Consider the following 144,179-nt stretch of genomic DNA (forward strand, 5'->3'; position numbering starts at 1 on the left):
TGCGAGCTACTAGGGACAGGGGCGTTTTAATTTTTTTTTTTTTTTTTTTTACCTAATATTTATCTTTTTGCACTTTTTTGTCCATTTTTTTTATTTTGGATCAATTTTATTCCTATTACAAGGAATGTAAACATCCCTTGTAATAGGACTAGTGTGTGACAGGTCCTCTTTATGGAGAGAGGTGAGGTCAATAAGACCCCACATCTATCCTCCAGGCTGGAAAGCATGAGATCGGAAAAAAAAACACTGATCTCATCCTTTCAGCCGCGATCATTTTCGTTCAGCACAGTGGTGTAGTGGATAGTACTTTCACCTAGCAGCAAAAAGGGTCGCTGGTTCGAATCCCGCCCGTGACACAATCTGCCTGGAGTTTGCATGTTCTCCCTGTGCCTGCGTGGGTTTCCTCCCACAATATAAAAACACGCTGTAAATTGGATCCTGTCTAAATAAGCCCTAATATGCAGTAGTATATTTAGGTTTTGTGCTGCCCTAGGCCTGACTAAACTTCTGCACCTCCTAATAGAAAAATGACCCACCCCTTCCTGTCACCACACAGATTTTTTTAATAATTTATTAGTCAGCTCCGGGGCCCCCCCTTTCTTCTTTAAGCTCTTTTAGAAGGGGGGTGTCTTCTCTCCCGGTCTTCTCTCTTCCGCCGGGGCCCTGGCCTTCGCCGATTTCTTTTGGGGGAGAACTTGCGGCATACTTTGAAGCAATGCACACTGGGATATGTCCATGGACGGTACATGTGCCGTTCGTGAAAAACGTCAATCACGTCGGGTTACGAGTCATTTACATAAAACACGCCCCCCTGTTCCACATTTGAATTAGGCGCTCTTAGGCCGGCCCATTTACCCTACGCCGCCGTAACTTAGGAGGCAAGTGCTTTGTGAATACAGCACTTGCCTCCTAAGTCCTAGGTGGTGGATGTATCGTGGTGGATCAGCAAGCATAAGCTGGGTTGCCTTAACAGCGCGTTTTGCGCGCATGCACTTTGTCAAAGTATAGGGGACATTGCAAGTTTTCCTTTTCACATCAGTCCCTGCCCTCAAGGAGCTTACAATATAGTGTATGTAGTACAAGGGCCTGTCTAATTGGATACAGATTGATAGAATAGGTAGGTCCTCATATTACATGATTTTGGTAGTTAATTGCACAAAGATTGTATGGTCAGAATGTAACATGTATGGTGAGCTTTAGAAGTACAGCTTTGGCTGTCACTGATCCCCCTTATGTCTTCTCCTGAGGTCACCATCTGGAGAGGGGATTTTTTAGCGCTTGGTTTGTGGCATTCATCATACCTGCGGCTGTGGTTGGTACATGTTTATGTCGATTTTCCATTGGGTTTGGGTTGTCTTCCACTTTGTATAGTCATTTTTCTGTATGACAAGTAATTTCATCATGTTTGTATTTAAAGTGGTTGTAAGGGCAGAAGTTTTTTTTCATCTTAATGCATTCTATGCATTAGGATAAAAAGCCTTCTGTGTGCATCAGCCTCCCCTCAGCCCCCCTAATACTAACCTGAGCCCCATCTCAATCCAGCGATGTCCACAAGTTCCTCAGCCTTTTCGGTCGGACGCTCCCTCCTGATTGGCTGAGACACAACAGCGGCGCCATTGGCTCTTGCTGCCGTCAGTCAAAGTTCATTAAAGCAATGAAAAGAGAGGGGGCAGGGCCGAGGTGTGGCTCAGTGTCTGAAGGGATACACAGAGCTCCGTGCCTTGGCTCGGGTGCCCCCATATCAAGCTTCTTGCTGGGGGGACACTCTACAGGAGGGAGGGGCCAGGAGAGCCAAAGAGGGATCCGAGAAGAGCAGGATCTGGGCTGCCCTGTGCAAAACAACTGAACAGAGCAGGTAAGTATAGACATGTTTGTTAATTTTATAGAAAAAAAAACTTACTTTACAATCACTTTCATTGAAGATTACATTTTCCTTCCTGACTTGCTCGTCACTAAACAAAGTTGGCTGTCTCAGCTTCATATTTAGAAGCCAACACATGCTACATGCAATAATGTACTGAACCAAGGAGGGTCACTGTGATAGATTTTATAATACTTATTAAGTATATATGTGTAGCGGGTATAACAGGAGTAGCCCTGAGAGGTACCACAATTCATGAATTTTAAACCCACTTTTTAAAATATGTAACTGTATAATATATATATATATTTTTTAGGCAATTGTCGTTTTATCATTGTTTTGCATCTTTGATCCTTTTGCTGCCCCTTATATATGTCACACGTCAGCAGCAAAGGTGTGTAAGATGGAAGCGATCGGACAGCTCTTCAGTAACACACCTGGCAACAGTCATTCCAATCCCTCACCCACACACAAACTCCCACCATGTTTCCCAGACTCTGCACTCCCATCAGCCAACCCAGGACCGGCATGGCGGGTGCCGCCTGGTAGACGGTAGGGAGATCAATGAACATCCACTCCTTGATCTCCCCTTTCTATTAACAGAGAAGTTTTTTTTTTTTTTTTAAATCATACTTACCTAGGTGGATGCAGCATTGATTTCACAGGGCCCGCAAGCACAGTCACGGAGAGTGCGGCGGGCACACGATCAGTGTGCGCGATCAGTGCTATAAAAATGCATTACTATGTAAATGACGCTGGCAGGGAAGGGGTTTATCACTAGGGGACAAGGAAGGGGCTAAGTGTGTCTTAGGGAGTGATTCTAACTGTGTGGGGGCTGGGCTGGGCTTGTGACACGACACTGATCACTGCTCCCGATGACAGGTAGCAGAAGATCAGTGTCCTGTCACAAGACAGAACAGGGAAATGCCTTGTTTACACAGGCATCCCCCTGTTCTGCAGCTCAGTGACACGATTGCGGGCCGCCGGCAAACATTGAGTTTGCGAGTCCCGCGGGCACGGTCACCGAGATTGCGCGTGCCCGCACGGCGAGATTTTCGATGCTTTATCTGTTTCCGTCCGGTTCTAAGGCTGATCGCTCACTTCTCTCTGCCGCTCTGAGCATCTGCCCTTCCAGCACTATCCTAAGCGTCGCGCTAGGGGGACTCTGGCCACATGAATACCAAAAAGCGTTCATGGCCACATAAATACCAAAAAACCTGAATCGACCCTCTACACACTACTATACACATATAACTTTGCATAAAAACAGGGATTTTTGGTTCACATACATTGCAATGCATGCTTAAGCTGGCCAACTGCGTCAAAGTAATCCCTCTCTGGCCAGTCCCTACTCTACTCTACAAAATGCAAATTTACTTATAGCATTCTTCAGTGGCTATAATGCCCAAATGGGGCAAATAAGACAGCGTAGTGTTAGAATCTAAATCCTTTACAAATATGTATATAGATAACTTATGAGGTGTTAAAGGGGTTTGACCAAGTGAATACCAACAAATTGGAATCAACCCTCTGCAGATTGGTCACCACCAGTGCTCTAATTGTTTTATTCAGAAGCTAAATAATTCCTGCCACTTTGAAGAATGCCAATGCATTTTAAACTTTGTTATTTTTTTTATCTGCATGGCAGTGAGACATTTACTATCGGATGCATGTTTCCATAAAATGACATGGCGATGGGTGAGACTGAGAGTGCCATTGTCAGTCAGCTCCCTTGGGTGAGCACTGGTTTGATTACATGAGCAAATTACTGTTATTCTGAACTGCCACAAGTTTGGCAGCTATAGGGAGCAGGAGGTACGTGGAAAACATTGGCTTTATAAGAAACATGCGTATCATAATCTGAAAATCACTGAGCTAAGGGACTTCCTATATGCATGCATACTAGGGCCAATTGGCATGTCTTTAGAGTGTGGGAGGAAACCAGAGGACCCGGAGAAAACCCACGCAAGCACAGGGAGGACATACAAACTCCATGCAGATAGCATCCTTGTTGATATTTAAACCAAGGACACCAGTGCTGCAAGGCATAAGTGTTAGCCACTAAGCGACTGTGCTGCCCAAAAGTTGATGGCAAGAGAATCCATCTGTGGGAGGAAAATCGGAGAACCCGGAGAAAACCCACGCAAGCACAGGGAGGACATACAAACTCCATGCAGGTAGCATCCTTGTTGATATTTAAACCAAGGACCCCAGTTCTGCAAGGCATATATGTTAGCCACTAAGCCACTGTGCTGCCCAAAAGCTGATAGCAAGAGAATCTATCTATGGGAGGAAACCGGAGCACCCAGAGAAAACCCACACACGCTGGACAATGTTGGAATTACATCATGTGACAAGCAGCACTTGTGAGATCACACTCCTGAGCCAGCCTGTCTGCATCCATAGACACATGCAGCACAGCTCCGCTTCTTCTCCAAGTGACCCCTCAGCAAGCTGGCTGCAATGAGGAGACACTCATACAGGTGCGCTCCATGGCTGGGCTGTGTGCTTCCCCCTTCCTTCATTCCTTCCCCCAAAGGAGTGCAGGAAGGGAGGAGCAGCACTGCTGCACATGGGACAGCACTGGTTTGAGAAAGAACTCAGATAAGTGTTTAAAGAAGAGCTCCAGTCATATTTCTAAAAATGAAAGTTTTTGTAGCTGCTGACTTGTAATAAAGAGACTCTCGCCAGTCTCAGGATCTAGAGCTGGGCTCACACAAGCCATTTTTTTTTCACTGGTCTTTGGTCCCCGGTCCACAAGACCAGTGGAAAAAAAAAACAGCTCAAGTGAACACAGCGTTAGATCCGGAGACTGGAGAGTGTCTGTTTCACAGCCCGCTACCCGCTGCGCATTGTGAGTGGTCCCACAGTCTTCTGGGACCTGTGATGAAGAAGGGGGCAGAGAACTTGCACTCGGATCTCCGAGGCAAAACTAGGTACCCGCTCCACCCACCGAAAAAACAGTATAATTTGTGAAAAGCACTTTTAAGACCCTCTCCCGATGAACAGTAGTTAAGACAAAAATTTGCACTGGTACATGGTGCGCTCCATGGCTGGGCTATGTGCAGAGTCCACCCCCCCAAAGGAATGGGAAAAAGGGAGGAACATCACTGCTGCACATGGGACAGCACTGGATTGAGAAATAACTCAGACTTGTAATAAAACAGACTCTCGCCAATCTCAAGCTCTAGAGCTGTGCTCACTTGAGCCGTTTTTTTCACTGGTCTTCGGTCCCCCGTCCTGAAGACCAGTGAAAAAAATGAAACGGCTCAAGTGAGCACAGCGCTAGATCCGGAGACTGGCAAGTGTCTGTTTCACAGCCCACTGCGCATGTGTGTGCCGTGTCGCGCTGTACATTATGAGTGGTCCCGCCGTCTTCTGGGATCTGCGATGAAGGAGGGGGCAGAGAACTTGCACTCGGATCTCCTAGGCAAAACTAGGTACCCGCTCCCCCCACCAAAAAAAGAGAAAAAGTGTCATACTCCTGAGCGAGTAGACACATGCAGCACGGCTCCGCTTCATCTCCAAGTGACCCCTCAGCAAGCTGGCTGCAATGAGGAGGCACTCATACAGGTGCGCTCCATGGCTGGGCTGTGTGCGTCCCCCTCCCTTCATTCCTCCCCCCAAAGGAATGCAGGAAGGGAGGAGCAGCACTGCTGCACATGGGACAGCACTGGATTGAGAAAAAGCTCAGGTAAGTGTTTCACAATCATATTTCTAAAAATGAAAGTTTTTGTAGCTGCTGACTTGTAATAAACAGACACTCGCCAGGCTCAGGATCTACAGATGTGCTCATTAGAGCTGTTTGCTTTTTTTCACTGGTCTTCAGTCCCCGGTCCCGAAGACCAGTGAAACAAAAACGGCTCAAGTAAGCACATCGCTAGATCTAGAGACTGGCGAGTGTCTGTTTCACAGCCCGCTACCCGCTGCACATTGTGAGTGGTCTCACAGTCTTCTTGGACCTGTGATGAAGAAGGGGGGCAGAGAATTTGCACTCGGATCTCCGAGGCAAAACTAGGTACCCACTCCCCCCACCAAAAAAAAGTGTCATTTGTGAAAAGAGGAAACCACTTTTAAGACCCTCTCCCATTGAAAAGTAGTTAAGACAAAAATTTGCACTGGTACATGGTGCGCTCCATGGCTGGGCTATGTGCACCCTCCAGCCCCCCCCAAAGGAATGGGAAAAAGGGAGGAACAGCACTGCTGCACATGGGACAGTACTGGACTGAGAAAGAACTCAGTAAAGTGTTTAAAGAAGAGCTCCAGTCATATTTCTAAAAATAAAAGTCTTTGTAGCTGCAGACTTGTAATAAAGAGACTCTCGACCAATCTCAGGATCTAGAGCTGTGCTCACTTGAGCCGTTTTTTTTCCACTGGTCTTCAGTCCCCGGTCCCAAAGACCAGTGGAAAAAAAATGACTCAAGTGAGCACAGCGCTAGATCCGGAGACTGGCGAGTGTCTGTTTCACAGCCAGATATGTGCATGCCACACTGCGCATTGTCTTCTTATCTGTGTCACCGTTCTTTGTGGGTGACTTCAGGATGGCCAACTTCTGAAGCCGGTTCTTCTTCTTTTTCTTCTCCTCCTTGTCATTTGTTGATCAATTTCGTCTGGCTAGTTTACGAAGCCAGCAATTCTGCTCTTCCTTGTTCTCTTTGCTGTTATTATTGGTGGATGACTTTGGGCTCACCAATCTAAGAAGCCAGCACTTTTTCTTCTTTTTCTCATCCCTCTGATCATTTGTGGAGGACGTTATGCAGAACAATTTGTATAGACAGTTCTTCTTGACTTTCTTTTCCTTCTCCTGTACTTTTTGTAGCTGCTGACTTGTAATAAAGAGGCACTCGCCCGTCTCAGGATCTAGAGCTGTGCTCACTTGAGCCATTTTTTTTTTCACTGGTCTTCAGTCCCCGGTCCCAAAGACCAGTGAAAACAACGGCTCGAGTAAGCACGGCACTAGATCCAGAGACTGGCGAGTGTCTGTTTCACAGCCCGCTGGGCATTGTCTTATTATATGTGTCACCGTTCTTTATGGGTGACTTCAGGATGGCCAACTTCTGAAGCTAGCTCTTCTTTTTCTCCTCCTTGTCATTTGTTGATTAATTTCGTCTGGCTAGTTTACGAAGCCAGCCCTTCTTCTCTTCCTTGTTCTCTTTGCTGTTATCATTGGTGGATGACTTTGGGCTCAGCAATCTAAGAAGCCAGCACTTTTTCTTATTTTTCTTTTTCTTCTCATCCCTCTGATCATTTGTGGAGGACGTTATGCAGAACAATTTATATAGACGGTTCTTCTTGACTTTCTTCTCCTCCTCCTGTACAGTCTCTATGTTTGGGAGACACTTCTCTTCTGTTTCCACAGGTAGATGATTATCAGGTCCCAGGGGATCCGGTAGACCATCAACCTGTTGAGTGGCACAAACAGATGCATCTGTTGTGCCCCTGATGAGAGATTGTATTGGCACAATGGCTCTCTCATTGTCCTTCAAAGGTTGTTCCTTTGCTTTTTCTTCCACTTCCAAAGCTTTAGGTGCTTCGGAGGTGCTTTCGGCTGTTTTTGGTGGGCAAGGCTCAGTTTGTGCTCTGAAATGGATAAAAAAAGAGAAATTGTTATGGTAACATTAAAGTAAAAAAAAATGTGCTTGAGGCTTGGATAGGTGAAAGGACTTACTTTTTGTAGAAAAGCAGATAGGCCTGTTGTTGTAGGACATTGCTGATGCTGCATGGGGTTACCTCACTGTCGTTCATCTTATACAACCGATCGTCACCAGCCTGAAAAACAGATAATAAGATTACCAAACACACCACAAATGAATCATCTTTTTTTATAATATTGGGAGGAATTTGGGGTACCTTACTTACCTTTACGTAGGCATAATAATGTCCTTCTGTGGAAAAGTGTCCTCTGTGCACAATCACAGCATACAGATTGTAGTTGATATGGTCATCAGGCCTCAAGGTATAAGGAGCGATGTCAAAGGTCTCGGGGTATTTGATATCCTGTAAGACAAAAAATATATATTTTTAATGCATCCAAATATAAAAACAACAAGGGACCTTACAACATGAATTCCATAATTTAATCAAGACTTACCTTGCTCAGCTTTCGTCCACTGAATGCGTTGAACCTCTTCAGAGTCAGGATCAGGACGTTCGGAGTGTTGTCGATCGTACTCCTCATTTCAGCCGACACTAACTGGTAACACCTAAGGAAACAAGAAATGTAAATGTAAGCATAGTTCTCGGGTTTATTAGTCTTTTATTAAAAGTTCTGCTCAGATGCTGCCTGTCATTAGCAGGACTGGAGTAGTATATATGTAATGTATAAGTCTGAATAATCAGAGAGAGTCTTACCCATTGCATCGGTATGCGTTGTCTCCTTCCAGTCTCTCTGTTCTGGTGAAGTTCTTCAGAGATTCCAAAATCGTTTTTGAGGACTAAACAAAAAAGAAAAGGAAAAAAAAAACATTATTCATATTTGTAATATGTGATAAAAACACATTGTTTTTCATAAAAAAGAGGGTATCTGGTCAATGAACATGACAATCCCTGACATTTGGCAACTTTTGGATAAGTTCATCTTTAAGGAAATAAAGATAATAAATGCACACCTTTTTCCAATATGCATTTTCTTTTTTTTTTACACCGGAGCCTAAAGAGCATTGCACCCGTGATAAGCAGATAGCGGGTGCAATGCCAGGATCCTGCGACTGTCAGTAGACTGTCTGCCTGTACCTCCGATATGGGCAGGCAGTTACTGAATTGCAGGAAGAATTAATGACCTATGGGAGCGCTCACCAGCCCCCTCACAGCCCATTAAGAACTACAAGCCATCGGTAGAGGTGGCTGGCAGTACTTGTAGTTCATTCATTTACAGGACTCTGTGAATGAATAATGTGGTCGTGTGGATGGAACTCTGCATGGCCGTGCTATTTTTACATTGTGTCAGTGAGTGCAGGGAGAAGATCCCCTGCCAGCTGTCACAGGGAAGGGGGGATTGGGGGAGGGGGTGCAGATGCTGGAACATGTTATGTGTTCACCCTAAATAGGAGTGGGACATATAACATCTTCCAAAGGTGAACTTAGCCTTTAAGCCCCGGGTCTCACTAGAACACAGTGCGAGAAACCCGAAAACAGTGCACATTTCCTTCACTACGCAATGCACTTGCGATTCGCAGCAGGTGTCAGTGCAACATTAATGACACCCCAAGCGCAGTGCATTTGCCTGCACCAGATTGCAAGGTTGTTTTGTACCATGCAATCTGGTTGCAGTGCGTTTCCAAAATTAGTGCATGCAAAATGAATGGGCTCAAATCGCACCGCACTGAATTACATGTGAATTTCACAGGAAAGCGATGTGCATTCCTGTCCAATTCAAAGGTGGTTCACAGTGTGGATCAGGACATAAAGATAAATATCTTTACCATAGGCGTGCGCACATAGGGTGTAAGGTGTGCCTGGGCACACCCTAATCACCCTGTACTATGCAGATTCCCCCTGCTGCCTGGCTGCAGAGAAAGAGACTGGGGAATCGCTGTCCTCAGTCCCTTACTCTGTCTCAAAAGTTAGAAATCAGGGGTCTGTTTAGACCACTGATATTTCACCAAAGCCCCCAAACAGGGCTCCTAAAAAAAAAAAAAATAATAATAATAATGTTAAAAAATAATAATAATAAAAATAAAATTGTAAAAAAAAAAAATACAAATAAAGATAAACTACGGACACTGATCTCTGCCCTGCTGACAAAGTCCTACTGACTTTCCCTCTGCCATATATGGTATATTACACACGCATGTGTGTTTTAGCTTTGGTGTGCACACCTTAATGCAATAGGCTGCGCACACCTATGATCATTACTGTAACATCTACCCCATGTAAGGAAACAGTGAATGTCACCATCTCTGCACATTGTCTTAACATTCACTTAACTGAGCTTCACAATCATTTCATTTCTACTGAAAAATGAAACGACTGTCTATATGAAGAGTGAATATAATTTATTATAATATAAGATGTTGTCCTCCAATTTAGTATTAAAAAAAATAGCCTCTCCCTACCCTGCTGCCAAACAAACCAGCTGGGCACTCCATGTATCCCCATAGTAAGTAAGCAGGGAGTAGCTATCAGGGGTCACTGTTGTTGCCACCAGCCCAATTTGGTGTGATGGCCGGTTTGGTTCTGGGAGAAGAAGGACTCTCATAGGTGTGCCATGGACCAATGACGTTACTAAATTCCAAAATATGAGTATAGCCTCAATTAATATTATTTAGTGATTGAATAAAATAGTACCATCATCCATGAAGGTTATAGAGAAAAAGATTAGGCTAGCAAAGGGAGGCGGCTGCTAGTACCGCCTAACCCATGAATGGTTGCCTAGAAAAGTGGTTGGACTTTCTCGGTACTAATGACAAAAAACAATAGCAAAATAAAAGTAAAATTATTTATTATACATAAAACTATACTAAGTTGTTACTTGACTGCCAATGTACAGGGAAATCTAAAAATGCTAAATTATAATACAATAAAATGTAATCTAATATAAAACAATATAAAATGTATATCTGATATTTACATTTATCTCCAGAGGGATGTCCAGGAATTCCTCAAATCTGTTGGATGCGTAATGACAACTCTGACAAACCACTGCAAAAGAAACAGAAGAACATTTTTAGTTAGCTTCGTTCATATATTTAGACAAAAAATGAAATTTGAATTCTTAGAGATATAGTAATGCACAAACTTACCTTGTGTTTGTAGAGTGCCGGAAAATATGTGGTCAATAAGACCGATGTTTCTGTCCTTGGTTTGGTCAAAGCTAAAAGATAAAAAACAGAAAACAAAAAACAGTCAATTCGATTCTATAACTCTTAGAAGCAGACATAATCACAATACATGCAGTTAAACATTGCTGTTATATTATATTGACGTGTGGATGAGAATGGCTTCGGTCTGAACTCAGTAGAAAGCTGTCAAGGCCAAACCTAGAGGAAATATGTCAGTGCCGGACTTGGCCGGGGCAGCTGCACATACACAAAGGATGCTCCCAATAACCTCAGGAGCAACCCTAGAGTAAGGTGACCAGATTTTTAAAATGAAATCTGGGGACATATTTTTTCTTTACTAGTAATGGCAACAATCAGCGACTCTGCCCGCCGCCGCCCACCTCACAGCCTCTCAAGTCTTACTCCTCAGGCCCCGGCTACTACTGGATGGGGAGCGGAGGAAGATCACTCCGCCAGGGAAGGCAGGCGGCTGACCAGGTTTTGAGCCAAGGCAGAAGAACATGCGAGTGGAGCTGAATGGGCATGCGCCCGAAACTGAAGAAATATTCCCTCTGCTCCGACCAGCACATGATCATCAGAAAGGGGCACAGATAATGGGAAAAATATAACCCCCCTATGGTAGTAGGCACGGCGGAGTGGGGGGGGTGTAATTCTAATTTTTTTATTTTAATTCTGCACTGATTGTCTTTGAAATTGCCCCTGCCCCCTATTAAATCCAATCTGGGGACGAAACCAGGTACAGACTTGGCCTGGGGACAGTGTCCTCAATCAGGGGACTGTCCCCTGACACTGGGGATGTCCTACCCTAGAGTTCCATGGAACCTTGGCTGAGAAACACTGCTCTAGGTGCCAGGTTATTATTATAATACAGGATTTATATGGCGCCAAAAGTTGGTGCAGCGCTTTACAACATGAGGGCAGACAGTACAGTTACAATACAATTCATAACAGGAGGAATCAGAGGGCCCTGCTTGTTAGGGCCCTTTCACATGGGCGGACCGTATGTCCGCTTTTTCATCCATCCGTGTACGGATGAAAAAGGGACATACATTGTTCCCTCTGAGATTGCGGATGTCAGCAGATAAACATCCGCTGACACCGATCTCGCCCGCTTCCGCATCCCTCCGGTTCTGTAGATGGAGGAAAACCCTATTTTTCCATCCGTCATCGGATCGGGTGAACACGGACAGACGGTCCGTGTTCATCCAATCCCCCATAGAAGAAAGACAGGGCGGTCCCTGCACACCTGTGCGGAGACCGCCCTGTCATCCGCCGGCTCAGCAGGGATCAACGGAGCGATCCCCGCTGAGCAAGCGGAGGTTCACAGGGCGGATCATTACCGATCTGCCCCGTGTGAAAGGGCCCTTAGAGCTGTTAGACATTTTTGGTTGATATCCTGATGTGCAACCATCCTGATGTGCCCAAGCACCCTCTAGGTAGCAATAAAACGAAACCCAAATGTTGTGTAGAACAATAATACTTACCTTGAGCGAAATACAGACTCGTAGATGGATGAAGTCCGCAGCTGAGCGATTAGAAACGTCAGAAATTCATTGGCGTCTTCTTGGCGTCCAAGCTCAAAATGCTCTGCAATAACTAAAAGGAAAAAGAAAACAAAAATATATGTATAAATCGATCACATCATAATATATGACTATGCACACTTAAAGCGGTTGTAAACCGCATATATAATTTTTTTTTTTTTTTTTACCTGCAAGGCAAAATGCATAATCGGCTAGTATGCACCGCATAATAGCTGATTATGAAATACTTACCTCAAAACGAGGTGAACAACACTTACCTGGTTCACGCCGAGCGAGATGTCATCTTGCTCCGGCGTGTCTTCCGGGTATCGCCGCTCCAGCGCTGTGATTGGCTGGAGCGGCGCTGTGATTGGCTGGAGCGGCGATGACGTCACTCCCGCGCATGCGCGCGGGAGATTTAAAATCGGCAGGGTCCGGCGGCTGCCGGATCTTCCGCCGTGGATCCCCCCTGCGCATGCGCCGCCCGCATTGCGAGGGGAATATCTCCTAAACCGTACAGGTTTAGGAGATATTCTTTTTACCTACAGGTAAGCCTTGTTATAGGCTTACCTGTAGGTAAAAGTGCAAATTTAGGGTTTACAACCGCTTTAAAGAGAATAGTTCAATCGTCCATTTTCACTGCTCTCCCCCACCACTTTGTTTTTCCACTGGAAATACCCAGAGCTTCTGAGTATGGTGAAGTTTTTGTTTTTATTCCCTTCTAAGATGCTGGGCACAGGCCTGATCAGTCGATCACAGGGCCAGAAAGCCATCATGTACGGGCAGGGAGCGGGCCCCTGTATAAGCTCCAACACTGTCTAGTGTAAAACTTACACAAGAATTAGACCCACGGGTACAATGGAAGAAAAGAGTGTTTGGGAGCCTGGCAAGGGGATGTCCCCCCCCCCCCCCCACAGGTATGCAAACAGGGATACGTTTATGAACCATTAAAAAGTTTTTATTTGCATTGTGTTAATATGCATTTTGTCATGCATTGCATTAAGTTCTGCCAATTCCTTGGAGAGGGGGTCTCCAAACGTTCTGAAGAAAGGGCCAGTTTACTGTCCTTTAGGCTATGAAGGGGCCAGACTGTGGCCAGTGGGATCAGAAAACGTTGTGGTGTTGGTGGAAGCAAACTGTGTCCCATCATTGCCTTTAGTGGAAGGAATAGTGCCATATTGTTAGAATTCAAGATAGGAATCATGCCCCATTGTTGGTGTCTATGGGAGGAATGGTGACTCATCATTGATGTACGTAGGAGGAATGGTACCTCATCATTGCTATTTGTGTGAGTAATGGCGCCCCATCATTATTGTCTGTGGGAGGAATGGTGTCCCATCATTGGTGTCTTTGGGAGGAATGGTGCCCCATAATTGGTGTCTGTGGAAGGAACGGTGCCTCATAATTGGTGTATGTGGGAGGAATGGTGCCTCATCATTGGTGTATGTGGGAGGAATGGTGCCTCATCATTGGTGTATGTGGGAGGAATGGTGTCCCATCATTGGTGTCTGTGTGAGGAATGGTGCCCCATCATTTGTGTCTGTGTGAGGAATGGTGTCCGTCATTGGTGTCTGTGTGAGGAATGGTGCCCCATCATTGGTGTCTGTGTGAGGAAAGGTGACCCATCATTGGTGTATGTGGGAGGAATGGTGTCCCATCATAGGTGAATGTGGGAGGAATGGTGTCCCATCATTGGTGTATGTGGGAGGAATGGTGCTTCATCATTGGTATCAGTGGATGGCATGGTGCCCGATAGGCTGGATACAGGCAAAACAGAGAGCCACATCAGCTCACGAGCTGCAGTTTGGAGACCACTGCCTTTCTCCTAATCATCAGTGAAAATGGATCATAGTAATAAAACTAACGCTTAGGCATTCATGGTATACAGTTTTTCAGACAAAGTACTTACATGTTAGGTTGTCTGTCACTAATTCGGGGCTGATGACATGGCCCGACTCGGCAAAAGCAATGCTTGTGTGTACCTCCAGCACACACATCATGCAAAATCCTTCTGTGTGACCTAAAATGAAAAAAGAAACAAGATTAGACACAAGTTACAAACATACAAATATGAGTTTGAAAAGCAGAATCGGGTTATTTGTGCTCCTTTGTCATCTAAGGGGGATCATACAATTACATTGTAACCTGCGTGGCCAGCATTCTTGAGTGCTTAAGATCACCAAGTTCCACACAGAATTTTAAAGGAGTTGTAAACCCTCAGGGCCAGATCCACAAAGAACTTACGGCGGCGTAGCTATTGATACGTAAGTTCTACGATGCGCCGTCGTATCTTTGTTTTGTATCCACAAAACAAGATACGCCTGAATGTGGGCTAAATCCGACTGACCTACGTCTTAGTACGCCGTCGGATCTTAGGTGCATATTTACGCTGGCCGCTAGGTGGCGCTTCCGTTGATTTCCGCGTAGAGTATGCAAATTAGCTAGATACGCCGATTCTCAAACGTACGTCCGCCCGGCGCATTTTTTTACGCCGTTTACGTAAGGCTTTTTTCGGCGTAACGTTACTCCTGCCTCTATGAGGTGTACGCAATGTTACATATGGACGTCGGGACAGCGCCGAATTTTCCGTCGTTTGCGTAAATCGTTCGCGAATAGGGCTTTGCGTAAGTTAAATTCACGTCGAAAGCATTGACTATTTGCGACGTGATTTCGCGCATGCTTACTGGGATATGTCCACAGACGGCGCATTCGCCGTTTGTAAAAAGCGTCAATTACGTGGGGTCATACCAGATTCCCATACAACACGCCCACTCCAAGCCTACTTTGAATTACGCAGGCTTACGCCGGCAGATTTACGTTACGCGGCCCGCATATGGGAGCAAGTTCTTTGAGGATACCCTAGGAGCCACTCAGATTTACGGCGGCGTAGCGCATATGAGATGCATTACGCCCGCCTAAATATACGCCCGTTTTTGTGGATCTGGCCCTCAGGGTTCTTCACCTTAAGGCTGGGTTCACATTGGTCCGACAAACGCTCCGACATTGGGCGCTCATGTCGCATGACGTGTGAAAATCAATGTTTCCCTATGGGAGCCGTCTTACTGGTCCGACACATGTCGGACCGACTTTGAAAATGCTCCCTGTACTACTTTGGTCCGATTTTGATCCTACTTCACTCCATTGAATATCATTGAAGTCGGATCAAAGTCGGAAAGCCATTTTGCATGATCCGACTTTGGCATGCGACTTGTGCTTTGCTGATCTTGAGGGGGAACTCCACGTCAAATTTTAAATAAAAAACCGGCATGGGTTCCCCCTCCAAGAGCATACAAGGCCCTTGGGTCTGGTATGGATTTAAAGGGGAACCCCCTACGGCGTGGGGTCCCCCCAAAATCCACACCAGACCCTTATCCAAGCACGCAGCCCGGCCGGTCAGGAAAAGGGGTGGGAACGAGCAAGCGCCCCCTCCTGAGCCATACCAGGCCACATGCCCTCAACATGGGGGGGTGAGTGCTTTGGGGCAGGGGGGCGCCCTGCGGTCCCCCCACCCCAAAGCACCCTGTCCCCATGTTGATGAGGACAGGGCCTCTTCCCGACAACCCTGGCCGTTGGTTGTCGGGGTCTGCGGGCGGGGGGCTTATCGGTATCTGGGAGCCCCCTTTAACAAGTGGGCCCCCAGATACCGGCCCCCCACCCTATGTGAATGAGTATGGGGTACATGGTACCCCTACCCAGTCACCTGGGGGAAAAGTGTCAAGAAAAAAAACACTACACATGTTTTTTAAAGTAATTTATTAGGCAGCTCCGGAGGTCTTCTTCTGACTTCGGGGGTCTCTTCCGACTTCGGGGGTCTTTTTCCGACTCCGGGGGTCTCTTCTGACTCTCTTCTCCGTGCTCTCCAGTGCTTTCTGCCGAGCCCCTCCACTATCTTCTTGCAGCTCTTTTACTAGTGGGGGGCCCGGTCTTCACCGCCATCTTCTCCACCGTCTTTTTCCCTCTTTCTCCTGTCCCGATGTTGACTCAACGAGCTCTCCAGCTGTAATGTTTTATTAGCGGTGCGCAACCATTTATATAGTCATGGGGCGTGGTCACCCGGGTGCATGGTAGGACAGTGACGTCATACGGGCGGGGTCACTGAAAAAATTCGAAATTTCGAAAACTCCAACATTTTAAATTTCGGAAATCCAAAAATCCGAAAATTCAGAAATTGGAAAATTTGGAAATTTCGGAATTAACAAATTTGTCAAAATTAGATAAAAAACGGATTCGGAACTAAACAAATTGCACATGCCTAGAAGTGACAGCCATCTGCTGATCAGTCATTTATCCTCATTATACTATTAGGACTCCTATAGCAGTTCAGAGTGACCATTAATAGTAATAGCTGAACAGCAGCAGGTTGTCTGTTTGGAGCTACAAATACCGAACACCTTATGAGAGATATAAAGTTGCGATGAGCAATGCTTACAGTTCTGAGAATGCTCTCCGGTGAGCAGGTAATCTGCAAGTAGGGCAGTGTGGGTGAGACACTGCAAGACGGAGTTGACAAAGCAGTTGTTGGCAAAGTTTTGGAGACCAGCTCCAACCTTGGCAATATTCTGCATTGTCATGATGATCTGATCCAACGAAGTCTTTCTTCAATCAGACGCTTTCTCACTCTGGATAAAGGAAAATATAATATTACTATTAACATTCATAATTATTAACTAATATGCACTAATATATACTATATGTTGGCTATCAACTCTTTATTATTACCCTAAGACTTGGTTTACACTGGTGGTAAAGGGGGCAGAAAAAACAAGTGGTAGATTTTTACCATCAAATGCCCACCTCCTAACTTACATGGCGGTGGGTGGGGGCGAGGAGTTCATATTACTGTGATTGTAATGCTTGGCATCATGAAGTGGCAATTTTTACCCTGGCATGTTGTGTTTGTCAGGGGTAGAGACAGGGCAGTGCCAACACCCCCAAAATGGTGCAACTTTTGGACGGTGGACACCCCAAGGTGATCTCATTTATCGCACAATTGATTGGAAATAAAGAAAGCTGCCAGTGTTGGGGGGTTGGGAGAAATGAAGCTGTGCTGAGCCTTCTAAAATCACCCAACTGAAGCCAAAGTGTAAATTTATTATTAGTGGAAGAAAGTTCCCTGGAGGATTAAATTGCATTGTGCATGGCTAGATGTTATGGATAAAACCAAAATATTTTAATCCACCCCAAAACAATCCTATAATTATTGGGTGTCAGCTGTACTTCACCCCCCCCCCAACAATCCCATAATTAATGGTGATCGTGGTATTTTAACCCCCCCCCCCATAATACCATAATTAATGGTGATCGTGGTATTTTAACCCCCCCATAATACCATAATTAATGGTGATCGTGGTATTTTAAACCCCCCCATAATCCCATAATTAATGGTGATCGTGGTATTTTAAACGCCCCCCCCCCCCAAACAATCCCATAATTAATGGTGATCATGGTATTTTAAACCCCCCCCATAATCCCATAATTAATGGTGATCGTGGTATTTTAAACTCCCCCCCACCCCATTTCCCATGCTCGGTGGTCACCACCTCCTTAAATCCTGCCCAATACAATCTGACAACATTGGTGTTCAGTGGCATTTAAATCCCGCCCCTCATCCCACATTATTGGTGGTACTTCCGAAATATTCTCACAACATGGTGATCAATGGTCATTTACAGACTGAATTTCTAAATGTCAACCTGGTCTTCCCCCTCCCCCGCATTGTTTTTGAAAAACATAACAGCTATTTTTAGCTCAGCCAGGTGACATTTGAAAATAACTGTCAGATGACTGCAATAAAGATCCATTTATTTCTATTAAAGTGTTCTGAATACCATCCAGAAGTGATCCTGTCCTAGATTACCAATGACAATTAAACCGTGCTGATACCACAGAATGAAATAAAATAATATTGATGACCACCTCTATTAGCATCTCCTGCCACCTTTTATAGTCTATTAGGCTATTCCACCATTGAAAAGGAGGGGGGGGGTGATATTTCACTTGTCAATAATTCGAGATTTTCCTAGCTTGTGACGGAAAATATTGTGACGGAAGATACTCGCCTCCTGTCTTCATATAATCAATATTTTCCGTCACAAGCTAGGAAAATCTCGAATTATACCTCAGACAGGAGGCTCATATCTTATGCAAGTTCAAAGCTATAACAATGCATATATAGATGATAACAAATGAAACAACTACAAAATTGATATAGATATGTGTTCCTCCGATCCAAGCAGAATTGGCGGAAAGCAATCGTGGTTACCAGTCGGCCGCTAGCCGTAAATCCTGTAGGGAGCCGCCCGGGGTGATGACCTAGGAGCCACCGCTCCACTGGAGGGGTGGGCGCCCAACGGGGTTACGTAAGACCCTGCCATTTCCATGATTGATCGTACCCCTCTGGCTAGCGTAGCTGAGGAAACCGGAAACTGAGGTTTAGCGTAGGAATGAGGAGTAGGAAGAGATGCGAAGATCGCAGTGGGACCGTGAAGGACTAAGAAATCCGTAGACAACGGGGTACGATGTGCGGGGAAGAACAGGTAGAGAAAACCGATGAAGTCCCGCCGCTGTCCTACGCACGACGGAAAAACCCAGACTCTCCGAGGCGGGATCCGACGCCTGGAATGGCCAACGTCGTGACACCCGATATGTGTCTGACGGAATCAGACACGAGGGGGCAGTAGCTCAAACGACAATAACCTCCGACAGAGTGAGATTGTCCCCCCAGTCCTGGCGCGTGGCCAGGACCACTGATCACCTCCCAAGAGCGTTGATACCCTGGGTGTGATGGGCGTTGAAACTTAACGCTTACTAAGTCGGTACACCATGGGTGTTTTCCCACCGGTAGTAAGTCTACAAGGGAGCGGTAGTCCGAGTTCGCAGCGCGGAAGGCGCAGGGGAGCTATAGGACCTCCCGGACTCAAACGAGTCCACCAGGTAGTTGGTCATCTCAGACGAACGCCTTCATGAGGTTAACTTGTCGTTCATCACCAACTAACCCAGAGTCCTCCGGATGATCGAAATGTATATCTAGTCCCAAGGCCTAGATCAAGGCAAGTGGAACCCCCGTTATAAAAGAAAAGGTCGCTGTCCGTGACCGACACCCCGAAAACCCAACCATGCGAAGAGAAGTAGGACGTGCGTCGTGAATAGAGGGTGCAGATCCCCGTACAGACTGGGGAGAGAAAGGATCCCATAAGGGAGCAAGGGCCAGGAACACTGACCAGTGCAGTCGTCAGTCGATCGAATTGGGCGGGTAACGAGAATTCCAATCTAACACCATAGCGGAAGTGCCTGGGGTACATTTTGCAGCTGGGACGATGTCGCGTTCCAGGCAGAAATGTCAGAGATCTTGCTAGATCCGTTAGGATTTTGGGTCGAGGACCCCCCAAGCGAAGGTCGTACTGGACCGCGGATACGGTGTCCATACGCAAGAACACACCGTAGGTGGACGTGTGTGGCATTAGAGTCCTGATGGCAAGACGGTCGTCAGGATTTCCACGTGTGAACGTGCAGCAGAGACTCCGCTGAGGACCACGCCCCTCCTGTGGACGAGGGACCGCATCGAGTACCCCAACCGAGGTGGTTGGCAACCTATTCCAAGATGAATCCGTCGTGGAGTTGCAGGTGGACCTGCCGTGCCGTCTGTCGACCTGACGTAGTCACCACCGTAGTTCAATTATGGCTTCCGTGTCCAGAGTGACGACGTCTGCACAGTGAAGCCCCTGGCAAAGACGTAGGGACTGAGACTCTGAAGGTCTCGATAGTGAAAAGAAGCTGGACAAATGGCCTGGATTAACGCCGGAAACAGGCCGACCAGGCGAGTCAGTCCGCGTAAGGATACCCGTCGTTAGCCCAGCACGATACTGACCTCGTGCAGATGGCGGCCAAGTGGTCATGGGTAGCCGAAGGATCACTAGGTTGGTGTCCACCAAGAACCCTAAAACTCTACCTCCTGAAATGGGGAGAGGATAGATTCCCCGTGATCTATGGGGAACTGTCCCGGAGGCGTGTTCGTTCGCCAGGCGAGGGGTACGAGCCATTAAGAGTAGGTCGTCCAAGTAGATAATCAACCTCACCCTTTGTGTCGCAGAATGTCGTCACTGTATACAGTAATTACGAGAGATTTCTCAAGTTACTACTGGGCGATAACTGCCCTCCTTTCCTGACCAGGAAGACGTTGTTGGGGAAACCCGGGGAGAGCGGGTCCGTCTCCACTATCGTTTGGGTGAACCAGAGGCCCTGCAATTCGTTGTCTATTAGGGCGGTGTTCAGGTCTGAAGACCGAGGAAAGAGGGACTAGGTCCATCTCCGGTCCTATAATCCTGATAGACCGGCACTGTACCGTGTTAGACTTTGATGACGTTTGGGCTCATCCGGGATGGAATAGAGCCCTACCGTCTTGGAATATCTTAATCAGCGTGATCCCGACTAGCCTGCCCTCGGTGGTCGGACCGGGGTCTGATTCGGCTAGGTGAGACAGCTGGGGAACAAGCCACGTTAAGATTCGAGCGGCGGTGTCCAGTTGGACCCGTAGTGTCCACGCATCCCAGTAGGCGACCGCCCGTTGGGCCCAGCCCCGATTTGGGACAGGTCAGTCGGCTGTTCAGCGGCGTGGCCTGCTCACTAAGGTGTGGGATGATGGTGATAGGTCCCAAAGATCCAAGGCCCTGGTCTGTATGATCCAAAGGACCTCTCTATTCCCAGCTTGGGGGATTTCCCGTGTATGGTGGGATACCCCCAGGGTATGGGGTTCACCTCGGGAGTGTGCACAGCCATAAATGGTAAAGGAAGGGGGTTACGCCCTGAAAATGATTCGGTGAGTTTTTCGACCGATCTCCGGGTCCATTATGTGATATATTGGATCACCTCGGGCGGAGGTGCCCAGTCATCGGAGTGTGGATGGCATATCGCCCCCGGATCTATAATGGCTCTCTACGAGAATCCATAGAGTGTCACCCTGGGAACAGGGTTGGCTTCGTCATAGAGCGCCATGTGCCCACTGCCCTAACACTCATCATCATTCTCATCATCTACAACCTCAGACTCAAGGTGTTAGCCGCCTCAGACTCCGCGGACAACTCTGGAAGAGTCCACGAATGGGTCTGGCTTAGTCCGTCTAATGGATCGCTGCCTCTGCATGTGCATCTCCCCGAGGCTCGGGGGTCGGTCGGAGTCTGGGAGGGCAGTGGGTCGGCAGTCCGGGTAGGGTACTGCCTGGGACATATTATTTACTTCCCCTGTCGGGGAGTCAAGGGCCACAGAAACGTGGCAGCGTTTTGGAACGCCCAGCCCTTCTCAGGGGCGGTAGACCGTTGCCGGATGGTCCGGGCATATGGTGTGCAGGCGGGGGTAACCGACGCCATGGTCGTAAAGATTGGTCTACCGATCAGTTTTGGCAACTGTGTAACACTGTTGAGATTTGGCCTCCTAGGACTGTGTCCACCCTATCCGGGGTACCGGCATGAACAATGCCATGATATTCATTAAATTGTAGAATCTTTGTACAATTCAATACAATTTTTTTATACATATTAGTATAATTTATTTATATATGAATATATAATTTGTATAATCCATCTATAATTTATTATTTGTAAAATTGAATAATGGATTTAGTTATATATTATAAGTAATAATATATATAAATAATAATATCATTAATAATAAATGTATTTATTCATTCAATCCTTAGATAGTTATTTAATACATTATTTATTAGGAGTATGTTGTAGGGAATAAATTCCCCGGAGATAAACATGCTATAATTTCTTTATTTAATTTATTGATTTATTGATCTATCTACATATTGATTATTTATTTATTTGGATAAATAAGGTATATGTTCTAGGGAATAAATTCCCCAGAAATATAATTTGAGTATATATTGAATTATTTATTGTAGATTCGGTTATTTAAATTATTTAATTTAATTAATTTATTTATTTATTAGATATTGATTCATTGGAATGAAATTTATATATATATATCTGAAAAGATGTACTGCCATCTAGTGGTTGAAAGCATGGTGAAACAGCAGCAGGTTCCTGGCTACGACACCGCTGGGAAGGACATCCTGCGGTGTGAGGGGAGCCTGATGAGATTCTAACTCCAGAGGCAAAGTCTCGCGAGACTACGGCCTCTGGAGTCCTTATTGGCCCGAGGTTGTGAGGGACGGAACGGTCGATGAGAACCGTTCTCCCCCGTCTCGCTCGGAGACCTGGGGGCATAAGATACTCGCCTCCTGTCTTCATATAATTCATCTATAACACTTATAACTACAGAGGTGAATGGGAGTTTTCTTATATTGTGTGTTCAGAATATGGAAATGCCTGGATGTGGGTAATATGAGAACAGGTTCCCTTTTTAACCTCCATTCTAAAAAAGGCAAAATGTGTAAAAAAAAAATCACAAAAGTGGATACAAATATTACCTGTATGAGCAGAGCGGTGTAGCACTGGTTAATAGTTGTAAAAAATTACAATAGATGCAATTTTTCGCAAATTAATCAGAGAATAGTAGACAGCACAGTATTGAGTACTGCTTGCTTCGAAAGCCACTAATCTACTGAGCAGTAACTGACTGGCGCCTGCCCTTTTTTTTTTTTAGCAGCTGGGCATCGCTATGACATCACAGCTCCAAGAGAGGCATGCTGATTGGCTGCTGCTGTTGTTGTTTTTGTTTGTTTTTCCTCTCAGAACAATCACCATGGCAACTACGGAACAATCACCATGGCAACTACGGAACAATCACCATGGCAACTTCCTGGGCTGAAAGGGAGAGAAGGGTTTAGTTCCACCTTATTACTTTTCTATGGAGGCGGCTTTGTTTGAAACACATGAATGTCATTTTCTAACCTTATTTAAAATAAATAATCAGTTATTATTTAAAAAAAATCTGATATCTTCCACCATTCACTGCAACTGCCACCTGGTCATAATATTCATTGTAAATAGTTCCTTATTAGCAGAGAAATGTGACCATCATACTAATATATGACAATTCAAATCTATACACATGAATGTGTCAGTTACAAAAAAAAAAAAGAGACAGATGTCCCTCTTTTTTTTTTGAAAACTGGACATCCCAAAGTGATGTAATTTTTTACCGCAATTAGAATTTGTAAATGAGGAAACATGTCGGTATTGAGGGGTTGGAAAAAAAAAAAATGATGGTGCCTTTAGGCTGCATTCACACCTGAGCCTTTCAGCATTTTTCCAACAATTTTTTAGTGTTCTTTTTATTCAGTGGGGTAGATTCAGTAAGATTTGCGCAGTTTTTACGTAGGCGCAGGGCACCGTTTTTGCCCTGCGCCCCCGCAAATTATCTGCGCTACCCTCGATTCACAGAGCAGTAGCTCCGTAAATTGCGTGGGCGCTCCAGCAAAATGCCCGGCGTAAGCGCGCGCAATTTAAATGATCCCGTAGGGGGCGTGGATCATTTAAATTAGGCGCATTCCCGCGCTGAGCGTAGTGCGCATGCTCCGTCTGGAAACTTTCCCGACGTGCTATTAGCAGGAGCAGCCTTACGCGAAACCCGACGTACGCAAACTGCGTACGCAGGGCTCGCGTAGGGTTGTGAATCGGCGTTAGTATGCAATTTGCATACTATACGCTGACCACAACGGGAACGCCACCTAGCGGCCAACGTAAGAATGCAGCCTACGATATGACTGCATAAGGAGCCTTATGCCAGTCATTTCTTAGGCTGCAGTCGGCGTAATGAGGTTCCTGAATCAGGAGCATTCGTAACGCCGGCGCAGGTAAGCAACTATGGTTACGCAGACGCAATTGCTCTTTGAATCTATCCCAGTATCTTTTGAGCTTTGGCATTTTTTTTTTATTAGCCAATAGAAGAAACGATCATCTGTTCTATCATTTGATGATAGTTTGTTTAGCTTTTTCATCAGCTTTTATTTATCTTATTATTATTATTTTTATTTGTTTTTGTTAGGGTAAGGGGTTAGAGTTAAAGTTAGGTTAGGGTCAGGATTAGAGGTTGGGGTTAGGATAAGGGGTAAGGGTTCATTTTTATTTATTTATTTTTGTTAGGGTGTTAATAATAATGATAATAAATAAATTAAATGTAAAATAAATACACAAATTAATAAAAATAACCATAAATAAATAATAAATAAGCACAATAAATTTAAAAGTAAATAGCTAATTAAACCCTAACCCTTAAAATAAATATATAAATAACTAAACGCGCTAAACCTAACGCAAAATATTATTATTATTTTTTATTTTTTTTGTTGAGTTTGCGTGTTTATTTTGTTTTTGTTAGTGTAAGGCCCCGTACACACGGTCGGACAAAACCGATGAGAATGGTCCGACGGACCGTTTTCATCGGTTCACCGCTGAAGTGGCCTGATGGTCTGATGTGTGTACACACCATCAGTTCAAAATCCGATCGGGTCGGAACACGGTGACGTAAAACACACGACGTGCTGAAAAAAACTAAGTTCAACGCTTCCAAGCATGCGTCGACTTGATTCTGAACATGCGCGGGTTTTGAACCGATGCTTTTCTGTACTAACCATCGGTTTGGTCCGATGGGGCAGAGGTCCATCGGTTTGGTTTTGAAGCATGTTTTAAAATTTTGGACCGAAGGAAAACAGCCCGATAGCCTATACACACGGTCGGTTTGGTCCGATGAAAATTAACTTTGGTTCATTCTCATCGGACCAAACCGACCGTGTGTATGAGGCCTTAGAGGTTGGGGTTAGGATAAGGGGTCAGGGCTAATTTTTATTTATTTATTTTTGTTAGGGTGTTAATAATAATGATAATAAATAAATAAATGAAATGTAAAATAAATACACAAATAAATGAAAATAATCATAAATAAATAAGCACAATAAATGAACACTATGTAAAAATAAAAAAATAATTAACCCCTAACCCTTAATTTTTTTTATAAATAACTAAACACGCTAAACCTAACACAAAATATTATTATTTTTTGTCGAGTTTGCGTGTTTATTATTATTATTATTATTATTAATAATAATAATAATAATAATAATTTATTTAATTACATTTTTTAAGGTTAAGGGTTTAACATTTATTTTTGTATTACTACATATTAATAATTTATTACATTTTTTTATTTGTAAATATTTTTAGTTCTTTGCATTTATTTTACATTCATTTATTCATATCTTTAAACAATGTTTTTATTTTTATCAGAAAATCATGCATAAAAATAGGCAAATAGCAAATTTTTATTAATTTCTAGGGGAATAAAAATGCGCCAAAAACACGCAAATCTATCCAACTTGAGCTACAAAAAAAGCTCCAGAACTTTTTTTCAGCTTCAGGTTTTTGGCTTCAGGCAACTTGATGTGGACCATCTACATAGAGAATAATTGATATTTTCTCCTCCAGTGTTTTAGAGATTGAAGCTATAAAGCACTGATATGTGAATGGGGCCTTAAGGGCTCATTTACACCACGATCTCTGCATTTACTGTGCATTTCTACATGCATGTTTGTCTGCTTTTCAGTGTGTTTTCAGAGCATTTGTGGTGCTATTTTACTGCTCCTCCTCTCTCGCAGTTCTGCCGCTTGATTGTTTGATTGACTGCCGCTTGATTGTTCTTGTAGGCAGCGGGAGGGTACGACCCCCCCCCCTCCCGCCGACATCCGGTGCTTCTCCGGGCTCTCCCGTGCCATCGGGAGCTCGGAGAACGAATCGGCCGGCTCTGGCTGGAAAGCATAGAGATGACTAGTGACCAGATGGTCACCAGTCATCTCTATGACCGTCGGAGCCCCTGGCGTGATGTTGTGACGTCACGCCCGGGTACCCGGAAGTAAACAAAGCCGAATCGCGGCTGTCGGCATGAGATCTGTGAATTTTTTTTCACGATCTCATGCTTTCAAGCCTGGAGGAGAGATGTGGGGTCTTACTGACCCCACATCTCTCCATAAAGAGGACCTGTCACACACTATTCCTATTACAAGGGATGTTTACATTCCTTGTCATAGGAATAAAAGTGATAAAAAAAAACTTAAAAAAAGTGTAAAATAAATAAATGCATGTTTCCGTAAATAAATAAGCAAAATAAAAAATAAATAAAATAAATAAAAATGCACTGAAAATTACAATTTCAGTTTAGAAGTTAACCACTAGGGGGCGGTGAAGGGGTTAAGTGTGACCCCCAATGGGGGGAACCGGGAAGTGAGGCACTGCCCGCAGTGTGTATTCCCGGAAGTGGGTGTAAATACCTGTCTTAGACACCTGAAAGGTGCTAATTGTGGCAATGGAGGGGGGGGGAGGAATACAAGGAGAGGAAGTTCCATTTTAGGGTGGACCTCATATGTGTTTCTAACTGTAGGGGGGCAGGGCTGGACTTTTATCGTCTTTCCCTATATCAGGGAACAGACGATCACTGACACTGCCACTGTGAAGAACTGGGAAGGTTTGTTTACACTTACCTCTCCCCGTTCTTCAGCTCCTGTGACCGATCGCGGCACACCGGCGGCGATTGGGTCCGCGGGTCCCGCGGTCAAGGAGCTTCGGACCGGGTCGCGCGCCCGCTGCTGGGCACTTAAAGGGGACGTACAGGTACGTGCTTGTGCCCAGCCGTGTCATTCTGACGACGTATACGGTATCAGCGTTAGGGGGTCCTTTAGTGGTTAAAAAATAAAAACCCACAGGCCATGACCTAGGCAGGCAAAACCGAGTTCCTGGAGTAACTGATCAATAAGGGTCTTTGGGGTCCCTGAGCCACCTTGTCTCCCTATCCCTCCCATCACTGATCAATAACTGGTACATTATTTTCTGCAGACGGTCTATGCATTGGATTGCCCACTGGCAGCTGCTAAAGCCATTGAAGGTCTGCGTGCCGTGTTTGATGAGACCTATCCTGATCCTGTCTGTGGGAATTCCTGTGGAGGACCTTCTGGCCGACCCCTCAAGTCCAGCTGGTTCAGTCACGTCAGTGGAGTTCTGTGGAGGAAGGTAAGTGGCTTTTGTGTCAGGCTGCCCTAACTCAGGATGGGACATTTCCAATATTCCTCTCAAACCCCCCCCCCCCACGCATTTATAGGAAGCACAAAGGGAACAATGAGTAACCAATCTAAATGTTTCAGTCCATATTCTAGACCCTGAGCACACAGCATGGAGTATGGGGTTCATGGGTTTGAGGTTCACAGGCCATACATGGAGCCTGTACATATAGGGTATCATTGGGGTATATTTCTACATAGGGATTATTGGGGTGTATTTCCATATGAGCCCATTCGTTCCCCCCTCTACCTCTCTGCCCGGGGGTTCTTGGCTCTTGATTGGATAGATTGATAGCAGCGCAGCCATTGGCTCTCGCTGCTGTCAATCAAATCCAATGACGCGGATGCTCGGGAGCGCGTCCGCAAGGTTAACTTTCCCCCTCCCCCTACCCTGAGAGCGCTTCTCCCAGGGTGTTTACCAGGAGAAGCCGCGAGCGCCGCAGAGGGGCCTCAGAAGCCAAGGATCGGGGGCCACTCTGTGCAAAACGAACTAGACAGTGGAGGTAAGTATGACATGTTTGTTACTAAAAAAACAAGGGTTTACAACCCCTTTAAGGCTGGTTGTGTTAAAAGGTGTCAAATCAGAGGTTTTGTTCTTAAAGTGGTTGTAAACCCAAAAAAACATTAACAAAAAGAAATAAAAACATGCAAGACAAAGGCATAATGAGCTAGTATGACTAGCATACTAGCTCATTATGAATTACTTACTTGAGATCGAAGCCCCCGCAGCGACCATCGTTCCTCTCCTCCACCGCTGCCATGATACCTGGAGTGACTTCCGGGTATCGCCACGCCTTAATGTAGGCTTACCTGTAGGTGCAAGTAGTATCAGAGGGTTTACAACCATTTTAAGCCTCGTACACACGATCGGATTTTCCGACGGGAATTGTATAATATAGAAAAAAATTCAATCCAGATGGCCGCACTGCAACAACAATTTCTTTATTGGTTAAAAACCATACAGCAAAAGCTGCAATCAACAGCTGACGTGTTTCGCACCAGTAGTTACGGTTTGAAACACGTCAGCTGTTGATTGCATCTTTTGTTGTATGGTTTTTAACCACTTAAGACCCGGACCATTATGCAGGTTAAGGACCTTGCCCCTTTTTGCGATTCGGCACTGCATCGCTTTAACTGACAATTGCGCGGTCGTGCGACGTGGCTCCCAAACAAAATTGGTGTCCTTTTTTCCCCACAAATAGAGCTTTCTTTTGGTGGTATTTAATCATCTCTGATGTTTTTATTTTTTGCACTATAAACAAAAATAGAGCCACAATATTGAAAAAAATTCAATGCGTTTTACTTTTTGCTATGATAAATATCCCCTCAAAATATATAAAAAAAAGTTTTTTTTCCTCAGTTTAGGCCAATACGGTAAAAAAAACTCGCAATAAGCGCTTATCGATTGGTTTGCACAAAATGTATAGCGTTTACAAAATAGGGGATAGTTTTATTGCATTCTTATAAATATTTTTTTTTTATTTTTTACTACTAATGGCGGCGATCAGCGATTTTTTTCGTGACTGCGACATTATTGTGGACACTTCAGACACTTTTGACACATTTTTGGGACCATTGTCATTTTCACAGCGAAAAGTGCTATAAAAATGCACTGATTACTGTGAAAATGACAATTGCAGTTTAGTTAACCACTAATGGGCGCTGAAGGGGTTAAGTGTGACCTCATATGTGTTTCTAGCTGTAGGGGGGCGGGGCTGGACGTGTGACGTCAGTGATCGCCTTTCCCTATATCAGGGAACAGATGATCACTGACACTGCCACAATGAAGAACGGGGAAGGTTTGTTTACACACAAATCTCCCCGTTCTTCAGCTCCTGTGACCGATCGCGGGACTCCAGGGGTGATCGGGTCCGCGGGTCCCCCGGTCACGGATCTTGGGGCCGGGTAGCGAGTGTGCCTGCCGCCGGCGTGCCCGCGACCCCATAGCTGGGCTCTTAAAGAGGACATACAGGTACATGCTTGTGCCCAGCCGTGCCATTCTGCCGACGTATATTGGCGTGAAGGGGTCCTTAAGTGGTTAAAAACCATACAGCAAAAGATGCAATCAACAGCTGACGTGTTCTTCAACCGTAACTACTGGTGCTTTCTCATAGCTAAGTAAGCACCAGTAGTTTCGGTGTGAAACGCGTCAGCTGTTGATTGCATCTTTTGCTGTATGGTTTTTAACCAATAAAGAAATCGTTGTTGGAGTGCGGCCATCCGGATTGAATTATTTTCTAGATGCTATTTTGCATACTGAACCAGCGCCATTATTTTGAGGAGGAGAAGATTTTTTGTGACCCAGACCCTGGAGCTGGTTCTTTTCCCTGGGAATTGTATGATGGCAGGGTTTTGCCGTTTGTACGATCCATCGGACAATTGTTGTCGGAAATTTCCGACAACAAATGTTGGATGGCAGGCTTTATAATTTTACGACAACAAATGTGTGATGTCGGATTATCCGATCGTGTGTACAGAAGTCCGTCGGAAAAAAATCCATAGTGCAAACACGCATGCTCAGAAGCAATGCTAGCCATAACACAACATTAGCAGAAGTTGCCCAAAGGGTGGCGCTAAAGAGCAGAAAAACCACGTAGTTTCTGTTTGCTAGCCGACAAAGTTTTGCCGTTTGTATGCAGAACAAGTTCACGGCCAACGCCCTTCACACAAAATTCCACGAATTTGTCCGATGGAAATCCGATCGTGTGTACGAGGCATAAGTGTCACATCCCCACCCTCAATGTGACGATCATTTGTTGTTTTGACCGATGAGTGATTGTTCCTGTTTTCCGGAAAATGGAACAAATCTTCATCACATCGGCTCCGACATAAGACAGTCACACACTATAAGGCCCCATTCACACCTAGGCGTTTTTACGCCTGAAGCGCACTGCTCACAAACGCCAGAGGGGAGAATTAACATTATTCCCTATGGTGACTGTTCACACCTGAACGCCTGTCGCGCGAAGCTCAAACAAGTCCCGGACCTTTTTTTGTCCCGCGAATCGCGCGACAGCGGCGTTTGAGCGTTTTTTTTTCCCCGTAGAAAGTAATGGGAAACGCGCGTATTGAGCGTATCGCGCGACAACAGGCGTTTGCTATGGGTGTTTCATCGCTTTAATCAATAGAACTTGTCGCCCATGCAGAAGATTAAAAAAAATCTACCAACATAGCAACAAGTGATGAAAAGATGATAATTTTTCCTATTGGCTAAAATAAGAAACGCCGAAGTACAAAAACGTCGCACGACGCTGTATGCAAACGCGCAAATAAGCATGAATACGCGCGAAAAAAAACGCCCGAAAAAACGACCGAACGCCCTACGCTCAGGTGTGAATGCAGCCTTATTATTCTCATTATACATTTATATAGCTCTGACATATACCACAGTGCTGTACAAGGAACACCGAGACAGCCACATCAGTCTCTGCACCACAGACGCTTACACTCTAATGTCCACAGTCACACACTATTATTATTATACATTTATATAGCTCTGACGTATACCCAGTGGCGGAACTACCGCCATAGCAACCCACGCGGGCGCTATGGGGCCCGCAGCCGAGTGGGGCCCGGTGAGCAGGGCAAGGAAATGACCGAGTTTTTTTTTTTTTTCTCACCGCCGCGCCGCCGCCGAGTGTCTAGTGCGGCTCCGGAGCCGCATGCGGCTCTTTTGTACGGCTTTGCTGAGTGCGGACTGCGGAGGATTTAAAAAAGAGCGCGCCGCGCTGTGATAAATGTCCCGCCCTCCTTCTCCTAGAGAAGACTAGCTCGTGTGATAGAGCCAGTGTGCTGTCTGTCACACAAGCTGGTCTAAAGGAGGAGGAGGGCGGGACATGTATCAGCGCGCCAGAACCCAGTGGGGGAGCATCGTGAGACGACAGATGACCGCCGTGAGACGTGAGTCACAGCACAGGCTAAGTGAGGGGGACCTGATGTTTTTTTGATGATAATGGGGGGGGGGGCTGGCAGGCTTGCAATGCCAGGAACAGGGGGATGACGAGGAGCACGATGATCCCACCATCCTACCTCTGAGGCCTGTCATACATTTTATCACCCCTGTCAGCTCCATCCTCCCAGTCACCTCCCTACCACCCACCCATGTCATCTCCATCCTCCTTGTCAGCTTCCTACCACCCACCCCTGTCATCTCCATTCTCCCCGTCACCTCCCTACCACCTACCCCTGTCATCTCCATCCTCCTTGTCAGCTTCCTACCACCCACCCCTGTCATCTCCATCCTCCCCGTCACCTCCCTACCACCCACCCCTGTCATCTCCATCCTCCCTACCACCCACCCCTGTCATCTCCATCCTCCCCGTCACCTCCCTACCACCCACCCCTGTCATCTCCATCCTCCCCGTCACCTCCCTACCACCCACCCCTGTCATCTCCATCCTCCCTACCACCCACCCCTGTCATCTCCATCCTCCCCGTCACCTCCCTACCACCCACCCCTGTCATCTCCATCCTCCCTACCACCCACCCCTGTCATCTCCATCCTCCCCGTCACCTCCCTACCACCCACCCCTGTCATCTCTATCCTCCCTGTTACCTCCCTACCACCCACACCTGTCATCTCTATCCTCCCCGTCACCTCCCTACCACCCACCCCTGTCATCTCCATCCTCCCCGTCACCTCCCTACCACCCACCCCTGTCATCTCCATCCTCCCCGTCACCTCCCTACCACCCACCCCTGTCATCTCCATCCTCCCTACCACCCACCCCTGTCATCTCCATCCTCCCCGTCACCTCCCTACCACCCACCCCTGTCATCTCCATCCTCCCTACCACCCACCCCTGTCATCTCCATCCTCCCCGTCACCTCCCTACCACCCACCCCTGTCATCTCTATCCTCCCTGTTACCTCCCTACCACCCACCCCTGTCATCTCTATCCTCCCCGTCACCTCCCTACCACCCACCCCTGTCATCTCCATCCTCCCTACCACCCACCCCTGTCATCTCCATCCTCCCCGTCACCTCCCTACCACCCACCCCTGTCATCTCCATCCTCCCTACCACCCACCCCTGTCATCTCCATCCTCCCCGTCACCTTCCTACCACCCACCCCTGTCATCTCCATCCTCCCCGTCACCTCCCTACCACCCACCCCTGTCATCTCCATCCTCCCCGTCACCTCCCTACCACCCACCCCTGTCCTCTCCATCCTCCCCGTCACGTCCCTACCACCCACCCCTGTCATCTACATCCTCCCCGTCACCTCCCTACCACCCACCCCTGTCATCTCCATCCTCCCCGTCACCTCCCTACCACCCACCCCTGTCATCTCCATCCTCCCTGTCACCTCTCTACCACCCACCCCTGTCAGCTTCCTACCACCCACCCCTGTCATCTCCATCCTCCCTGTCAGCTTCCTACCACCCACCCCTGTCATCTCCATCCTCCCCGTCACCTCCCTACCACCCACCCCTGTCATCTCCATCCTCCCCGTCTTCTTCCTACCACCCACCCTTGTCAGCTTCCTACCACCCACCCTTGTCAGCTTCCTACCACCCACACTTGTCAGCTCCCTACCACCCACCCCTGTCATCTTCCTACCACCCCCTGTAATCTTCATACCACCCCACCCCCTTAAATTTACTGGTGCACATTACATATGATGGATGCAGGGACATTTTCTTTGGGGGGGGGGGGAACGCACGTAGCTGGTCTTGCCTAGGGCGCCAAATTGCCTAGCACCGGCCCTGCCTGCACTGGGGGTCAAATTTCCGCCTGCCCGCTCCACTCCCCGCTGCACTGTGAGACAAATTGTTGCCAGCCCGTTCTGCCCGCTCCGCGCTCCACTGTGAGGCAAATTGACGCCCACCCGCCAGCCAGCCCGCTCCACCTGTTCTGCCAGCACGCTCCATTCACCTGGGCATTGCGGGCAAAACAGGAGAACAGTCAGCGGGTGAGCGGGCTTGCTTGCCAATCAGCGGGCGGGGGAGCAGAGAGATGACATCATCTGCATCATTGCAGTTCTGTCCCCACTGTGCGGGCAGCAGAGAGATTACATTATCTCTCTGCTGCCTGCCTTTACTCTGGGACACAGCAAGTGGCAATCCGCAATGTGTGGCAGGTGATGTGGCAAGTGACAATCTGCTACGTGTGGCAGGTGACGTTGTGGCAAGTGACAATGTGTGACAGGTGGCGTCGTGGCAAGTGACAATCTGCATTGTGTGGCAGGTGGCAAGTGACAATCCTCAATGTGTGACATTGTGGCAAGTAACAATCTGCAATGTGTGGCAGGTGACACCCCGCATCTGGTGACGCGGCAAGTGACAATCCGCATCTGAAGGCAGGTGACGTTGGCAAGTGACACGCTCGGGGCTCCTACTGATTCTGCAATATGGTGAGTTGAACTATTTTATATAACAATGTAATAATAGAAATTATGCACTTCAAGCATTTTTATTATTATTATTATTTTTTACTAGTAATGGCAGTGATCTGTTTTTTTTGTGAGACTGCGACATTGCGGTGGACAGGTCAGAAACTTTTGACACATTTTTGGGACCATTCACATTTATACAGCGATCTGTGCTATTAAAATGCACTGATTAATGTGTAAATGTCACTGTCAGGGAAGGAATTAAATGTGTTCCCTGGGAGGTGTTTCTTACTGGGGGGGTGGGAATGACTGGAGGAGGAGAGAGATCTCTGTTCCTAATCACTAGGATAGAGCCATGACAGGTCCTCTTTATACTCCTACATACATGTATAGAGCCATGACAGGTCCTCATTATACTTCTATATACACGTATAATGCCATGACAGGTCCTCTTTATACTTCTATACATGTATAGAGCCATGACAGGTCCTCTTTAGTTATAATGATATCAAATAAAGGATGTGGGGCATTTTGGTGGGCGTGATTTTTTTTTCTGGGGGGGGGGGGCCCATACAACATTTTGCTATGGGGCCCTGTGATTTCTAGTTACGCCCCTGCGTATACCACCGTGTTGTACAGAGAATACGGACCCAGCAACATCAACCTCAGCACCAGAGGAGCTTACACTCTAATGTCCTCCCCACAGTCACACACTATTATTATACATTTAAATGGCTGTGACATACAGTGCCTTGAAAAAGTATTCATACCCCTTGAAATTTTCCACATTTTGTCATGTTACAACCAAAAACGTAAATGTATTTTATTGGGATTTTATGTGATAGACCAACACAAAGTGGCACATTATTGTGAAGTGGAAGGAAAATGATAAATGGTTTTCAAAATGTTTTACAAATAAATATGTGAAAAGTGTGGGGGGTACATTTGTATGGCGCCCCCTGGAGTCAATACTTTGTAGAATCACCTTTCACTGCAATTACAGCTGCAATGCAACCGTTTTTCGGGTTTTAATGGTCTAGAAAAAAACAAAGTTTTTTTCAACCCGGTCGTTAAAACGGCCTTGCCTACACACGATCGTGAAAAAAAAATGCTCTAGCAAAGCGCGGTGACGTACAACACGTACGACGGCACTATAAAGGGGAAGTTTCATGCACATGGCGCCATCCTTTGGGCTGCTTTAACTGATTTTGTGTTGGTAAAAGACGATTGGCGCTTTTCTGTCTGTTACAGCGTGATGAATGTGCTTACTCTATTACGAACGCTAGTTTTACCAGAACGAGCGCTCCCGTCTCATAACTTGCTTCTGAGCATGCGCGTTTTTTTTGCGCGTTTTTTTCACGTCGTTAAAGCCCACGACCATTTTTTACGACGTTAAAAGCGTCAACGTTAAAAATGACGTGAAAAATTAGAGCATGTTCGAAATTTTTAATGGCCATTTTTTACATCATGAAAAATGCTCTGGAGCCCCCACACGGTCGTTTTTAATGACATTAAAGAAAAAAAAATATTTTTTAAACAACCCGAAAAACGGTCGTGTGTACGCGGCACAAGTCTTTTTTGGGGATGTCTCTACCAGCTTTGCCCATCTAGAAAGGGACATTTCTGCCCATTCGTCTTTGTAAAATACGAATGAAAAGAACTCTCCACTCCGGGTGTAATTGATATGCCCACTGGAACACCCACCTGAGTGCCAACCTCGGCTCGCCTCCGTAGTAAATTGTCAAAATAAGAAACGGCTGCACCTCCCGTGGGCTCCAAGTAAAGTTTATTGGAATATGAAAATATCCAAAATGACACCAGCAGTGGGCAATGTAGACGCGTTTCACACAACAGAAATGTGCTCAGTCATTACAAAGACTTCTCTAACTGATACGTGTTATATAGAGCCATCCCCTGTACAGGTAATAGGGGAACATCAATAAGAGGCAAGTGACAACCTTGATCACTGATTCAATCAAAACATACAACTATAAACACATAAAAACAAGTGAAACATTCAAACAAAATGAAAGAATCAATAGAAGAAAACAAACAAATCATAATAAATGAATACATGAAAGATAATAAATATCACATGTTTTCAACAAAAAAAGACATTGGGGTAACCACTGACAAACTAGAATTAAAACTTCCTAATATATGACTACAGATACACACTAAAGCAGAGCTCCACCAAGGAAAACTTTTTTTTTTTAAATGCTGGAAAAAAATATATATATATACAGTATATATATAATTATTTTATTTTTTTTACATACCTGAGTGCCTGTTGCTAGGCAGATGGTCCTAATCTGCCACTTCCTGAACCGTGTTACGTCTTCATTCTTCTGTTCCTCGGCTGCCTCCTGTGGAATGGTGGAGCGGTGTCTTCTGGGATATTGTGTGTGTCCCAGGAGACATCATCCATTCACGGCTCGCACATGCGCAGTAGGGAATCAGGCGGTGAAGCCACAAGGCTTCACTACCTGATTCCCTGACCGAGGATGGCGGCGGGGCAGCCAAGACCCAAACGTTTGCTCGGCTTCGGCTACCGTCATCGCGGGCACCCTGGACAGGTAAGTCTCCTTAGTAAAAGTCAGCAGCTACGGACCTCCGCTTTAAGCCGTGTACACATGATCGGTTTGTCCGATGAAAAAAGACTGTTTTCATCTGAAAAAACGACCGTGTGTGGGCCCCATCAGTCTTTTTTCCATCGGTGTAAGAAAATAGAACGTTTTTAAAAATGTTCCTATGGATAAAAAACCAATCATATGTGTGGAACTTCATCGGAGAAAAATCCATGCATGCTCAGAGTCAAGTCGACGCATGCTCGGAAGCATTGAACTTCATTTTTTTTCGGCTTGTCGTAGTGTTTTACATCACCACGTTTTGGCACGGTCAGAATTTAGTCTGAAGCCCTGTACACACGATCGGTTTGTCTGTTTTCATCGGAAAAAACGTTTGTGTGTGGGCCCCATCGGTCTTTTTTCCATCGGTGTAAAAAAATAGAACACGTTTTAAATTTTTCCTATGGATAAAAAAACGATAGAAAAAAAATGATCGTCTGTGTGGAAGTCCATCGGTCAAAAATCCGCGCATGCTCAGAATCAAGTCGACGCATGCTCGGAAGCATTGAACTTAATTTTTCTCAGCACGTCGTAGTGTTTTACATCACCACGTTTTGGCACGGTCGGATTTTGGACTGATGGTGTGTAGGCAAAACTGATGAAAGTCAGCTTCATTGGATATCCGACAAAAAATCCTTTGGATTAGATTCCATCAGATATCCGATCGTGTGTACGAGGCTTAAATGTTACATGTGGAAGCATATTGTACCATGTGACAACTCTGAGTATATGTAAAGTCGCACAAGGCCAAAAAATATCACAACCACAGGTGGGCTGTAAAAGTTGGGGAAAATATATTAAAGTTGCATCAACCTTATAGGGGGGTAAATATAGCAGTTACCTATGTCCCCCCTGGACATGTATGAAACCATATGTGGCCAAAGGAAAATATATTGTAATCCCATCAATCCTATGAAAGTTGCATACAATGACATATTAAGCCATGTGGCAAACCTGGACATGTATACAATCACACATGGCCAGAAGTATTACGTCCATAGGAGGGCTGCAAAAGTTGCGGAAATTATACTAAAACCCCCCCATAGACCCTTGGATATTTTCATATTCCAATAAACTTTATTTGGAGCTCACGTGAAGTGCAGCCGTTTCTTATTTTGACATTCTTTGCAAAATAGCTCAAGCTCTGTTAGCTCTATTTGTGTGGAAAAAAAGACAATAATTTCATATGGGTACAGACAGTCCCTCCCAACAGGCAGCAGAAGCCATCGGATATATCCTAGCCAAGGTCGCTGGGACCCTATACCAGCAAGTCAGCAGCTTAAAGCATTTTTCTTGCATCTTAGTATCCGCCTAGCTCTTGTGAACAAGATGATATAGATGACTCAATTGAGTCTTCATAAATGTATGCTGCAGGTCCCTCTCCCATTCTTGTATGTATATTGGCTTACCCTGGGACTCTGCAGACTGCAGCATCTCGTAGAACGCGGCAATAGAGTAAAGAATGGGTTCCGCAGACTTGCATAGCCTTTCAAATGGGGTCAGGGAGGAAGGAGGTCGGACAGGGTGAGGCAAACTGCGGATAAAGTGATGTAATTGTCTATAGCGTCAATCGGGAAGTGGCTGAATTGGCAGCGGAGCCAGTCCAAGGAGACTAGGCCTTGTAAATGCACAAACCTCCCACATCGCGTCTCCCTGTCTCTTGCCAACATGCGGAAGTAGGAGAGATGTTCCCCTGGGTTGAACCAGGGGAAGCCACCAAGAGGTGCAAGCGGGGACACAGGCTGTGTCAGCAGTCTCTGTGCGTTTAGTGTATCCCATAATCTCAGCACGTGGACAGAGACTGGCGACACAAAATCCGAAAGGCCTCGGCATTCCCGGGGGAGTGATGGAGTGTGAGACAAGTTGCGTACGGTCAATAATTTCACAAGGGAAACCAAAGATTTACTGGTAGTATGATGCTACCAGTCGAGAATCCTTTGCAGCCAACCGCCTCATAGTACCTTCATATGGAGGGGGCCCCTGAGCCTCTTAGGATGTTGCAGTGTGCGGAGGGCCAAGCGGGGTGTACGACCCTGCCATATAAATTTTAGGAACAGGCTTTTGAAGGCTGAGAAGAAAGATCTGAGTGTAGTGCTATAGGTACCATCTGAAGGTAGAAAATAACTCTTGGAAGTACATTCATTTTCAGAATACTGACTCGGCCCATCCATGAGACGGTGGTACGATCCCATTGTGAAAGATCAGCTTTAATCATGGTGAGTAAAGGGGCAAAGTTACACGTATATAGTTGTGCGAATTCAGCTGGGAGGTAAATGCCCAAATATTTTATGGAAGAGCAGCACCACGTGAAGGAGAAGAAGGCTTGTAGTTGTGAGCGAATCGCAGGAGGAATAGCAAGGGGAAGGATCTCTGATTTTACTATAGTTGATTTTAAAGTTGGAGAGTGAATGGAATTTCCGTAGTTCCACCATAATGTTAGGAAGGGAGATCAGCGGGTCTGTGACTTAATATAGAACGTCATCAGCGTACGCTGATAGTTTATGTTCCGTCCCCACCACCGTGAACCCCTTGATATTAGGATCAGACCGTATCATATTGAGCAGTGGTCCCAGGGTGAGGGCGAATATTAGTGGGGACAGAGGGCACCCCTGTCTTGTCCCGTTCCGTATAGGAAAGGAGTTGGACAGCATCCCATTTATTTACCTTAACCCGGGCTTCTGGGGAACTGTATAAGGAGCCTATCCACCCTGAGCATGTTATGTCCTAGGTCCAATCTGGATAGTACCGCCTGAAGATAGACCCAGTCCACACGGTCGAAAGCCTTTTCAGCATTCGTGGATAATAGGAGACAGGGTGAGCTGGGCCGCTGCAGGTTCGCCCAGTGAATCAATTGTATGGCTTGGTTGGAGTTATCCCTAGCCTCCCTCCCTGTTTATAAACTCTCCCAAGCCATTTGATAAGGAAGTTTGGATCAGGGGGAAACAAAGAAATTACACGAGCTGCGAAAGATAAAGAGAAGGCCGCGCAGGCAGCAGCAGCAGCGGTAGCAGCAGCTAAACTGGAGCAGTCTTCACATACCTTAGTAAAATCGCCTGGAAAAGTGGCACAGCATTCACAAACACAGGTTAAAAACCAAACAGGGGCAGCAATGGACAGGAAAAGTGGTGGACAAGGTTCATCAGCTCCCAAAGTAAAAAAAAACCCTGTGGTGGAACCCCAAGGGGGGGGGGGGGCGCAATGGCATCAGCAAAAACCCTTGTAGAAATTCCCTCAGCAAACACAGCAGATGACCCCAGGCGGGAGGAAGAGCCAACACTGAAGGAGATATTAAGTGCCATAAATGCATGCAGGGGGTCATTGAATAACTTGACCAACCAGATAAAAGAAATAAAGGAAGAATTGGTGATAATGGGCCAGGAACTACAAAAGACTGCACAAAGGATAACATCAGTAGAAGAGAGAGTGAGTCAAGTAGAGGATGAGGTGTATATATTAAAACAACAGATGCAAGAATTAAAGGAACAAAATGGATGGCAGGCATCTAAACTTGATGAAATTGAAAACAGGCTACGCAGAAATAATATTCGGGTGGTGGGCCTCCCGGAACATAGTGGTGGTACGGACCCCATAAAGTTTTTTGAAAAATGGTTCAGGGACATTTTTGGGGAAGATGCCTTTTCATCGCTCTTTGCAATAGAAAGGGCCCATAGAATTCCGTACAGAGCGCACCTTAAGGATGGACACCCTCGGCCCCTACTTCTGAAGTTTCTCAATTTTACTGATAAGGTAGCAGCACTGCAAAGAGCAATAGAAAAGGGGGACATTTTTCATAATGGCTCAAGGATCTCATTATTTCCAGATTTTTCTCCAGAACTTAGTAAACGTAGGGCGGAGTTTACACCTATCAAACGTAACCTATTAAAGAACAAAATGAAATATGCACTACTATATCCAGCACGTCTAAGAATAATGACAGCAGAAGGTCCCCAATGTTTTGATACACCAGGAAAAGCAGCACAGTGGCTGGAACAGAACAAAGTACAGGAATAAACTATGAGCTGATTGACTGGACAATACGGAGAAGATTGAATAAGGGTTACATGTTGGGGAGGGGGGGTTGGGTTTTTTTTTTTTTTTTTTTTGGGGGGGGGGGCGGTTTTGGGGGGGAAACAATTTTTTTTTTTTTTTTTTTTTTCCCTTTTGGGGAATAATTGGGAATTATTTTTTTGAAAAACCAGGGAAGAAAAGATCAGAAAAGCCAAATCACTTTAAACACATATTAAGAGAAAAAGGGAAAAAGAGGAAAAAATTAACATTAACAGATAGATATAAAATGGGGTAGGGGGGCAGGGGGGATGGGAAGAAAAGGAGCACACATTTATATACACACGTGAATACGGGTGCACACTGGATTGGGAATCTACCACTCCCCCGTCGGTGGGGGGGGGATTTTCTCCTCCCCCTTCTCTTCGTCCCTTTTTTTTTTTGGGGGGGCGAGTGCAGGGGAAGGATTCGCACGGGATCACGATAGAGATGGATGGTAATGTAAGGGAAGGATGGAAGGGAGAGGTCACATGTACAGCCCTAAGGGTAGGCCTAGATAGGCAAGGTGGGAGGGGGGAGGGGGGGGCAGAATTATATCATAGCACAAGTATCACGTTTCACTTACTTAGCACAAAGGAAAGGATTGTACTTGAATATATATTTAAATGCTTTTTTCTTCTTTCTGGGTAGATTTAAAAATGGTATACAAATTTTTTTTTTTTTTCTTCTGATGTCAAGGGTTTGTTTTGGTTTGATATCTTTGGTCGGGTATGGGACCTAAAATGATAAATATAGGCTCCTGGAATGTCCGGGGGATGGGGGACCCAGTAAAAAAAGCTGCAGTTTTCACCACCCTGGAGTGGTATGGGGTGGAGGTGATTTGCATTCAAGAGACCCATTTGACTAAAGAAACAAAGTTAAAACTGGTTAATAAAAGAAAATATCAAAGCCAATACCATTCTGTCCACTCTTCTTACTCTAGAGGAGTGAGCATAATGGTAAAAGCTGGCGTGTCATTTGTATGCTTGGAGTCAAGAATAGATGAATTGGGCCGCTATATTTTTTTGCACTGTTTGATAGAAAATGTACCATATGTATTGGCTAATATTTATATACCCCCCCCTTCAAGATGGAGGTGTTGTATAAGTTGATGGAATTTGTGGTAAACAAGGTAAATATTCCGGTTTTAGTGGTTGGAGACCTGAATAATGTGCTAGATAGAACTATGGATAGATTTCCACCGGGGATACGGAGCTTAGGGGAAGGAGAGGGGCATCTAAGTCAATTTCTGAAAGAGGTTGGGTGGTGGGACATTTGGAGGGTGAAACACCCAGACCTGCGGCAGTATTCTTGTTTCTCAGGTACATATTCTACACTATCAAGAATAGATATGGCCCTGGGAAACGGCGTATGTTTACAAGCAGTTAGTAAAATATCCTACTACCCAAGAGGGGTTTCTGATCATTCCCCCCTGGTGCTGTCACTGAATACAGGAAAAAAATGCCCCCTAAATAATTGGAAAATAAGTCCCTTCTGGCTAGAAGTGATAGGGAAGCCAGAAGAAATTAGCATCAAATTAAGGGAATTCCTGGACTTTAACGCAGGGACAGCGCCAGAGGGAGTGGTGTGGGACGCCCTAAAGGCATTCCTCAGGGGTATATTGATCCAGCAGGTAGCTAAGATTAAGAGAAACTCAAGGGAATGGGAGGAGAAAATCAGGGAAGAGGTCCTAGAGGCTGAAAAGCAATATGTGGAAAACCCAACACTGTCTAAACAACAACTATGGTTGGAGAAGCAACAGGAATATAAGTTAGTGGTTAATAAGAAAGTTGAAAATAAGCGTCTATTTCAGGAGCAGAGCGCTTTTTCGGAGGGGGAAAGTGTGGGCCATACTCTGGCCCTCCTAGCGAAAACTAATATGGCACCCTCTAAAGTTCCAGCAGTTAGGACGGCAGGGGGTGGGATATCATTTGAAACATCTGCAATAGTGGACACGTTTGCAGCTTATTACAAAGATTTATATAGATCAAAAAAGGGGGAAGCTAAAGTGCAGATGGAAGAATTCTTTAGAGGAATAGGAACCCCAGTTCTGTCAGAGGAAGATAGAAATGCTATGGAATCCCCAATTACATTATTGGAATTACAACAGGCAGTCAAAAGACTCTCCAATCAAAAGTCCCCAGGGCCAGATGGCCTGCCAGCGGAGATTTACAAACAATATGGTGAGGTTCTGCTTCCGGAATTACTAAAAACGCTGAACTGGGCGATAGAAGGAGGAAGGCTACCCCCCTCAATGATGGAAGCAATTATTATAGTGCTCCAGAAGGAAGGGAAGGATCAACTAGATACATCATCTTATAGACCTATATCTTTGCTTTGTTCAGATGTAAAAATATTGTCTAAGGTATTGGCAACGAGAATAAACAAATATATTCAGAAATTAATACACCCAGATCAATCTGGATTTATTCCAAATCGGTCCACGAGTATAAACATAAGAAGGCTGTACCTAAACTTACAGACTCCAACTGAGAATATGGGAGATAGATCTATTCTATCATTGGATGCCACCAAGGCCTTTGATAGCTTGGAGTGGGACTATCTCTGGCATGCTCTGGAGAAGTTTGGGTTTGGTCCATCTCTTATTAAATGGATAAAGCTATTGTATAATTCCCCAAGGGCCAAAATAAAAATAAACAATGAAGTTTCACAGTCATTTGAATTGGAAAGGGGAACGAGACAGGGATCCCCCCTCCTCTTCGCCCTGGCAATTGAGCCCTTGGCGATTGCTATTAGAGCAAGACAGGAAATACAGGGGTTTCAGAGAGGAGTAGAGGAGGAAAAAGTCGCACTTTATGCGGACGATATCCTTCTTTTTTTGGGCAACTCTACAACCTCCCTTAAAACGGCAATTCAAACAGTAGAAGCGTTCGGACGATTTTCGGGCTTAGTAATACATTGGGAAAAGTCAACACTCTTATTAGTATACCCGGTAAGCAATATGGATGGAATGGGAATCCCTCAATTAAAAATTGGGGAGAAGATGGAGTATCTAGGCATTGTGGTAACACGTAACCCAGAACAATTTATAAACAACAACCTAGTGCCACTTCTGGGTAAATTTAAACGCAAAGCGGAGATATGGGGATATTTGCCACTATCGGTGGCCGGCCGCAGCAATTTAATCAAAATGATATGGATGCCACAATTGCTCTATATACTCCACAACTCCCCAGTATGGATTGACAACAGATGGTTTAAAAAGATAGAGACCCTCTTCAGGACCCTAATTTGGAAAAAGGGAAAAGCAAGGATCAGTCTCCGAATGTTGCAATTACCAACAAATAGAGGAGGATTAGCAGTCCCACACCCTTATAGTTATTTTTTGGCGGCACAGTTGCAGCACTTGGGGGGGTGTAGTATAGAGGGGGGTGGAAACGCAAGCGGGAAAATGATATTAAGAGGATCTCCTCATAGATCTGTAATAGAGACCTTGGAGGCTAACTCCTTCTCGGTGAAAAATCCTATAGTAAAGATGGTGGTAAGAATATGGCAAGCAGCAAAATTAGCTTTGGGCTATAAAGGATTAACAGAATATTCCCCATTATGGGACAATAATAATTTAAAAGAAATTCTGGCCATGGGGAAACTAAAAGAATGGGATAAACGGGGGATAACCAGAGTGGGACAATTGTATACAGGTTGCACATTAAAACCCTTCTCAGAGCTAAGCAGTAAATATAGCATCCCAAACTCCATGTTTTTTACTTATTTACAGGTGAGACATGCACTACAAGCCCAATTTAAATTACAGCCGATAAGATGGCAAAAGCTCACGCATCTCCAAAGACTAATCAAGACGGGGGTTCTGAAAGGTCTTATCTCAGAATTATATGAACAGATCAGTGATCAGTTAATAGGAAAAGAGAAGTTGAGCAGGAACAAACAGAGATGGGAGGAGGATATTGGACCTTTAACGAACGACCAATGGGACAGGATATTGGAACTAGGGACAAGGGTCTCATTAGCCCCGTCACAACGGGTCTCCCATTTATTCCTCATACACAGGGTCTACTATACCCCAAAGAAATTATATGGATTTGGATGGAAGCTGGATGATAAATGTCCCAGATGTCAAAATACAGGGGACCTCATCCACATGATGTGGAAATGTCCAAAATTGCATAGATATTGGGTAAAAAATGTGGATACTATAAATGCAACCTTCGGTGTTACACTGGAACTTGAAGCCAGGGTCTGCCTTTTAGGATGCATTGAGGAGAGAATGGGGGAGAGGGACACATTAGAAGCAGTTATAAGATGCCTGTTTCAGGCGAGGAAACTAATAGCACTAAAATGGCAAGCACAAAATCCACCCACAGCAGAGGAATGGGTCAATGTAATGAATAGCACAATTGGGAAGGAAAGGGGAACATGGATTAGAAGGGGTAACCTCAAAAAATTTAAGGCAATATGGGAGCAGTGGTTATGTAAAATAGGCCGCTCACTTTAAATCAGGGAAAAATGGGCAAAGAATAATCTAAGGAAAAGAATGGAATTAAAAACGTGTATGCACTTTAAAAGCAAGATAGGAGGGAGGGGAGGGGTGGGAACGGGATGAATGGACATTTTTATTTTTGCAATAATTTTTTTGTATGCACATAAAATGCACTAAGTATATAAAAAGAATGGATTTGTAAATTTTTCTTTGTATTTGTATGGAAACAATAAAAAAAAGTATTGAAGTAAAAAAAAAAAGATTTACTGGTAGTATGATGCTACCAGTCGAGAATCCTTTGCAGCCAACCGCCTCATAGTACCTTCATATGGAGGGGGCCCCTGAGCCTCTTAGGATGTTGCAGTGTGCGGAGGGCCAAGCGGGGTGTACGACCCTGCCATATAAATTTTAGGAACAGGCTTTTGAAGGCTGAGAAGAAAGATCTGAGTGTAGTGCTATAGGTACCATCTGAAGGTAGAAAATAACTCTTGGAAGTACATTCATTTTCAGAATACTGACTCGGTCCATCCATGAGATGGTGGTACGATCCCATTGTGAAAGATCAGCTTTAATCATGGTGAGTAAAGGGGCAAAGTTACACGTATATAGTTGTGCGAATTCAGCTGGGAGGTAAATGCCCAAATATTTTATGGAAGAGCAGCACCACGTGAAGGAGAAGAAGGCTTGTAGTTGGGAGCGAATCGCAGGAGGCATAGCAAGGGGAAGGATCTCTGATTTTACTATAGTTGATTTTAAAGTTGGAGAGTGAATGGAATTTCCGTAGTTCCACCATAATGTTAGGAAGGGAGATCAGCGGGTCTGTGACTTAATATAGAACGTCATCAGCGTACGCTGATAGTTTATGTTCCGTCCCCACCACCGTGAACCCCTTGATATTAGGATCGGACCGTATCATATTGAGCAGTGGTCCCAGGGTGAGGGCGAATATTAGTGGGGACAGAGGGCACCCCTGTCTTGTCCCGTTCCGTATAGGAAAGGAGTTGGACAGCATCCCATTTATTTACCTTAACCCGGGCTTCTGGGGAACTGTATAATGAGCCTATCCACCCTGAGCATGTTATGTCCTAGGTCCAATCTGGATAGTACCGCCTGAAGATAGACCCAGTCCACACGGTCGAAAGCCTTTTCAGCATTCGTGGATAATAGGAGACAGGGTGAGCTGGGCCGCTGCAGGTTCGCCCAGTGAATCAATTGTATGGCTTGGTTGGAGTTACCCCTAGCCTCCCTCCCTGTTTATAAACTCTCCCAAGCCATTTGATAAGGAAGTTTGGATCAGGGGGAAACAAAGAATTTGTACAACATGGAGATAATATTTGTTACATGTTTTTATATTGTGTGTGATACTGTTTGGCTTGTCTACTATGGTCGGCCATACTGGATATAAGCAGTTTTATGGAAACATCTTTATCCACAAACCATGTTTTAAATACCCAATAAAGTATTTATACATTTTCTAATAGTAAAAATGTTTCTGTTATTTCTAAAGCCCCTCTCTTCTTCTCCCCTTCTCTTTGGGATATCTTTTTTGGACTGCACACATTCATACGGGTATAATGAATGTTACCCTGATTGAGGCAGGATACAAGGTTATTGCGCAATGGTACCTTGTGCCAGAACGCCTCTCCAAAATGTATCCAGATTCGTCCCCCTACTGCTTTCGGGGCTGTGGACAGGTTGGCTCTGCCCTTCATATATGGTGGACTTGCCTTGCCCTAAGGTCCGTCGTTCTAGATACAGGTTCATTCATTAATTCATTCAGTTACTATGGTTAACATTACTAAAGACCCTCACATAGCCTTGCTTAATGAACCTGTGGAGAATATCTCAAGGTACACACACTCTAATTTATTATTGTTGTTTTTGGCGGCCAAAATATCCATTCCCACTGCTTGGAAAAGTCCAGTGATCGACTTGGCTTTAATGAAGCAAAAACTAACCTGGATCATGCTCCATGAAAAATTGGTCAGCGTCCTATTGGACAAGCAACCCCTGTTTGGATGCCAAAATGGTCACTATGGTTGTAATTTCATTATTATGCATACAGGTTGCCTAGGTAGATGGGTGCTGTGCTGCTTGACCCCTCCGCCGAATGCACAAAGTTGGCCTGATGCAAGTCCCACTGGTTGTTTGACCCGTTAGTGACATCTAAACGAATATGTTTTACAATAATAGTTTTCCTATAAGTTGACCACCTATGTCACAGTCTCTAATACCCAATGACTCATCTCCATGGATTTATGTCTTAATTCCTTAGCTTTAAAACATGCCATCGATGACTTCTTGTTGACTGTTTGTCGTCTGAGCCATTTTGCACTCTTTTGTATACAAGGCTCATCGCTACTACCAGGTAACTGTGACACCGGTAATGACGTCACCGTCCAAAAGGGCCCTTCATAACTTTGGGAATCTTCTAAAAGTAAAACTCCATTTCCCAGAGAACTCTTCCCTTCCTGAATGTTTCGGCACTGAGGCTGTTTGTGAATCCCGGACTGTTCTGTAGTACGGCATGCAGCTGGAAGGAATCCTCAAAGTGGAGCCTTCTGGCCTGTTTCAGTTTGAAGGAATCAAATGTTCATACACACCAAGAGGTTCAAGATGGAGTCCTACGCAGGCAGTCACAGTCAGTGACCGTTCAGCAGGATGACCGTTGGTATCAATCGACCAGGCGACTCATACTTCCATTTACTGATCAATGCCGAGCACCAGAGGCTTGTGAGATTTCCGGTGGCCAGATGTCACTTTCAGTTCAGGTGTCTGCCTTTTTTTAAAATTGGGCACAGCCCCAGGAATCTTTTTGAATATCTTGTTGGCAGTTTTAAAGCTAAGGAATTAAGACATAAATCCATGGAGATGAGTGGTGGTACCTTGGGCCAGGTGGCGCATGCAGGTGTTTTAATTTGCCTTCTTTAGCCTATGAGCTGGGCTGTCTATGGATCAGAAAATCTTTGTCCCTATACAAATTCAACAAGAACTGGAACTTTGGACATTGCCACTCTGCTTCTTTCAGAGACATGCCTCTAAGCCCAGGAGATAGAATGATTAGATGCCAGTCTCTGGGGCTGGGGAGTCCACAATCTGAAGAAACGAGTGCAAGGCCATTGAAGCGCAGGCTCCCCAAGTATCTTGAATGGAAGGAAGCCTTTTTCTAGCATTGCAAGCATTTCAGAATCTTCAAGGAGGCCTGAGTAAGGTTGACAACAAGACAGTAGTAGCCTACGTTGCCTGACCAAGGAGACACCAAAAGTCTTTTCTTATTACAACTTGCAAATAAACTTTTTGTGGGGCAGAGAACCACTTAGTCAGTTTAAGGTTGGCCTTCTTGCCAGGGAAGCAAATCCAATTATTGGTTTGGTTAGGCAGAATATTGTTTCAACAAGTGCCTCATAGCAATATTGGCCCTATGGGCGTTCCAGCAGTAGTTCTCAGGGAGACTTCACTGAGCATGCAGCTTCTAATATTTGCAACAGGATACCAATGCAAAAACTCCATCATACAAGATAGGTTCACAGTGCTGTCTTTGTCTCTGGTCGAATTAAATCTTTTATAGCAAGGTCAGTAATGGCACCCAATCCAATGAGTCTACTTTTAAACAAGTTAGCTTCACAATGTGAGCTCGTTGGCTTTACACCTGACTGCGCCCATGTGAGGGGAGGGGGAGAAGGGGGGGGGTCAGATCAGCTGTGTCCTCTGTCATCCCGCGCAAGAGAGGACGGACGAAGGGGGAGAGAGAACTGTCAATGCCGGTGTCTCTGTGCTGCTGTTCCATGAGACACGCTCTCCGCTCAGAGCCGTGTGAATAGAAACCCTGCTGCCCCCTCCACAGTGATGAAATGCCAGGGCCCTGCCGCAAGTGCGACTGTTGCGACTCTGGTACAGTAGGTGCACGCGATATTGTGTCAATCTCACTCCCTTTCTCGGCGAGATTGAGCACCTACGAGCCCCATCGCGGGAGCCAGCGCCGAGCTGGCTTGCCGCGATAGAGACAAAGCCGTCATAGAAGCGACGGGAGATCCGACTTGGATTCCCGCCAAATCTACACGTGTGCGGCGTTTGTTATGAATCCTGAGGGGAAGTCCCCGCCGGATTTTAAATAAAAATCCGGCATGGGTTCCCCCCTCAGGAGCATACCGGGCCCTTAGGTCTGTTATGGGTTGTAAGGAGAGCCCCCCTATGCCGAAAAAACGGCGTAGGGGGTCCCCCTACAATCCATACCAGACCCGTATCCAAAGCACGCTACCCGGCCGGCCAGGAAAGGAGTGGGGACGAGCGAGCGCCCCCCCTCCTGAGCCGTACCAGGCTGCATGCCCTCAACATGGGGGGGTTGGGTGCTCTGGGGCAGGGGGGCGCACTGCGGGCCCCCCCCCACCCCAGAGCACCCTGTCCCCATGTTGATGAGGACAGGGCCCCTTCCCGACAACCCTGGCCGTTGGTTGTCGGGGTATGCGGGCGGGAGGCTCATCGGAATCTGGGAGCCCCCTTTAATAAGGGGGCCCCCAGATACGGGCCCCCCACCCTAAGTGAATGGATATGGGGTACATCGTACCCCTACCCATTCACCTGGAGGAAAAATGTTAAAGTCAATAAACACAAGAGTTTTTAAAATAATTTATTAGTCTGCTCCGGAGGCCGCCCCCTGTCTTCTTTAGCTCTGTTTACCAGGGGGGGCTTCTTCTTTGACGTCTTCAGGTGGGGGCCGCTCTTCGCCGCCGTCCGGTTCTCTTCCACCGCCAGGGGGGGTCGCTTTTATAAAAGCGCCCACTCCTCGGCGGGTTTCCTCCGACGTCTTCGGCGGGGGGTGGTGTGCTTCTTCTTCTTCCGCTATCGGGGGTCTTCTTCGGCTATCCGGGGGGTCTTCTTCACTCTCCGGGGGTCTTCTGCTATGTTCGCCGCTCTCCGCTGTTGACTCGGCGCACCCCGGTTCTTCCTCCAGCTGTCCGGTGCCTTCTCCTTCAGCGCTGAACGTCTATCTTCTTCTTCCGTGCTGTGACGTATTCTTCTTCTTCCGGGCTGTGACGTCATCTTCTCTTCTCCAGATGTTGACACGCCGGCTCTTCTCGCTAAAATGACGGGTGCTCGGCTTGCATTGGACCTATATAGGCCTCACAGTCCCATTATGCTCTGTACCTACCCATGTGATACCTACCCACGTGGGTAGGTATCACATGGGTAGGTACCAGAGCATGATGGGATTGTGAGGTCTATATAAATCCGATGCAAGCCGCGCACCCGTCATTGCAGCGAGGAAAGGCGACGTGTCAACATCGGGAGAAGAAGAGAAGTGAAGAACATGACGTCACAGCACGAAAGAAGAACTCACAGCACGGAAGGAGAAGAAGACGTACAGCACGGAAGAAGAAGGCACCGGACAGCGAGAGGAAGAACCGGGGAGCGCCGAGTCAACAGCGGAGAGCGGCGACATAGGAGACCCCCGGAGAGTTGAGAAGACCCCCGGATAGCGGAGAAGACCCGTCGGGATAGCGGAAGAAGAAGCCCCCCCGCCGAAGATGCCGGAGGAAACCCGCCGGGGGGTGGGGGCTTTTTTAAAAGCGACCCCCCCCGGCGGTGGAAGAGAACCAGACGGCGGCCCCCACCCACCCAAGAACGTCAAAGAAGAAGCTCCCCCTGGTAAAAGAGCTAATAAAGAAGACAGGGGGAGCCTCCGGAGCAGAAAAATAAATTATTTTAAAAACCCTTGTGTGGTGTGTTTATTAACTTTGACATTTTTCCTACAGGTGAATGGTTAGGGGTACGATGTACCCCATATCCATTCACTTAGGGTGGGGGGCCGGTATCTGGGGGCCCCCTTATTAAAGGGGGCTCCCAGATTCCGATAAGACTCCCGCCCGCATACCCCGACAACCAACGGCCAGGGTTGTCGGGAAGGGGCCCTGTCCTCATCAACATGGGGACAGGGTGCTCTGAGGTGGGGGGGCCGCAGTGCGCCCCAGAGCACCCAACCCCCCCATGTTGAGGGCATGCAGCCTGGTACGGCTCAGGAGGGGGGGGGCGCTCGCTCGTCCCCACTCCCTTCCTGGCCGGCCGGGTAGCGTGCTTTGGATACGGGTCTGGTATGGATTGTAGGGGGACCCCCTACGCCGTTTTTTCGGCGTAGGGGGGCTCTCCTTACAACCCATAACAGACCTAAGGGCCCGGTATGCTCCTGAGGGGGGAACCCATGCCGGATTTTTATTTAAAATCCGGCGGGGACTTCCCCCTCAGGATTCATAACAAACGCCGCACACGTGTAGAATTGGCGGGAATCCAAGTCGGATCTCCCGTCGCTTCTATGACGTGCTTGCTGGGATGTGCTGTCACTATTCCAGTGAGTGCGAGATCTCGGCACCATGTCGCCGAGAATCAGCGTGATGCTGTCGTGCTAAAAACACAATATCACAAACACCTACTGTAATTCCGCCACTGCAGCAGTATATGTATTCATGAATTTTTAAAGATGATCTTGCGCTAAAGATAGATAAATACAAACAAACTACAAACAGTGCAATAATGTGATAAAGTGCTATCTAAGTGATACCAAACGGCTCATATAAAAAGGCCTATATATGTTGACCCGTAAACAGATATAGATACAATATTCAGAAGTGATCAAATATAAATATAAAGTGCCACTGTGCAAATCAAAGGAAAAAGCAAAAAAGTGCAAATAAATTGCTAACAGTGCAAAAACTGCAAAAAAAGTGCTAAATGTGTAAAAAAATGCACCAATGCACACAGTGTGTGGATGGTTCAATAATGCAATGTGCAAAAGGATGTCAATGTTGAAAAAATTTGTTAACTACTTAGGGACCTTAGGTGTTTTTCAGATTTGGTGTTTACAAGACTAAAACAGTTTTTTTTTGCTAGAAAATTACTTAAAACCCCCAAACATTATATATATATTTTTTCTAACACCCTAGAGAATAAAATGGCGGCCATTTCAATACTTTTTGTCACACCGTATTTGCGCAGCGGTCTTACAAGCGCACTTTTTTTGGGAAAAAAATAACTTTTTTGAATTTAAAAATAAGACAATAAATTTGGCCCAATTTTAGCATGAGCAGTCCTGTAAACGATAACAGCGGTCTCCGCGAGATCGCCGTTGTCGTCGGCGGGAGAGCCCCCCCCCCCGTTTGGTATCACTTAGATAGCACTTTATCACTTTATCACATTATTGCACATTTTGTAGTTTGTTTGTATTTATCTATCTTTAGCGCAAGATCATCTTTAAAATTTATATATTCATGTGTATAGTGAACACTATTAGATCTAGCAGCTTCTGCTTTCTGGCTTCCCCACATTTCGTATCGACTCACTAGTAGCGCAAGAGATTTCTAATTTTTCAGTATATGTATTCAATTCCTGAGTTTACTCTGTAATCCAAGTCCAAAATCAGACTGGACCAGAATATAGCTTTCAGCATCCATCCATTCTTAGACCACTAGCTTGTCCATCTTTAGAAGAACCTTATTCAAGTTCCTTCTTGTGTAAGGCCCCTGTTCTGGCACCCTGTGTTTCCAGGGGAACTTAAAGTGTTACCAAACCCACAGCAGTAAAATCAGTCTGTATATGCAGTAAAGTGTGATTGTTTTACTCACTGTGAAACCTAAGGGCTTAATCCTCTGCATTGTGTAGAAAGGCAGTTTGATCCTGTCTTCTCTGATCCTCCCCTTCTTCCACAGTCCCTAGAATATCTGCTGATAAAACGGAGCCTTGAGGGCAAGCTACACATGCTTAGTTTGGTGTGTATTGCTAGAACGTTTTATTTTTCTTCGGCACAGTGGCTCTGTGCTGATCACATGCAATCAGCACTGTCCAAACAGAGGGTCCGGGATCCTGCAGCATTATAGGACAATCAGGGGAGAATGAAAACTCCTCCTACAAGCTTTAACCAGACACTGAAAGAAGTCACAAGACTGCTCTTACTGCTGATGAGAAATGGTATTTAGCAGTTTATATTTACTAAGATAATTGCATTTCCTTGTTCTGTGTACTGTGGGAGACCAGATATAGCTTGTCAGTGTCCAATCACCTAAAGCAGGGATATGCAATTAGCGGACCTCCAGCTGTTGCATAACTAAGTCCCATCATGCCTCTGCCTCTGGATGTCATGCTTGTAGCTGTCAGAGTCTTGCTATGCCTCATGGGACATGTAGTTCTGCAACAGCTGGGGGTCCGCTAATTGCATATCCCTGACCTAAAGGTACAGTCCCAAAACCCATGGTGTATGAATACATTGTCTGTGTCCTGTACTGTACTGTACTACTATTATGGAAATTACAGGTAAGTCAAAATTCCTCTTTTTTTTTAATGAGTAATGTACACAAGTTTCTAAAAAAATTCTGTCTCTCCCAAATAAAATATTCTGAATGTCAAATCTTTAAATTTAAAATCTGTATAATGTAGCCTTTTCTTACAATGACTGATTGTGATAACTTATACCAGTAAACCCCAGAAGGAAACAATTAATCATTCATCATACATGTGTATCTGAGGTGGGCACATTTTAAAAACTCACCCGGGGTGATAATTGGGCAAACTCTGCTGGATGGTGTACCTTCCCAGAAATGTGCCTTTTCTTAAACTGATTATCATTTATAACACACAAATGCAGACTTTTTTTCTGTTCTTGGAATTTTAAGTAAAGAGCAGAAATTGCCTGCTGTTTGTCTTGGTAAATTTTAGGACTGCCCCCTTAATCATAAATAAAATATGAATTATATTTACAAGACTGGCATTTCTTCAGTCATTTATACATGATATGAGCTGACAGTAGTGGAGGGGCAGGTCTATTTCTAATACCAGTCAGCAAAGTATAATCCTGCTGAATTAAAATTCAAGGTGGCACAGTCAGAGATCCAAGTCTAAGGCCCTTTTCACATGAAGTTTGGAATAAGCATAAAGCAAATCCCTGCTTATTCAGTGGAACAAATATAGCGACAATCACTGCTAATTTAGCGAAACAGGAACATAGATAATTCCTTGCTTTTATGTGTCAGTAATAGTTCCAGAGCATTCTTCTGTCCTATAATTTCACCTTTGTGATTGAAAAAAAATAATAGATCTGCCTTATCTATAGGAACTGCACTATGACCACCAGATGGGGCTAGTTTACAAGCCCTGAATTTTTATTTATTTTTTGCTACACTGTATTTTATTGGACAAGTCTGCCTTTTCTAATCAGTACATTAAAGAATCTAGTTGTTCATGGGTTTAATTCACTAAACTGTAATGCATAAGTATTTTCATTGGCATATGCATGTCACACTTGATAAACACCTTATTTAAGGTCTATAATGGATGACAGTTCAGAGCATTACAATTTGGCAATGGCAAACTATCTATCCTATCTTTAATTTTCACTTTTGTGGGGTTGCTTAAGTTGTAATACATAATATTTTCACCTTTTGTATATCAATCCTCTGTCTAGTGATGTCAAACTCTGTTTTTTTTTGTTTTTGTTTTAAACTACTATTATTTTTGGTGTGTATATATAATTTTTTTTCTTGAGGAATAAAATCTGATTAGCACAGGCGACAGAAATCACAAGGGCACCAATAAATGGATTATGAATTGCCATGCAGTCCTATCCTACTAATCACAAGCAAGCAAAGCTGACTGCATATTTAAACTAGGAGGCATTTCCAACAATATTAACTTACAGCAGAGCACAATCTAGATCAGGGGTCTCCAAACTTTTCAAGCAAAGGGCCAGTTTGCTGTCTTTCAGACTTGAGGGGGGCCGAATTCCAACCAGTGGGGGTAGAAAATGCCTTGAGCCGAGCCTCAGTGAGAATAAACATGGCCTCAGTGTTGGTGGTCAGTAGGAATAGTGCTCCATCATTGGTGTTAGTGGAAGAAATAGTGCCCCATTGTTGGTGTCATTGGGAGGAATATTGCCTCAAATCATTGGGAGCAATAGTGCCCCAAGGGCCGGATGAAGGCTAGCAAAGGGCCACATTCGGCCCCCGGGCCGCAGTTTGGAGACCCCTGATCTAGATAGACCTCAAAGTATATAATGATTTTCTGCAACCCTCCAGCTGTTGCGGAACTATAAGCCCCATCATGCCTCTGCCTGTGGGAGTCATACTTGTAACTGTCAGCCTTGCAATGCCTCATGGGACTTGCAGTTCCGCAGCAACTGGAGGGCCACCAGTTTAACATCTGTGTGTTAGAGGGTGGCTACATTTGTTTTCATAGGTCCCATTGTATGTAGGGACATAACCACCTTCTCTCACTCCTGAAATGCACTAGGGCCTATGAACCTTGGGGATTGTAGTATGCATAGAGCAATGCATGTGACGGCAGCTAATGTGATTTGCTCATTCCAAACAAACGAAAGTGAGGGGGTGAAAAAGATGCTCACCGTGGGCATTTCAAGAAGACAGAAAACACAGCAAGATATGATTTCATGAAAAATAGATTACAGGGCCATTAAGTAGTGAATGTGTATAGATTATTTCAAAGGCCTGGATTATTTTCTAAATGTACATAAGATATCTATTGTTAAAACATTTTACATAATATAACTGAGTACTAACATTTATAGGTAAAGTTGACCCGGAGAAAATCCAATTGCCTCTCGGGGGATCAGGAAGGATTTTTTTCCCCTGCTGTAGCAAATTGGATCATGCTCTGCTGGGGTTTTTCGCCTTCCTCTGGATCAACTGTGGGTATAGAAATGGGTATATGGGATTGTATGATATTATATATATATATATTTTTTTGTTGAACTGGATGGACTTGTGTCTTTTTTTTTAACCTGACTAACTATGTAATAAGGATATTATTAAGCATCACTTTAATCTTCAGTGTATTATATTGTAGGTGAAGCTGGCATACAGCATAGCAACTGAACTAAAGCAAGTGGATGTAAACCCTCACATATACCCAGTGAAGTGACTGGCCTCAGGTGATCCAAAGAGATGAAACAAATCCTCCTACATAAGTTGTACCTGTTTATCTGTAGCCATCTTTCCTCAACAACCTTCTAAAACACACAGATCAAAGGCTATTTCTCAGCTCTAGAAGGCAAGAGGGAGAAATGTGACTCACACACTGCACATCATAGAGCACAGAGCTAGGTGTAATCTGATACCTGAGTGGAAGGAGGGATACCCCCTCCACACAGTCTCGTAGAGAAACATGCAAAGCTGAGGCTATTATTTACAGATGTCAGGTAAATCTGTCAGAAGTGACTAATGCAGATAGCAGAGGGAAGAAAGAGGAGACAGAAATCATATTTGATACTTTGGATTAAGGCAAGCTCACAGAAGGATAGATGGATATACTCTGTTCATTTTTCATTTCAGAGGTTTACAACCATTTTAAAAAAGAAAACTCGGCTTTCATATCCTAACCTACCAGGGAAAGGTGATGATCTGCCAATACATTTTTCTTCCCAATTGATGCCTAATGTATATTTGTTTAGAGAGCAAAGGACAAAGTAGAATATCAAGGTGAGGGAAACATCACAGTGTACCCATTATGACTAATCAGTAAAACATGTTGGGTCATGCTCCAGCTCCCAGGACACGAATTAGGCCAGTTGATTTTGCCACTTGCTCACGGCTTTCCTTGTATTTGCTATTGTGTTCCTTTAATGCAAGATCCTCTATATCTCCTCTCTTACTATCTTATACATGCTGTGTAACTATATCCCTAACCACGTTTTAGAAACAGGAACTTGTCCAGACTTCCTAAATAAAAGTTAGGGTAAAAGAAATCTTCAGAAGTGCAGAGAAAGGATTAGGCAGGGTCTAAGGTTTCCACCAGTAGGTTGGGTGGGTCAGTCACGTCTCACCTGCTGTCAGTCTGTCTTGCGGCACTATTCTTAGTTGACTCATCTGAGCTCCTGGTGATTTGAGTTCTGTATTTATCCATAATTCTAGCTGTCCATTTTCTATAAAAAGCATTAGTGATGAAGTGTGGTAGTTTGTACAGGACTGGAAACCCATGATCCGGTCTGTTCCACAGACAAACATTGGATTGGCCTTAGGAAATACTAGTCTTGTTTTGTAAAGATGTGGGAATTAGGCTACAGAAATAAAATCAGGGTTGTAACAGAATAAACAAAATTAATCCATCGGTGCTACTTTTATCATTGGTCTGTCTCTTCAAGCAAACGCCTATTGATATAAAACAAAGTTTTGTTGTTTGTTTTTAAGATGGAAAAAGGGCTACCTCCATCTTTGTAAAGAAAGGAATGTATATGGACAGCCGCACTCCAATGTCTAAAAAAGACGTGCCCTTTATTGGGTAAAAAGAAAATGCACTACAAAAAACAGCATACAGTGGGAAATAAACAACTGACGCGTTTCACATTGAACCTCAATGCTTAGTCATAGCCATCTTTGTGTAGTGTCTTGGCAGTCGACTATGAACACAAGCAGGGTGACCTATTATCATGCAGTTTTTACAGTCGGCATAAAGAAAAAACCCTCTTCTCTGCTGTTTTAGAGGAACTGGAGAGATTGCCTCCTTTTGAAGTGAGCCGGTCACATATTCTCGCAAGCACCTTTGTTTCCTCTGATCTTGTTGCCATTCTGTCTGGACTAAGATGTCTGGTGGCTTTTCTAGAAATATTATCCTGTAACCTTGTTTGTTTGTCTTCTGGACCCATTGGTCCATGACTTTCTCCACCCATACCCTCCAAAAGGTCGCACACCTGGAGAGGTCGCATGGCAAAACTTTCAAAACGTCTCCGCTTTCTTTGCGGTTTGAGCAGCCCTGGACTTCACGTTCCGTAGAAAGGAGCTTTGTGTGCCTCTCCATTGGGATCTCGCATATTCTAGACCTGGTCTATACAACCTGGCCTCACAAGCTCTTCTGAACTCTGATTAACCTAAACGAACAGCTTACTGTCTCCTTTTGGGTCTCTGTGGTAGTAGACCCGACTTTCCTCCAGTGGCTCGCTTGATAGCCTCTTCCAGGCTCTCTCTGAATAGCATCCTGCCATTGCACTGGATTTTACAGAGTGCCTGTTTTGAGGTGCCATCCGCCATCCAATGGCACAGCCACAGGGCCCTTTTCGCCGTTACTGAATAAATCATGAGCCTTGCCAGCAGTTTGACCAGGTCTATGGAGGCTTCTGCCAGAAAGGCAGTTGACAGATTAAAGGTTCACTAAAGGAAAAAAAAAAATTGCCTAAAATTAATGTCTGCAAGGTAGACAGACAGAATAGTGTAATGATTCTGTTAAAAAATGAGTAAATACCTATTAAATTCCTTCATCTATATCACCTCCAGCATTCTAGTTTCTGTTCTCTCATTCACTTCCTGATTTGCATCGCTCGTTCATGTAAGAACTACATTTCCCAGTATGAATTGTGACACGCCCAGTAATTCACACCTCCTTGAAGTCTCTAACACGTAGAGAGCATCCTGCCACACAGATGTAGTTCCCAGGAGGGGGTGAGCACGTTACTGACCACCGCAGTAAAGCCTCCAATCACGGTGGTCAGTAAAATCAGACAAGCAGGAAGTGAACAGAACAGAGAAGAAATAGAGCAACTTCTGAGCAAAAACAAACAATGAGGAAGTGAAAAGAGGAATGTCTGCAAGTAAAGTATGCTTATTATGAAAACAATGTTTTTCCTTTACAACCCCTTTAAGTTCCTCCAGTGCCTGGCTTTAGGGCCATCTCCACATTTGTGATCCAGACCTTTAGAGCTCTGGAGATCGAGGCTAGGGCTATGGCCGTTGAATAGATCTTCTTCAGATCTGCATGCCTGTCCATTGGGTCTCTGAATGTTGTAGAATCCTCCAACGGCAGGTACACGTGTCTTGCTAGGCGCTGCAAGGCTGCGTATACTCCTGGAGCTGACTCCCAAAAGGCCCGAGAGGCCTTGAATGGGTATATTTTTAAAAAGCTATTTTTTTTTGTTTTTCTGGTCATTCGTTATGATCGCAATTTGAAAATTCGTAAATTTGAAAATTCATAGATTCGTAAACTCGAAAATGTGTAAATTGGAAAAGTAAGAAAGGAAAATCCGAAAATTCAAAAGAATAACTAATAATAATCAACTATTAAATTATAGGTACTGGAATTTCTTTTCAAATTTGGCTGTTAGTGAACATAACAAATACAATTTTATCTGAAGTTATGAATTATCTGAAAAAACGAATCCTGCATCTAAACAAATGGAACAGACCTAATTAATAATAAATAATATTAATAATAAAAAATTATTATTATTGTTATTTATCATTAATTTGTTACGTTTCATTAGTTTAGATAAAACATTTGTTACTTCGGGTAAATTCGTATTCGTTACGTTCACTAACAGCCAAATTTCAAAGCCTATAATTTAATAGTTAGGTTATTATTGTCGAAATTCGCTAAAAAACTAATTAAGAACAAAACAAATTGCACATGTTTAATTGTTATGGACCTTCCAACCCAGAAGAGGCTTGAACCTGGGAGGGTAGGTTCGGTAGGGGGATGTAGTCAATTCCTTGAGCATGGTGGCCTGGAGTCTGACCAAAAAAAGAGAATGGGGGGGGAGAGGCTCTCTTTTATTGGCTAGGAGAAAGTGGCCCTGAGACTGGAGGGAGGGGTTAACCCAGGTGTGCTGACATGAGACTGGCCAGGAAAGAAATCATAAGACTGCTATATACTGCTGATGAGAAAAAGTATTTAGCAGTTTATATTTACTAAAATAATTGCATTTCCATGTTCTGTGTACAGTGGGAGACCTTATATAGTGAATGCAGGGTCCTAGGTTTAGTAACACTTTTAAGTGGGGGTTCCGTGGTCCGGAAGTTTATTTTTTTTATTCTTATTTAACTCTTGTACTGTTCTTTAAATTGTACTCACATGTTTCATGTTCCTAGTGGCCCGCATTCTCCCTCGGCATGAAATGTCTCTTTATAAAAATCTCTTCTGGCCGTTTCCATTTTGCTTGTGGGCAGCGTGAAGCCCACAAGCAAATGCTTCCGGGAAGCGGTGAATCCCGCGAGATTTCGTGAGTCTGCCTTATGGCTCTTGGGAAGCATGATGCTGTGCTCCCAGGAGACACTGGGGCGCTTGGAAACGAAATTACACGCCCACTCCCGCGGGAGAGATACCCGGAAGTGCCTGGTATTGTCTTGCTGAATCAAGGTATTGGAATCATTTTAAATATTAGCGATAGCGGAATTTACATGTAGTTATTGTGCCGGTCTTAATAAGCTGAAGTTTCTATTGAGGGTGAACCTCCGCTTTAAGGCTGGGTTCACACCATTGGAACCTCCACCCCAGTCTCAAGTCTTTTGCAGACTCTAACCGGTTTTCTTCTCAGATTGCACTGTATTTGGCTCCATTCATCTTCCCATCAACTCTGACCAGCTTCCCTGTCCCTGATGAAGAAAAGCATCCCCACAACATGATGCTGCCACCACCATCTTTCACAGTGGGGATGGTTTGTGCAGGGTGATGTGCAGTATTAGTTTTCCGCCACACATAGTGTTTTGCTTTTAGGCCAAAAAGTTACATTTTGGTCTCATCTAAACCCGAGCACCTTCTTCCACATGTTTGCTGTGTCCCCCACATAGCTTCTTACAAATTGCAAACAGGACTTCTTATGGTTCACTTTTAATCTGGTCTTTCTTCTTGCCATTCTTCCATAAAGACCAGATTTGTGGAGTGCACGACTAATGGTTGTCCTGTGGACAGATTCTCCCACCTAAGCTATGGATCTCTGCAGCTTCTTCAGAGTTACCATGGGCCTCTTCTCTGATTAATGGTCTCCTTGCCTGGCCTGTCAGTTTAGGTGGATGGCCATGTCTTGGTAGGTTTGCAGTTGTGCCATACTCTTTCCATGTTCGGATGATGGATTGAACAGTGCTCTGTGAGATGTTCAAAGCTTGGGATATTGTTTTATGACCTAACCCTGCTTTAAACTTCTCCACAACTTTATCACTGACCTGTCTGGTGTGTTCCTTGGACTTCACTATGCTGTTTGTTCACCAAGATTCTCTAACAAACCTCACAGAACAGCTGTATTTATACCAAGAATAAATTACACACGTGAACTCTATTTACTAATTAGGTGACTTCTAAAGGCAATTGGTTCCACTAGATTTTAGTTAGGGAGTAAAGGGGGCTGAATACAAATGTATGTTCAGATATTTATTTGTAAAATAAATTATGTGCTACTTTGTGTTGGTCCATCACATAAAATCCCAATAACATACATTTACGTTTTTGGTTGTAACATAACAAAATGTGAAAAATTTCAAGGGGTGTGAATACTTTTTCAAGACATTGTAGGAAAGGGTAAAATACATTTTTGGGAATGAGACCCCCCCCCATTCACAATCAACACGATTTGACAGGTCAAATTGCAGCCTATTGCAATAGGCGCGTCACAATCAGTACGACGCCGACTTTGCAGCACCGCACGGATTTCCAAAAGTAGTTCCTGCACTACTTTTGATTACTTTGGGGGCGATTTTAATAGAAATCTGTGCATAAACCTGTGCATGAAGTGTCCTTGTCAGTCTTTTCACCCTCTTGCAAGCGGAAAACTTCTCATTCTAAGAACTTCAGATGGTCTTTCATAAAAAGAAGATTTGACATTAGAGATTTTCAGTAACTGAAAATAGTTAACACTAAACAGTAACTAACCAGTGTTTTAATGTCGAACTAAACCCGCCTACTCTCTACAGCTCCAAGAAAGCTGCCATCTCAGCCTCGGTTTGTTCTGCAGTTTTCGAAGTGCTGCATATATCAGTAAGGACAAAGACCATTTTATGGGTTGACAGTTGGGTTGAGAGCACAAGTAACTGTGACAGTTATCATTCACTGCTTGCCTTGAATGTAATTGTTGTGGAAAACCGTTAAATTAATGTGTTTAGTTCCATTTTATAAAATATATATTTTCCTGACGAGACAATTGGAACATCTGACACGCTTTGCAGAAGGGCAACTTATTGTAGGGGGTGATTTCAATATTCCCCTGAGACCGACAGAGGACACCTCCACTGGACATTCCTCAACCTCGGGTGAAATGCACAAACGTATACATGCGACGCTTCACTCCACTGGTAGACGCTTGGTGCCTATTCCACCCAGGAGAGAGTGACTACAACTTATTTTCCAGACCACACCAGTCCTACTTGCGTATCGACTACTTCTTGGTCCCCCACAGACACTTGATGTACCCAGGACAGTAAACCAGAGGTGGTGTGGGAGGCCCATAAGGCCGTAATCCGGGGTATACTCATCAAACACGGGTCTAGACAGAAAAGACTAAGAACTGAGCAGTTGACAGCGCTACTTTTCAAACTACAGGCCTTGGAGACACAGCACAAGCAGACACCGACGGGACAGTTGGGGACTGAACTTGACAATACCCGCAAACAAGTCACTGACATACTGCAATATAAAGCCAAGGAGGCGATTCAGGTCTGTAGAAGTAAAGTCTATGAGTCGGGTACCAAATGCGGGAGAATGCTAGCCCAGGCAATTCGAACACAGAATAAGGCGTCCTACATACCACACATCATCTCAATGCGGAGGACAGAAGGTGTCTATACCACAACATATCTCCCAGGAATTTAGGGCTTTCTATCACACACTGTATAATTTACCCCCAACACCCCTCTACCCTAGCTCAGACCTGTTGTGAGATTACTGTACCTCCTCAAACATGCCGACCTTACCGTCAGAAACAAGAGACATCCTGGACGAACCCATTACCCTACCTGAACTCCAAGTAGCACTGAACAACTTCAAACCGGGTAGGGTACCAGGCCTAGACGGACTTACCACTACCTACTATAGGACTCTAATCCCCTCCCTAGGCACTCACTTGGTGACCCTGCTTAACAACCTTAGAACAGGGGTGAAATTACACATATCCACTTTGCAAGCACAGATAGCAGTAATTCCTAAAGACGGGAAGGATCCGGGCCAGTGCGGTAATTATCGCCTGATATCACTGCTGAACACCGACAAACTCTTCACCAAAATAATTGCATCTAGAATCCAACAACATTTACATAACCTTATCTATCTTGACCAAGTAGGTTTCGTACCAACCAGAGAGGCTAGAGACAACACCGCCAAATACTAAACCTGCTGCATGCCGCAAACACTACGAAGACACCTTGTGTTTTTGTAGGTACGGACGCCGAAAAGGCAGTTCGACCGGGTTAGCTGGCAATTCATGTTCGCCCCCTTGAGACACATAGAACTTGGACAAAAAATGCTAAACTGGATAACAGCAGCTTACACGGACCCGACGGCTAAAGTCAGGGCGAACGGGACGTTGTCGGAATCGTTCCCGATTACAAACGGGACAAGGCAGGGTTGTCCACTTTCACCCCTCCTCTTTGCACTGTCCCTTGAACCCTTTCTAAGGCATGTAAGGGTGAACCCAGACATCTCTGGTATAAAAGTGGGAGACGGAGTAATACAAGGTTTCGGCCTATGCTGACGACATTCTATTCTCGCTGACGAACCCGACAATATCCTATATACCTAACCTAATGCGCGAATTTGACACATACGGGAAACTATCCAAATTATAAATTAATTTGAACAAATCAGTGGTGATGGGGGTGGGTATATCCCGACCGCACCTTTCACACCTCCGAGACAGCTTTAGCCTGAAAGGGAGGGACACAGCCCTGACGTACTTGGGCACGCGCATACCCCCAGCCTTCTCCCAAATTTTCAAACTTAATTTCCCACCATTACTTAAGTCTGTCCAAAAGTTGCTGAACCATTGGACCACTGGTCTCCACTAGTGGTTCGGTATGTGCAGTATACTCAAAATGACTGTACTGCCTAAATTTTTATACCTTCTGCAAGCCCTCCCCATACTACCGGCGGATTACTTTAAACAAGTCCAATCCACATTCAGGACATTCCTGTGGGCGGGGGAAACATCCTAGACTACACAGGACAATACTTTCCCTCCCAAAACAACACAGAGGGCTGGCTATGCCAGACATACTTACGTACTATCACACGGCACATTTGAACCGCCTCATTGACTGGTGCCGACACTGGAATACTAAATTATGGCCACGACTGGAACAGGCGAAAAGCGAGACTGCCCTACAATGAGCACCTTGGTGCCCTGCAGCAATACAAAAGAGTGTCCAACACCATCCGTTAATAGACAACACTATCAAAATCTGCGCCAGGCTGATGACACAAGTTAATCTATCCTCAGGTAATTCACCGTTACGCCCGGTACTGGGAAACCCACACTTCGAACCGGGTATGCGGGACACGAAATTCTGTACTCTGAGAGAGTCTGGACTTTTCCAGGCCTCTCACTTTAGCGAAGCGGGACGTTGGAAAACAATGATGGAGCTGATAGACTCAGAGGGCCGGTACCAATTAAACTTCTTAAGAGCCTGCCAGCTCAGCCATTTCCTGAGCACCATACCGCCCCCTGCTACAGCGAACCATCCTCTCACGACTCTGGAGGAGTTATGCTCGGACTCGGGCACACTGCCGCACGCCTTGTCCCTCACACATACCATACTGATCACACCGGCGGAGGGGTACCAAATTCCAAGCATCGGCAAATGGGAGTGCGACCTGCAATGCACGTTTTCCGCAAAACAAAAAAAAAAGCAACACATCCTTACGTTCGTACACAAATCCTCTATCTGCACCAAAGTCCAAGGGACTAACTACAAAGTCCTAACACGATGGTACAGAACCCCAGCCCTACTAAGTAAATTCTTCCCGACAACGTCAGAACTTTGCTGATGATGCCAAACAGAGAGAGGCACACTACTTCATATCCTCGGGTCATGCCCACGCCTGCAGACCTTCTGGACAGAGGTCAGGCGGATATCACAAAAATTTACAGAACGTCCGATCCCCGATGATCCGGCGTACTTTCTACTACATGCAAACGATACCCCCACACGCGCCTACAAAAAATCAGTTATTCGCCTCCTTCTAGACGCAGCCAAGGCATGCATTCCGCTCTGCTGGAAGTCTCCACACCCGACTGTCGCCATGTGGCTGCGGAAAGTGGATGACATTAACAAGATGGAAGACCTAATTCTCACAAACCAAGACAGACACGAGTCATACTCCAAAACCTGGCAACTCTGGAACATTTTTACATACTCGGAGGAGGGACAGGCCCTCAGGGGAACCCCTTGGAGTTTCCCGATGGGAGCCATTCTCCAAGGTCAATCGGCCCAACTTGCGAAACCGGTAGACCCTACGAACAGTTAGTTAGATGGATACAGAAACCCCTGCTCGCGAACTCCCCCCTTAATCCCCTACCTCCAACCCTCCTTCCCCATACCCCCCCTGTGCTACACTCTTCCCCCCTACATCCTCGCTGATCTTGGGCGCCGCCCGAATTCTTGCTCTTCTTTTCTCTCTCTATTATTATCTCTGTAAATTGTAAAAAAGAGAGAGCGGGTCTGTGGGACCAAGGTGACCTATTGCATCTCACAGGTGCATGTTGGACACACGACGATAAAAGGGTAGATGTGCCAGAGATAGGACTATTGCAGAAATAATGTGTTAACCACCTGATACCCACACACCCCGTCTGCACGGGTCTAACCGAGGATCTGTCGTCCACCAAGTTAAGTCAAATGCCACTTATGTTTACCCAGTTATGCATATGTATCTATTGATGCCAACTTGATTGTACTGTCGCTATGGTCCATGTGGACCTGTTTCCTGTTATGAATATATATATATATATATATATATATATATATATATATATATATAATTTATATTTTCCAAATATTTAGAAGCGTCAGCTTTAGTTTGTTCCCTCAAGAACTTCTGTTAATGTTTTAGTTAGAAACCAACAATACAGGGCAGATGCCCACATGTTTGCACTAGGGCTCATTTACACTAGTGGTACTCTCTGAAGTGTGATCCATGTATGGATTGTGCTTCAGAGAGTATTTGACAGGTGGTGAGGAAACATTCTCCTCCTCACCATCTGCTTTAATCCCTTGAACATGACTGCAGCTAAGGGGAAGGAAATAGCTTGGCTCAACCGCTGGGTTCTACCATCTCCTGAATTCCTAGTGTGAACGAGATCTTAGTGCTTTGTGCCATCAAACAATCTTGTAATCTGCATCCTAGAGGAACATTTACTTGTACCACCTTTGATTGTACTCCACTTCTTGATTTAATATAAAGTAGTCAATAGATCTGGTCATTTGTAGACGCTGAATGTTCACATGACCACAAGGAATAGCTATAGGAAGAAAAAAAAAGTATTTGGCGGACTGACAGCCAAGAAGTAAGGGAGCTGCCATTCCCGGCTTCTGAAAATGTTATTGACAGTCTGGGATTTATTTACTAAAGGCAAATCCACTTTGCACTGCAAGTGCATTGGAGGTGCAGTCACTGTAGATCTGAGGGGAAGATCTGAAATAAAAGGGAGGCTCTGCTGATTTTATTATCCAAAAAAAAAAAAGCATTTTTGAACTTCCCTTGCATGTCCCCCTCAGATCTACAGCAACTGCACTTTCAAGTGCACTTGTAGTGCAAAGTGGATTTGCCTTTAGTAATGGCAATGGCATGATAAGCCAGGTGCTTTTCCAAGAGTGGAAAGCGAGAAACACTGGCTGTTTCTGCCACGCTATATCAGTTAGAGCACAGGTGTCAAACACAAGGCTCACGGGCCGATTTTTTGGCCCTCCAGGCCATTTCATGTGGCCCTCGCATCTCTCCTGCAGGAGAGCTCCAGCTCTACTCCAGACCGTTACTTTGATGCACTGTGATGTAAGGGAGAGTGGGGGACTCAACTTCTGATGGTGGGGTGGCTCTTGACATCTAATGTAAAGGGGAGGGGATGCGCTGGACATCTAATCTTACAGATACAACCGGCCCCTTTGAGGGCAATCATAATGTTGATGCGGCCCACGATGAAATTGAGTTTGACACCCCTGAGTTAGAGGCATGAGTCAGGTAGCCCTTCACTGTGGGAACTGTAGTTCAAAAGGACAGAGAAACTGCTGTAATCAAAAGCTTTTGAACTGCATTTCCCAGAGAGAGATTGCCAGAGGTGTAAAAAGCTGCATTTTACCAGGTTGTACAGGACACAGCATCCTCTGGCCGTGAGGGAGACCAGAAAGTGCACATCGCTGTCCAGTGTGTACAACCACTGCTTCATATTGGTGGCCTGAGCACAATTCAGAGGGCCGAGTTTGATCGTGGCAGCAGCCAGTCACCTGAGTGCAGAGCAGAATGGACCAATAGCTGTGAACTGACCCCTTTTGGAACTGACCATACATCCATCTGGTAGCATTATTGCTGCCGGCAGGCTTTACTCAGACTATTCTCATGTGTACCAATGCTACAGTTGGGCCCCAATGCTTGCCAGTTGAAGCGTTAAACCCCTTTCACACTGAAGCAGCGCTAAATACCCAGGCATTTTTGTGTTGCTTTAGCGGTGCTAGTGGGGTGTTTTTTTAAAGGTCACATGAAATCGTGCTTTCTGAACACTTAAGTGGCTTCAAAAGCACTGCTCATTCAGTCATTTAATTTTTTGGAGCACTTTTTACAGCGTTCCAACCCCACCCCAAAAGAACTGAGAGACGATACCGCTCTAAAAACTGCTGATCCCTTGGCTTTGCTTCCGTCCCACGAAACCAAAAGGGTGCTGGCTATACACGGGTGCATTGGATAGAAGAAGATCCTGGACTGCCGCACTCCTTAAAACGATGTTTTTATTGTACAAATAAAATCCAAAAAACAACCAGAAGCGATATAGTCAAAATGAAGTGAACAGGAAAAAGGTGGCTGACATGTTTCACATCATGTGATGCTTACTCATAGCTTCACCCCAAAAGATGCTGCTTGCAGGACTTTTTCGAACGTCCCACAAGCGCACCGCCAAGTGTCAAAGCACTCATGCAAACGAATGAGAGGCAGTTTACAGGTGCTTTTCCGAGGCTATTTGTAGCACCAACGTAAAAATATCCCTGTGGGCACTACAACCACACTAAGCGTGACTCAGTCCAACCTGTAAAGTTAAAAGTAACCGATAACCAGTGCAGCTGCCAACCACTGGAAAATGGACAAGCAGACACAACAACAAAGCAGCACTCAATGGATAAAAGGCATAAAACTCTAAAAAAAAATAACGTAGGTATTACATGTAGTAAAACACACACACAGTGATTAGTTATTATACTACTATTATACTATAAATATCATGTTTTTATAGTTTCCATGATTATTATAATCACTGTGTGTGTTTACTACATGTAATACCTACATTGTTTTTTTAGACTATAACGTTTTATGCCTTTATCCATTGAGCGCTGCTTTTTTTGTTAATGTATTTGTAGCACTAAAACACCTGAAAACTGCCTCAGTGTGAAAGGGGTCTGAAAAATAAAGACTAAAGACCCCTTACAGCTGCTACAGAGACCTTTACCCATTGTGTATGCCAAGGAGGTACCTTTTAGAAGACATTGCGCCATATCCTAGCCATGCACTGTGGACTAGTTATAGTATTACAATACTAAGTATTATGTACTGTTTATTGCGGACTTTGCTGATGTGTCGATTCCAGTCTAGTGGTACAAAATTCTATTCTAATTAACCTAGGCGTAGCAATTATACTGTCTAGGGCAGTGATGGCGAACCTTGGCACCCCAGATGTTTTGGAACTACATTTCCCATGATGCTCATGCACACTGTGGTGTAGTTGAGCATCATGGGAAATATAGTTCCAAAACATCAGGGGTGCCAAGGTTCGCCATCACTGGTCTAGGGCATGGTGTCTGAATCTACCTTCTGTATGCTCATTTATGCTCCAATGATCTAATCCAGAGTCTAACCCATACAATACATTGAGTTAATTTACCACTAAACAGTCTTGTGTCTACTTCCCAATACCAAGTGACAATCTAGTTAAAAAGGTATTCACACTTGTGTTCCTTTAAGTGTGTGCACCAACATTCACTCAACCAGGTGCACAACAGAGAACCCAAATTACCAAGCGGCTCCTTCTGGGTTAGCCCTACAGTAGATAGCCACAAATCATTCATAATGTAAGTAACCAAAGTCACCAAGTTTTACAAGAACATGGTTTATTATACAGTCATTAAAATACAAAATCAATAATATATGTATAAACCCATATGATTTTATTGAAAAACATAATGATAGCAAACCATAATATACATAAAATATCTATATTACTGAAACTGAGGTTTTACCATGCAATACTGCTCTCTATGGTAAGTTATTGTCTTTTGGAGAACTGGAAAAATTCCGAACTCTTGTGTGGCTCAATAATGTGCAAATATTATGACACTTGTGGTTCACAAATAGAAGGCGTATTAAGAAATGTAACAGTGTGAAGCAGTGTGCCACATAAAACGTTCCCTTTTTCACGTAGGCTGAGCCTTCCTTACAGCTGGAAAGTGGAAAATACTTGAAGGCTGTGTGCTTTGCAGTTTGTATGGAGACAAGTAACGTACCATCACACTACGGCGTAATATAGAATTATTTAGCTAAAACAGAATAAAAGATATGTTATGCCACCTCTAAAAATACTACAGGACATGTAGTGCAGTCCAGTGGAAATCTCATTGGACTTTGACGGCAATATACAGGGTATAGTCACATAGAATACTGGGTCCATGATAAACTATTCTCTGAAACTAGGAAGCTGTTGGAAAAGTATTGTGAAATGGCTACTCAGTTCTGTATTTGTGGCTTAGATCTAGGTAACAGAAGTAACTAGAGGCTGGAGGTAGTGTGTAAATAAATATTTAAAAGCAGAAGTCTGGATTAAACCTATCTTAGCCTAAACCTTTGCCCACCCTCAACCCACATACAAACCAGTCTATAAAAAGGAAAGATGTGTACACTTACCTATTCTGAGGGAGCTCCAGTCCAGTCATGTGATCGACTTCCAGTGCCATCTTCAGGGAAGAGGGGACAGCCGACAATGCATGCCCTCTAGTAAGCCTATGGGTGATGTCCCTGCCCAGGCACCGCAGTTGCTATGCTCTCCACTCCCCTGAAGCCAATGCTGGGGAGATCACATGACCAGACCGGAGCGTCCTTAGATTAAATATAGACATCTTTTCTTTATAAAATAGCTAGTATAGGGATTAGAATGGGGGGGGGGGGGGTAGCAGATTTTAATTTAGACCAGACTTCTACTTAAGATGAACCATTTAATAGCACCATTTTAATAGGGGTATGTTTAAAACCAAAGGCATTGCCAGTATTTAAAAGGAAAAAAAAAAAAGGAATAATTTTAAAGATAACTATCTAATGCCAAGACTGATCACTTGAGGAAATCTTTTATAAAATGGGCACCTCATTCTAGAAGGGGGAAGATCTGTTATTTATAAAACACTATCTATTATATTTCTTAAGAGGAATAAGCAATTATATTGCTATTTTAGTTAAACTAAATAAACATGGCCAGTCATTTGTAGGTATGCATTACCCAATAATGGGTCTTGTTTAAGGAAAATATCTGGACACAAAGTGGATGTTCAGATTCAGAACCTGCCCTGGGTAATGCCAGCTAGAATGTGACCGGTTGTTATTGGTAACATACTTCCCTTGATGATATCTTGGATCCAGCGCTTGTTAGAAGTTTTAGCTGTAAAGGAAAGTGGATAAAGAACAAAGGCAATCATTGCGGATTTCTTTTGAAAATACTAGCTGCCTGTCTGTCATGTCTTTTTGTTAAAAATGCTTTGAATCACTGACCTGAAACAAGTTTGCAGATCAGGACTTTTGACTCTCCTCTAATCTTAATATTTGGTCTAATGCTGGCCATAGACTGTTCCTGCTAAACCTGTGAGATTTGAACTATGATCGATCAACTTGGGTACACCCAGCCTGCCAGATTTTACATGTGGATTATCGCTAGCAGTGTTCTTCCAGCGGGGATGGCTTCCCCCGCCTCCTCCACTGAGTGAACACAGTGGCTCGAGGGATGGATTCCCCCGTCGGCACCTGTAGTTGCAGGAAAGAAATTTGCTCCAATAATGTCTGGCCTTAAGGGCATCAAATTTTGTCTGATTCATGGTAAAAAAAAAGGTCAAAATTTGCTCCGTGGGTGGCGCTATGGGCAATGCCTGATTTGACAAAAGCTGTTTTTTCAATCCACTTTTGTCAAAGGGCAGGGTTATCCAATCACATGCAGGCACTGCTCAGGTATTCTGACAACCAGTGGTGTCAGCTACCAGAATGCAGCAAAAGAACCATTCACCTGCACTGAACAAAATAAATCTTTAGGTATAAACACTTAAGTCAACGACTCAATGTACTAAAGCCAGAGGGCCAGCATAACAGCCAGGGATTCAGAAATTTTAAAATGGGCTCCCTCATCTCACTGCTCGATTAAAGGTCTATTCAAAAATATGCATGGTATAGTCTCATCGTGCCTCTGCCTGAGAGAGTCATGCTTGTAACTGTCAGCCTTGCAATGCCTCATGGGACTTGAAGTTTCACAAAAGCAGCAGGGCCACCAGTTTGAGATCCCTGGTGTAGACGGATATCAAGATTGCATACTAGGTGCTTAATGGCAACCATTGTGCGGAATGTGTCAAAGCTCCTTATCCCGATTGTCTAGTGTGCATCTGAACAATAAGCTTTCATTCAAATTAAATTCACTTGCATTTTTCTTTACAAAAGGGAAGTGTTGCAAGAAAAATCATTCTCAGGATTACAAGATATAGTACATGAGTATTTAAATAGTCTTCCTCCATGACTAAGGGCTTTCATGATTCATAAGTGTTCAGTAGACAGGTAGAGTTGACTTCCAATGGGCTTCCTCTTTCTTTGGACAGTCTCAAAGGAATTATGATAATATTACATATGTCATACTTTAGATGTGTTTTCCTCCATAGGAACAGCAGCTGTGTACACAATTTTCTTGTTTTTCTTGCTCCTGCAAAAATTAAAAAATTGCAACACCTTCGTAAAACACTTTACAGACAACAGAAAGGCCCATGTGTGCATTTTAGAAGCCCAGGTGCAGGACCTCTTAAAAATGATGACTGGGGTTTTCTTTTAAAGTATACAGTACATGCAAGTGATTAGTAAAGCCAACCCGGTCTAATATTCTGATTTGTTTATATACAGTGGGGGGTGGGTGGTCTTGGACACCCTTTAGAATTCTGTTGGTTGCTACACCAAAAGCATCAGTGTTTGCGGCTAATTAACGTATTTGTCACTTATACATAAAATGGTCAGTCCCGGACACCGAGGTTGGAGTGTTCATCCTGGACACCACTTCTTGATTGTGCCCCTTCCCTTTTTGACCACTGCACCTGTCAAATTGACTAAAGGTAGAACTATATAGAAATAATGGATCATTTCGATTTAAAGAATGCTGATGGTTTAAAACTACTGTGTGTCGCCATTAGGGACAATCATTCTCTCAAACTGTCCCGATCACCGATGTCACAGGGATTAAAAGGGAGGGTGAAGCCAGAATTTTGAGTTGCCACAGAATCAGCAGTGTTACCCCTCTACTCTATCCAGAAAAAAAAAAAAACCCTATATTATATTTTCTAACTCATGGCTTGTGAAATCTATAGATTCGAGGCCATGCACCAACAACATTACATGTGAATAGACCACAAAGAGCTTCCTACCGTTTTTTCCTGTGAAACAACCAGCAGGTGATTGAAATAATGACTAAAGAACCGAGCGCACAGGCCAAAACAACGGAAAGGACAACACCTGTGTACAGAGAGAAAGAACATCAGCCAACAGGCAGATTTCTCAGATTATAGTTCCAGCTGAGCGACCATCTTCATCCGGACTGCAGACTTACCTTCCTTAAAAGAGACAGAAACCAGCCTATCACCTTCTCGCTGCAGCCGCCTATAATTATTCGTCATCTCTATGGGCGCTGAAGTGTTCCTCCCTGAGCAGTATAGTGCCGTCTCCAAAACTGACAGCTGCAAGTCAACATTAGATTTGACACCAAAAAAATAGCACCGGTTTATTATATTTAACTAACAATATTAATGAAGTTTTAGATAACAAAACAAATCCCTGTATTGGGTGTTGATTTCATCTGTCCCCCCTTACCAAACCAATCATTGGCTAGAAAGTGCATTATATGTATATCGGTAAGCGAATGACATACTAGAGGACATTGAAGACACTACATTACCTGCTCCTCTGAAATGAACATAGGATGGTGAAAAACAGACCATAAGACACTGGGGTAGCAGGGCGGAGTAGTAATGGAACCCTCATACCGATAATATTCATCCAGGCTCTTGGGCAGAAGATCTTGTATATTAAACCCTGGAATTTGGACTGTTTGCCCTGTACGACAGTGAAAAGTTTAAAAACATCCATTCAAGAAACATGCAAGGTCTTCCAAACAAATCCAAAAAGGTTGCAAACAGAGAAGAACAAAATGCCATAAAGTTAAGTTAGAACTGCAGAAAAAAAATAAAAAAAACACACACACACACACACACACACACACAGGATATTGGTAGGTAACAATTTGATATACTTCAGCAGCGAGCCCAATTATTCACTGAGCTCAAATACAGGGTCATTTTCATAACTCCATGTGTTTTTGGACACACCCAGCAAAGTCAGGTATCTCTGCTTCCTATCCTTAGCAGCTCAGAGAAGCTAAACCTGAGGAGGCAGATGAGCTGGGCAAGTGATCTGCGGTTAGGCGAGAGGCTCTCCATTATCAAGAACTTGTGTTGGGACAGCTGAACGGGAACCGAAAGACCAAGCAACTGTGGGGTGCACCTCCCCAATTGCTATTAGAGTAATTCAGTTTCAGTAGGGTGGCTGTTCATTCTTTGATACATCCACCTGTTATCTGTGTTACCAGAACCATCTTGAATTTCACTGAAAGGGATATTGTATACGGCAGTGGCGGCTGGTGCTCAAATTTTTTTTTGGGGGGGGGCACAAACAAACGAAAAAAAATAAATCATCAATTGCAGCCTCACTGTGCCCATCCATTGTCGCCACTGTGCCTCTTAAAATGCCACCAGATTGCCCGCCCCGCACTTACCTTTCTCAGGTTAGCCATCCTCCCTCCACGATCCCTCAATGTCTTCTCCCGCCCTCGATCTCGCTTCAGCCAATCAGGTGACCGGTAACCAGACCGGGTGAACCCGATTGGCTGAGACGCATCAGTGTTAACCAGGGAACGCACACCCTGTGCATCCCCCGGTTAACCATTTGGAAACCGATTAGAGCCCACAGGCAATATCGGGAAGCCTAAAGAGCCGCTGGCTCTGATAGACACTTCCAAAACACACCCACCGCTGTTATTCAGATGGCCGCTGCTCGGCAGGGGGCCGGCCACCTGAATAGTGGGCGGCAGCAGCAACAATACATTGATTCATGCAATGCATGAATCTATGTATTGTTGAGTGAGTGGGTGCATGAGAGAGGGGCGGCACTCCTGCGCCCACTAAGGACGCACCGCCACTGGTATACGGATAGCTGCAAGTAGCAGTTTGTATTCTGTGCCGTTTTACTGAATTGGTGATTCTCGGCCTGACTATTCTATAGTCTCTAGAAACTTTACGCACATTGAGTCACAGAAACATTGCTGTGAAGAGTCCATGTTTGTGCAGCTTTCATAGTCCGTTTTGTATTATTCTGCTGTGTAAGCATGTTCTTTCATTCTAAACCAGTTTTGCATTACTGGTTTTACTTGGCTTGCAGTTTACTAAACAGGTGCAATTTACTCTGTCTGATCTAATAGCCATTCTGTTACAATGCTAGTAAATCAAACACTCACCTTTGTATTTGACATTTGTCAGCTGACTAAAGATTTTATCATATGCGGGGTTGAAAGAACCAATCTGTAAAAAATGAATAAATGAAAAACAAATGAACTCATAAGGGCATTGTATGATTATGTTATGAAGTGGAAAAAATGTGTACATATACACGACTGCAATACAGTAAGCTAATAATAATAATAGATGTTTCTGTAACATGCTGGATCCACGAGGTAACAAAATATTTCAAAATTTGCAACAGGAAGATGACCTTACCCCACAATCATTTCTTGCACTATGAATAAGTAGAAAACATTTCTTAAAATACATATATGGCCTTAAGACAGCAAAGTTGAATGGCCAAAATGACAAGATCACTGTTATACCTGAAGGGTTTCACATGTACTGGCACTTTAAGGCTGGCTCCACCCAGCAGTGATGACAAGGGTCAAGGGGCAGAGTAGCCATCTTAGAGAGAGCACATGTAGAAAGCAGAGATATGTAATGTCCTGAGATGCATGTTGCAGTGTACAGCCTGTACTGAATAAACATCCATTGTTCCAGCCCAGAGTCTTGTGTCTCTCACAACACAGAGGATATAACAATCACATTTTAGGCAAAACCACAATCAGACAATCTTTAGAGATCCAAAAGCCTACGACTTCCCCACTGGCCATCAATTTGGTCCTCTTTAAGCCAACGATCTCTTACAGAGTCTCTGGATCATATTGGTGTTGGCTGGAGGGGTCCTTGGAAAGCTATAGTTGTGGAATCATTGAGAAAAATCCAGCTAAGACTATACACCAAGCATACTGGGCACTTGATATCCAACTCAAATCACCTCTCCATAACGGGTTACTTTCTTGCTAAAAACGTAAGCTACACTATGCTAATCTCACTCACCTTCTTCTGAGATCTTGTCCACTACATAAAACTTTTTGGAAATTCTGTCTGTGCATAAAACAACAAGTATTGAGAGGCCCCTTCATCCATGAATGGTCTATTTTATAAACCAGATACAGCAAGTCTACAAAAAAAACCCTTAGGTTGTACACATTTAGGATAGATAATGTGGTTGTAAAAATTGGACACAGCTCATAACAAGCCCATTCAGATGAAGACACTTTAGTCCATGGTCCAGTTTTCTTACCCAAGAATACCAGACTAACCAACTGAGAGCTCATGCTAATCTTTTAACACATGATCTGCTATTATACCACAAATAACAGAGAACACTGGACAAACTCAATGTTCTGTCATAAGTCTCAGTGTAAAGGTTTCCAAATCACCAAGTTGTTCTTAGATCCTTTCAGGCTATTTTTCTATATTACAGGGCCCTACCAATTCTTGTAAGGCATTGTTAATGTTTCTGCAAAGGGTACCATGTCTTAAAGGGTGGTGATGTTAAGTATATTAAAGTTGAAAACATTCTAATAATGTTGGTCCAGAAGAAGGCAAAACAAATCCTGGCCAGACAGACAACCAATATGGAATTATGAAATAATGCAAGATATTACTTAGGCATGACATCTTTGAAAATGCTCACTGAAAGATTCCCTTGGAAGCCTCATGCAATGAAAGTATTGAAACTGCAGTAGCTGTGCATGGTAACCAATCAGCTTCTATCTTCAGCTTGTTCAGTTTTTTTTTTTTTATAATCAAAATTTTTTATTTTAACATATTCCATACAGCATTATACATTCTTTGCTTACTACACGAATATCTTAAACATTGCATGGAAAATCTAAAATGTTCATATCCAAAAACTTGTCAATTATTCTACCCCCCCCCCCCCAAAAGAGAGAAAAAGAGAGAGAGAGCGAAAAAAAAAAAAAGGAATAAATGTTTTGAAGTATAATCCTCTTCACCCCTCGCTACATTGGCCTATGTCTGCTCTGTCCCTACATCCTCCATCCCTTCTGCTTGAATCGTATGTTCTCCTACTATGTCCTTCTATACCCCGCGCAAAGAGAGAGAAAAAAAAATCCCACACTCCTACTTCCCCGAGACCACTGTTGGCCCTTGTGTCTATTCTTATTTTGTTAAAAAAAAATAAAGTTTTTAATGATAAATACATAATAATTATTGACCTAGTGCCTAGTGTTTGGTGTTTGGTTATTACTCTCTTGTGTTTATATGTGCCGGCCCTCTAGGCCTTTCTCCCAACTAGCGTAACAGTGCAATTAATAAAAAAGAAAAAAAATGTAAGAATAGAAAAAGTTTTACCCCTAGAAAATAAAGTGAGGGGTAATCCCCGTGTAATTTATTTGTCCTTCCCCCCCCCCTCTAAAAAAAAAAAAAAAACCTCATAAGAGGCCTAATGGCCATGGTGTTGACATGTATGTATGTATGTATATATACACACACAATTGTACCTTATGATGAAGAGAGTCTCTTCAACTATATTTACTTTCTTTTTTTTTTTTTTTTTTTTAACTCTTGAGTTGTGTTTATTGTAAAATCAATGGTAAATGCACTACAAAAGGCAGCAAAAATAGGGAAAACAGCCTACGCGTTTCACACTGGATCAGTGCCCAGTGTCCTTCTGACCTACTTCCCACTTTGAGTGGCGTGCCCATCTCCATACTCCCTTCCCCCCAAAGTGATACTAGTGAGCTGGAGGAGAAAGAAAAAAAAAAGGAGAAATTTTTATATTTTCTTAGTGACCGTGTTCCACCTCTATCCACCTACTCCATTTCCCAACCCCATATCCCTCCCTACTACCCCTATTTCACCATGGTTGCACTCCCTCTCTCTCTCCTAGTTCGGGGCAGACATCCTACTCCACACTATCAAGGCTATAAAAAAAGATACAAAAGAAGGGCCCTCCAAGGGAGATCAATAAGGAGGAAAGATAAAATAAGTAAAAAATAAAAATAGAATGAGTGAAGATCTAGATAATTCCTCTCTGGTCAATGATCTAACTCCTTATTCTTCTATAATTTGATCCATATACCACTACCCTGGGGATCTCGCATATCTTTTACATCCCCTATTTCCCCATTCCATTTCTCTTGTCCCATTTCAGGGGCATATTGTATCCAGCCTGCCCACGTCATCTCAAATTCCCATTTTTTATCTTTCACTACTTGAATCCACCTTTCAACTTCCATTATCCGATTAACCTCCTTTTTCCAGTCTGCTAGTGTTGGGCAGATGATCTGTTTCCAGAATCTGAGGATTAATAATTTTGCTGCATTTAGCAAGTGTGATACAATACTCTTCCTGTATGTTTTAATAGGGCCAGGCGTTCCATGGAATAGGAAACATAGGGGCGTAAACTCCATAGGTGTAGGGGTCAATCTCTCAATCCACGGTGCGATTGCTTCCCAGAATATTTTAATTCTGGGGCACTCCCACCACAAGTGGAGATATGTGCCCCTTTGCTTACATCCTCTCCAACACCGGGCATCTGCTGTTGGGTACATCTGGTTTAACCTTACTGGTGTCCTATACCACCTCGTCATAAATTTATAGGCCATTTCCTGAACTTGCGAGCTTATAGATGTGGAGTAAGTTGATTTAATCATTTTTTTAAATTTGTTCATCTGATAGCATCACATTTAATTCTCTTTCCCATTCCCTAATAAAGTATGGTACCTTATTCTGTTGGGAACCTTGTATCAGTCTGTACATCTGAGACAACAAGTGCCTTGCATCCCCCAAGTGCACACATTGATCCTCGAACACCGTAGTGGAGCTTAGTGATCTCAGTGGGGGTTTCATCTTATTGAGAAATCCTGTCATTTGATAATATTTCCATCTTGCTAAGGGTATATTCCCTAGATCTGTGACCAGTTCCAGATAGACTGCTAAGGTTCCCTGCGGAGCGAACTTGCCACATGTGACATCTCCCCCCTGGCCCCATGCCCCCAACAACAAGCTTGTTCAGTTAAAGTCAAACTATGCTCTGCTCTACTCCAGCAATGCAATATCCTAAAAGTAGAATTAAATAAATTGTATTTTTATAATAACCAACATGTAATACTTACCGGCTTTGCACAGAACCGCCCCGATCCTCCTGTTCGAGTCCCTTGCCGATGCTCCGGGCCCCCCCGCCTGCTGAGTGCCCCCAGAGCAAGCAGCTTGCTGTGGGGGCTCCCAAGTCGCTGGCTCTGCATGTCCATTCACATACAGAGCTGCTTCTCAGCCCTGCCCCCTCTCTCCCCCCATTGGCTCTCTGGCTGTGATTGACATCAGTTGGAGAGTCGAGTCTCTCGACACATAGCTGGATCGCAATGGGGCTCTGATAAGATTTAGGGGGACTTCTAGAGAATGCATGAAGGTATAAAACCTTGAGCCTTTACAACCCATTCAAGCATTCTTGCTACCGTACCCACTGACATCTCTAGCTCTCTTCAGCATTTAGAATATCATTTAGAAAATATTTAGTAAAGTTCCACTTTAGGCTTTCAAAATTAAAAAGGAAACTGATTGGTTGCCATATACAGCTGCTCCAGGTCTGATGAATCGCTCTCTGTATGCCTGGATGTCTAGACTAGCCTACTCACCCCATTTCCCCTGGGACCCCCCTCTCTAAGATGAGCAGTGAAAATAATAAGAACAGTTATATTTGCAAGACAGCATCACCTCGTCTGAAGAAAAATAAACTCAGGAGGTCTGAATCAAGATGTTAAGCCATCATCATATCACACATTTGCGCCAATTCTTTATATTTAGGTTTAGCTGTTTTTAGAGAAAAACTAGGACCCAATCTAAGGAGATACAAAGTTCCTTAGAAACTCCATGTTAGAATACATCAAAATATCTGGAGAGAACGCGAACATAAAATTAATTCACACATATACAACAAATATGCTCCGTGTCTCACCTCAATAAGAATTCCCAGCACGGCCAAACCATCTGCCGCCTCCATCGCAATGGCCATGTTTGCATACTTGGTGTTATAATGCACAATGTGCAGCTGCAGAAAAAAGTTAGATGTACTTATTCAGGTCAAGATGGAAATTGCATTGATAGCTTGCAGTTTGGACAATTAAATTGTGTGAGAGAATTATGTTATAATGCAATTAGAACTATGTAGGGTGAAATAGCAGAAGGGAATAAAAGTATTTAAAGTGTAAAGTAGGATAGGGGATTTTTACAAAACCTAAGCACACAACTAGGCATTAAATGTGTAAAGATCATGCAAGACTGAACAGGAAAAAAAAAATATGATGTGCCCCTCCCCCACTTCTGTGTGATACCCACAACCCCAAACTATCAGGGTACAGTTTCATATACCCTACATTATCTCTTCTAGCCAATCCCTACTGTCAAAGAATACATATGGGAGGTCGGACGTCTACATGATGGCCGCCACATGAGAAGGGTTCAGTAGTAATAGAAGTGGTGGGCTTCTTCTATTCATATAGCCCAGGGAATTAACTAGTCTTCTTGCGCCATTATTGCTGCATGCTCCACATTAGGAGAGCAGATAGACCTGTTTTAGGCCTATGTGCACCAGTTTCTATTTCAGAGTGAAATAGAAAACTAGTACAGGTCTGCCTCTAAGAGGCAATGCGACAGTTTGCCATATAGAAAACTGCCACAGATTCCTGCCAGGTGTTACCTGCTGTACGGAATGTGAGCCATCAGCCGACAACTCACATCCCTCTCTCTGCCCATATTGTGAATATGCTGTATGCGCAGAGTCCGTAAAGTTAACAACTCTCTTCTTTGAGAAAACAAGGGCTGGGATAGCAGAGAGCATAAGCGTATGCACAGGGTGTGCCTGGGAACACCCCAATCACCCAGTGGCACAGATTTCTCCTGTTTAGACCCCCAATATTTCACAGATGCCCCCCTAAGGGGCTCCGAAAAAATTAAATAAAAACTACTGACATTGTGCACGGCCATATACGGACACTGTTACTTGTTCTATTGACACTGCCAGTATACTGTACATACACACACACATACGTGTTTGAGCTTTGGGGTGCACACCCTAATGCAATAGGCTGTGCACACCTATGGCAGAGAGATCGTAACATGCAGCTCCAGCTCTCTATGCTGCATCGGTCACACCCACAGAACAGAGAACTGATCACTCCTAACAAAGGGGCATGCATCAGTTTTTTTTTTATTTAGATCTCTCGGCATCTGATTAAGTGGTTGTAAACCTCAGATGTGAATAATGAACAAAGCACATCAGATTATAGTGTGTACCAACCTGAAACTGAAGCACCAGGCCTGGAGGGTTTTTACATTGGGCTTTAAAGTTGAAATCACCCTATCCTATTTAGCCTTGTCCTTTTAAATGCGTTCTTTTTAAGTTGGGAGGTACAAAAAAAAAAAAGGGTTCCCACCATTCCCTCAGCAGCTTTATCCATTCATATTACCTCAGCTGAAAACCTTTTGCCTTCGATGCAGTGCTCTGAGCCTTTAGGACTGGCTAGGGTGCCCCAATGAAAGTGAAGATATGCTGCAATATAGCGAAAAGGTGGGATTTCCAAATACATATTTGAAAGCAGACTCATAGACACTGTTTGGGAAAAAAAAAAAAAAAAAAAATATTCGGTTTCTCTTGTTGAATAACTGCGAACTAGAAACAAAGAATTACCCAAGTATTGCGCTATACCTGTATGTCCGTTGTTTGATATAGTGAAGGATTCTGTACTGGAAACATTATATCCATACAAACGTATGGGTTCAAGTCTGGAATCATACTGCAAGATGCCACGATGGAAATCAAGAGGTGACTGATGGACACCACCACAAAAACCGTACTGTACTGGCCAGTTGTCCTCTCCATCATTACCTAGATTAATAAATAAAATTAAAACACGCAAGAATATAATTTTTTAGAAATAATAATATAATGAGAGAATATTATGACAGTAGGCAGGTTAAATCCCCTGGTTGCATCCAAGATGCTGTATATATTTCTCCTAGGTTCAGGCTTTATGCCAGTTTGTACCTCTAGGGGGAGTGCTGGGAGGACTTGATGAGTGCAGCTGTACCAGGTGGGCTTGTTAGGTCCTCTACAAAAACTCCCAGCATGATGGAGAGGCTGTGGGCAAATAGGCAATCTTTGGCACTGTCCGAATATACGGAGTCTATGGAACCAAGTCTTCTCCTTTATTTCCTCTATAACGGGAAATTTGACTCAACCCTCTCCAGCATTGGCAATTCTCCATCTAGGCGTAGAACGGTTTCCCACAGAACATAGACAGGTTGTCAGCCACATCCTTCTAGAAGCAAGAGCATCCATACTACGCACTTGGAAAACAAATATAACTCCGAATCTCTCTGATATAGTTAGAGTAGTCCATAGAAACCACACGTTTGAACGTTTAATTGCAATCAATTCTCTACAATGTTGTCGTTTTGACAAATGTTGGTCTATCTGGCCCAAGAAATGATTGGATTGTGTTAATGTTATTGTAACACGGTACTGTTCTTTGCCAACTTCCTTGTATAGTTTTGCGTGCGAAGTATATTGCGCATATTGAGTATATCGTATATTTTGTGTGTATCACCCAATATCTTTTTCTTTTTGTTTTGATTTGTTTTGTATTGCTTTATACGAAAGTCATAATAAAAACATTGTGATAAAAAAAAAAAAACTCCCAGCATGCCAAGAGATATGCTCCAACCTGGAACCAGACCTGTGTGAATAGTTTGGGGAGTGATCTTTGTGCGGTGAGGCAAAGCCTGTGTGGCTACTATTACCAAAACTCTAACCAGCAGGGGGTTAGGGACTGGGGCAGCACTAGGCTGTACCTAGGCGTTAGTTAGGGACACCGATGTGTTTAGTAAGCAGTCAAGTGACCAGGGTTTATTTTTGCATTTCTTTTGTTTCTGTCACATTTGTTTTGTATATAGTTCAAATAAAATCTGCACCTTTTTGTTTTCCTCCTACCACCGTCTGCTGTGCCTAATTGTTTTTGTGTGTTGAACCCGTCCAGGGGGTCACACACACCCGCTGACGGGCTAACCCCCTCACAGTTGGTGGAGACTGTGGGCAGTGGCAGTTTTTTTTTTGAAAGGCCAGAATGGAGTAGATACTGAAACAGCTGGCTCTAGCAAATGCCAATCAGCAGCAGACAAATGCAGGTTTGCAAATGAGCCTTGCTGCTCAACAACAGAGCCTTGCAGCCCAGCAGCAGACAAATGAAACTTTGCAACAGAGCCTCACAGCCCAGCAGCAAGCTCACTAACAAGCTCAGCAGCAATCTGAGGACCGCTGTATAGACCTGTTGCAGAAGCAAGAGCAGAGACTACAACAAATGGAGACTTTAAGGCAAGTGGTTCCTCTAATACCGCATCCTTTGGGGTGAGACTATGTGGTGCTAAAAACTGAAATATTGTTGCGGCTGGGTGTCACCCTGGCTGTCCGGGCTCAGCGTGTGCAAAACTGGACTTTCCGGCTTGGAAAACCCCCCAGATCTCAAATGTATGATCTCATTCACCTGAGCAGGAAGTGGCTACAGCCAGAGACTTTGTCCGCACCAAAGATTGTGGAACGTGGTGTGATGGATCGCTTCCTGAGAGCTCTTCCTACTCCCATCCAAAAGTGGGTAAGCCATGGAGACCCAGAAACGGCCGATAAGCTTGTGGATCTTGTTGAGAGGTACATGGCTACAGAGAACCTAACTGCCTCTTCCAGAGACTCACAGACTTTCCACCCTAAGACCAGACCATCCCCAGTGGCGGGTAAGATTATTCCAAGGGGTGAGGGTGGAGAGAGTGAGAGGGTGGGGGTTCTCCCTAGTGTCTGGCGAGAACAGCCCGGGAAGTCAAGGCCTCAAGAGGCAGCAAAAAGGATTGTTTGCTACTGCTGCCAGCAAGAGGGACACATTGCAGCAAATTGACCGGTTGTGGATGAACCCATGCAATGCGACTTTCTAAGGGACAGACGTCGGTTGCTGTTTGCAACAGTCGCATGCACTGCTATTCGGGGAACTGAGAAACATTTATGCAAGATGTGTATTAATGGTAAAAATGTTGTTGTGTTGCTGGATTCAGGTAGCCTGGTGACACTGATAAAGGCTGAATTAGTTACTACAGCGGTCTCTGGGAATAACAAGGTAGCTGTTATTTGTGTGCATTTGGACACCCGAGAGTATCCTGTGATTAGTGTGTTTTGAGACCACCAAAAAGATACCCTCTCTCATCCAGTAGGGTTAGCGTTTCACTTACCACATGATGCCATTGTGGGAAGGGATTTTCCAAAGTTCTGGGAACTATGGGATTATCCTGAGCCCCCCATTGGTGCCTCTACATACCAGGAATCTGATAACCAGAATTCCTCTGAGAGTGGTGAGGACTCTCCAGAATTCCCCTTGTCGGTATTGGCAGGGGAGACTCAAGAAACTGGGGAGGAGCCAACATCCTCAGACGAAAACATGCCATCTGTAGAGTTTTCTGATCTCAAGGTTCACAGGGAAAACTTTGCCACCGAACAGTTAAAGGACCTCACCCTAATAAAGGCACGGGAAAAAACGTAGTGAAAATAGATGGAGAGTTAGTGAACCCAGATACGACCTGCACTTACTCGTACTTCATCATGGAAAGGGACTTACTCTATCGGGTGGCTCAAAGGGCAGAAGAAACCATTGAGCAACTTGTGGTGCCCAAACCTTACAGGAAGTTGGCACCTATGCCACATTTCCGTAACCCACCAATACCCCTTCCCATCATTGAGGTTCCCTTTGAGAGGATCGCCATGGATTTGGTAGGTCCAATAGTGAAGTCCGCTAGGGGGCATCAGTACATTTTGGTTATATTGGACTATGCCACCCGTTATCCGGAGGCGATTCCTCTCCGAAATACCTCGGCCAAAACCATAGCCAAAGAGCCATCTCTTGTTTTTAGCCGCGTGGGTATTTGTAAGGAACTGCTTACAGACCAAGGTACACCCTTTATGTCCCGGGTTATGAAAGAACTGTGCAAGTTGTTCAAAGTGACACAATTGCGTACATCTGTGTATTACCCCCAAACAGATGGGCTGGTTGAAAGATTCAACAAAACCCTTAAACAAATGTTAAAGAGGGTGGTGGATAAAGATGGAAAGGATTGGGACTGTCTTATTCCCTATTTATTGTTTGCCATTAGGGAGGTACCCCAATCCCCAACAGAGGGTTTCTGGCCCTACAAGAATTTAACTTTACTGTAAAACATCTCCCTGGCATCCAAATGGGGAATGTGGACGCACTGTCTCGGGTGCATGCATGCCTGAATGCTGGTGTTCCAACCCCAAGGTTGAAACAAGAGGGGGGGTATGTGACAGTAGGCAGGTTAAATCCCCTGGTTGCATCCAAGATACTGTATATATTTCTCCTAGGTTCAGGCTTTATGCCAGTTTGTACCTCCTCTAGGGGGAGTGCTGGGAGTCCTGCTAGGAGGACTTGATGAGCCCAGCTGTATCAGGTGGGCTCATTAGGTCCTCTACAAAAACTGGGGAGTGATCTTTGTGCGGGGAGGCAAAGCCTGTGTGGCTACTATTACCAAAACTCTAACCAGCAGGGAGTTAGGGACTGGGGCAGCACGAGAGAGAGAAAGAGAAAAAAAAAAGGAATAGATAGAGATGAAATCTCTCTCTCTCAATTGTAAGATCACTCAAAAACGTCTTCCTAATCGTAACATTTCTGCTCCCCTCCCAGTAATAAAACCAATGTTTCAGCTATATGTAATGTAGCCATAGCTCTCTTCAGAGAGTGATCTTTTACTCATCATAGGAGGACGCATTATCTCCCCCCCCCCCCCACCCCCAACTTGCAATTGAGTGCAACAAAAAAAAAAAAACATGTGATCTAGCAGTATTTACCAAGCCAAAAAACACCCTTTTCATATGTTGGTTCAAAGTGCAGTGCAACCAGCTGTGTGAAGAAAAATGCAGTTTTCTTAGGAGGCAATTAACAGGTGCATTTATCATGAACCGATACTACTGAAGAGCTTTGTGCTGCCAGTGACAAAGGCTCCAGTGTCCTGTTAACAGCAATTGTCAGTGACAGCAAGAACTCCATAAGGACTTCCTCTTTGGAAATGTAACTTCAGACCCAAGCTGGAATGGGGAGATGGAATCCTTGTTCATCACATTCTGAGGATACTTAACCTTTTTCATTACCATACCTGGCCCAGTCATTAAAAACAAAAAACAAAAGGCACCAATACCAACATGGGTACCATATGCAGTAAGGTTTAAAAGCACAGACTGTTTTGGTTATGTCATTTATAAAATTATCTGGACTACTGAAATATCGTTCATAGGTTGGGTGTACAAATGTAAGGTCTTCAGCAAATATTGCACCTTGTGCATTTGCTTGTTGTAGCCGTGAAAAATAATTACCCTCATTTTTTTTTTAACTCCCAAGAGGACCAAGTGCATATAACACTTGGTATTGTTCCAATTGGTGGCCCTGTTGTCCCATGCTGCTGACGGTAGCTGCATCCCCTTATGGAGCCCAAATTGTAGGCGTTCCTGGAGGTTCAGCCAGCACAGAGCCCTGCCCCCCTCCAAGCTCGGTGATCTGTCACTATTATTAATGAACAATCAGTGCTTGCTCTTTAATAAATAGTAAAAGATAATTTGGAGCTTTTGGCTGTGTGTAAGCAGCTGCAATACAAAAAAATTAAAAAAAATATTCTCATAATGGTGGTTCTTCTTTAAAGCGGAGCTCCACCCTAAAGTGGAACTCACGCTGGTCAGAACCCTCCCCCCTCCAGTGTCACATTTGACACCTTTCAGGGGGGAGGGGGGGTGCAGATACTATTGCACCCACTTCCGGCCACACAGTTTCGGGTTTTCTGCGGGCAGAACGTCGCCTCCCGTCCTCCCCCCCGTTGTGCTCTGGGAACACTCTGCTCCCAGAGCACAGCGGGAGCCAATCAGCGGCGCAACTCACGCATGCGCCGTAGGGAACCGGGTAGTGAAGCCGGAGTGCTTCACTTCCTGGTTTTCTCACGGAGGATGGAGGGGGGGGGAGCAGCAGAGTGATGAGCGATCGCTCGTCCTCTGCTGCGGACGGCACTGGACTCCAGGACAGGTAAGTGTCCTAATATTAAAAGTCAGCAGCTGCAGTATTTGTAGCTGCTGGCTTTTAATTTTTTTTAGTGGCACATCCGCTTTAAAACACTGAAAGTATGTTAACTCTCTGATATATATTGAACTATTTCAGGTTCTGAAGTTATCCCTAATAAAAGTCTGTAGCACTTGGTCAAAGTAGAAAACAAGCACAATTCAACATGAAGTGGCTTGAGGAATAGTATTGAAAAAATACCTGGTAAACTGCAATATATTATATTGTTCTTCGGTTTAGATATCCTTAAACAAATAGGGCTAAACATCTTTAACCACTTGCTGAGCGACGTACTGCATATATTGTGTGTGCGCAAGTGTAAATCTTGACCTGTTTGGGCTCCATTTACATTTTACTCAGTGCAACATCTCCAATATTTACCAAACAATTGTTTATTCTATCGTTTTTGTGTGCACCAAAATAAAATTTTAATGTATGGTACCCATGGATTGATTTTTCTACCTTAAATGTCAGCCCTATTTGTGCGGTCTTTCAATATAAAGTTTTGATACATTGTCTTCTGTAGCCTTTAGCCAGACACCCCTTCTCTCCCCCTGCCCTGTCGCTCATGTACACGGGACGTTTTAAAACCTCACCCTAACAATGGAACTTGACAGATAGTGACCAACGTTTAAAAACTTCTGTTGTGCCACGTTTACATGACACATTTGCGTTTAGAAACGTTTTTTTGCAATTGGTCAGAAATGTATCTCCATGAAAAAGCCTATAAAAACGAAAATGCGGCTAAATGAGAGTTACTGCATTTACAAGCCGTTACAGACATTTGGCGTTTCAAATGCCTCAACATCTGTCCTGAATGCATTTTTTAGCTTTCCAAAATGCTTCCAACCTCAACTGCCTGGAAATGACTATAAACAACCGCCGTGTACATGTACTAATAGAGGAGAGTTCAGGGGCAGCTGAGCTCTACCACATTGTGGTTTTCCCAATTTTAATTTTTTTTTATTTTTTATATCTGTTGGAAGCATGAGAGACTTCATACATGCAACTTTACACTCTTAAAGTAAAATATATATATTGTGAATATTTGCATTTGATAAATGGCTGCGTAAATACAGTATTGCGTTGGCATAAAGAAATTGCAACAGCCACCATTTCATTCCAGGGCCTCTGCTTTTAGTATTTATCATGTTTGGTGGTTTTAAAGTGGATGTAAAACCTCACATATACCCAGTGAAGGGAACAACCTCAGATGATAAACAGAGATGAAAACAAATATCCCTACATAAGTTTTACCCGTATATCTGCTGCCTTCAGCTTTATATACCGTTTAGAAAGTGCACGTCCTGTTAGAATTCTCAGATTCATCTGTGGGTGTGGATTCTTGCCATACATTGGGAGACAGCTTATTGGAGGAAAGGCGCACACACACCCCCTCTCCACCATAGGCAGAAAAAGGAAGAAACAATGCAGATCTGTGCTGTGAATTGATCAGCTGTCCGCTAATCTATTTATAGCACCCACCCTGACACAAAACTTCAGGCTGGATTTATCATAGTTGTCAGTGAACTTGTCAGAAGTTATCAGGCTGATAAAGTAGAATGGAGCAGGAGAAAGCCACAGGACTTAGGGGTCCAGAAGACAGCTAAGAAAAACCACTGCAGATATTTGTGCCTAGGTCAAATTTTGTGAATCTGGTTTACATGACCAGCCGTCGTCGTTCTACAGTGGCAAGTCGGCGCCATCCCGCGAACCATTGTAGCTGTACGTCGGTCTCTTTAAACGGGATAGCAGGCGCAAGCCCGCTGCATCACAGGGGTTGCCAATGCTCATGACCGGCGGCACGAGAGGCAGAGCAGGGACACGCGTGTGTGTAAACACACACATCCCTGTTCTGTGAGGAAAGACAGATCGTGAGTTCCTAATAGCTAGGAACAACGAGCCGTCATTTCCTCTAGGTCAGTCCCATCCCCCTTCAGTTAGAAACACACCTAGGGAACACAATCAACCCCTTCATCGCCCCCTAGTGTTAACCCATTTTTTATAGCACTGATCGCTGTATAAATGCCAATGGTCCCAAAAAAAGTGTCAAAAGTGTCCAATGTGTCCGCCATAATGTTGCAGTCCCAGAAAAAATAAATAATTAGTGATAATAATATAAATAGGAGCAGCTCGTATTAAAAGAAGTTAAATGAAAAACATCATACATTTTTCAAAAGTACGTATTTGTTTTTCATTTACCTGCTATGACTTTTGCGCAAACCAATCAATATACACTTATTGCAATTTTTATTACCAAAAATATGTAGAAGAATACATATCGGCCTAAACTGAGAAAAATAATTAAAAATAAACGTGGTGTTTATTCTGAAGAATAAAAGCATACAGAAGGACAATGGCAATGCAAGTACAATGAGAAGAATAAATACAGAAAAGAAAAATACAGAGGCAGGTGCACAACGAGTTTACACAAACCACATGCTCCAAGTCATAATAAACAATAATGGCAGGCACACTACACATCAGCCGGCCCTTCGCCACACGTGGCCGCAGTGCCCATCCAAGAATCCCAAATCTTATTGAACTTGGTCGGGCAGCCCCTATGCACATAGATCTCCCTTTTATAAGGCAAAACCACGTTAACCGCCAAGATCCATTCCTGGGGTGTCGGTGGTGTGACCGGTAACCATTTTCTCGCTATTAATAACCTGGCAATAAACAATGACTCTTGTAAAAATATTTTATGAAATTTGTCAGAGTCCAGGTACACACCCAGAAGACACTGTTTCGGGCAAAGTGTCAGTGGAGACCCCATCTCGTCATGTATGAACCTCACTATGTGGGACCAATAGTCCTGTATCACAGGACATGACCATATAAGGTGGAAAAAGGAGCTAGCTGGGCTATCACACCTAGGACATAGAGGGTTGTGGTCAGGCTTGTACTTAGCCAGGCGAAGGGGAGTCAAGTAAGATCTATGCATAATGTACATCTGTACAAGGCGGTCAGAGAGTCTGGCAGAGACCTTTTTACAAGTATCCAGCGCATCCTCCCATTCGTCATCCTCCATCTCCCCTACATCGTAAGCCCAACAATCTTTCAAAGCATAGGCAAGGGCCGCTGCAGTGAGACAAAGCAAGGAACTATAAAATTACAGAAATAGGATAATGGGACAAGATCCACTTAAACTTGTCAAGAATATCCATTTGGTCTAAATTAGGAGGACCTTCACGAAATTGGGACTGGAGAGCGTGACGGAGCTGGAGGAAGCGAAACTCCCCCTTGCTGGAATGACTTCAGGGTAGATCCATCATAGACATCCGACAAAAACATCACCCCACGGTTTAGCCATAAAACATGGTCTGGTATAGTTAGCAATTCAGGTAAGCAGGAGTTATCCCATAAGGGTGTATGAGAATGGGTAGGGGGAAATCTCAGTCTACGTCTCACTACCGCCCAGATCTTACAAGGAGTGTACAATAAATTTCCCCCGGTCTCCCAACACCCAAGGCTCAGCAGGATCTCTAAAAATGATCTGAAAGGCGTGTGTGTACCCATGTGTCTGGGGGGGGGGGGGCATACCAGTGTTAAGTAGCGATCTCTGTCAAGTTTATCTATATAATAGAAAAGGGATAGTTGCGCAGCCAAGTAGTACAAGTTAAAGTCGGGCAGCGCAGCGCCCCCCCCCAACTCAGTAGGGTTCTTTAGTACCTGCCATGAGAATTTATGTCGGGAACATCCCCATACAAAAGAATTGAGAATAGCTTCAATAGCCTTTAAAAATTCTAAGGGGCAAATAAAACGGTGCATGCCAAAAGACATAAGAACTGGGAAGTAGGACCATCTTAATTATGTTCACTCGACCCATGACCCCAAGGGGTAGCTTAGCCCACATCCGTTTTGGGTTGCAATTAGAGGCTCTATATTAAGTTTGATAAAATCTCCCGTGTAGCGACTGATGACAATACCTAGGTATTTCATGGAGCTCACCCTTAGAAGAGGAGAGGAGGATTGAATTTATGTGGGGACACTAATGTCAATGGGAAGAATTTGGGATTTGTCCCAATTGATCTTCAAGCCGGAATAACCACCAAAAGTTCGTATAACCTCCAGGGCCACCTGTAGGGACGGTCCCGCATCTGCCAGGTACAACAACATGTCGTCTGCATATAGACTAATCAGTTCCACCATACCCCCACAACGCAGGCCTTGAATACCCGGGTGCGCTCGCAAGGTAGAGGCACCACCGCCAGTGTGTACAATAACAGGGATAGAGGGCAGCCCTGACGTGTGCCCCTAGATAAAAGGAAAAGGAGCGGACACCCTCCCGTTGACCAAGACCCTTGCGATGGGCCCACTATAGAGAAGTTGAATCCATTTAATAAATTTAGGTCCAAATCCGAACCTAGCCAGACACAACCAGAGGTACTCCCACTCGTCAGAGTCGAACGCCTTTGCGGCGTCAAGAGACACCTGGAGCCCACCTGGTCATGTGCGGCCTGTAAATTCATGTGAAGTCTACGTAGATTATACGCTGTATTTTTAGCAGGCATAAATCCAGTCTGATCCAGGTGGATCAGCGAAAGGATTACTGTGTTTAAGCACAGCGCCAGGATCTTGGCCAAAATCTTCACATCCAGCTGGAGAAGGGATATAGGGCGATACGACTCGGGGAACTCCAAGTTCTTACCAGCTTTGGGTATGAGCACAATATAGGCTTCAGACATAGAGGGGGCTAGAGAGCCAGATTTGAATATGTAAGAGAACAATTCATGGAGCTTGGAGATCAGGACGTCCGCATATGCGGTGTAAAATTCAAGGGGAAGGCTGTCAGAGCCAGGTGCTTTAGACGGGTTAAGGTGGGACATTGTGTCAGCTATATCATCTTTAGAAATAGGGGCCTCCAGCATCTCTAACTGGGATTGAGTGAGTGCAGGCATGTCTATGTTGGCAAAAAGTGTTGCTAAATCATCCCTTGTGTGAATGGCCGCAGAAGAATATAAGGATGCAAAGAAGGAGCGGAACTCCCCAGCCACCATATCGGGGCAAGTAACCAACTCACCATCAGCGGTTCAGAGGGAAACCACCGTAGGAGGCTTGTGATCTAGGTGAGAAAGATAGGCCAGGAGACGTTTTTTTTATCTTGTGGGTAGGTTTGGTGTGTCGGACAGGCAATGTAGGCATTTGTCCAAGTCCATTGATCATAGTGTGCTGCATGACCTATTAGTTGAGCATTGTTATATGGTACTGCTGCAATTATCTAGATTTGGTTCTGTATTAGATATCTTATCTGGTTCTTCTTTACCTGGCCATAGGTACCAGTTTGCTCTTATGAAAAGTAACAAAAATAAACAGTTTTTGCATTGTACTTATTGTAGCAATGCAAAAGTTTACAAAATGCATGTTAAAAAGAAAACTGTCAATTTGAAACATTATATACAAAGTATGGTGTATAGAGTTCAAAATCAGAATGGGCTGCATAGGACAGATTTCCAGATAATGCCAGATAGGACAGGCTCTACCTAGACGGTAAACATAGTTATTACACCAAGGAATGCAGACTCTGCCACTATGCTAAGAATTCTTTTGGAGGGACAGTTCATGTGATCATCTTTTAAACCTTTGCACAAGTTTATAAAAATAGTTTGGTGACCTTGAGGCTTTGGTGTACAATCCTTGTCCGACCTCTATCTTTTTTTTATTGAGCTGGTTAGTGGAGTGGCTGGCTGGTTTATTACAGATCATGTTTTCCTGGGGAAGAGGAGTTTTTTTTTTTTATTGGGATGTAATACATTTTATATTTCTCACGCTACTGGAGACTATGCAGCTTGACTTTGTAACGCACTCATCAACCTTGGTTGCGAGTAACATTCCCCCCCCCCCCCCACACTTTATTTCAAAACGAAGCTCGAGGCTCCTTCAAAAAAAAAAAAAAAAAAAAAAATAAATTTACAAATACTGTAGCTGCTGACTTATTAGGACACTTACCTCTCCACGAATCCAGCAGTGTCTGGAATCCAGCTGATTTTTCAATTGGTTCTCGGGTTCTGCTGCCACCATCTCGGGAAAGGGAAACCGGCTGTGCAGCTTCACAGCTGGTTCCCTACTGCGCATGCTTGAAGCATGCTACGCTTTGTGAATGGCCCGGCAGCGGGGGAAGGCCGAATATTCCAGATGACTTCACCGCGGCAAAGTCAGCTGGAAGTGGGAGCGAATACCTGTCAAAACGAGGTACACAGTCAGAGCTTACTCTTTTGGGTGGAGCTCCGCTTTAAGGCAAATTTAAGCCAATCCACACAGAAAACCCTTTCTTCCCCTGCAGGGGATGACCTAGCTAGGCGATTTCACCACAGCCACCATAAAGCAGTACAGCAAGTAACATTTTTAGGTATGCACAAAGCTTTTAAGTTTGTTGAATGTGAAGGATAAATGGGGATGTAAAAAAAAAAAACCATCAGGAATAATATTCCTTAGAGAAGAAAAAATAAAAAGAAGAAAAAATAAAAAGAAGAAAAAAAGAAAAGGACCAAGGGTTCAGACCTCCAGCACAAGGGGGGATACATAAATAAGCGGCCCTACAGAAAACAGCCCAGTCTAGTGGTATTTCTGTGAGGTCGGCATCAAGGGGTTGATAACTTCTTGTTGATAAATAGCCAAACATCTGTCCATGCTGATGAGACTTCAAGCCAGTAATATCAACCAATTTACTGAGCTATCAAAATAGACATTTTAACCCTAGTCAACTTTAAGGGGAAAATACAATTTTTGGGGGTAAATTTTAGTTTTTCAAACGGACGACTTTGTAGCGATTTGTAGGCAGTCTAACAAAACTGTAAAGACATGACTAATACATATGTACTAATACATATGTACCCATATCCAGTTACTGACTGGATATGGGTACATATTAAATCATATTGTACATTAGTCTAGTGAAAAAATAGCAGGGATATGCAATTAGTGGACCTCAAGCTGTTGCAAAACTACAAGTCCCATCATGCCTCTGACTCTGGTGTCATGCTTGTGGCTGTCAGAGTCTTGCTATGCCTCATGGGGGTTGTAGTTCTGCAACAGCTGGAGGTCCGCTAATTGCATATCCCTGAAATAAAGCCTCAATAACACCACAAGGGAGGTAGAAAAACAGCAAGAAAACACAGACAGAGGTTCTCATACTTCCCTTGTCTACAAAACTAAATAAATAAATAAATTTAAAAAAAAATAAAATAAAAAAAAAAAAAAATGTTGCGTCTAAAAATCCACTTTAAATGCTTGCTGACCAGCTGCCGTTATTATACTGTGGCAGGTCGGCTCGTTCCCGCGAACCGTCGTAGCTGTACGTTGGTCCCTTTAAGAGATATAGTGGGCACGCGCATGCCCGCTGCACAGCGGGGTGCCGATGGACTTCTGGCCATGAGCGATCATGGGCACAAGAGGAAGAACAGGGGTGTATGTGTGTATAAATTAACACTTCGTAAGCTAGTCTTTGAATACGTAGTCATTTCTTTTTATTTATTCATCTACTTGTTTAATTAAATGTGTATACCGCTCCCGCCCATTAAAATCAATAGGACAACGCGGCTATACCGCCCGCAATGCGCGTCTGCACCCTTTCTCGGCCCTAAGCGGGGGTAAAACCGCCCAGCTAGTGGCCCGAATAGCACCACAAAATTAGCGGTAAAGAGCCGCTAAAAATAGCGGCGCTTTACTGCCACTGCACCTCCCACCCCAGTGTGAAAGGGGCCTTAGGGAAAGGACATTTTGCTTTGTAATGTATGCCATGCTGAACTTTCAGTAAAAAGTGGTCTAAACACACAAAGCCTGGTCTGAAGTCACTTAAGGGGTGCATGTGGGGTCCTGGCTCTTCTTAAGAGGTCTGAGTCTACAATAGCATACTAGGGATCTTGCAACATTACAAAAACTAAAAGGTTAAGTTGCAACACTAAGAAGAGAAGGGAGTTAGCATGAGTAAACAGCAAGAACTACTGAAACCAGTCATTGATGTGGTGCCTGGTTAGGCTACATTTCCTCCAGTAGCGAGGAGGTCCAGTGTTATTGCTCCCTCCCTAGCGGTCCATCTCCGCCAGTCACCAGGAGCAGATTGGCATTACGGAGTTCTAAAGCCCGATCACTAGATGATACGAAGAGGCAAGAGTTAGGTTGAGCACGTATGAGGTCTACGCTATGTGCTCAGCGGGACCAAATTCTGTTATGGGGAGTGAGGTAAAAGAGGTACGCTGACTGGTGGCGTGGGCATTGGCTCTGCAAGTCATTCCTAATGCAACACATACACCTCTACAAGTGTGTAAGACTTGGACGACATGGCATGGCATGGAGGAAATCTGCACATTACACCACACACAAAACTGTCTCATCTCTGAGTTGGGGGGGGGGGGGGGGGACTGCCCTAACGCTGGCTTTCGCATGACCTAGGCCCCTGACTGGTCCCAGGAATTGGTGAGTGAGCCTACGGGCTAGGCGTGAACCCCCTATGCTAGAACAAGTGACCCTGTATATCGCCTGGCATAGCCCAGAATCACCCCAGGGTATGCCCCCTATATGACCCACATTTGGCACCCGACTAATCAAATGGGAAGCATGGAGGAAGTGTCTCCCCTACACATCTTCAAGGAGCTGAGAATGTATGCCCTCTGTAACTTATCAATTATTTTTAATAGGTGTAACCTAAAAGGAACAAATTTATAACATTGTCTTTTTTTAACTTGTCATAGGATTTCCATTAAAACTTCATTGGTAGAGATACAGTGAAACAAAAACCAATTTTGTGCTCCCTTACAAATGCACCCTGAACATTTGCTGCCGTATCATCTGCCATTACAGTTTATGCTGAATCTACCAGACCAGAGAGACTTAACACTCCGGCTAAAACAAATATAGAAATACAAATATAGAAAAGGGATACTGTCATACTTGGCTGAAAAAAGTTCAGTTCAGTTTTGGGATCTGTCATTTGCACTTTCACCGAGTGGGGAAGTATGCTATCCAAAAAACGAAGTACTCGACTATAATTCACCAGTCCTGCGATTAAATGTTATATTTTATTTGGCCAACGAATAAAGCACCGTCTGTTGTGTAAAAAAAAAAAAAAAAAAAAAAAAAAAAAGTTTGTACTCAAGGCAGACATTTTGTTCCCCGCCAAAATGCATGTTTTAGATATTCACACCACATGACATTTCCCCCCACTGAACTTTTGCATCACCAGCGGTCCTGGGATCATTCTTGAGGTTCAACTTTATTCTTGGTAAAAGCCACTGGCATTGAAGGATATCTGTCACGAGATAAATAAGTATTTGCTATTGCTGACCTTCTCTTGAAATATCAAGTCGTCCGTTTTTCTCTGATCAATACTTTGAGGCAATGTCAAGCAGAAAATATTGTGGAGAATTGATTACATTACAGACGGCATCCTAAATTTTTTTTCTCTCGAGCTAGACTAAACAAAACAGTAGAAAACACTTGCGGCGACGTAACCAACATACCTGCACTAATGAATGGTTTAACCTTAAAACCATAAAGCTACCTTCCTACGTACAGTATATAGCTCCCATAAATGGTTACAAAGATCAAACATGCTGCATACAACAGTGGTGCTAGTGCATTGCAGGTTCAAAGAAAGAATGTTTCAGAAAAACCAAGATAAAAAAAAAAAAAAACCCAAACACTACCTAATAAAGAAAGACTGTACACAATTGGCAGTCTGATACAACCCCTAAAGCCTGGTACACACGATCAGATTTTCCGTGGACAAAGCATAGGACTTTTGTCCAAAAGGGATTTGGCCATGAACTTGTAATGCATACAAAACTGCAAAAAAATTGTCGGCCAAACAAACACGAAACTACGTGTTTTTTCAGCTCTTTAGCGCCACCTTTTGGGCAATTTCTTGCTAATGTTGTGTTATGGTTAGCATTGCTTCTGAGCTTGTACTTTGTATTTTTTTCTGAAGGACTTCTGTACAAACGATCGGATAATCCGACAACACACATTTGTTGAGTTGAGCTATTTTACAGAGAAGAATGGGCAAAAAAAAAAAACTTTCACTCTAGAATGTGCAAAGCTGGTAGAGACATCCCCAAAAAGACTTGCAGCTGTTATTGCAGCGAAAGGTTGTTCTACAAAGTTTTGACTCAGGGGGGCTGAATACAAATGCAACCAACTCTTCAGATATTTATTTATAAAAAAAAAAAGAAGATTGAAAACCCATTTATACATTTTCTTTCCACTTAACAATGTGCCACTTTGTGTTGGTTGATCACATAAAATACATTAACATTTTTGGCTGTAACATGACGAAAATGTGAAGGGGTATGAATACTCCCAAGGCGCTGTAGTTACACATTTTTATGCCACATGATATTTGCAAAACTGATTTTTAACCACTTGCTGACGGCCGTACGACTTTGTACGGCCTCAGCGCGGCTCCCAATTTCTAACAGGCCGTGTTTTTACGGCCTCCCCTTTTCGAGTTCCCCGCGCGCGCTCCCGAGCGCGCAGCGGGGAACTGCTGTGCTGGCTGTGTCCCTTGGACACAGCCAGTCACAGATCGCCGTGAACGGCCAATCGGAGCGGCCGTTTCCTAGGCGATCTGTGCGGCCAATGAGAGATGATCTCATATGTTTACATATGAGATCATCTCTCATTCCCGGCTCTCGCAGACAGCGGTGCTGTCAGGGGAGAGAGGAGACGGATCTGTGTCTCTTGTACATAGAGACACAGATCGGTCACCCCCCCAGTCACCCCCCCCCTCCACAGTTAGAACACTAATTAGGGTACACATTTAACCCCTTCCTCACCCCCTAGTGTTAACCCCTTCCCTGCCAGTCACATTTATACAGTAATTAGTGCATATTTATAGCACTGATTGCAGTATAAATGTGAATGGCGCCAAAAATGTGTCAAAAGTGTCCGATGTGTCCGCCATAACGTCGCAGTCCCAATAAAAATCGCAGATCGCCGCCATTTCTAGTAAAAAAAAAGCATTTATACAGTAATTAGTGCATATTTATAGCACTGATTGCAGTATAAATGTGAATGGCGCCAAAAATGTGTCAAAAGTGTCCGATGTGTCCGCCATAACGTCGCAGTCCCAATAAAAATCGCAGATCGCCGCCATTTCTAGTAAAAAAAAAAATAATAATTCTGTCCCTTATTTTGTAGGCGCTATAACTTTTGCGCAAACCAGTCGCTTATTGCGATTTTTTTTTTTTTTTTTTACTAAAAATATGTAGAATACGTATCGGCCTAGACTGAGGATAAAAAAAAAACGTAAAAAAAAAAAAAAATTGAGCTATTTATTATAGCAACAAGTAAAAATATTTTATTTTTTTTTCAAAATTGTCGCTCTATTTTTGTTTATAGCGCAAAAAATAAAAAACGCAGAGCTGATCAAATACCACCAAAAGAAAGCTCTATTTGTGGGGAAAAAAGGACGTTAATTTTGTTTGGGAGCCACGTCGCACGACCGCGCAATTGTCAGTTAAAGCGACGCAGTGCCGAATCGCAAAAAGTCCTCTGGTCAGGAAGGGGTTTAAGTGCCCAGTAAGGAAGTGGTTAAAAAGGCAAAAAAAAAAAAAAAAAAATCGAATAAAATAAATTTTAGTGCAACATACACCCAAAAATCAGGTGATGCTTTAAAAAAGGGGACACATGCTGCAGGTTACATACTTGTACGCACCTTGGGTGTGCGTTTGTGCATGTGTACAGGGCAATGTGGATGGGGGGGGGGTTGGAATTGCAGCATAAAAAAAGAAAAATCATCATCAATATTACCCACCCCCCCCCCCCCTATAATTTTTTTTTTAAACTTTCTTTTATTTATTTTTACATGATTGCTATGACATGGGGGGTAATGAACCCCCCTGTCATAGCATTGGGCAGGTGACAGGTACTCTTTTTGGACATTGAAGATTCCGGGGAATGGGCGTTCCTATGGTGAGAGAAGGTGATTAACGGCCGGCCCTGGCACGTCATGCTTCTCCGGAAATAGCCGAAATAGGCTTGGCTCTTCACGGCGCTTGCGCATAGCCTGTGCGCAGGCGCCGTGAAGAGCCGAGACCTACTCCGGCTGTCTTCGGGGAGCGTGACGTGCCAGAGCCGGCCGTCAATCATCCTCCCTCTCCATAGGCACGCCCATTCCCCGCGGGAGTCGGAATCTTCAATGTGCAATAGCACAGTGAGTACGGGGATCGCGCTACGATGCCGATGCCGCTACGATGCCGAATGTAATGCTAGACTGATGTTAAGGAGGGTGAACCACCGCTTTAAGGATGAGCAGCACATGACAGAATTGGGACAAATAGAAGCAGGCATTGGAAGCAATTTCCCCATCCTCATGCAAGTCTGTAGAGTGCTGGGACCTCCTGCATTTTCACCCATCAGTCACATTGGTTCACACGCATGATAAATGTACATAATATAACTTGGTACTGACATTTATAGGTAAAGTTGATCCGGGGAAATTTTTATGGTTGAACTAGATGGACTTGTGTCTTTTTTCAACCTGATGCAACTATGATACGGAGGCTGATCTACTAAAGAATTTGAGAACACACACACACACACACACACACACACACGATTCACTTAAAACCATTGAACTGGAAATTTAGTAAATTCTGGGTAAAAACATTTCTAAATAGACCCCTTCATATTTAAAGCATTAAACCCAAAAATGTAAGATGTTGTAGCTTACCAATCAGTTGTGGTGGCTGCATTGTTTTTTGTTTGTTTTTTAGGCTTTTTCTATCAGTTTTCACCTGGTGATCTGGCCCGTAATATATCTCCTGTATTAGAGCGCCTCCACTCTGGAGTAGGGAGGAGCCAAACCCCCACCCGGTTCGGTTTGCAGCAGAACATGTGAACAGGCAAAAATAATAGTGCGAACACCCGAACACCGTTAAAGTCTATGGGACACGAACATGAAAAATCACAAGTGCTACTTTTAAAGGCTATTGTCATAAAAAGTGTTTGGGGACCTGGGCCCTGCCCCAGGCGACATGCATCAATGCAAAAAAAGTTTAAAAACAGCATTTTTTTGGGGAGCAGTGATTCTAATGCTTAAAGTGAAACAATAAAAGTGAAATATTCCTTTAAATTTCGTACCTGGGGGGGGGGGGGTCTATAGTATGCCAGCAAGTAGCGCATGTTTCCCATGCTTAGAAAAGTCCCTGCACAAAATGACGACATTTCTAAAAGGAAAAAAAAAGAGTAAATTTAAAACTACTTGCGGCTATAATGAATTGTCGGGTCCCCGGCAATATAGGTCAAAGTTATTGAAAAAAACAGCATGGCTTCCCCTCTTAGTCCATTACTAGGCCCTTTGGGTCTGGTCTGAATATTAAGGGGAACCCGTAACCAAAATTAAAAAAATGCGTGGGGGTCCCCCCAAATTCCATATCAGGCCTCTCAGGTGCAGGGTTCCCCTTAAAATCCATACCAGACCTGAAGGGCCCGATACGGAATTTGGTGGGGACCCCACACTTTTTAATTTTGGTTCGGGGTTCCCCTTAATATTTATACCAGACCCAAAAGGCCTGGTAATGGACTGGGGGGGGGGGGGACCCATGCCATTTGTTTATGCCGGGTTTTTTTTTCAATGACTTATCTGTATTGCTGGGACCCGACAATTCATTATAGCCACGAGTAGTTTTAAATTACTCCCCCCCCTTTATAAATTTCATTTTGTGCAGAGACTGTTATAAACACGGGAAACATGCGCCACTTTACAGGCATACTATAGACCCCCCACCCCCGGTACGGAATTTAAACTTATACTATTGTTTCACTTTAAGCATTATTAAAATCACTGCTCCTGAAAAAAATGCAGTTTAAAAAATAAATAAAAAATATTCGCATTGATACATGTCCCCTGGGGCAGGATCCAGGTCCCCAAACTATTTTTATAACAACAACTTGCATATTAACATTTAAAGATTAGCACTTGTGATTTCTCCCATAGACTTTTAAAGGGTGTTCCGCGGCTTTTCGAATTTGCTGCGAACATCCCAAATTGTTTGCTGTTCGGTGAATGGGCGAACAGCCAATGTTCGACCCGAACATAAAGCTCATCCCTACTCTGGAGGAAGGAGAAACAGAGACACCAGAGCTTTCACCTGGTGATCTGACCAGTAATAGACCTCCTGTATGCGGCTGGGTTCACAGATATGCAGCTGCAGTTTGCAGTCTGGAGCGTTTCTGTTCACCTGAACTGAAATTTTTACATGAACTGGACCCAAAAACCCATAGGACCCCTTTTCAGGCTGGGTTCACACTATACTACACAACAGCAGTTCTTTGACCAGAGTGAGATAAATTCCTTTTACTGCTGCTGTAATCGCCATGTCGGATGTCACAAGTCAGATGGCAAGGACAAGGATCCTACTTTGGTCCGACTTCAATGATATTCAATGGACTGAAGTAGGATCAAAGTCAGACCAAAGTAGTACAGGGAGCATTTTCAAAGTCGGACCGACTTATGTAGGACCAGTTAAGACGACTCTCATAGGGAAACATTGATTTTCACACGTCATGCGACATAAGCTCCCAGTGTCGGAGCGTTTGTCGGACAAGTGTGAACCCGGCCTCAAAGCTGCACCACGGCCACCCCGCACATGTGTGAACGGGCTCCAGTAAAAGATGGTAACATTCAGATGCTCTGCGAATTGGATGCAGTTAAGATTTTTTGCAGATGTTTGTCTTCAGATTTACAAAAAAAAAAACATAATATGAGGTCAAACCTTAAGAGTTTCAATTTGTATGCAATCAGGGCACTACATGGTTTTTGGTAAATCTGAAGACAAATATCTGTAGAAAATCTAATAGTGTGTATGGGGCTAGAGTATTGGGCAGCAGCATTTTTAATCTGAGGGAAGGGGAGCAGAGTGTTATATGTACTAGCAGATTTTTTTTTTTTTTTTTCTTCAACAGAACAAAAACAAACTTACTGGCTGGATCACCCAGTGGAAATAAAAAGGAAGCCTAAAATAGAAAACTAAGTCAGCCATCACAAGAATTGGTAAGCTTCAATATAATAAATGATAAAGTATTGATTGCATACAGGGTTGACCTCATATTATATGGTTTTGGAAAATCTGAAGAAAAAAAAAAAATAAAACAAAAGAAATGTATACAGAAAATTGTATAGTGTGTATCCAGCCTAAGGTTCGATTCACATCTATGCATGTTGCTTTTGAGCATTTCTGCAGTGCTTTCTGTGTATTTTTCTTATTATGATTTTGCCACATATTTGTGTTTATTTATTCTTTTTTTTTTGGGGGGGGGGGGGCAGATTTAAAAATTCAAATCACAGGGAAATCCTGGTAAAAAAAAAAACACATTTCATGCTTTTCTGCAGCTTCTCAATTGAAGTCTATTGAACCAAAAAAAAAAAAAAAAAAGCATATAGTTTTGCATTTAAAAAGTCCCTGATCCTTTCCAAAAATGCAGAGGCATAAAAAAGGTATTGATGTGAACATGTTCCATAGGAATCTATGTTTATAAAAAAAAAAAAAAAAAAAAAAGGGTTTATTATATATATATATATATATATATATATATATATATATATATATATATATATATATATATATATATACACACATACACACACACACACACACACACACACACACACACACATTTTTCTTTCTGCAGAAAAGCAGGACATAATATTATATATATATATATATATATATATATATATATATATATATATATATATATATAAATAATTTTATGTCCTGCTTTTCTGCAGAAAGCATGGGAAGAAAATATTATAATAATACATTTTTTTAAAAGCAGGACATAATATTATTAACACACATATATATATATAAAAAATAAAATAAAAAAAAAAGGGGGGGGGAGGGGAAAAGAAAACTAAATTATGTCCTGCATTTCTGCAAAAAGCATGGGAAGAAAAAAATAAATAAAACACATTGGTGTCAATAGAGCCAAAATCTATAAATAGCATTTCTCATCACTTACCGGTATATGCCCATTGTCCTGCAAATAAAAGGAAAAAAAGAGAATCGTTATCACAGATCACAATCAGGTATCAGGAGCTCAGATCCTAGCTGCATCCAGTGATTAGTGTGTTCAGCATTATTAGTAGATCTAGTTATTGCTCAAGATACATTTTTTTTTTTTTGCAGATATTGGCAAATAAAAAAAATAAAATAATAAGGACTTTGAGGTTCAGGATATCTGTAGTAAGCATTTTTACCTTCCTTAGGGTTCCTTAGAAGTCCATTGTGTCTATGCATATTTAATTCAAACAAATGTGTCTGAACAAGGACAGGTATAATCAGACATTGGGAATTCTAATGAAATTTGTCATGTAAAATGTCTTACCACCAGAGGCTGCCTGTGAAGCAGATAAGGTCAGCAAGCAGAGGATGAGTCTGTACATCAGTGAGAGTTTCAGTAACAGGACAGGAGCACTGATTCACCTCTGTTCCTCTAGCCCTGTCCTCACTACCAGCCCATACACAATTAGCTCTCAGTTACATACAACTGTCTACTCTAGCTCAGCCCAAACTTCTTCCGTCACTAATAACCTGTAACCTGGCTCACACCCCAACCCCTCCTCTCTCTACCTGCACTGCATCCCAAAGAATCATTACACCTGAGACCTGAGCTGTTGAGAGCTCTTGCAGCTCAATAAAGAACCTTTGGTTTCTGTTTAACTTCACGGCTAGAAACCATGCTGTCATTAATGGATTGCCACTGTAAACACTAAGCAAATTGTTGTACACATACCAAACCAGTGAAGAGTATATAGAACACATATATAGAAGTCATATGACAACTGGATCTGCCTATGTATGTGGTCACCTTGTGATTTTTCTTTATTTCACCAATACAGAAATTCAGCATCATTTGAATTTTACTTTAGATGTGTAACTAAATTTGTCAATAATCATAAATTCCATACGTTGATTGCCAGCTATACACTAATTGCATGAGAATTATCTGACACTAAAAGTGGACTTAATGTCCTACATATTTTTTTCACCCTAAAAAAAGTAAAACACGGGTATTTATTAAGAAATCTCAGTACTTGACGATGCCTTCATCTTCCTTCCCCTCTAAAAGCCAGAGCCCTTTTTGGTAACATCCTGGGTAGGGATGAGCTACAGCGTGTTCGCATTGTACACGTGCAGAGCCCGCCAGGAAGTCTGCACGGCGCTGCGCTAATCACACCCAGGGAGACATTTCCCGATCTCTGCAGCCGAGCATCGGGAAATGTCTCCCTGGCTGTGGTTAGCGCAGGGCCGTGCAGACTTCCTGGCGGGCTCTGCACGTGCTCATCCCTAATCCTGGGTAATCACTATTTGTGAATTTAGGCTGGCCATTAAGGATGAGCCCAGCGTGTTCAAAACTCCACGTGCCCGCGCCTTCCAGGAAGCTGGCACTCTGCAGCGCTAATCACAGGCAGTGAGACATTTCCCGATCCGCAGCTGCACAAATGGGGAAATGTCTCACTGCCTGTGATTAGCGCTGCGGAGTGTCAGCTTCCTGGCAGGCGCGAGCACGTGGAGTTGCGAACACGTCTGAGCTCATCCTTACTGGCCATACTAGTGTTGCCACCTAATCCCTTTAAACCCAAACACATATGAATTACACAGGTTCTGCGGCCAATTTAATGCAGATAAGGCATTAGGTGGGTTTAATGTTCACCTTAATCAGCCACAGAACCTGTATAATTAATATGTGTTCAGTTTTAAAAGGATGAGGTGGCAACCCTAGGCCATACACATATCTGGTTTTGTTTTTTTTATTAGCCAGTGGGCTGATCTAAAAAAACTAAACAGATTCCCCCATCCACACAATTGATGTGGATTGGGGAATCCTCCCAGCTGTGTCATTGTATTCTGACAGCGGGACTTCCCCATTGTCAGAATACACTGATCAGCGCTGACTTTGGAGTGCCACTTTGGTGCAACTTTGGATGGGTGCAACTTGGATACGACTTTGGCTTAAACCAGTGACAATGGACAACTGTTGCAGAACTGTTGCATTGTATAACATTCAGGTACGACTTTCATGCGACTTTTGAGGGTTATCATTGAAGTCTATGGCCCTGAAGTTGCATGAAAGTCGACCAAAGTAGTGCATGAACTACTTTCAAGTTGCTGCAACTTTAAGTTGCACATATATGAATGGGTATCTTTGGAAAACATGGAGAACGACTTGTCATGCAACTTGATGTCAGAAGTTGCATGACAAGTTGCACAAATGTGAATGGAGCTCAAGGCTACACTATGTTCACACTGATCCGACACAAAAGTCGTATGACTTCCGATCCGACTTTGCCCTACGACTTCATGTCAGACTTCCATGTGACTTCAATAAAGGGATCTGACTTTGATTAAACAATACCAGGCCCTTTGAGTCTTATATGAATCCTGATGGGGGAACCCCACGTCAAAATTTAAAACAAAACTGCGTTGGGTTCCCGTCCCAAGACCATACCAGACCCTTTGTTCTGGTATGGATTTTGAGGGGAAACCCCACGACAAAAAAAATGGGGTACTCATTCACATGTTGAGAGCATGGCATGGTCCAGGAGCGGGGGGCGCTCACCTGTCCCCCCCTTTCCTGACCTGCCGGGCTGCATGCTTGGATATGGGTCTGGTATAGATTTTGGGGGGGCACACCATTTTTGACAAGGGGTCTTCCCTCAAAATCCATACCAGACCAAGGGGTCTGATATGGTTTTGGGGGGTATCCCACCCTGTTTTTATTTTTTCAATTTTGGTGTGGGGTTCCCCCTCAAGTATCTCAGAGCACAAGTCGCATGTCACAAGTCGGATCAGTTAAGATGATGATCCCGACTTACATTCAAATCAATGGGCTGAAACCATGCTCAAGTTGGGCCAAAGTAGTGCAGGAACCTTTTTCAAAGTCGGACGACATAAGTCAGACCAGTTAAGATGGCTCTCATAGGGAACCATTGATTCTGACATGTCATGCGACTTGTGCTCTGGAAGTCAGAGCGCATGTCGGACTAGTGTGAACCGGCCCATAACCAAAATTTTCCAATAGGCTTGTTCAAGAGCAGTCGGTCCTTAGATCCACTGCTCCTAAATTCGAATGGCTATAGACGGATTGAAATTTGTCTGATCCCTGCTGAACCACATGAATTTCCATCTACTGTATGACCAGCTAAATTTTACCAACCTTGAAATGATTCAAACATTTTAAATCCCAGTGCCTATGCAATAGCCTTTGGATCCATACACATGGCTTGGATATCCTTCAAACTTTTATCTAGCTGAATTCCAAACTCAGGCACTTTTTTTTGCCAAGTTATTCCTTTAGATAAGGTAAACAAAGATGCCAACTGTGGGGAAGGAATGACCCAGGCCACACTCACTGGAGTGAAAAAAAGAGCACAAATTTGAAGTTCAGCTAAACAAGAGTTCAGAGAACACCTGAGGTCATCTTTAAAGCATATGAGCATAGAATACTCTGCATTCAGATCTGTAATTTATATGGATCTGGACGCAACATCATTGTATTCTATGTTTATGACATTATTTGGTCAGTGATGTCACTCCGGATTCCCAGATGGTTTGTTGGCAGTAGCTGCCCAGGAATCTATCATTTGTAACAAAAGATCATCGTGTGCGGAAGGTCATAGTGTTGGCGGGTCAGATTCAATGGATTGGATTGATGTGGATCCTTCATAACAAGGGGTACTATCTACCTCATACCCATTCACCTAGGAAGGGGGACGAATATCTGGGAGCCCCTTTATTTCAAAGAGGGCTTCAAGATTCTGATAATCCCCCACCCCCGTAGACCCCAACATCCTTTCTGGGGCAATCTCTATGTGCCCCCCTCCCCCCAACATGTCGCTAACGTGGTGACAATGTGCCTTCACAAGGAATGAAGGCTTTGTTGCAAGGTATGCTACCAATGTGGAAGGAAAGTGGCCTGATATGGTTCAGGAGGAAGGGAAGGGGTGCATGCTCACTAACACCCTTTCCTGGCCACTTAGGCTGTATACCTTAATTAATTTTTAATTGGATCCTACCTCACACTTTTTTTGTCAACAATGTCTTTATGTCAATGATCTTTCCCCTAAAGCAGTGGTTCTCAACCTGGGGGTCGGGACCCCCTCGGGGGTCAAATTATGATTTGCCAGGGGTCACCAAATCCTGGGCTGTTTCTGAAGCCTGCACTGTTCTCCCAGGAAGGGAGTTATTAAAAGGGGGAGGAACAAAGCAAAAGGGAGAGAAAGGAAAAAAAGAGAGAGCAAGAAAGACAGAGAGAGGAATGGGGGGGGGGGGGAAACAAGGAATTGGGATAGAGAGAGATAAAAGGGAAAGAAAGGAGAACCAAGAGAAAGAGTGGTACATCCTAAAATGTACTATAAGGGGTTTTAATACTGTACGAGTGGAAGGCACTCAGGGAGCGCTAAATGTCCGCGGGTTAGGGGTGCAAATTACTTGTCTTGCCATGGGTGCTTTCAACCCACGCTATGAAAATAATTTTACTGTTAGGGGTCCCCACAACTTGGGAAATTTTATCAAGGGGTCACGGCACTAGAAGGTTGAGAACCACTGCCCTAAAGGGATGTAAAAGGGGGAATTTGTAAGCCTCCTTTAGTATAAGAGGGCACCCAGATACCCCCCCCCCCCCCCAGGTAAATGTGTACCCCATCTTTTCTGTCATTAAAAATGTAAATAGTAAATAAAACACCCTAATGCTTGTACACGTGATCAGGCTTTTGCCCCGCCAAATCACATCAGAATTCCGACAGAATTCCATTGGAGTAAAATAGAACATATTCTATATCTAAACTCCGACGAAATTCATCAAGATATCCGATGAAAAAACTCTGATGGGGCTACACACGATCGGAATAGCCAATGGAAAAAGTCAGTCGGACTTTTTCCATTCGGAAATTCCGATCATGTGTACAAGGCATTACAGTTAAAAGACATTTATAAAAAGAAAAAAAAATACAACAAAAATCTTGTCATCCAGCTATGAATGTAAACAGTGGCGGCCCGTCCATAGGGGGCGCCTGGGCGCCGCCCCCCCCCCCCCCTCCTGTAGTTACAAAAAAAATAAAAGAATAAAAAAAAATATATATATATATATATATATTTTTTTAATACTGCCCCTTTAAAAAAAAAATGCAAAAAAAGTCCTTTTGCTTCAGTAATAGCACTATGTGGCGCTGGCCACGTGCATTATGAGAAGCGCCACGTCAATGCAATTATGAGATTGCAGATGCGGCGCTTCATTTGCGGGCTTTTATCCTGCCTTGTGGCGCTTTCGGAAGTGCCACAGCTTCTGCCCGGCGCTCGTAGTATCTACTACGGCCGGGCATGTTTGATTGACATCTGTTGCATGATGTCACTTCCTGTTTTCTCTCTGAGAGAGAGAAGACAGGAAGTATGAGGACGGAGTGGACCGGTGGAAGAAGACACAAGGAGCCTGGAGGACAACACACGCAGCTGAGCTAACTGATCTATTTCTCTCTCGTTCGGCGGCACCCACCACCCCCACCGCTTATTAACTGTAATGTAAGGCTGCATTTGATGGGGGGAAAGGCTGCATTTGATGAAGGACAGGCTGCATTTGATGGGGGACAGGCTGCATTTTATGGGGGACAGGCTGCATTTGATGAGGGAAAGGCTGCATTTGATGAGGGAGAGGCTGCATTTAATGGGACGGGCTGCATTTGATGGGGGGGGAGGCTGCATTTGATGGGGGGGAGGCTGCATTTGATGGGGGGGAGGCTGCATTTGATGGGGGGGAGGCTGCATTTGATGGGGGGGAGGCTGCATTTGATGGGGGGGGGGGGGGAAGGCTGCATTTGATGGGGGGGGAAGGCTGCATTTGATGGGGGGGAGGCTGCATTCGATGGGGGGGAGGCTGCATTCGATGGGGGGAAGGCTGCATTTGATGGGGGGACAGGCTGCATTTGATGGGGGACAGGCTGCATTTGATGAGGGACAGGCTGCATTTGATGGGGGGACAGGCTGCATTTGATGAGGGACAGGCTGCATTTGATGGGGGGACAGGCTGCATTTGATGGGGGACAGGCTGCATTTGATGGGGGACAGGCTTCATTTGATGGGGGGGACAGGCTTCATTTGATGGGGGGGTGGGACAGGCTGCATTTGATGGGGGGGACAGGCTGCATTTGATGGGGGGGACAGGCTGCATTTGATGGGGGACAGGCTGCATTTGATGGGGGGGGGGACAGGCTGCATTTGATGGGGGGGGGCAGGCTGCATTTGATGGGAGGGGGGAAAGGCTGCATTTGATGGGAGGGGGGAAAGGCTGCATTTGATGTGACACAGGGCTGCATTTGATGTGGCACAGGGCTGTATGTAAGGAGGGACTCCGCTGTGGGCACCTGATGGCAGGCGACACGCTCGGGGCTCCCACTGATTCTGCATTATGGTGAGTTGAATGATTTAATTTTATATTACAATGTAATAATAGAAATAATGCGCTTCAATCATCCTGACACCATAACAACCATGGTGCCGGGATGATTGAAGTATCTTTATCTGCTGATTGTTAAACTTTCTAGAATACACATATATTTCTATTGTTGTGTAGGATCTGGTCTCTCTCTCTCCACACCACCTTAGAGCTACGCCCACTATTTTGCTGAACCATGCCCATTTCCACCAAGTGGGAGGGGTCAAAAAGGAAGGGCGGGGTCTGGCGCCCCCCATCCTAAAACGTCACCAGCCGCTACTGATTGTAAACATAAGCAATGCTGGGTGATATGATTGACCCAATATGGTCAAGACTATATTGGGTCAATGACATCACCTAGGATCCACAGACCGTATGTTCACAAATGAGCTGGAAGAAATCTATCATTTAGCTGTGATAGTGCTACCTTCCCCAAAATGACAGATTCCCTTATTTTTTGACCATCATTGAGTGGCCGGGATCTATCATTCAGTGGCAGTTGTGCTACAGACAGATCTCTGGCTGCTGTTTGTAACCAAAAAAATTATAATAAGAATGTCACTTTTAAAGGAGTACATAATACTGCTGCACAACTTCGGTTAAGCCAGTTCTGATTCAAGATAAAATGTATAGTTCTACCCTTGCCTGCCTCCTGAAAAGTCTGGGTGCCATATCTCTGGGTAGAGGGGCGATAGAACTGGAGAAATCTTCAAGACCAGAAAGGTCCTACGTACAAGGTTCTTTAAACTTGGCTGAAACTGTGAAATTTGAAGTGTGAGGATTTACCTAAATATAATCATTGGTTATTTTAATGATATTTGGATATCAATGTTGCCTAGTGGAATTAATTGTATACATTAAAACAATTGTTGAATTTTTATTTTTAATGTATCTTTTTATTCTTTCTTCTCATTCAATATGGCTTTTCATGTAAGAAATGTCTGTAGATTCAGCATAAAGTCTGTTTTCATCTATGAAGGTAGAAAAATTTGGTAAATGTAACATTACAAGTATCTGATAACAACACAATGGGCCAGATTCAGATAGGTCAGCGAATCTTTAGATCCGCGCAACCTATCTGATTTACGTTAAGCCGGCGCAAGTTTTTGAGGCAAGTGCTTTATTCAGAAAGCACTTACCTCAAAAGTTGCGGCGGCGTATCGTAAATCCCCCGGCGGAATTCAAATTCCGCGACTAGGGGGTGTGTAGCATTTAAATCAGGCGCGTCCCCCCGCCGAACGAACATGCGCCGTCCGCTAAATTTCCCAGCTTGCATTGCTCTAAATGACGTCGCTGGGACGTCATTGGTTTCGACGTGAATGTAAATTACGTCCATCCGTATTCGCAAACGACTTACGCAAACGACGTAAAAAATTCAAAATTCGACCCGGGAACGACGGCCATACTTAACCACTTACCCCCCGGAACATATTGCTGCCTAAAGACCAGAGTACTTTTTGCGATTCGGGACTGCGTCGCTTTAACAGACAATTGCGCGGTCGTGCGACGTGGCTCCCAAACAAAATTGGCGTCCTTTTTTTCCCACAAATAGAGCTTTCTTTTGGTGGTATTTGATCACCTCTGCGTTTTTTATTTTTTGCGCTATAAACAAAAATAGAGCGACAATTTTGAAAAAAATGAATATTTTTTACTTTTTGCTGTAATAAATATCCCCCAAAAATATATAAAAAAAAATTTTTTTCCTCAGTTTAGGCCGATACGTATTCTTCTACATATTTTTCGTAAAAAAAATCGCAATAAGCGTTTATTGATTGGTTTGCGCAAAAGTTATAGCGTTTACAAAATAGGGGGTATTTTTATGGCATTTTTATTAATATTTTTTTTACTAGTAATGGCGGCGATCAGCGATTTTTTTTTCGGTATTGCGACATTATGGCGGACACTTCGGACATTTTTGACACATTTTTGGGACCATTGGCATTTTTATAGCGATCAGTGCTATAAAAATGCATTAGATTACTATAAAAATGCCACTGGCAGTGAAGGGGTTAACACTAGGGGGCGGGGAAGGGGTTAAGTATGCCTGGGTGTGTTCTTACTGTGGGGGGGGGGGTGGCCTCACTAGGGGAAACACTTATTTTCTGTTCATACATTGTATGAACAGAAAATCAGCATTTCCCCTGCTGACAGGAACGAGAGCTGTGTGTTTACACACACAGCTCCCGTTCCCTGCTCTGTACCGAGCGATCGCGTGTGCCCGGCGGCGATCGCGCCCGCCGGGCACACGCACGGGAGTCGGGGGCGAGCGGGGAGCGCGCGCGCGCGCACGCGCCCCCTAGTGGCGGCTATACGATAGGACGTATAGCTACGGGCTCTCGCCCAGGAGAGCCGACCTGCCGCCGTATAATGACGGTGCGCGGTCGGCTACTAGTTAACATAGGATACGCTGCATATAGCAGGGGTAACTATACGGCGGAAAAAGCCGAACGCAAACGACGTAAAAAAAAAGCGCCGGGCGGTCGTTCGTTTCTGAATCGGCGTAACTCCTCATTTGCATATTCCTCGCGTATACAAACGGAAGCACCACCTAGCGGCCAGCGTGAGATCGCAGCCTAAGATCCGACGGTGTAAATCACTTACACCTGTCGGATCTTAGGGAGATCTATGCGGAACCTGATTCTATGAATCAGGCGCATAGATCCGACCGACGGAACTCAGAGATACGACGGCGTATCAGGAGATACGCCGTCGTATCTCTATCTGAATCTGGCCCAATGATTCCTGAAACTGGGTCCAGACAGTGAGCTAAAAAAAGTGCAGTGTTGTATCTATATTTCTGCACCAATGGAAGAGACCAAAGACTTTCTATCGTATACATACATGTTGTCGATGTCTTCTTCTTAAGCCTATGGAATTCTGATTAAAACAACTGGTCAACTCTGCTATGGCATTGTCTGGACACAAGTAGTTATACAGAATGGCTGCCCCCAGGATGTACCTTGAATGACATTGTAAAGCCTCATACACACATTCGGACTGCCATCTGACTTTTTTGTGGATTTTGGTAAGAATGGGCATTGGCCATGAACTTGTTCTGCATACACACGGCAGGACATTTTCAGCCAACTTTCACCAAATCACATGGTTTTTCAGCTCTTTACCGCCACCCTTTGGGCAACTTCTGCTATTGTTGTCTGATCTTTAGCATTGGTTCTGAGCATGCGCCTTTGTACTTTGGACTTTAGTCCGATGGATTATCCTCCATCGGACATTTGTTGCCGAAAAGTTTGAGAGCATTCACAGCGAACATTTGCCTGATGAAAAAGCGAAAACAATTGTCCGATGGAACATCTGCTCTCCCAAACACATAGAAATACACTAGTACAGGCCTTAGTCATCTCACACTTTGACTTTTGCAATGTGGTATACCTTGGACTCCCTATTAAATGGCTCTCCAAGCTGCAGCTGGTGCAGAACCAGGCAGCTAGGTTGATTACGGGGACCTCAAGATGGGACCATATATCACCCGTTCTCAGACTTTTTCATTGGCTCCCATGCGCAAGGAGGATCGAATTCAAGGCTTTGTGTGTTATGTTCAGGGCCTTCAAACAACATGGCCCATTGTTCATTAATAACTTGGCCATACACTACCTTCCCACAGGGCACTGAGATCGGCCGATCAGGACTTTGCTGCCATCCCTCCAGTAAGGTTGATTTCGTTCGGTGGCCGATCCTTCAGAGCCAGAGCCGCCTCGCTTTGGAACCTTCTCCCGTTGCCTTTGAGGAAGTCTACTGTTCTTATTACCTTCAGAAAGGCTCTGAAAACGTTCCTCTTTGGGGCAAGTTGATTATGACCACGCCTAATTAAACTGACCTGGCCCCTACTCCCCTTGTCCTATGTCCCCCTCACTCCAAACCCCCTTGCTACCGTTTGTTTTTATTGTTGATATTTTACATGGTTTCTCTTTTCTTTTATGTACACAAGCTATCAGTTCGTCGATGAAGTCTTTTTTTCTTTCTTTCTTGGATTGCTTTTTGGTGCAGAATAGACCAGCAGACCTCCTTCCAGCGCTTAGACACACCCTTCAGGGTGTATGTGGCGCTGTAAAGAAATATTAAAATCAATCGATCATATACACGGTTGGATTGTCCGTCGGACCTATGTTGTCAAAAAGCCTGATCATGTGTATGGGCCTTAAGATTAATGTGAACACTCACAAACTTAGTTAAACCTCTAACTATTGACAGGAGCATGTATAGTAAAAATTTCTTACTGATATATGATTTTTCAAAGTCCTTCAGACACCTGAATTTGATGCCTTTTTATACCAGCTTAGTAACATATATGCTATAAAACTTACACATACCTTTGGACCAAGAAAATTAAAATAAATCAACCTGTCGGAATGTAAATGTTAATCTTATTCCCACTGAAAATAGTTTGGATGTTAATTTTGAATATTAGAGCTTTTATGGACTGGACTGTTTAAAAACATTTTGTCATACATTACATTAACTATTAACAGAACTATTAACTTAACCAGTAACTTTATTACCAGCTGTCCACACTTGCAGAATTTAGTACATTTCCTGTACTGTTACAGGTACTGTTTATCTATTTATTGACAGATAACCACCTGGCATACCAGAAATCTATGCTGGTGTTCCCAAGCTTAAAGCGGGGGTTCACCCTATCAAAGCAAAAAACTTTTTTTTTTTCTTTTACCATAAAATCAGGCATTGTAGCGCGAGCTACAGTATGCCTGTCCCGATTTTTTTACCCCCGTACTCACCTTGTACTCGTAGATCGAAGATAGCGGGGAATGGGCGTGCCTATGGAGACGGAGGATGATTGACGGCCGGCTCTGGCGCGTCACGCTTCTCCGGAAATAGCCGAAATAGGCTTGGCTCTTCACGGCGCCTGCGCATAGCCTGTGCGCAGGCGCCGTGAAGAGCCGAGACCTACTCCGGCTGTCTTCGGGGAGAGTGACGTGCCAGGGCCGGCCGTCAATCATCCTCCCTCTCCATAGGCACACCCATTCCCCGCGGGAGCCGAAATCTACGATGTCCGATTACAAGGTGAGTCCGGGGTTAAAAAAATCGGGACAGGCATACTGTAGCTCGCGCTACAATGCCCGTCTCGATGGTAAAATCAAGTCAGTGAGGGTGAACTACCGCTTTAAGAGAGATGTACATTTGGCTCTGTGCCAGTATAATTGCAGCCTGTATGCCCTCTGACACAAGGAAGTTTCTTAAGAAAACTTCCAAGAACGTAAAAACCTATAGTGTTACTAAATCTAAAAACATTTTTACCTTAATGCATTGTAAGGTAAAAAACATACCTTTTCAGTTTCTCGGTGCCCCTCTTCCCTGGTGTGAAGGGGAGGCGAGGAAAGAAGAGATCAGCGATGTGCACAGCTGATATTCTCCCCTCCTTTTCCTCTTTACGCACCATTCGAGCAGCAGTAGAAACCATTGGCTCTTGCTGCTGTCAATCAGATGTAGTGAAGAGGCCTAAGTCCCGCTGTGTAAGTCTATGGAGCGCGGCTTTACAGAGACACAGTTCAGGAGTACAGGGACTACGCTCTCCCCAAAGCCAGTTGCTGGCTATGGTAGTCCTTCAAAAGAAGAGGAGGAGCCAAGATTGCCACCGGGGACCCCAGAAGAGAAGGATTGAGGCCACTCTGTGCAATACCACTGCACAGAGCAGGTAAGTATAACACTTGGTCGGGACCTCTGGGAGCTCACGACCAACCGAGATGAAAATATCAGGTATTGAGCTTGCCGTTCCCCTTTAGGGATTTGGGCATTTTCCTTTCTCCACCTTGGATGGGTACCTTTATAGCAGTGTTAAGATTGATACAGAATTTTTAAGATTTGTGCATCTCCTTGGCATACAAATACATACCAATTCCCTGTGTTGTCCATATGAGCTTCTAGCATTTTTCTAATTAGTAAGCAGGGTTGAGGTAACTCTATTGAAGCCAGCTTATGTAATAAGTTCTACACCCCTCCATAGGCTCCCGCTGCTGTCAATCAAATCCAATGACGCGGCCGCCGGGGGGCAGGACCAAGACATACACTCTATGGGCCGGATTCAGAAAGAAGATACGACGTCGTATCTCTGAGTCCGGCCGTCGTATCCATGAGCCTGATTCATAGAATCAGGTTACGCATAGATATGCCTAAGATCCGACAGGTGTAAGTGACTTACACCGTCGGATCTTAGGCTGCAATTCCACACCGGCCGCTAGGTGGCGCTTCCGTATCTTTTACGCGTCGAATATACAAATTAGCATTTACGCCGATTCAGAAACGAACGACCGCCCGGCGCTTTTTTTTTCCTCGTTTGCGTTCGGCTTTTTCCGGCGGAAAGTTACCCCTGCTATAGGAGGGGTAAGTGCGGAGTATCCTATGTTAAGTATGGGCGTCCTTCCCGCGCCGAGTTTTGGATTTTTTTTACGTCGTTTGCGTAAGTCGTTCGCGAATACGGCCGGACGTAATTTACGTTAACGTCGAAACCAATGACGTCCTTGCGACGTCATTTGGAGCAATGCACGCTGGGAAAATTTGCGGACGGCGCATGCGCTGTTCGATCGGCGCGGGGACGCGCCTGATTTAAATTTTAGACGCCCCCTAGCCGCGGAATTTGAATTCCGCCGGGGGATTTACGATACGCCGCCGCAACTTTAGAGGCAAGTGCTTTCTGAATAAAGCACTTGCCTCAAAAACTTGCGGCGGCGTAACGTAAATCAGGCCCCTTGTCTATGGACGCAGAGTGTATGAGACAGGAGCGCGCCCGCAAGGTAACCCCCTCGGGAGAGAGCTTCCTGAGGGGGTTAGCTATTGCAGGGAGGAGCCGAGAGAGCCGCCGTGGGACCCCAGAAGAGGACGATCGGGGACACCCTGTGCAAAACTAACTGCACAGTGGAGGTAAGTATGACATGTTTTAAAAACAAAAATTCACACTGATCATTTTTTTTTTCCTGTTTTTGCGTTAAAAAGAAGCATAAGAAAAGAGCATGACCATTACATTCTATGGAACTCATTGTGATTTCTAAAGTCCTGCAAGCTGCTGTAAAAAACTGCACCAAAAACAAACCTCCCCGTTGAAAAGAATGGAAAATGCCTCAAAAACTCACCCACGGTTGCATTTTTGATGCATTATGTGAGCCAGGTGTCCTTTTTTTTTCATTAATTGGACCAAATGATTTTTAATTATGTACTGTAGTGGGTTTTGATGGTGTTTAGGAAGAATCTCCTTTTCCTCGTAATTATTTTTCCCCATTATGATGTCATGTTGACTTTGAACAACTTTGTTATAAACAACAACTAACAAAATGTACATTATAAGTTAGCATGGATAGTCAAAAGTGAATGAAATTTAAATTGCTCCGGTGCTTCAATCAGAATTAGGCCCAGTCAAGTAAGGTTTACATATCACTTCAGTAATACAGGCAGGTAAAGAAACCTAATACTTTAAAAACAAATTTGGCTGAGACATTATTTTATTTGCTCACACATTATGGAAAGACTCAAAGGACACATAAAACATGTTTAAACTACGAGGAAAGTTTATTCTGTAATATATCACAGGCTTGCTTTGGACTTTGTAGATGAGAAGAGGACATTGTGAACTGAGTTCATTACAATTGCTGGTTGGAATGTTTATACACAAATCAGACGATTAAAGCAAATAAGTGTATTGCTGTTCTTATTCCGCTTCGTTAAATTAACCCCATTGTACTGGTCTTTTTTACATTCTCTACAGGCCAGATCCCTATAATTTGGCACGACCTGTTATTAGCAAGATTGTGTCCTCCTTTTTACCCAAGTCAATGCTCTCATCAGGTTCAAAGAAGTGAGCAGTGATCTCCGTGAGTTTGTATTCCAATTCCTAATTACACACTGATGATCATAATTACCATACTCAATTTTAAAACCAAGCATTTCATTTTAGGCCGAGGATGGTGATTAAATTAAATACTTCGGAAAAAAACATGCGTAGCATTTTGTTTCATGCGCAAAAGAAATGACCACAACTTGTAAGCATTTCGTTCTCTATGAAGTAAAACAGAGAAAAGACAATAAGAACAAATCTTTTTTATGTGGACTCATCATAAATACAGTATGAGAAAACAAATTATTTACTCGAGAGTAGCCTATCTCAACCTTTTACTCCAGAGGAACAATGGAAATAATTTTTAGGTCTCAGGGACACCTATTGGTGGTCAGTGGGTCATTGCCTCTTACATTGGTGGTAAGAATGGCACCCGTACAGACAGCTAAAAAGATCATTAATATCTTGCAGCTGGTTCTGCCAAGTGGTGTTGGCCCTTGAACTCTGCAATGTACCACCAAATGGCAAATAAAACAGTAGCAACTCAAGGAACCCTTAGCAACCTCTGGAGAAACCTTATGGTTCCATGGAACCCTGGTTGAGAAAGGCTGCTCTAGAGCAGTGGTTCTCAACTCCTGTCCAAAGGACCCACTAACAGGCCAGGTTTGCAAGATAACTGAAATACATCACAGGTGATATAATTTGCTGCTCGGTGATTGCAGTATTCTAGTCTGCATCTCCCCAAGGTAATACTTAAAATCTGGCCTGTTAGTGGGTCCTGAGGACAGGAGTTGAGAACCAATGCTCTAGAGTATACAGCAGGGTTTCTCAACCAGGGTTCCTACAGAGGTTGCTAAGGGCTCCTTGAGAAGGGGTAATTTCTGCCTCTCAGATAAGTTCCCACTGACACCATGATCTTTTTAGTTATCTGTAATGGGGTAATTCTTCCCAATGACCACAAGTGTAAGGAGTTTTCTTCCCACTGACTATCACACTAAGGTATTATTATGAGTTGTAGACATAATCATTTTTAGCAGGGGTTCCCTGAGCCTGGAAAGTTATTTCAAGGGTTCCTCTGTGTTTAAAAGGTTGAGAAAGGCTGGTTTACAGTATGCATGAAAGTGACAACATGTAGGACAATTCATTTTCAATATGTATAAAGAGCTAAAGGACTTTTTAGGTTATCCATACATGAAAGGTGGATCCTGCTTCAGACTATCCATAAACTTAAACTGAGGAGTCTCCACTTGCACATTGGAATGGCAAGATAAAAGATGGAACAAATCCTGCTGCCTTATGTCTAATAGATGTCCCAGTTCTTTAGACTTTCCTAATCTGCGCCCTCCAAAACAGCCTTTTGGTGTTTGAGTAGGGCTTAGGCCCCTTTCACAGGGACGGGTGTTCTGCCGCAGTTAAAAGCATGTTTATTTTCTGTGAAATTCAAGACTCCAGGCACAGCGATCAGCTGCATTTGTACAGTGCGATTAGCTGCGTTTACATGCGGTTGCGTTTAGCTGCGGCACGATATTGAACAGGGTTTCGACTTGTATCCTCGCCAATACCAGGCACTGTGTTTGGTATGAATCATGAGGGGGAAATGAGCGCCAAATTTTAAATAAAAAAACGGCATGGGTTCCCCCTCCATGAGCATACCAGGCCCTTGGGTCTAGTATGGATTTAAAGGGGAACCCCTAAGCCGAAAAAATGGCGTGGGGGTCCCCCAAATCCATACCAGACCCTTATCTGAGCACGCAGCCCGGCCAGTCATGATAGGGGGTGGGGACGAGCGAGCGCCCCCCTCCTGAACCGTACCAGGCCGCATGCCCTCAACATGGGGGGGTGGGTGCTTTGGGGCAGGGGGGGTGCCCTGCGGCCCCTCCACCCCAAAGCACCTTGTCCGCGTGTTGATGAGGACAAGGGCCTCTTCCAGACAACCCTGGCCATTGGTTGTCGGGGTCTGCTGGTGGGGGGGCTTATCGGAATCCGGGAGCACCCTTTATAAGGGGGCCCCCAGATCCCGCCCCCCACCCTATGTGAATGAGTATGGGGTACATCGTACCCCTACCCATTCACCTGGGGGAAAAAGTGTCAAGAAAAAAACACTAGACAGGTTTTTAAAGTAATTTATTAGGCAGTTCCGGGGGTCTTCTTCCAACTTCGGGGGTCTTCTTCTGACTTCTCCACTCTCTGGGTCTTTCTGCCTTCTGCCGGGCTCCTCCGCTATCTTCTTCCAGCTCTTTTACTAGCAGTGACCCGGTCTTTTACCTTCTTCAGACTTCAGGGGTCTTAGTTGCATTTAGTTGCTTGCCTGGAGATTAGCTTTAATCAGTTACAATCATTACAGAAGGTAATCTATCCTGCCTATAGAGTCTAATATACAAATAAATACATTAAATACAATAACAAAAGTTCACTTTAAAGCAAAATAAAGTTTTTTTTTTAAAGGTAAATTTTTATTTTGAAATTTTTGTACATACAAAACAGACAATACAACAAACACACATCCTAGGCGAACATCGCCCGGTACATCATTTTACAAAACTTTGGTAGCTGGTACACATTGAGCATTTTCATAAAAACACACAGAGAAAGGTGGGAGAAAAACAACAGAATCGTTAATTTACTCACTTAGATCTATTCAACGGGCAGAGGTATCAGTCAAAGTTCAAGGAGCAGGAGGTATGGTGATCTCGGAATCAACCCAAGAGCCCCAGACCTTCAAGAATTTTTTTGGACACCCTCTGGCCTCATATGTCATCTTATACAGCGGTATAGCACGATGATGGTGGTGAGCCAGAAGGTAATGGTAGGTAAGGATGGAGACTTCCAGTGGAAGGTTATAGACTTCTTAGCATAGAACAGTACTATCCGCAGGAAGGTTTGCATATTCTTAGATATAGTCTCGTCATCAATGTGGCCCAGTAAACACCTCAGAGGATTACATATATTGGGTATCTCAGTCAGCGAGCTAATGAAGGCCGTGACCTCCGACCAGAACTTCCTAATCGGAGCACACTCCCACATCATATGAAAGAACGTGCCATCGGCCGCGCCGCATCGGGAGCATAGCGCTGAGGGGATTCTGCTGAGTTTGAACAGTAAGCATGGTGTGAAGTAGGATCTATATAACAGTTTGGTCTGTATTACCTTGTCACGGGACGAAATGACAGAAGGGACCTGGAGGGGCAATACCTCCTGCCAGATCTCCTCCGTCAGCTCAGGGATGTCGGCTCTCCAGTTAGCAGCCGCTTTGCTCAGCCTTTGAGTCGTAGTGTGCAGGAGAGACCGCAAAATAAAGTTTACTCTCTCTGTATAAATACTTAGGGTTCACACTGCTGCGTTGTGTGATATCGCATTTGATTCGCAGAGCACTGCTGTGCAAATCACATGCGATGTTTGTGCGATGAAAATTCAGCCATACAGATTGTATGGCTGTATGGCTGAATTTGCATCGCATTCAGACCAAAGTCGTGCAGGACCCTTTCTTTGGTCCACACCAGAATCGGATCGTTGATCCCATTCCTGTTCGACTTGACAGTTCGCACTGAAATATGTGAATGTCATTAACTTTGTAATGCCAGTTGTTCCCATAAGACAGTGAGAACTGCCTGTGAGTCAGGTGCAGTGTGGGAACCCGCAGTGAATTTGCAGGGTTTCCCGCATCGCACCAATGTGAACCAAGCTATGGAATATTGCAAATAATAGAATATTTTCCCCATTGGGTCATTTACATTATCTGGCTGTCTTTTGACATGTGGAGTCTGCTTCCCCTAATGCATTAAATTTCCAAACATATACATATTGTATTAAAATAAATTATCAGTAATTTCCTTTTTTTTTATGAAAATTTAATTTATTTGAATTTTTTTATATTTCAACAAATTGTATCCACAAATTGTATCACCTTATGTCATAAAACTAACAAAAATCATTATTCCCTAGTTCATTCTAAGAAGACAGACATTGTTTCCAGCCAATTGACATGTTAAATTATTGTAGTTTTGCTTGTTATTTTTCTTATCTTTTTTTTGTCTTTCTCCATCTAAACTTACAAATTACACACAGGGGCCAGTGTTCCAGATCTTGAACTGATAAGGGCTTTTAAGATCAAAGCAGGTATGTGTTGTATATACAGTAAATATATGGATGCCCTTATGTCCTTAAGAAACTGACTTCCAATTTCGCAATGTCTTTATTTTGGTTCTCTATCCTTTAATGAGGAACACATTTTAAATTGATTATGATCTATTGTTGTGGTGTGTTGCAGTAATCCACAGCACCCGCCCAAAATTCACCTTTTATCAGCTTAGCATTCGGACAAGTAAAAGAGGATTGCTACTTGGTTGTTGTGGGTTGCTAGATTGGTATATTGATTAAAGAAGCCATATGACTTTATTTAAATAGACAAGTATGGGTGTGGGGAGAATTTTCAAAGTAACTCCAGTTTGTGCTATTACCTCTGTATTCCTCAAATATTAGGTACAGCAATGGGACCCCACAATATAAAGCATGCTAGGGAAGCTCTGCCTACAACATGGTTGGTGGCAGTTTTCAAGGAAAAAATTGTCTCCTTCTTATATTTCTTTAGTAAAAATAACATTGCCCCGACGTCTGAGGGCTGTGTATGCAAACACAAAGACCAGCTACCATGATTGATGTATGGCTGGGGTGACCCCTCGTCTTAAATGAGGACAATCCCCGGTCATGCAGTTGCTCTATGGAGGATATATTCTTTGTTATTAGGAAATATAGTCACAGCCCAAAATTACTGGTACCTTTGTGATCATTGATGTACGGTATGTCACTGACGCTACCGGTACTTTTCTTTACTGTAGTGTATGGTTTTATATTTGTATGGTTAATGAAAATGATTGGGAAAGAGGGCGATGCCCGGGTTCTAGATCATCTTGTTCTACAGATTTTTTTTTATTTTTTTTATTTTCATCTCTCTTTTCAATTGAGTATAGCATAAGATCTTGCTTCCTGTATGTTGATGTGGGCTTTTGGGTCCGGACTTACTCTGTACATTGTATGCTATATGACACTGTAGTGAAGCTGTACTGTCGGTTTATGACAATAAAACATTTGTAAAAGAAAATGATTGGGAAAGAAAAATAACATTGCCAGTCCTGTTCCATTAACCACTATTGGAAATGTCGTTTTTTTCCTCTGTAAATATGCAGTGATTTGATCACCTAGCAGTAGTGAATAATTACCACCTATCATCAGGCCTGCTGATATTGTACCACACTGCCTGCTTGTTGCCAATCTTTGCCTGTCTCTGACCTGGAATCTGATCGTGATCCTGTACCTACCTGCCTGGCCGTTAATGAACTTGGTTTGTGACCTGACTGCTAGCTACACCCTTAGGGCCAGATTCACGTAGAAGTGCGGCGGCGTAACGTATCTTAGATACGTTACACCGCCGCAAGTTTTCATCGCAAGTGCCTGATTTACAAAGCACTTGCACTTGCTCCCGCGCTGAACCTACTGCGCATGCTCCGTTCTGAAATTCTCTCCGTGCTTTGCGCGAACTGACGTCATTTTTTCGAACGGCGACGTGCGTAGCGTACTTCCGTATTCCCGGACGTCTTACGCAAATGACGTGAATTTTTAAATTTCGACGCGGGAACGACGACCATACTTTATACAGCACATACGTGTGCTGTGTAAAGTTAGAGCACCCAAAACGACGACTAAATTTGCGACGGGAAACTAGACTAGCAGCGACGTAGCGAACGCGAAAAACCGTTGTGGATCGCCGTAACTCCTAATTTGCATACCCGACGCTGGTTTACGACGCGAACTCCCCCCAGCGGCGGCCGCGGTACTGCATCCTAAGATCCGACAGTGTAAAACAATTACACCTGTCGGATCTAAGGGCTATCTATGCGTAACTGATTCTATGAATCAGTCGCATAGATACTCTGAGAGATACGACGGAGTATCTGAGATACTCCGTCGCATCTCCGCTGTGAATCTGGCCCTTAGTATCTCCAAGTTCATGTTTGCTGAGCCAACTTCCTGGCCCTTGCGCACTTCCACTGCCCGAGCAGTCCCTTTATCCACCACCAGTGATGCTTGCATTGGAATTGTGCAAAAAATCACTCTCATCATCTTGGCTTCTACAGTCAGGTATGTGATAGCCTACTGGGGAGATTTCTCATAATTTCCTGCCTTGGTCATCTCCAGGGCATTGTTGTTAGTTGAACGTCATGATTATTCCTCAGTAATGTATATTTTCTGTATTCCTTTGGAGAACCCACTCAGAGTTAATGATAGTGCTACCGAATCCTTAATGGATTCAACCTAGTAGGACAAGCTAAAATCTTTACTCCACTAAAAGTTCCCATAGACACTGGTCTGGAGTGTGGTCACACATGCAGGCATGATCTGAACATTCTCGGCACCACAATCTGCCAGTGGGGTCCTAATCAAAAGTGGCTTCCCCGGGAAACAGTTCCTACTTAAGATGGCCATACACTAGTAGAATTTAGTTTTCATAATGTTCTTACAATCTTCTAATGGTTACTGGAGTCAAATCAATGATTGTTTATGATCGTAGTGATGAGAAAATTTGCAGCAGGATGGAATTTTTTTATAAATTTTAATTCATTTCTAACAATGTATACCGTGTTGTTCAGAAAATTCCAAGTGTTCAAAAATCGAATGTTAAAAGCAAACTAAATTTTATGTGAAAAACTACCAGTGTACGGCCAGCCTACACGCGATCGGAATTTCAGACAACAAATGTTCGATGTGAGCTTTTGGTCGGATATTCCGACCGTGTGTAGGCTCCATCGGACATTTGCTGTCAACAAATGTTTGAGAGCTGGTTCTCAATTTTTCCGACAACAAAAGTTCTTGTCGGAAATTCCGATCGTGTGTATCCAATTCCGACACACAAAAATCCTACGCATGCTCGGAATCAATTCGACGCATGCTCGGAATCATTGAACTTTATTTTTCTTGGCTTGTTGTAGTATTGTACGTCACTGCGTTCTTGGCGATCAGAATTTCCGAGCAACATTTGTGTGACCGTGTGTATGCAAGACAAGTTTGAGCCAAAATTTGTCGTAAAAAAATCCACGGTTTTGTTGTCGGAAATTCCGATCGTGTGTATACGGACCACTCTGGTCAAGATGTTTAGGGGGAAATAATAACAAGGCCAATTATTTCCCCCAGAAGCTTCAGGCTGCTATGTCTGCTACCCTATATTACCAAAAGTATTGGCAAACCTGCCTTTACACGCACACAGGGGCGGACTGACCATTGAGTCACTCGGGCACTGCCCGAGGGCCCCATGCCACTAGGGGGCCCCATCAGGGTTGCCAGGCTTAGTAAAACCAGGGACAGTATGTAAAAATCTGTGTTTTTTTTACATATGTCCCTGATATGTCCGAAACTCACATGCTTTTGATGTGAAAATCCAGAGATTTTAGCTGCCCCGCCTCTGCAGTGCCTCCTGGCGTGGTGGCCATCTGTAAGCCCGGGGGCCCCATAATCTTCTATTGCCCGGGGGCACCATGAGTTGTCAGTCCGCCCCTGCACGCACATGAACTTTACTGGCATCCCAATCTTAGTCCGTAGGGTTCAAAATTGATTTGGCCCATCCTTTTCTGCTATAACAGCTTTGACTCTTCTGGGCAGACTGTCCACAAGGTTTAGGAGTGTGTCTATGGGAATGTTTGACCATTCTTCCAGAAACACATTTGTGAGATCAGGCACTGATGTTGGATAGAAGGCCTGGCTCGCATTCTACACTCTAATTCATCCCAAAGGTGTTCTATTGAGTTGAGGTCAGGACTCTTGACTGCAGACCAGTCAAGTTCCTCCACCCCAAACTCGCTCATCCATCTCTTCATGAATCTTGCTTTGTGCACTGGTGCACAGTCATGTTGTAGCAGGGCCCATCCCCAAACTGTTCCCACAAAGTTGGGAGCATGAAATTGTCCAAAATGTATTGGTATGTTGATGCCATAAAAGTTCCCTTCACTGGAACTAAGGAGCCAAGCCCAACCCCTGAAAAACAACCCCACATCATAACCCCGTAAAGTTCATGTGCGTGTAAAGGCAGGCGTCTCAATACTTTTGGTAATATAGCATATATCTCCATAGACATTAGACTGCTGCTTAAAGCAGGGGTTCCGCGGGTTATCAATTTTTTTTTATATATTCTTCTTACGCTCTTACCTTTAGCACCCCTCCACCAGTGTGTCCCACTCCTTTAGCCACCGTAATCTGTCTTTTTTTTTGAGGAAACGATATTTTATAAAAACGAGCGATGTACGTTTCCATTTTAACTGCGGGCACTGTGAAGCCCACAGGGTAGTCTTCCGGGATACGGTGAATGCTGACCTCCCAGCATTCACCGCTCTATCCCGCGCATGTGCAGTGTTGATGGCGAGCGTCGCCATCAACACTACACGCTTGCTGAGTCACATGACCCGCGAGATATCGCGGGATTAGAGCACAGCGCGTCTCCTGGGATTCTCAGGACTCACTCCCAGGAGACATAGCATAGCGCTGGTCGGGAGAAAAGGACCATACACGCCCACTCCCCGCAGGGAATGTGGATTGACAGGACACAAACAGCAGCAATACAAAGGTAAGAATGGCGATTAAAAACAAACAAACAGTGGATTATTTATTGTCTATGTCTAGTGGTTGACTTCAGCCAAAGTGAAAATTTAGGGTGAACCTCCGCTTTAAGCTACTAAAAAAAGGGAGACCGTAACCTCATCTTTATTGATATTTTTAAAAAGTATGTAATATCTGGCGTTGGCTCATTCATAATCAAAGGTGGATCAGCCTTTACACCTAAATAATTACACCTTGTAACATCACCAGGGCATTTGTCAAAATTGTGAAATGAAAAGATCATCGTTAACAAACATAACTGTAATGGTCATAGTGCCTATTATTTACATAAATTGGTAACTTATCTTGCTGTTTGGCTTGGTTTACTAAAATTCTTCAAAATGTTACACATTGCCGTGTAAAGTATGAACAGACACATATCTAACCTTGAACTACAGTAATAACTGTAAAGTTATTTTGACTACAAAGAACTTGTTTTTCCCTCAAACTAAGCCTGTTTGTGTTTCATAGATATCAGCACATATTTACTGATAAGAAGATATATGAAATAAATGGGACCAGAGCTTATGTTTTGCCTACCCTTATTTAGCTTTTGTAAGAAATAAAGAATATATTTAATGTGTGATGAATGTTACAGAATGCTCACACAAGCCAATAATGTTCGGGTGGAACTGGAGTTGAAGCTGACTTAAGGTCAAAAGTTGACTGATGGTTCACTGAAAGTTCAAGAAAAAAGTAACATTTAGAACACACGTTCGGAAAATCCGACAAAAAAAGTGGATTTTTTTCAGACGGAATCTTGGCTCTAACTTGTCTTGCATACACACGGTCACACCAAATTTCCGACTGTCAAGAACGCGGTGACATACAACACTACAACGAGCCGAGAAAAATGAAGTTCAATGCTTCTGAGCATGCGTCGACTTGATTCCGAGCATGCATGGTTTTTGGTGCGTCCGAATTGCATACAGACACACGGAATTTCCTCCAAGAACTTTTCTTGTCGGAAAATTTGAGAACCAGCGCTCAAATTTTTCTTGGCGGAAATTCCGATGGAGCCTACACACGGTCGGAATTTCTGACCAAAAGCTCACATCGGACTGTTCTTGTCGGAATTTCCGATCGTGTGTATGCGGCATTGGATACAATTTACTGATGTGGACTATCTCTTGATTCATCCAGTAACTGCTTCTCTGACTCTTCCATTCCTTCACCACAAGCCAAGGGCATATTCTGTGTGTGGCAAAAGCATTGATTGCCTACCTGCTTGGTTGAAAATGTATTTATTTCATGACAGCAAGTGGAGTAGCAGCTTGTTACTTTAAAGTGAACCTATATTTTTCCCATGCAGAGTAAATAAAACATGTTCACTTTAATGGCAGCTCCACCTGAAACAATGTTCGTCTTTTCTTCACTTCCCCACCATCCCATTTGGCCACCAGGAGTGAAGAAAAATACCCATTATTTCCGGATGTGGAATAGCATGGGACTCACTCTACCTCCTCCCATGTGCTGGAGCTTGGCTACTGCTGTTCAGGCAACTGTCACAGGAGGTCAGGGACAAAGTCCTTGACTTGACTTGAATGTCTGTTCAAAATTTGAACTGGTTGCTTTGCCCTGCAGTAGTGGAGTCCCTCTTTACAATCCTTGTTCAGCAGTGGTTGCAGGCCACTTTCATTTATTTTCCACAATCTCCCACAATACCAGGAATTTATGGAAATGTCCAATGAATATAAATTCCACAGCTGATCAGCAAGACCATGCCTGATGTCAAGGCAGTGACTGGGCACATTGGCTGTCACTAGGTGCCAGGTGGGGTGTTCTCTTTTATAGCGTAAGGGCACAACATTGTTTTTTTTTTGCACTGGTGGTAGTGTGGTATTTTTATCTTAATGTTACTTTTTGCTACATTGTTTTCAATAAAGTATATATTTTTCCTTTGACCCCTGTGTCTCTACAGAAGGCTACTGTGAGGATCTGTTATGCTCAACTTTTTTCTGTAGGTCTTGCTAGTAGGAAAGCGGGTATCCACGCCAGGCATGAGAGGTCATCAGTAGTCTTCAGTGAAGCAGACAGGCTGTTAGACAGCTGGAGGGTAACAGGCTGGTACTGGCAACAGTGGGCAGGTGATGCAAATGCTGGTAGCAGACAGTAGAACAGCAGGCACAGCAGGATGTGTCAGGAAGCAGGGTCAAGCAAGCCTGGTCATACAACGGCAGGACAGATCAGTCGCAAAGGAGCAGGCAATAGCGTGGCCTGTGTACAAGCTGGGTCAGGAGCCAATCGGTGCAATAGAAGCCAATGGAGCAGACAGAAGCGGAGGTCAAGGACAAGCCAGGGTCAGAGCAGACGGAATTCAGAGAGTGGTCAGACAAAACGGGTCAGCAACTGTAATCAAGATACAGGATAACAGGAACACAGGATGCGGTGAAAGCTGAAAGACAAAGCAGCACTGATCCTTAACACTGGCTGAGTTTAAGAAAACCTCATTGGTGTCAACATCTGTCACAGGTGCACGTGTGCGCTGTCACACACGAGAATGTGCGATGGCTCGTGTGCGCTCACGCAAGTTCACGCATGCACATATGCATTGTCATAGATATGCAATAAAGTCTGGCAGATTACCTGTCACCATGCGTTCATTAGAGGCCTGACCCTGTTCTGGCTGCCTTTTTATCATCTCTCCTTCCTGTATGGCCCCACCCCAGGCCATCCCAGGAAGTCTATATTAACTGTTGCACTGCAGGTGCTCTAAAGACATGCTGGTAGGTAAATTGAATCTTGTCCAAATTGGCCCAGTATATATATGTATATCTGTGTGTATGACTGTGTGTCCCAAGCGTGTCATGATCCTACGGGGTAAAATGACCACACCAGCCAAGCAGACTCTGGCTGGAAAAAGCACCCAGAGGCGATTCAGTTCGCATGAGTTGCGCTATACAAGTCATTCATTCATTCAGGTCTGCAGTGCTGTTCAACTTTGTTTGTAGCTTGAGTTCCTGTCTGCCGTGTGATACTTTAACCTTTCTGTGTACCGATTTTGGCTCGTCCCTGACTACTCTTGTTTGCTTGTGACCCTGACCTTTTGGCCTGTCCCTTGGTTACCCTAGTCTGCCTGTTGCCCCGACCTCGGCTTACCCATCACTATCCCTTGTGTTCTCAGTGGCTGCTTCCCCTCTCTCCTTATGTTTTTTTTTTCATGCTGAAAAATGATCGTGTGTATGCGGCATTAGACTCCACGCCCTGGGGAATCTTGGGCTCACGCTTCCTCTCTGTTCGTAGCAGTCGGCTATAGGGTTCACTACCCTGTGGTGCATCCCTGACCCTAACGGGGTGCACTTGTCACCTGGCCACAGGTGACCTGACATGTATTAGCCAGTGCACAATTTTTGCAAGCATGAAAAGAAACATGTTTTAGCCTGTGCACAGAAGGCCTTACCTAACATGGGGATTACAATATGAAGAGCGTTAGAAGGAGGCTAAATTGGACTTTAGTGGTACAGTATGTATAACTGATTACCAGTCAAAATTATAAAGTTAAAAAATAATTTTTATTACAAAAATAGACAAAGTTCATTCACATATTCATAGAATAAATATTATATTGTGACAACCATGCAGTAACTCATGCTTTACATTCTATTGTTACCAATAAAATATCCAACCATCGAGAGTATATGTATAGAGGCTCCACATGTTTCGCATTTTTTTCATAATATCTGCTTCCTCAGGAGCTATATACACGTATATTTTTGTCAGATGGTACACATGGATTTTTTGTTTGTCACATAACTACAAATAGAGAGAACATTATTAGTATTATTATACAATGTGGATATAGCATATTAAATTGTTCATATAAAAGCATAAGCATCCGTCCCATTAACCATCCCTAGTCTTGCCCGGAAGTCTCACCATCAGTGGCCTGTGTCACAGAAAAGGTCGCTGGGGACCGGATCAAGAGGGTGACCCACCCCGGAGGACACAGGACATCTAGATGGTTGATTCTAGATGAATAAAAGTATTTATACATATATTAGTATATATGTTTAGGTATACATCAAGTAGTTCTGCTCCAGTCACACCAAAAGTAGTGCAGGAACCTTTTTCGAAGTCGGAGTGACTCAAGTCACTCCTATTAGAATGGTTCCATTGCACTTAATAGGGAGCAACTTGTCATGCGACTTGTGCTCTCAAAGTTGGAGAGCATGTCGCACCAGTGTGAACTTGGCCAAAAACCTGGAAGCTGACTGGTTTTTATGCATGACTATCAATTTGGTTGCCCTTCTCTGCACTTTCTCCAGTTCTCTGATATCCTTTTTGAGAACTGGTTCCCAAAACTGAACTGCATATTCCAGATGAGGTTTTACTAATGATTTGTATAGGGGCAAAGTGATATCTTTCTCCCTGGAGTGTATACCTTTTTTAATACAAGAGATTATTTTGTTAGCTTTAGAAACTGTAGCTTGGCATTGCATGGTATTATCAAGTCTATGATATACCAGAATAAACAAAAGTAAAAGGAAACAACAAAAAATACAAGATACACAAAGGTACCACCGGATATTCATCCACTCACTCCATAAAGTGGTGTCCAGTGGCCATACCAGCATACAAAAATAGTACTACACTAGTAGTAGTGTCCTACTAGTAGTGCCTCCTCTCTGGTACAGAGAGGAGGCACAGTGACAAGTGCTACAGTGATAGAGCCCAGGGAAATAATATCCAGATAAAAATAAATATCAAAGATACATTTTATTGAAAAATTATTTAAAAAATTGCATAACAAATAAACAACAATTCTGCACCTTACACCATCTAAAGACAACGTTGTCTGGGGACAAAGACAAACACAAACAGAGCATCCTCTCTGGTACAATGCAATGCCTAGTACACACGACCTGGATTCCTGACAGGAAAAGGTCCGTGGGAAATCCCGAGGGGGAAAACCAAGAACCTGCTCTCTACTTTTCCCCCGTACAGACGATCAGTTTTCCCGTCGGTGGGAGCTTTTCCTTGGGAATCCTGATCGTGTTTATGCTCCATCAGAGTTTTTTCCCACAGGAAATTTGCCAAAAATGGCCAGTTTCTGCTACACACGGCTGGGTTTTCTGACGGGAAAAAGTTTGTCGGGAATCCCAGCGGCAAAAAAAGAGAGCTGGTTCTCCTTTTTTGTCCGGCAGGGTTTGTCAGTTTTCCCGTCTGAAAAACTGCGAGGGAGCATACACATGGCCAGGATTCCTGGCCAAAAGCTCTCCTTGCAGTTTTCCCGTCGGAAAACCCGGTCGTGTGCACAGGGCATCACACTATTTTTATATGCTCTATCAAAACCCCCAGATCCTTCGCAACCATTGACTCCCCCAAACTGTGTATAATGCATGCATGATTTTTGCCCCCAAGTGTATAACTTTATATTTATCAACATTAAACCTCCTTTGCAAAACACATATGCCCAATTAAACATAGTATTGAGGTCAGCTTGTAAATTGGAGACATCCTGTAAGGACATTATTCCAGTGCATAGCTTGGTGTCATCTGCAAAGCCTGAAATGGTTCTTTTAATCTCAAATCTATATAGAATGTAAATAGGCCAAAAAGTAAAAGGTCCCAACACTGAACCTTGGGGAATACCACTGATAACCCTAGACCATTCAGGGTATGAATAATTAATCTTTACTCTCTAAGTAATGGTCTTTTATCTAGTTTTCTATCCAAGTCCATAGACTTTCATGCTTTTGTGTTTATTACACTGTGTGAGATATGTGTGAACGGTAAGTATTACAAATTATAGGTACTCTCATGGCACTCTATTTCACATTTTGAGCTGTTCATGGAAATTCATCTGCATTCGTTCCGGCCAGTGAAAAAACAGCAAACACGTATCGGATTACATGCATTTAGAGTTACTTTTTTTAATTGTGAACTGCACAAGTATGTAACTGAAAATTACAAGGGATTGCTTTGTAGGTGAGTCAGAGTATGCACTTATGGCATTGTGTGGATGGATAAAAGTTCTTTTGTAGGATCATGTTTCCATGTGGGAAAAGACTGGCTTCCATTTCACATACAGAAGAACGAACAACAAGCAGGCTTCATTACTGGTTACACAAAATGCGACTCATTGTTTTTTGGAGTGCAACCAACAACAAAAAGCCAGGTAGATATACAATTTATATTGCATATAAATGTGCAAGGTTGGGATTTTTAATATAGCAACCTGGCCATGGGGGAGAGAGGGCCAAAATGGGGGGAGAAGACATCCACAGATTAAATATTTTTTTATGGCATCTTCTATACTGATATATAAACTTTCCTCTTTCCAACAAGAAGTTGACAGTATGGAGTATTCCATTGAGTAAACTTTAGAAAAACTGGAGAGGTCCATTTCTGTTCAGATTCTGAGCGACAAAAAGTAACCTTGTAAGTGCCAGTTGTAGAGACTCGGGAATGACATCCAGGGGGAGAATGATTATTATACCCACTTTTTTATTTTTGTAGAAATTATAATAAGTACAAATTGTTCACAATTTTAAATATGAAAATCCAATAACTAAATGATTACATTCATCCCCATAGCACATGGATGAGAGTACCTGTGACTCCACACTTCACAGCATCTAGTACAAGTGAGTCTTCATGGCCCCAAGGGGTAATATACGCTCTGTGAAGTAAAAACTATTTTGTAGGTTGAGAGGGAGACGGCTGGGACAGTCTCTCTAGTCTTGTCCCATAAGTCAGGGTCCAAAGTCCTAATTCCAATATTCAAAATAAATTCTGTATTTGAAAGTTGGGAAAAGGATGGAATACACATCAGTTATCTGCCCTTTCTTGGTATCTGTGAATTGTGGCACTAATGCCTCGTACACACGGCTGGACTTTCAGAGAAAAAACGTCAGACGGGCTTTTTTTCTCGGAAAGTCCGGCTGTGTGTAGCCTCCGTCTGACTTTTTTTCTCGGAAGTCTGACGGACCTTAGATAGAAAACCTGTTCTCTTTCTTTCCGTCGATGGAACTCACGGCGGATTTTTGCACGGTCAAAAGTCCTACAGTGTGTCAGGGCTCCATTCCCGGCTCCATGGAGCTCCCGCGCATGCGCGGGGCACTGGCGCACGTCCGGGCGCAATATGTGCGCGCGCATGCGTGGTACAGCGGCGCGCCGTGTGCGTGGACGCGCGCACGAGCGTGCACGTGACAGCTCTGTGGCCAATCAGAGGACTGACTCTCCTATTTAAACTGGCCTCATCCCCTGAACTAGTTGCTGGCTTGTCTTCAGCTCCTATGTGTTTACCTGTTGCCGTACCTGCCTGTTTTGACCCGGAATTCTTGACAACTCTCCTCTCACCTGGAACCTCTGACCCTTTAGCTAACGTGACCCGGATTGCTGTTATCTCCTGCCCCTTGACCTTGGCTTGCTCTCACGGACTCCCTCTGAACTCTCCTGCTCTTGACCCTCGGCCTGTGACTCGGATTTGCCTCTGTTTCCTGTGGACCCTACCAGACTTACCTACCAGTTCTTGCCTGACCAACGCTTGTCTCCAGTCTTCTGCACCTGCCCTGCTTCTGTCAGCTGCACCAGGTCTGCCTACCAGCTCCCGGCACCGGTGCCTCCTTGTGCCGTCCCTCCTCTGTCCCAACTCCAGGGAGTGGTCTGCACAGGGTCGCAAAGGTGAGCCGCCCTCAGCATCTCGGTCTCGGTGAGTACAGGTTCTGATAGTACAAGCCAGCCAGATGTCTGAGACCGACAGGGCGCGCTCACCCTTTGAGACGCTGTGCCAACAGGTCTCCGCCTTAACGGAGGCAGTCCAGAAGCTTCAGGAAGGCTACCTCCAACTACTGGCCGGTTCCCCAGGTCCATCCGCTGCAGCCCAAGCCTCTTCACCCGGACCTTCTGCTGCCCAAGCTCCTGCAAGCCCTGCCATGATGGGGAGTAATCCCGAACCTCGGGTCTCCATGCCCGAGCGATTCTCAGGTGACCGCCGGAAATACCGGGCTTTCAAGAATGCCTGTTCTCTTTATCTGGCCTTGCAACCTAGAACTTTTGTGACCGAAGCTGTTAAGGTCGGATTCGTAATCTCTCTCCTTTCTGATGAGCCTCAAGCATGGGCACACTCCTTAATGGAACAACGCAGTCCAATACTTGACACTATTGACACCTTCTTCACCCACATGGGGAAATTATACGATGATCCTCTACGTGCAGCCACAGCAGAGGGTACTCTGCACAACTTGAGTCAAGGGAGACGGCCGGTGGAAGACTACACCGCCGAATTTAGAAAGTGGTCTGCTGACACAGGCTGGAATGAGTTGGCCCTCAGGTACCAATACCGTCAGGGCCTCTCTGAGAACCTAAAGGATGAGCTCGCAAGGTCGGCACCCCCTGCTTCTCTGGAGGATTTAATCCAAACCGCCACTCAGCTGGATAGGCGCCTTCGAGAACGTCGTTCGGAGAGGTTCCAGTCCAACCGGCCTAATTGGGTTCCACCAAGATATGCTCCAGTACCTCCGCCTCACCCAGCTCCACCAAACGCCTCATTACCCGAACCAGAGCCGATGCAGCTTGGTATAGTACGGGCCCCTCTGACTCCAGAAGAGAGACTCCGGAGGCGTCAATCTAACCTCTGTCTGTACTGCGGAGCCGCCGGACACTTTTTGCGCACCTGCCCAGTAAGGCCTTGTAAGTCGAAACCTCCATCTGCTATCAATTTCCCTGTTACCAGTTTACCTCAGACTTATGTTATCCTCTTTCTTTCCCTACAGCTCCCGGAAGGGGCAACACGTCTGCCGGCGACGATAATTGATTCCGGGGCCTGCAGCTGCTTCTTGGACTCATCCTTGGCCCAAAAGCTGCGTATCCCCTGCCGTACCAAGGATTTCCCTGTTCGTCTTTCAGGACAGGTACTGTAGAGAGACACAGGCTCCTCCCCTCACAGGAAACACCGCCTTCCAATTAGGAATTTAAGCCTCATCCTCCCTCAGCTCCTCAGTTTTATGGTGTTTCCTCCGGAGGGGAGACACCGCTTGGGGCCAAGGGCCAGACAGCTGGGGAAGCTGAGGCCAGTATTCCTGAGAGGGGGGACCTGTTCTCCCTGGGCTCAGGGCTATTTTTTAAAGCATGGCGTCCTGGTTGACTGGGGAAGTCACTTACCCAGGACATCGCCGTGTAGCGTCCCACGGACATTCCTGGGGTGGATTCAGCCGCGGAGGTCTATTTACTGATCGCACAGGGGTGGCGCTGCAGGCGGGGTGCACGCTCCCTGTGAGTACTCACAGTCGGCCAGGAAGCTGGGCCGGACCGGAGCACGAGTGACGTCAGTTCCGGGGGGGGCGGGCACTTCCGCCGGATACGCGTCACTGGTCCCGGACGCTGCAGTGTAAAAAGGCCTGACGCTGGGCTGGTGCGGCCTCTCTCTCTCAGCCGTAGGGTCGGCGTTTTTGCAGGCAGTCGCGACCACATTCCTCAGCGAGATGTCGGAAGCAGAGGCTTCCCGTGCACCTCCGGATGACGACAGCACCAGCCACTCTAAGGTAAGGAGAACCCTGGGGTGGTGTTCCCTTATCATGTTGTACAGCTTCACTGGTGATTTTTTTGTTTTCTTCTCCTGGTGGTCGGGGAGTTTGTTGGTGTAGTGTGTCTGGAACCCTGGTGGTGGTTGGTCCTAGAACACTCCTGGTGGTTACCTGTGTTAAGCGCTGGTCTCTCTCTTAATCTAGCCTCCACTTTCTTCTGTGTTTTTCAGAAATCCACAGAAAAATCAGCCCACAGCAGGAAGAAATGCCCTTCCTGCAGATCTTCCCTTAGTGAGAGTTGGAACAAAGCACTTTGCAGGAGATGTATTGAGGGGCTGATTAAAGAAAGGGAGGCAGAGCAGGCATCTGAATTAGCAGCTTCTATGAAAGAGCTTTCTGGCACCTTTCAATCGTTTAAAGATATTTTTGCTAATTTTCAATTGCCCCAAAGCAGCCCTTCTGTAGCGCAACAGGTAATTCCACCGAATCCTGAGGTTCTTCCCTCTGGGAGTAGAGAGAAACCTGCGGATATCAGAGAGGATGCTGAGGAGGAGCATGACAGTGCCGCTTCTAGCTCCCAAGAGGAGTCAGATAGTGAGAAGACAGAGGCAGGGCCCTCAAAAGTCTCTCGCTACAAGCTTTCCCTTGAAGAGGTGGAAGAGTTATTGGAAACTATCCACGCTACTTTAGGAATAGTTGAGGAGAAAAAGACACTGTCACTCCATGACCAGATGTACAGTGGATTGCGAGAACAAAGGAAAAGGGTTTTTCCAGTCAATGAAGTCCTGGTCAATGCCATCAAAAAAGAGTGGCAGGACCCAGAGAGGAAACCTTTCTTCTCAAACTCTTTGAAGAGGAGATTTCCTTTTTCTGAAGAGGAGGCTTCAGTGTGGAACAAATCCCCCAAACTAGATGCTGCCTTTTCGCAGGTATCCCGACATACGGACTTGGCGTTTGAGGACATGGTGGTCCTTTCAGACCCCATGGACAGGTGGATGGATTCGCTATTAAAAAAGTCCTGGGATGCTTCCCAGGGGAACCTTAAGCCAGCTATGGCAGCAACAGTGGTGGCCCGTAATCTAGAGCATTGGCTCTTACAGATTAAGGCACATATTGAGGCTGGAACGCCTAAAGAGACTATACTTTCCTCTTTTCCAACTTTACTGAGTGGCGTGCGGTATTTAGCGGACGCCTCAGCAGAGTCAATCCGCATGTCTGCCAGGTCTGCAGCTCTATCTAATTCTGCAAGAAGAGCTCTCTGGCTCAAGACATGGCAGGGGGATAGCGCCTCAAAGGTTAAATTGTGCGGGATCCCCCTTACAGGAGATTTATTATTTGGGCCAGGCTTGGAGGCTGTCTTAGATCGTACAGCCGACAAGAAGAAGGCTTTCCCCTTAAAGAAAAAATTTGGGGGACAAGCAAAGAAAAAATTCTGGACCCAAAAGAAGGTGGAAGTCCCCAAACCTGAAGGAAAGAAAAAGTTTTGGGGACCAAAAGGGAAAGGCCGTGCCGGGGCGCTTTTTCGTGCTCCTGAACAGCCCCAAAAACCTCAATGACGGAGTCAAGGTGGGAGGAAGGTTGGGGGCCTTTCTCCCACAGTGGGAGATGATCACCAGCAACCAATTTGTGCTGGGGATCATAAGGAGAGGGTACAGACTAGAGTTCTCAAGTCCCCCCCCATCCAGACTCTTAGTCACCAATTTGCCGCAGTGCAAAGAAAAATCTGTGGCTCTGATCTCCTCTCTTCAGGAGTTGGAGGATCAGGAGGTGGTAGTTCGGGTTCCATCGGAGGAGATAGGAAAGGGCTTCTACTCCCACATATTTGTGGTCCGCAAGCCTTCAGGGAAATTCAGGCTTATACTGAATTTAAAACCTCTAAACACCTCGGTCACGTACAAACGGTTTCGGATGGATTCCATCTATTCCGTGAGGACACTCCTCCTTCCGAACTGCTTCATGGCATCCATAGATCTAAAGCAGGGGTGGGCAATTATTTTTTCGATGGGGCCACATGAGAAACTAAAAATATTTTGGAGGGCCGGGCCAAAAGGCTAAACTCAATACTGCATAAAATCAATTGTATTTCTTTATAAAAAGCAGTAAATATCATTGTTGGAAAACTGGTACGAGTACTTGTTATAGACATGGCACAGGAGGGGGACAGAGGCTGGGGACAACACAGGAGGGGGACAGAGGCTGGGGACATGACACAGGAGGGGGACAGAGGCTGGGGACATGACACAGGAGGGGGACAGAGGCTGGGGACATGACACAGGAGGGGGACAGAGGCTGGGGACATGACACAGGAGGGGGACAGAGGCTGGGGACATGACACAGGAGGGGGACAGAGGCTGGGGACATGACACAGGAGGGGGACAGAGGCTGGGGACATGACACAGGAGGGGGACAGAGGCTGGGGACATGACACAGGAGGGGGACAGAGGCTGGGGACATGACACAGGAGGGGGACAGAGGCTGGGGACATGGCACAGGAGGGGGACAGAGGCTGGGGACATGGCACAGGAGGGGGACAGAGGCTGGGGACATGGCACAGGAGGGGGACAGAGGCTGGGGACATGGCACAGGAGGGGGACAGAGGCTGGGGACATGGCACAGGAGGGGGACAGAGGCTGGGGACATGGCACAGGAGGGGGACAGAGGCTGGGGACATGGCACAGGAGGGGGACAGAGGCTGGGGACATGACACAGGAGGGGGACAGAGGCTGGGGACATGACACAAGAGGGGGACAGAGGCTGGGGACATGACACAGGAGGGGGACAGAGGCTGGGGACATGGCACAGGAGGGGGACAGAGGCTGGGGACATGGCACAGGAGGGGGACAGAGGCTGGGGACATGGCACAGGAGGGGGACAGAGGCTGGGGACATGACACAGGAGGGGGACAGAGGCTGGGGACATGACACAAGAGGGGGACAGAGGCTGGGGACATGACACAGGAGGTGAACAGACGCTGGGGACATACGCTGGGGACATGGCACAGGAGGGGGACAGAGGCTGGGGACATGGCACAGGAGGGGGACAGAGGCTGGGGACATGACACAGGAGGGGGACAGAGGCTGGGGACATGGCACAGGAGGGGGACAGAGGCTGGGGACATGACACAGGAGGGGGACAGAGGCTGGGGACATGGCACAGGAGGGGGACAGAGGCTGGGGACATGACACAGGAGGGGGACAGAGGCTGGGGACATGACACAAGAGGGGGACAGAGGCTGGGGACGTGACACAAGAGGGGGACAGAGGCTGGGGACATGACACAGGAACGGGACAGAGGCTGGGGACATGACACAGGAGGTGAACAGACGCTGGGGACATACGCTGGGGACATGGCACAGGAGGGGGACAGAGGCTGGGGACATGACACAGGAGGGGGACAGAGGCTGGGGACATGACACAGGAGGGGGACAGAGGCTGGGGACATGACACAGGAGGGGGACAGAGGCTGGGGACATGGCACAGGAGGGGGACAGAGGCTGGGGACATGGCACAGGAGGGGGACAGAGGCTGGGGACATGACAAAAGAGGGGGACAGAGGCTGGGGACATGACACAAGAGGGGGACAGAGGCTGGGGACATGACACAGGAGGGGGACAGAGGCTGGGGACATGACAAAAGAGGGGGACAGAGGCTGGGGACATGACACAAGAGGGGGACAGAGGCTGGGGACATGACACAGGAGGGAGACAGAGGCTGGGGACATGGCACAGGAGGGGGACAGAGGCTGGGGACAGAGGCTGGGGACATGACACAGGAGGGGGACAGAGGCTGGGGACATGGCACAGGAGGGGGACAGAGGCTGGGGACATGACACAGGAGGGGGACAGAGGCTGGGGACATGGCACAGGAGGGGGACAGAGGCTGGGGACATGACACAGGAGGGGGACAGAGGCTGGGGACATGACAGAGGCTGGGGACGTGACACAAGAGGGGGACAGAGGCTGGGGACATGACACAGGAACGGGACAGAGGCTGGGGACATGACACAGGAGGTGAACAGACGCTGGGGACATACGCTGGGGACATGGCACAGGAGGGGGACAGAGGCTGGGGACATGACACAGGAGGGGGACAGAGGCTGGGGACATGACACAGGAGGGGGACAGAAGCTGGGGACATGACACAGGAGGGGGACAGAGGCTGGGGACATGACACAGGAGGGGGACAGACGCTGGGGACATGACACAGGAGGGGGACAGACGCTGGGGACATGACACAGGAGGGGGACAGACGCTGGGGACATGACACAGGAGGGGGACAGACGCTGGGGACATGACACAGGAGGGGGACAGACGCTGGGGACATGACACAGGAGGGGAACAGACGCTGGGGACATGACACAGGAGGGGGACAGACGCTGGGGACATGACACAGGAGGGGGACAGACGCTGGGGACATGACACAGGAGGGGGACAGACGCTGGGGACATGACACAGGAGGGGGACAGACGCTGGGGACATGACACAGGAGGGGGACAGACGCTGGGGACATGACACAGGAGGGGGACAGAGGCTGGGGACAGGCAGCCACTGTTTAATCAATAACAATTGATTAAACAGTGGCTGCATGTGATGGCACAGTGGCTGCGTGTGATGGCACAGTGGTTGCGTGTGATTGGCACAGTGGCTGCGTGTGATTGGCACAGTGGCTGCGTGTGATTGGCACAGTGGCTGCGTGTGATTGGCACAGTGGCTGCGTGTGATGGGCAGAGTGGCTGCGTGTGATTGGCACAGTGGCTGCGTTTGATGGGCACAGTGGCTGCGTGTGATTGGCACAGTGGCTGCGTGTGATTGGCACAGTGGCTGTGTTTGGGCACAGTGGCTGCGTGTGATTGGCACAGTGGCTGCGTGTGATTGGCACAGTGGCTGTGTTTGGGAACAGTGGCTGCGTGTGATTGGCACAGTGGCGACAATTTATGGTGGCACAGTGGCTGCTTGTGTTGGCACAAGTGGCTGCGTGTGTTGGCACAAGTGGCTGCGTGTGTTGGCACAAGTGGCTGCGTGTGTTGGCACAAGTGGCTGCGTGTGACCCCTCCCGGCCCTGCCTACTGTTATCACCGCGGCGGGGAACATTAGACAGCGTTCGTTTGAACAGCTGTTTTCCCCGCTGCGCATAGACACTCCCCCTTGGACGGATCTGTCCAATCGCGAGCAAGGGGGAGTGTCTATGTGACTCCCCCTTGCTCGCGATTGGACAGATCCGTCCAAGGGGGAGTGTCTATGCCATAGACACTCCCCCTTGGACGGATCTGTCCAATCGCGAGCAAGGGGGAGTGTCTATGTGACTCCCCCTTGCTCGCGATTGGACAGATCCGTCCAAGGGGGATTGTCTATGCGCGGCGGTGAAAACAGCTGTTCAAACGAACGCTGTCTAATGTTCCCCGCCGCGGTGATTAACGTGGCAGCGGCGGCGGGGGTGGGCCGGATTAAAAGGTCCGCCGAGCCGTATACGGCCCGCGGGCCGTAGTTTGCCCAGGTCTGATCTAAAGGATGCCTACCTACACATCCCAATAGCGGAATGCCATCAGAGATTTCTCAGACTGGCCGTGAGGTCCAGAGAGGGGACGTTTCACCTACAATTCAAAGCACTCCCCTTCGGGCTCTCCTCTTCCCCCCGCATATTCACCAAAGTGATGGTGGAGGTACTAGCCTTTCTACGTCTCAAGGGCATCCTGGTGGTAGCTTACCTGGACGATCTGCTATTTTTTGCAGACTCCCCGACACGGTTGTCCCAGGACCTCCAGGTTGCAAAGGAGATTCTGGAAAACCTAGGTTGGCTACTCAATCTGGAAAAATCCAGCCTGACACCCTCCCAAAGAGTCACTTTTCTGGGATATGTACTGGACTCAACCAGACAGATGACTTTTCTCCCAATAGAAAAAGTTCAGAAGGTGGACAATGTAATATTACTTCTTCAGAGCAGTGGCCAGCTTCCGATAAGGAAAGTTATGTCAGCTCTGGGGTTATTAACATCTTCTCTTCCTGCAGTGCAGTGGGCGGGTCTGCATTTCCGACCTCTGCAACTGTTCATACTGAACATTTGGGACCACAAACCGGAATCCTTGGATTCCCTGATATCCATACCGGTTCACATCAAGAGGTCCCTTTGGTGGTGGAGGAAGGGGGCGAACCTTTTACAGGGCCTGGATTGGATCTCCCCGATCTCCAAAACAGTGACAACAGATGCCAGTGGCTCCGGTTGGGGAGCACACCTGGACTCCCTTCTGACACAGGGTCGCTGGACAAAAGAGGACTCGCAAAAATCTTCGAATTGGAGAGAACTAAAAGCGATAGAGTTAGCCCTCAAAGCCTTTCAGAAGGAGCTGCAGGGACAGCATGTTCGAATCAGGACAGACAACGCCTCCGCAGTAGCTTATGTCAACAAGCAGGGGGGCACCAGGAGCAAGTCCTTATGGGATCTGACAAAGTCTATTCTCATATGGGCGGAGGCCAATGTCTTGTCCCTCTCAGCCATACATCTGAAGGGAGAATTAAATCAGGTCGCAGACTTCCTCAGCAGGAAGAAACTGAGGGAGGGCGATTGGGTTCTGAATCAAGAAGTCTTCAGAGCGATCACTCAAAGATGGGGTCTTCCGGAGGTGGATTTATTCGCCTCAAGAGAAAATGCCAAGACTCGGCTCTTTTTTTTCCCTAAACAGGTGGGATGGAGCTCTGGCGGTGGACGCTCTGGCCCAAACCTGGCAGTTCTCCAGGTGTTATGCTTTCCCCCCTCCGGTTCTAATACCAGCAGTCCTGAGGAAACTGCAGGGGGAGAACACAACACTGATTCTCATCGCACCTCATTGGCCCAGGAGACCATGGTTCTCTATCCTAAAAAGTCTATCGATAGAACCTCCGTGGATTCTACCAATCCGGGAGGATCTCCTTTTACAGGGTCCAATCTGCTGCCCGCAGGTAGAGAGGTGGAATCTGGCAGCTTGGCTTCTGAGGAAGAGCTGCTGAGGGGCAAAGGGTTTTCAGAACGCCTGGTTGAAACACTCCTAAGTTGTAGAAAGAAGGAGACACAAGCCATTTACCAAAAAGTGTGGAAACGGTTTAACATCTGGTGTGCAGAAAGCTCCTTCAGTGTCAACAGCTCTGTGGCTGTTTTAGAATTTCTACAAGCTGGAGCTGATAAAGGGCTAGCAACTAGCACGCTGAAGGGTCAAGTGTCAGCACTAAGTGTATTTCTTGAAAAACAACTAGCATTTGACCCTTGGGTCTCTAGATTTTTTAAGGCTTTGAGTAGACGGAGACCTGTAAAAACCTCCAATTTCCCAGTTTGGGATCTCTCATTGGTTCTTCAGGCCTTTACAGTAGAACCATTTGAGCCTTTAGACAAATGTAGTTTAAAAGTGATCACTCTCAAAACAGTATTTTTAGTAGCGATCACTACTGCTAGGAGAGTGAGCGAACTCGAGGCCCTATCTATTAGGGCCCCCTTTTTTCAAGTTTTTCCGGATCGCATCATTTTTAAGACAGATCCGGCTTTTCTACCAAAGGTAGCTTCTAAGTTTCACAGAAGTCAAGAAATAACATTGCCTTCTTTTTGTTCAAATCCTGTGAGGGAACAGGAACACAAGTTTCACAACCTAGACGTTAGGAGGTGTGTCCTACAATACTTGGATTACACAAATCAGTTCAGGAAAGCTGATTCACTATTTGTTTTGTTCTCTGGGTCCAGAAAAGGGTCTAGGGCTTCTAGACGCACGATAGCCAGATGGTTAAGGGCAGCCATCGTTCTAGCTTATTCTTCTAGGGGAGTAGAGCCTCCACAGGGTATCAAGGCTCATTCCACCAGGGCAGTAGCAACTTCCCAAGCAGAGTGTGCTGGTGCTTCCCCGGAGCAGATCTGCAAGGCTGCAACATGGTCTAGTTTTTCAACGTTTGTAAAACATTACAGACTGGACCTACTTTCAACCAAAGACCAGGCTTTTGGACGCAAAGTACTGCAAGCAGTTGTCCCACCCTAGGGTAAGGTGCTCGCTTATCCTCTCTACAGTACCTGTCCTGAAAGACGAACAGGGAAAAACGGGGTTACTTACCGGTAACATCCCTTTTCCAGGAGTCTTTCAGGACAGCACTGGTACCCACCCTCTTTGTTGTAAGGGATATTATGGAAACTCATCAGACGAGGCCGTCAGGTAAGATGTAATTTTATACTTTTATGACGTGTTCTTGTGTCTCCCCAGCTGGCCGGAGGTACTCTGGAAAAAACTGAGGAGCTGAGGGAGGATGAGGCTTAAATTCCTAATTGGAAGGCGGTGTTTCCTGTGAGGGGAGGAGCCTGTGTCTCTCTACAGTACCTGTCCTGAAAGACTCCTGGAAAAGGGATGTTATCGGTAAGTAACCCCGTTTTTTCAGCTGCAAGTTCATCTGGCTGACGGCTGGCTCCCTTCCCCGTTCCGGATTGATTACCCAGGAAACCCTTCCTCTTTGTGCCATCTCAGATTCTGGGCACCGGGAGTTCCTCTGTTTGGACTTGATTCCGTCCCCCATGTTCCCTATCATTCTGGGTCTCCCTTGGCTACAAGTTCATCTGCCCTGCATTGATTGGCTCAAGAAAGAAGTCAGCTTTTCTTCCACCTACTGTTCCCAGCACTGCCTTGCACCCGTTCCAGTCTCCTGCTCCACGTTAGCTACTCCACCTGAAGACCTACAGCATGTTCCTCCAGCCTACCTAGACTTCCAGGATGTCTTTGACAAAAAACAAGCCGATTGTCCCCCACCACATCAGTCATATGACTTCCCCATTGACCGCTTGCCCGGATCTGAAATTCCCTTTGGGCGCATATTCCCCTTGTCAGAGACTGAGTTGAAGGCCCTCAAGGCCTATATTGAAGAAAATTTAAGAAAGAAGTTCATCCGTCCCTCCTCCTCGCCAGCCGGGGGCGGGGATCTTCTTTGTCGAGAAAAAAGATGGATCGCTTAGACCCTGCATTGATTATAGGGAGTTAAACAAAATTACCATCAAGAACCGATACCCGCTGCCTCTAATCCCCGAGCTCTTTCAAAGGTTCCGATCAGCTCAGGTTTTTTCTAAATTGGACCTCCGGGGCGCCTACAATTTGGTCCGAATAAGGGCAGGAGATGAGTGGAAGACTGCGTTCAGGTCCAGATTCGGGCACTTCGAGTATCTGGTCATGCCCTTTGGGCTTTGTAATGCTCCCGCCACCTTCCAGCATCTAGTCAATGACATTTTTCGACAATTTTTGGATGACTTCCTCGTAGTCTACTTAGACGATATTCTCATCTTTTCAGCCACAAAAGAATTACATCGGCAACATGTCAGGCAGGTTCTCACCATCTTGAGACAACACAGGCTTTATCTCAAATCAGAAAAATGCGAGTTCGAAAAGACATCAGTGCAATTTTTAGGATTCATCATTTCTGTGAATGGGGTAGCCATGGATCCCCAGAAAATCAGTGCTATTCAGGAATGGGCACCTCC

General features: G+C 44.8%; 2 protein-coding genes across 2 annotated transcripts; both read right to left on the reverse strand.

Moving 5' to 3' along the window:
- Positions 1 to 6,960: 6,960 nt before the first annotated feature.
- LOC120930366 (ubiquitin carboxyl-terminal hydrolase 17-like protein 6) lies at positions 6,961 to 16,735 on the reverse strand. Its single transcript, XM_040341563.1, has 9 exons — positions 16,594 to 16,735; positions 12,126 to 12,237; positions 10,603 to 10,673; positions 10,431 to 10,501; positions 8,213 to 8,295; positions 7,953 to 8,064; positions 7,721 to 7,858; positions 7,530 to 7,630; positions 6,961 to 7,441 (listed from the first exon to the last, which is right to left on the reverse strand). The coding sequence occupies exons 1-9, from the start codon at positions 16,733 to 16,735 to the stop codon at positions 6,961 to 6,963; spliced, it is 1,311 nt and encodes a 436-aa protein (XP_040197497.1).
- Positions 16,736 to 70,321: 53,586 nt separating this feature from the next.
- CA12 (carbonic anhydrase 12) lies at positions 70,322 to 102,992 on the reverse strand. The gene is made up of 10 exons (XM_040343074.1): positions 102,703 to 102,992; positions 102,337 to 102,354; positions 80,931 to 81,110; positions 80,692 to 80,834; positions 79,182 to 79,274; positions 74,368 to 74,431; positions 72,754 to 72,911; positions 72,409 to 72,535; positions 72,227 to 72,314; positions 70,322 to 71,517 (listed from the first exon to the last, which is right to left on the reverse strand). The coding sequence occupies exons 1-10, from the start codon at positions 102,758 to 102,760 to the stop codon at positions 71,448 to 71,450; spliced, it is 999 nt and encodes a 332-aa protein (XP_040199008.1). The 5' UTR covers positions 102,761 to 102,992; the 3' UTR covers positions 70,322 to 71,447.
- Positions 102,993 to 144,179: the final 41,187 nt, after the last annotated feature.

Source organism: Rana temporaria, chromosome 3 (genome assembly GCF_905171775.1).
Source record: "Rana temporaria chromosome 3, aRanTem1.1, whole genome shotgun sequence".
Lineage (NCBI taxonomy): Eukaryota > Metazoa > Chordata > Amphibia > Anura > Ranidae > Rana > Rana temporaria.

Bases quoted from the DNA above. Each gene is read 5' to 3' on its own strand.
- CA12 (XM_040343074.1), bottom strand. From the start codon at position 102,760: ATGTACAGACTCATCCTCTGCTTGCTGACCTTATCTGCTTCACAGGCA. The intron at 80,835-80,930 runs GTATAGCGCAAT...TTTCCCAAACAG, and splicing joins ATCAAACAACGGACATACAG to TGTCTATGAGTCTGCTTTCA. The intron at 72,536-72,753 runs GTAATGTAGTGT...GTTGACTTGCAG, and splicing joins TGTTCATTTCAGAGGAGCAG to CTGTCAGTTTTGGAGACGGC.
- LOC120930366 (XM_040341563.1), bottom strand. From the start codon at position 16,735: ATGACAATGCAGAATATTGCCAAGGTTGGAGCTGGTCTCCAAAACTTT. The intron at 10,674-12,125 runs GTAAGTATTATT...TTTATCTTTTAG, and splicing joins GAGTCTGTATTTCGCTCAAG to CTTTGACCAAACCAAGGACA. The intron at 7,442-7,529 runs GTAAGTCCTTTC...TATCCATTTCAG, and splicing joins TATCTGCTTTTCTACAAAAA to AGCACAAACTGAGCCTTGCC.